Raw genomic sequence first — 103,157 nt, 5'->3', positions numbered from 1 at the left:
CATTACCTCATGCCTAGAATACAGAAGAAAATAGCAATAACCTCCTCTCTGGTTTTCCTACATCCAGTCTCTCCCTCCCACCCAGCCTGCCCATGGTGGCCAGATTCATCTGACCAAAATTTGCATTATGTCCTTATGTCACTCAGAAACCTACAATGCGTCGTTACTGCCTACAGGTTACAGATAAAATGCCTTAGCAGAGCATCAAAGACCCTTCAGAGTCTGGTGCCAACTGCCTTTCTAGCCTTTTCTCTCATGGCCTCACCCCCAAATCCTCACTCTAAAAAAGCTAGAATGATTGGATCATGCACTTGAAACCCACAAAGCTCAAAGTTCCTCAATCTCCCCCAAAGTAGGACGCTTCTCGCCCGCTCCTCAGATTCCAGACTCCAGACCCCTTCTCCAAGGCCCAGTCTGCACCTCTCTGACCTTCTCAGTGGGAGTTCTTTGACTGTCCTTCAAAGCTGCAGCAGAGAGGCTCGGGCTCAGGCTACCTCGAAGCAGACGGCTGCCCCCCACTGGCCACCTTGGGAATCACAGACAGGCGTCTGTCAACGTGAACTGAACGTGAGCAGCCAGCCGCCCCGGGAGAGGAACAGGAGAAGGACGCCAGATGACGGCCTTTATAAGCCCTTAAGCCTCTAAGGTTCTTACACTCAGTAGGGGGAAGGGTTCTCAGCCCTGCTCTCTGAGCTGCTGGCTCCTGACTTTAGATCCCTGATCCACGAGAGAACCCCTCTCCTCTGAAATACAAAGACTTGCAGGACACTGCTGAAGGGAAGTTTGCCCACCAGCCTCTGAGAGGCCACAAGGCCGGGTACAGTCCAGGTGGCAGACCCAAGGTCCGGCTGGGGTCAGGTTTCTACATGAATTTTTAATACGTCCAGCCAGACCTGTCAGATGTTCCGAAACCTGAGCATCTCTTTTCGTTTCTGTACATGATGCCCTTCCCCATCCCCGTTGCCCCTGGGGCGGGGGGCAGGGAGGACAGGCCAGGGACGTGCACCAGTGGCGTCTGCAGAAATGATTCGGGGGAAGTGGAAGGCGAATGACCTAGTTATTCTCCCACTTACTGTGTGACCTGCAACAACTTACTTAACCTCTCTGAATGTCCATTGTGTTTTTTGTCTTTCATTTGTGATCTGGGGGCAATACCGCCTGCTTAAATTGAGCTGTTGTGGGGAATAAGTACAATACCCCCCTCGAAAGGCGACCTACATGGTTGCTGTTGTCCCCTTTCCTCAAGTCCGGCTTCCCTCCTCCGTTTCCTTCCAACACCAGAGGTGCCTCTTGCCCCTTTCTTTTGGAGGTGGGGACTCTGGCTGGGCCTGCCACTGTCCCCCAGTGACCCTTCGGCCTTCCTAGAAACTTCAGATGAAGTGGCAAAAAGGAAAGGAAGTGAGAAGGAGAGGCCAGGCTGGTGGAGTAAGAGAGGAAGATGGTCCAGCTGAGGGGAAGGGGCAGACAGGAAGCAGAAGACCCTACTCAGAGAGAGAAGAGCCAGGTGCAGGCTCCTTTCTTTCTTTCTTTCTCTCCCTTTCTCCTTCCTTCCTTCCTTCCTTCCTTCCTTCCTTCCTTCCTTCCCTCCTTCTGGCACCTTCTCCAAGGCTGGTCGGGTCACGCCAGAAGCCAGAATGGCCATTCTGAGCAGAGGTGAGGTCAGGAGCATGGAGACAGGGTTGGAAATGGGGGGCTGTTGAAGGAAGCTGGCCCAGTCTTTCCAGCACACCAACTCCCTGCCAGTGTTTCTGCCAGTGTTCCCTGCCAGTGCCAGGGTCTTTTCCATCTGATTTAGGTGGGAAGTTGCTAAAATGCAGATTCCGGAGCCCCCCAGACCTGCTGAATCGGATTACGGGGGGGGGGGAACCCTAGAACTGTGTGTGTGTATGGGGGGGTCACCAAGCATCCTAAGGGTTGAGAAACACCTGAAAGGTGGGGGGAGGGGCAGGGGAGAGCCGCAGACAGGGGAAAGGAAGCAAAGGGAGAAAAGTTAGATACCCACACCCCCACCCCAGACACACTTGTTGGAAATAGCAGACAACACTCCAGAGGGGAAGAGGCTGTTGCCAGGGATGGGGAATAAAGGATGGAGGAGTCAGAGGGAGGTCGCGGAGACCCACAGGGGAGGAGACACTGCAGCAGTGAGACCCGGAGACCCACAGGGGTGGGGACACTGCAGCAGTGAGACCCAAGGTAAGCAGCCACAAGCGGAAACAGACACTTGCAAGGTGTTCCCCACCCTCGTGGGGATTTGAGACCCCGGACCTCTGGACGTGGGATGTGGACACGCCGGAAGAGTCTTCTCGGTTTCTGGGGTGGGGGCTCAGGCAGCAAGCCTCGCCTGCAGGGACGCGCGGCCCTCCCGGGAGGCCACGACACAGACGTGAGGATACTCACCCATCAGTCCCGAGCCAGAGCCCTCCCCTCCCCTCCCCTCGGAACTGGGCTCGGGTCCCGCACCCGCCTGACCTTCTCCCTCCCTCCACCCCCCCAGCCCCCGGTCTCAGCTCATCTGCATAAAGTTCCAATTAACACGTTTTCCCTCAGCTATTTACGATCCCTGAACTCGCTCCCAGCTCGGGAGCTGGCTTCCCGCCGCCCCCTCGCCCCTCGGAGTGCGGCCCCCGTAACCCTAGAGCCCCGGGCGGCTCGAGGCGGCCTTGACCCCGCCGGCCGGGCCCGCGCCAGAGGAGGGCCAGGGATAAGGGGCGCGCCCTGGGGCGGCGGGCGGTGCAGCCGGGGGCCGCCGCAGGCCAGAGGCCAGGCTCTCCGGGAAAAGGCCGGCGCTACCCCCCTCTTCCTGGGAAGAGATGGGGAGGGGGGCTTCTCCTGGGAGACTCAGGGCGTCGAAATTCCTCGTTCCTCATCCTCCGGCCCCCGCACCCCTCCTCCCCCCCCCCCCCCCCCCCCCCCCCCCCCCCCCCCCCCCCCCCCCCCCTTCCTCCCCCCCCCCCCCCCCCCCCCCCCCCCCCCCCCCCCTCCCCCCCCCCCCCCCCCCCCCCCCCCCCCCCCCCCCCCCCCCCCCCCCGCCACGTACCCTCTCCCCTCCCCAGCCATCTGTTCCACTCGGCAGCGCCGCGACAAACACGGCTCCAGCTCGCTTCCGCCCCTGCCCAGCCCCCTCCCCAAGCTCTCCACCCCTCCCCCGGGAGGCCGGGATTTCTGCCGGCAACGCCCACCCCGTCCGAAGCCCCAGCTGGGCTTCGGCCGACGTCTGGACCCACTCCTTCCGTCTGGGCATCTGTGGGGGTGCAGATAACGCTTGCAAGGGTGGGGGTCGGGAAGGCATGAGATCTCAAAGGAGGGCAGTGCAAGCCAGGGTAGGAGTCTGGGGGTCGAAGCCCGGGAAGGACCCACCCGTGGGGAGGCTGTGTGTGGGGAGGGGTGTGGGGGGCTCCCTTCCAGGCTCGCCGCCCCCTCCCACCCCTTCCATCGCATCCCGGACACAGCCCCGCAGCGCCGCCTGCTGGGCACACCCAGCCCCCGGCCCACATACCTTGCTTCCTCTTCCAGCCAGCACCCGGGTTGGGTGGGATCTATCGCTCGTGATCGCTTGCGATCGCCCTCCACCAGATTACTTGGAAAGTCAAGGCGCGGGATGGTGAGCAGTGAGACCCAGGTAGGCCCTCCGGGAACCCGCCCAACCCGTTGGTGGGTGCTGTCCAATTCTGGTTTAGAATGTTGCAAAAAGGGAACTGTGTTAGAAGCCAGGAGTCTGGGCTACAGCAGCCAGGGATCTGCTATGTGACTTTGTCAAGTCTCCAGACCCCTCTGGACGTGTTTTCTCATCTATGAAATGGGTGGATTAGTCTGTTCCATTAACCTCTAAAGATAATTTAGGACAAAGAGGCAGTTCATCTGTGATACTGTCTTCAGCACTAACATTTGAGGGTTCTCCAAAGTTACACACACACACACACACACACACACACACACACCCGCGGGTGTATTGGGGTGGGGGAGATGAGCAACGCTTTTGAGGTCACTCTCAGCCCTGTGAGGACAGCTGAGCTGGGCTGAGAAGCTTGGGACCTCCTTTCTGTCCCTAACCGCCCTGGCAGGCCTGTGGTTAGGACTCAGCAGTCAGAGTGTCCAAGTTTCAAGCTCAGTTCCACACCTACCAACCGTGTGCCCTTGGTCTTGTGCTTTAACCTGTCTGGGCTTTCCTCAACCTACAAAAACAGTGTGAAGACAGTAACCTCTTGGGCTATAGTTAGGACGAAATGAGATAACCTGTGAAGTACAGGCAGATTCTCAACAAATGTCAGCACCCCTCCCTGCACTGCCCCCCCCCCGCCCCCGCTCCATTCTGTGACTTGCTCTAGCCTCTAAGGCTGCTGTCCCAGGGACATAAAGAGGTGTCGGCCTGGAATAAAAAAGGTGGAAGTTCCTGGAGGGTCCCTCATTCTCAAAGATGGTGTCTTTACCTTTGTGATTTTAAAGCCTCATTTCGATGTTAAAAATAAGTATAAATATAGTAGAAAGTGGAGCTCAAAATTTGCATAAGTTTTAAGATAAAACAGGAGACTATAAAAAAGTGTAAATTTCAACAAACCTCCAGCATTCTAAGGGATTATTTCTAAAGCATCCTGCCCCGATCCCCCTGTACAGACAAAAGCAACCTGCTGGCTGTACCTCAAACCATGGGAAATGGGGGAGCAGGAGCAGAGGGCAGGATGTGGGCTCCCTCCAGACACTAAGGGCAGGGATGGTTAAGCAGAGGGAGGTGAGGCAGACAGCCAGAGGTGGACAGGCTGGCACTTCAGGTGTCCTACTTAATGCCCAGCCAAGCCTGGGTGGGGGAGAGGGATGGGAGTGTGGGAAAACACCCCCCCCCCCCAACAAAGATACAGGCACACACCAGCCAGTCTCTCACTTCCCTTTTTATTTCCTCTAAGACCTACAAAAGGCAGTACCAGGGAGGGAACCTGCCCTCCGGCCCTGAAGGGGCTTACCCCCCCCCCCCCCTACCCCCTCCAGGACACAGCCACCACCTCAGGCCCCTTTCCTCGAGGGGAAGGTTGTTTCGTCCACACACACACATTCACACGCACGTGCACACAAACACGTACATGTGCATGTGTATGCATGCCCGGTCTCTGGGCGTCGCATAGCTGGAACCCTAGGGGTAACCTGTTTGTTGATCCCACAAGCCGCCAGGAAGCACCAGGAGGTGGGCCCCTAGGATGAAGGCCCAGAGGCAAGACAGCCCGCATCCTGGTCTCCTCCAATCTGAGGAGAAAGAAGGCCCAATCCTTCTAGCACAGGGCTGTCTTCAGTCAATGGAGCATTATTGCTTTGGGGAAAATTTTTTTTAGTTCTTTTTTTTTTTTTTCCTTTTAGCAAGTCCCTACAAAAATAGAACTTCTCTTGGTATTTATAAATCCACGGCCCAGCTCTGTGCGTATGTCACAGGTAGAAAAGCCATATGAGGCATTGCTGGAAGCCGAGCTACCCAGCCTGAGTGGCGGGGCCCAGGCTGTGGACAGACTGGTGACTGCAGGGCGGCCCGCCGACAGTGAAGCTTCTTGTCCTCCCGCTTTTAGGTAATTTGGCCTTAATAAAGTACCTGGGGTGTTGTCTGTTGGGGAATTGCCCTCGACAGGCCCTCTGGGAAAAGAACCATTAGGGAAGAAAATAAGGTTCTGCAAGAAATTGAGCAGCTTTGGGGCGCCTGGGTGGCCCAGTCGGCTAAGCGTCCGACTTCGGCTCAGGTCACGATCTCACGGTCCGTGGGTTCGAGCCCCGCGTCGGGCTCTGGGCTGACGGCTCAGAGCCTGGAGCCCGTTTCCGATTCTGTGTCTCCCTCTCTCTGCCCCTCCCCCATTCATGCTCTGTCTCTCTCTGTCTCAAAAATAAATAAACGTTAAGAAAAATTAAAAAAAAAAAAAAAAGGAATTGAGCGGCCTTGCGTTTAGCCCTTGCCGTCCCCTCTGGAGACTCCTCCACTTGCAGGAAGGATGGCCTCATGCATTTGCCAGCAAAGAGGGCCTGTAAAGGAGAGACATATGGATTTGAGACATATGGATATGGATTTGCCCCACTCGGGCAACTAAGGAGTGTATCTCTGGGCACAGGTGACTTCAACCCCTAGGCCCACCTGGCCCCCCGGAGGCATTCCAGATGGTGACTGAACCTAGCCGGTTCAGGTACAGAATGGTTCCTCAGTTCCTAGGTGCCTGGTCTCTCTGAGAATGTGTGAGGCATGGGTTTCTAAGGCCCTATCGGCCCCTTCCCGGCACCTCGGACCGAGGCAAACACATTGTTCTTCTGGCCTCTTGTGGTTAGGAGGTCATGTCCCCGTAACTGTTCCACTTGAGGCGTCGAGAAATGGAGGGCCTTTCACGAGAACAGCAAAGCAAATGCTTTGTAGATTATAAACGCAGATGCATAATGGAATAAGGTAAGAAATTAATCAATAATCAAAGGGTGTGTGGGAACTTTACGAGAAAATCGCCACGTTATTTCTTAAAGGTTGACTACACGTAGGAACATTTTTAAAATTAGGCGATGTTAGAAAAACATAGATGACGAATGCTCCAAGGAAATCACTAGCACATATCGTGCCACGTCTGCTACAATAAATCGGCCAGTTCAACACACTGCTGTTGTCTGTGTCCGTTTTTATTTTAGTTTTTTATTCTAGTTTTGTTTTATTTTCACTTTTTCGCCAACGCCATTCATCCTTCGGGAACCCCTGGACCTGCTGGAGCCGGACTCCGGCAAGGCATTCCCTTTGGTAGCTCAGGCCTTGGCCTGTCATCCGGGTCCCTTGGCTGCAGGGGTCTAGGCAGTCACCTCGGAGCTTCCAAGCACCTTCTTTGGGCCCTCCCAGTCGGTGGCGTACTCCCTCTGGAGCTGGGCACGGTAGTAGAAGAGGTAAGAAGGCAGCAGGAATCCCAGGAGTGAGAATAACAGGAGGCCCAGATTCACCTTTAGGGCAAGGAGAAAGACAAGAGTCAAACAGGTACCCGCTTCCCCCCATCACCCTCAAGGGCCCTCCCATTTAACCTTCAGCAGAGAGGAGAAGGCAGCCATTTGTACTCAGGTCGTGGGCCACAATGATAAATATAGCTAGCGCTTCCAATGTTCAGTCACTGTTCCACCAATATCTCATTTAATGTTCAACGACCTCGTAAAGTTTCTTAGCCTAGTTGGAACCCTGGCTGAGGCTGGTGCCCACACCAGCTGGCGCCCTCTGGGGAGCTACTGAGGCAGTCTGGGCTACTTTCTGACATGGAAGCTTCTGGGCTGGGAACCATGACCTCTGAGGATGCTGACAAGGGGATCCCATTGCGGGTGCTGAGAAGAGACTCGAAGGCAGTTAAAGGAGCCAAGGCACGCAGCCGGAGGACAGGAGGCCCAGGGCAGTGGCCCTCACGTGCACTGGGCCACGGTCCACACCCGGCTCTGCCTTTCTCGCTGTGTGACTTTGGGCAAATCGCCATGACTCTAAGTCCCTCCTCAGGGCTGTCAGTACCTGGTGAGCATTCACTAAAGGGTGGCTACGCTTTCTCCATCATTCTTGTGGGAGACAGGTGGCCCCACAGGGCAGACAGAAGGTCAGCTTTAGGGAGGCAGATGTCAGTTCTGGGTAAGGAAAAGCCCTTCTGACCATACCAATGGCTGCTGCCCCATCACTGAGGGTGTTGAGAGGGTTTGTTGGAACCCCTTTCCAGAGGTGCTGGAGAAAGGATCCATGCACTGGGTGAAACTGGACTGCATCAGAGCTAGGCCACTTCACAAGGCACCCGGAGGCTTAGCACAAAGATACTCCTGGGCCCAGGGTGAGGGATGCTGATGCGGCTGGCTGGGGAATCTGTATTTTTAACGTGCTGTGACGGGTTGTGAGGGACAGCCAGCTGGGGAGCCCCCAGATCAGAGACCTTCAGTCTGAGAGATGAGTGAGGGATTCTGTCACCTCGAAGCCCCTCCCCCTCAGCCCCCTGGAAAGGGGCTCCTGCTCTCCACCCCCACGCCACCCGCAGTTCTCACCCAGAAGGGCTCTCCTTTCAAGGGTCCCACCATGGCCATGAAAAGCGGCTGCTGGAGCAGGGCAAACACAGCACTGATGAGGGACTGCAGACCCGTCAGCGTCCCAAAGTGGTTGGACGGGAACCTGTCAAGAAGAGGTAGGCCAGTTAGGACGGGCACGTGGCCCTCTCCAGTCCAGCCCCCTGTGCCAGACTCCCCCCCACCCCCAGGTTAGGCGGGCAGGGTGGAACTTAAGAGCCTCTTTGCAGGGCACCTGGGTGGCTCAGTCAGTTAAGCATCCGACTCCTGATTTCGGCTCTGGTCGCGATCTCACGGTTTGTGAGTTCGAGCCCCACATCGGGCTCTGTGCAGACAGTGTGGAGCCTACTTGGGATTCTCTCTCTCTCTCACTTGCTCTCTGCCCCTCCCCCACTTGTGCGCGCACACGCACGCTCTCTCTCCCTCCCTGTCTCCAAATAAATAAATAAATAAATAAACTTTAATTAAAAAAAAAAAAGCCTCTTTGCCTGTGCTTTCTGGACTCTGCCTCAAAGCTGTGTGCTGCGGCTTTGGGGCCACTAAGCTGGCTTCTGCCAACTACTATCTATGTGATAACAGCAAGTTATGCAATCTCTCGGAGACCCACTTCCTCCACTAATAACCGAGATAGCACTGACCTCGCTGGGTGGTTCATTTATTCTTTTGACAAGGATTCACTGAGTTCCCACGTGCCAGGTGCCATTCTAAGGTGCATGCACATTCAGCACTGAACCGAACCCTTGTAGAGGTGGCTTTCTGGTGGGGCCGGTGTCAGTCAGACAACGAGCAAGATACACACATAGATTGTTGGCTGGTGAAGGGAGCCAAGCAGAGACGTAGGGTGGAGAAAGCAGGTGGGGGCGTCCAGGGGGCTGCCACCGTGGACAGGATGGCCAGCAGAGGCCTCACTGACAAGGGGACCCTGGGTACGGACCTGGAGAAGGTGAGGTAACTGTGGGCCTTGCAGCTATCTGGAGGGAGACTGTTCTAGAAAGAGGGAACAGGAAGTGCAAATGGCCTAAGTAGGGGACACACTTGGGGTTTCTGAGAAATGAAGAGGCCGCAGCAGAGTGAGAGAAGGGGGAAGGGGGGTGAAGAGAGCAGACAGGGCCGCAGCAGAGTGAGAGAAGGGGGAAGGGGGGTGAAGAGAGCAGACAGGGCCCGGGGTGGGGGAGTGGGGGAGCTAGAACTTGTAGGGCCTGTTAAGCCATAACAAAGCCTCTGGCTTTTTCTCAGAAACAAGGCAGGAAGCCATGGAGTGACAGAAAAAGACTTATGTCCCAGCAGGTGTCTCCAGCCCCTGTGTTAAAAATAGACCAAGGGAGGGGGCACCTGGGTGGCTCTGTCGGTTAAGCATCAGACTCTTGGTTTCAGCTCAGGTCATGATTTCATGGTTTGTGAGTTTGAGCCCTGCATCAGGCCCCATGCTCACAGCACAGAGCCTGCTTGGGATTCTCTCTCTCCCACTCTCTCTGCCCCTCCCCTGCCCGCTCTATCTCTCTCAAAATAAATAAATAAACTTAAATAGACCGAGGGAGGCGAGAGCAGATGCAGGGACCCGGCCAGGAGCTGCTGCGCCCAGCCAGGGCAGGGGGGTGGCGGTGGAGACAAGGAGAGGGTCGCATTCGGGGTCTGTGGACAGTGGGACCGCGGAGGACTAGACATGGAGTGTGAGGAAGGGAAGAGCCAAGGCTCACTCCAAGGCTCCAGCTTGAGCAGGTGAAGGAGACGGGCTGCCCTCTGCTGACCCTGGTCAGGTGTCCTGCACCATGCCTGCCTTTGAAGAAGCCCCTGGTAATGGTGACAACTGTCACTGCCGTTGCTCATTACACACCCCGGGGAGTCCCTCAGCAGCACTGGCAGTGGAAACCAGAAGGGTGAGGGGAGAGGGAACCGGGGACTGCTCCAGATGGAGCAGGAGAGTCATAAGGCAGGCTGCAATCTGGAAATTTCTACAGGGCTGACGGGTGAGAGAGGAGAGCAGACGTAGGACCAAGGCACGTGGGTTGGGCGGCGGGGGGGCTCAGTTGGTTAAGCGTCCAACTTCGGCTCAGGTCATGATCTCACGGTTCCTGAGATCGAGCGCTGCGTTGGGCTCTCTGCTGTCAGCACAGAGCTGGTTTCGGATCCTCTGTCTCCTCCTCTTTCTGCCCCTCCCCAGCTTGTTCTCTCTTTCTCTCTTTCTCAAAATAAATAAACTTTAAAAAAAAAAAGAAGAAGAAGAAGGAGAAGGAGAAGAGGGAGGAGAAGGAGAAGGAGAAGGAGAAGGAGAAGGAGAAGGAGAAGGAGAAGGAGAAGGAGAAGGAGAAGAAGAATCCTGGCTTCCTCTAAGGGAGGACCCCCTGGTGGCAGGCTACCTTTGAAGAGGCAGGGACCCCACCACCCAAGATGAGATGCCGGGAGAGGGCAGCCCCACCACCAGCCCACCAGGTGGCCTCCCAGCTCCCCACCAACTCCAAGAGGTCAGCACTCCTGGGAGGCAGCGGAGAGGGGCATGACGGGGTGGGCGGGGCCATTTCGACTCTGCTCAGGGATTCTTCGGGTTTTGGGGGAGGAAGCGGCTGACTCACACTGCAGCGTAGAGGCTCCCACAGGCTGAGTGGAAGAAACCTCGAACCACGGTGTGCAGGATAAAGGTCACGTACTGAAACCAAGAAGAGAGAGGAAAGAGGTGAGAGCAGGTGTGGAGGCCGGAGGCAGGATGGGGAGGGTGGCCGGCGACACGAAGCCGCGCGGAGCCCTTGCCCACCCGATCCCTGGAATACCCCCCCGGGGGGCCCCAGAGACCCAGAAGACAGACCCAGAGGACAAGAACGTGGCTTCCTGGAAGGCAGGCATGGGGCGAAATGGCAGGGGTCCTGGGAGGCAGGGAGACGGGGGAGGACAGAGGTGGGTACCTGGAGGTGTAAGCTATTGACGAGGCAGGTGACACCAAACCCCACCAGCAGAAAGTTGGTCAGGGTGAAGGCGTTGATGGCATTGGTGATCTTCTGGATCTTGCGGTGGCGCGGTCTGGCCGACCTGGTGGCGACCCCATCCCTGAGGAGAACAGGATGTCACCGGCTGCTGCCTCCACGTCCCCAGCAGCTGCCTGGTTCCCCGCCTGGCCTTCCCCTCTTCTCCTGGGCCTCTGCCGTGGGGGCGACAAAGGCAGCAAACCACTCCCCCAGCCCTGTGTTCCTCAAAGCGTGGCTCCCCCACCTTTTACCCCAGCATCACCTCAGGGCTTTCTTTAAAATGCAGATTCCAGGCTCCCACCCCAGAATCTCAGAGGCTGGGCCCAGGAAGCTGCATTCTGACAAACAGCCCAGGCACGTCTCACGCACACTGAAGCCTGAGAATCAAGGATAGGAAGGAAGGTGGCGAACCGGAAGCTCTCACACTGTCTCCAATCGGACGCCTCTATAGAAGCATCTCTGCCCATCAGCCTGGACAAAAGTAGATGCCACTCCGGGGACAGCAGATTGGCCCCGGACTACCCAGCAGGCCCCTCTCTGGCACACTCCAGGAGAGAGGCCAGCAGGCCGAGATGCTCATCTATCCTAGACAGATGACCCTGCCATCAGGGGCCATGGGCAGGGTGCCCAGGCTGGAGTACCGATGCTGGGGAGGGAAGCCACGAGATTGTTCCTTAGCTGCCTTCTCTCCTGTCCTCTCAGGACAAACAGGAACTATTTGGATTAACACAGAAAGAACCCAGAAGACCTGGGCTCAAGACCCAATTGTGGTCTCCAGCCAACAAGATGGGCCTCATTGGCCCCACCTCCTGCTACCCATGTCCTGTGTAGTCCCGTCCTACACTGTACCAGTTACTCTGGACGACCCACAGAATATGACAGAAACAATGGAATGTCACTTGTGAGATTTCGCTGTGAAGGACACAGAAGCTTCTGTCTTTGTCTCCCTCCCTTAGACCCCTTGCTGGGGGAAGCTGTTCTGTGGTGAGCAGCCCTCGGGACAGACCCAGGTGGAGAGGGGCCAAACCTCCTGCCAAGAGCCACCTGAGTGAGCTCAGGAACAGATTCTCTGACCTCGGTCAATATCTCAGATATCTGTAGGCCTGGCTGACAGCTGGAGAGCCTGCGGTGGTCTGAATGACTGTGTCCCCCCGAAATTCACATGCTAAAATCCTCATGCCCAACCTGGCAGTATTAGGAGGTGGGGGTCTTGGCAGGTGATTAAATCACGAGGGGAAAGCCCTCATCATGGGATTCGTGCCTTTATAAAGGAGGCCCCACGGAGCTCCCTATTTCTTAGGCCATGTGAGGACACAGCAAGAAGATAGCCGCCCAGAAGAAGGTCCTCAGTCAACCATTGGCTCCCTGATCTGAGGTTTCCAGGCTCCAGAACGGTAATAAGTAAGTGTCTATTGTTTTTAAGCCACCCAGTGTGTGGTATTTTGTTACACCAGCCCAAACAGACTCAGACAGACAGACCCTGAGCCAGAACGCCCAGCTAAGTCATTCCCAGATTCCTGACTCAGAAACTATACCAGACAAGAAACGTTAGCTGTTTAAAGATGCCCAGCTTTGGGGCTAATCTGTGATACAGCAATAGATGTCTGATATTCCAACTCTCTCTCTTTCTAGCCATAAGAAGGCTTTTGAGTATACCCTTTACAACATAGGTTCCGGAACATGCTACTACTGCGATCTTGGGTAAGTTGCTTAACCTTTCTGCGTGTCAGCTTTGTGAAGTGAGGATAACATACCTCCCTCAGAGAGCTGTTGTAGGACTCCGTAAGACAATGCAAGGTGCCTAGTGCACGGTCAGCACTCGACCTCAGCTATCCTTATGATCAAGTGAGTTATGCCCACCTTAGCCTTAGTTTCCTCATCTGTAAAATGGGGAGATATTCCTGCTCTCCCAGGGCTCTCAGGAGAAGGAAATGAGAAGCCGGGTGTGAAAGCACATGAAAAACAAAAAGCTGTCACCATCCCTATACAGGTCACCTGGCGTTTCCGAGGGCACTGCCCTCAGTGGGGGCGTCCACACAGTCCTTGATCCGCCAGTCCATGATGTAGCCAATGAGGGGGCAGGTCAGAAGGCACAACAGCTGCATGGCCCCAAAGATGGAGGAGTAGAACCCAACTGGGCAGGACGGGAAGAGAAGTGGAGTCAGGAGCTGGCACGAGCAAGGCCAGCAGCCCGGTGGGCACTGTCACCCACTTCCAGTGTAGGAGAAGCAGTGCCGGAATAGCCCCCCTCTGACCCCCAGATTCTCAGATGCCCCAAATGCCCAGAGTTACAAGGCTGGGCCCAGGCTCCCTGTGGAGTGGGCACCAGTGGGGCGGGTGTGGGCCAGGCCCCCAACTTCTATCCCCCTACCTGTCTCTGCCGCCCTTTTTCTCAGGATGTCCGTCTCTGTTGGGGGGTGGGGGGAGAAGCCAGAGTGAGAGGAGCCCGCCAAGGTGACCCTCCTGTGCCCCCAGCCCCCAGTGGGCTCAGCAGCACCTCACCATGCTCCTGACCACCAGTCACGAGGTACTCCAGCATCTTGTTCATGGCGGCCATGTAGAAGATGACCCTCAGCTGGGTCATGCCCATGGTGAGAAGGCTCCACAGGAAAATGGGGGAACAGAGGCTCTGGCGGAAGGGGACAGACTCTGGAGAGACAGCAGAGGGCGCCCCTGAGCCCCAGATCTTCCATTTCCCTCCAACTGTCCCAGCTGATGCAGTTCTAGAGGGGCTCAGCCACTCACTGTGTGACTCTCAGGGGATTGGTTCCTTCAGAAACGAGGGCTCAGATTCACTGGCCTCCAAGTTCTTGCCCAGTTTAATACTGATCTCAACAGAACGTTTTCAGCTGCCCGCTGGGTGTATACCTTGGTGTGGTAATAACTAGCTACTATTTATTAAGCACCTTCCCATTTACCAAAAGTGAACAACAACCCTGTCCTCGGCACGTTCTGCAGATGAGGAAATTGACCCAGTGACTTGCTCAAGCTCACAGGGCTGGAAGCTGCAGGTCGGCTGGACTCAGCTCATGGCTGCCACCACTCTGCCACGGGAGGCTCCGCGGGGGTGGGGGTGGGGGGTCATACCCTCACGACTGCACAGCCTTGTGCCATTTACAGAGCTGCCATATCCACGGCTCCGTTTAAGCCTCACAGCTAACTTCCCCCTCCAGTGCGCATGATGACTGCTAGTCTCAGAGATAAGGAAAGCCAGAACAGGCTTAAGTGATCTGCCCAAGTCACACGGCCTGCAACTGGGGAGCCGGACTCCCCATCTCCTGACTCCAGGGCAGGTGCACCTGCCGATCATCTGGGAGCTGACACCTTGGGAAGCGGCTCAGGCAGGTGGCTGCAGACCCTCTTCCAGCCAGCAGGGGGAGCCAGCCAGCCGGGCGCTGGAGGGCTTCGCAGCTGGCTCAACCTGGCGGCACCTGATGTAAGGGGCTCAGAGGCTGTAGCCCTGATGAAACCAACCGTCCCACAGGCCTGGAGATCCTGCCCCATTCTGGAAGCTCCTCCCCCCCTCCTTCACGCAGGAATCCAACAGAGTACCCCCGAGTCTGAACTTGTAGAGTTCTCTGAGCTCTGATTTCCCCTCATTCTGTAAATGGGGATCAAACCTCACCTATTTACATCATGGGGTGTTGGGTATAGAGCACAAGGGGAGAGAATGAGTGCTCACTAATAAGCATGAGGACCCACCCCACCTGTCACCCAAGGCTGGCCCCTTGACCAGACACTCACTCTCAGGAGGGCTTTCTGAGATGCCACGAACATCCTGGGATGAGATGAAGACTTCAGCCCCGTCCTCCAGGCTGGGGGCCTTCTGGCTCAGCCGCTGGCCCACAATGGTCACATGGGTGTAGAAGCGGTCACCTGTCACCTTGTGATCGAGGGCCAGTCCGCTGAGCTTGATCTTCTTCCTGCCAGCAGCCGGGCCAGGGAATGTGGGAACCAGCCACGCAGAGCCCACCCTCGACAGCCTGCCCAAGGGGTCCATCCCAGTCTGCCCTAGGGGTGCCGTGCAACCCTTTACCTGGCGCTGGCTGACATGCCCACTGACAAGCTGCCTAGTGCAGGCTCGCATCTGTCACTCGGAACCTGGGCCAGGGGCCGGCTTAGCACCCAGTAAGTGAAGGGTGGGCGAGTCCTTTTTCACTTGGGCTGTTGCCATGGAGGCAGCATTAAGAATTCAGACTCTGGAGGGGCGCCTGGGTGGCTCAGTTGGTTAAGTGTTCCACTTCGGCTGAGGTCACGATCTCACCGTTGGTGAGTTGGAGCCCCATGTCGGGCTTTGTGCTGACAGCTCGGAGCCTGGAGCCTGCTTTGGATTCTCTGTCTCCCTCTCTCTGCCCCACCCCTGCTTGCACTCTGTCTGGGTCTCTCAAAATTGAATAAATGTTAAAAAATTAAAAAAAAAAAAAAAAAGAATTCAGACTCTGGAGGGGCGCCTGGATGGCTCTGTTGGTTAAGCGTTCAACTTCGGCTCAGGTCACGATCTCACGGTTTTTGAGTTTGAGCCCCACGTTGAGCTGTGTGCTGACAGCTCAGATTCTGTGTCTCCCTCTCTCCCTGCCCCTCCCCCACTCCGTCCCTCCCTCTCTCTCTCAAAAATAAATAAACATTAATAAAAAAAAGTTTTTTTAATGCTTATTTATTTTTGAGAGACAGAGAGAGACAGAGTGTGAGCGGGGGAGGGGCAGAGAGAGAGAGAAAGACACAGAATCTGAAGAGGCTCCAGGCTCTGAGCCCTCAGCACAGAGCCCAACGCGGGGCTTGAACTCAAGCCATGAGATCATGACCTGAGCTGAAGTCAGACGCTCAACTGACTGAGCCACCCAGGCGCCCCCAAAAAACTTTTTTAATAAAAACAAACAAACAAACAAAAAACCAAAGAATTCAGACTCTGGAGTCAGAGAGCCTGGTTCCAATCTTTAATTTGCCCCCTTCAGTGGTTGGACTTGAGGAAAGTCACTTTGTTCCCTGAACTTCTGTTATGAATGGAGTTAATAAAAGAACCCACTAACAGGACTGTGGAGGGTGGTAGGACTGCTAAGCACAGGGCCTGGCCCGAAGCAGACACTCAAATATCAGCTTTTTGACAGGCACCCCATGTGCTTCCTTGTGGAACATCTCCCCTGACCCCACTGAACTGATAGGGGGTGGGGAAAAGTCAGCATTCAGGCTGTCCTACAAAGGGTGGGGTATTTGAGTCTTTGTATCCCCCTCCTGGGACCGTATGACACATGGCACTGTTGCTGGGGTCCCTCCTACTCTGTTCCCGTCCTCCAAACTCAGAAAGAGTAACAGTGGCAGTGTTTTGACCGCCCGTTATGTGCCACGTCTACTCAAACGCTTGTCGGTGGGGAGGATCACGCCCATTGTACAGATGAGAAAGCAGAGGCCAAAGCTGATTCTGTCCATTGTATTACCGCCCCCCACTCCCCACCCACCCCTCCCTCCACAGGGAGGGGAGTCCCCCTCATCACACAGCCCTCCACAGCCACTCACGTGTAGTTGACTTCCTCGGGAGCAGGAAAGGCTTCACTGGGCCAGTTGAGGGCACAGTTCAGAAAGATGAGGCAGGCCAGGCCCGACCACGTGAACATGATGACCACGAAGGACACGCCAGCGTCATAGATCAGCTGTGGAAGGAGGGGCAGGCCCATGGGCCACCTGGCCTCACCTCTCCCAGCCCAAGGCAGAGCCCAGGCCTCAGGGACCCTAGACAAGGTCTCTTCTACCCCATTCCTTGCGCCTGATTTACAGATGGGAAGTGGAGGCCGGAAGTTAAGAGACCCAGGAGACCACCATCCTCTCCCCTTTTCACCCCAGCCCCGGAACGAGACGTGAAGTAATCCCCACCCCCCCGCCCCGGGTGCTGAAGGTCTTTGGAATGTCAATTATTATCGGAAAAGGGCACACAAGCCTGCCTGTGACTCTACGCACATGTTGGCTTCCACACAAACATGCCGTTGCATTTTATGTACAAAAGAGAAAAAGTAATGCTCTAGGTTTACCAGGCCTGTGTGTATCTTGCCCCTTCCTGGCACCTTCCCTGAGGGAAAGACAAACCCGCCCGAGAAGCCTTATCTCACCTTTCACAGGTGTTCCCAGGGAGGACAACTGGGAGCGTGGGCGTGTGCGCATGTGCAAGAGCACTGCCCAAGGCCTTCCAACCCAAGTGGGCTGGGAACTGATTGGGATTCTGTGCCAACGCGTCAGCCCTCTACTGGGGAAGCCAGGTACCTAGAGATGGTGTCCCTGCTCTTGTCCTCCCTGCCTGGGACGACTGACATCTGCCCCCTCCTCAGGCTCCTGCCCAGAGCTCCAGTGCTGCCTGGGAAAATTTCTGCTCCTCCTCAGCCTTGGGCCTTGAGGCTCTCTTCTTCTCTGGGGGACAGGACAGAGCTTCAAAGAACCACATCTCCAAGTGAGTGGGTGTTAAGATCTGCCTCCTCAAACCCCTCCCACCCCCCATGCCTGCTGCTACCTGAACAACTGACGGCCACTTCCACCCATGCACTCTCAAACTCCTTTGGGGGCACCCAGCAAGTGCCTCCTAAACTAACAAACTTCACCGCCCATGGTGGAATCTGAAGGGCATCCTATGGCCCAGTTGAAAGCACGCTTTGCTATCATTTGATATCAGAGGAAGGCGTGAGGCCCCAAGCTTGCCCCCAAGCTAGAACTCAGGCCTTCCGGCTCTAATTCTGCCAGGCTGATTTGTTCAGGCTGTAGCCTGATATGGACTAACTTCATGACCTTGGACCAAGGCAACAAGCCTCTCCAGGGCAGGTGAAGGAAATGTGGCTGGAAAAGTGGTTGAGGCCAGAGAGATCAAGGGCACTGAATGTCTGTAAAGAGGACGGAGGGACTTGATTCTGTCAGTGAAGCAGGGCAGGTGTGTGAGCCAGGCCTCCAACTAAAATCATTCTGGAAGTCACGTGAAGGACAGACCAGAGAGGGGAAAGGTCCGAGGCAGGGAGACCAGCTGGGAAGGCTTGAGCTAGCCCAGAAGAGAGGACGAAGGCCTGGCCTAGGATGGCAGGAAAGGAAAGGAGGCAAGCAGGGAGACCCATCGGCCAGCGGCAATGCCTGGGCCCCTCCCATGACACTTCAGTGCTTGCCCCACGGTGGTGGGGCCTGACCTCTGCCTGGCAGGAACAACGGTTCCCCGGCATGCCAGCCACTCACCCAACGCCACCTAGTTTCTCTAGGCAAAAAGAAAACCCAGATGACCTCATTGGTCCCCCGCCCCAAACAGGTCCAATACCTTGATTCCTGGGAACGTGATGGCAGAAGAGGCGTAGGAGCCGATCATGAGGGCCATGAACGTAGACCGCAGGTTCCCAAACATGTTGGGCAGCTGAGGGCGGGAAGCAGTACCGGTAAGCTGAAGGACCCTGACACTGCCCAGGGTACCCCTGGCCCAGTCAATGGGACTAAGCCTCGATGCACCCCACCCCGCAGCCCTCAAAGTGAGCTCCAGGAACACCAGCCTCAGGAGAGGCAACAGAAAAGCTCAAAGGCAAAATCACGGGAAACTGGCTAACACCCTCCCTCCCACAGACTCCCAATGCACTTGAGCATCTCAACGGTTCCCAGAAGTGCCCTCAAAGAACACTTTTGTCAATTCCGCTCGAGCCCAGGGTTTCCCAAGTTAGTTGTTCGTGGAGCCCTTCTGTTTTGTGACGCCTCTTAATAACCCACGGAATGGGCGTTTAAGAAACACTGATCTAGCGCAACTCATTTGACAGATAAGAAAACTGAGGCCCAGTGAGGGAAAGAAATGTACTCAAGTTCACAGAGCTCCTTAATGACTTTCTCCCCTGTTCTGGCAACCCCGGCTCTATCCCGGACCCCAAGGCTGTGACCATGGCTGGCTCTGTAATGAGCCCTCCTGGGTGGCCCCAAAGGCACAAGTCACAGGAGGTGCCAGGGAGGGAAGGGCAGATGTAAAGGAGGGGGCAGGGGCAGGCCAGGTGACCAGGAGAAGTGGCTCTGACGCACACAGCAGGCCAAGAATCGCCACCAGGAGAGAACTGATCATATGTTCTGCTCTCTGGCCTGAGCCAGGCCCTCCCGGGAGGAGAAAGCAAAGTCATGCTGCCCTTTGTGTACATCCCCCTCTGGCCCCACCATCCCCCCCCCCCCCTTCCAGGTCAACAGAGCCCATAGCTGGGAAAGGCCTTCAACCCTCTCCACAGAGGAGAAAACCCGCAGAGAGCTGAGTCCTCCACCAACTTCCAAGCGGCTGTGAAAAGGGGGTGGGACCAGGCTGACCCCCGCTGGGGTAGAGGTTTCCCAGGCACCTGGTATCTGCAAGGCACGCTGCCAAGGACACCAGGGAAAGTGCCAGGGAGAGCTGCCCGGACCCCTGGCGCCCCCGCCCCAGGGTCTCGGGGGCGCTTGTCTCGGCCCAGCAGGGCGGCGCCGGGGTGGGGGGGAGGGCGCGAGGCCGGGCTAACGGGGGCGAGGGGCTGGGCAGCACTGGAGGTCCTGGCGGTCCTGGCTCGGGTCTGTCTTGGCGGGCGAGGGCAGAGGCCCGGGGCGGGGGCGGGGCAAGCGCCGGGCCCTGCCATTGGCTGGAGATTATTGGCGGCGGGGCAGGGGGAGGAGCGGCGGGCGGGTGGGCGGCGGGCGCAGAGCCTAGGCCGGCAGGGGCAGGGTCCGAGGTTGCGCACCGCGCAGCGCGGGGCAGGGCAGGGCACAGAGAGGAGAAGGGATCTAGGGCCCCAGCCAAGCTGCACAGCGTGGAGAAGGGGCTTCGCGAAACGGCCCCGAGGCTGGCCCAGCCAGGAACCCCTCCCCCACCACACACTCATCAGCCTTTAACCCTTACACTCACATACAGAGACACACACACTTAGAGCAACACACACACAAAGCCACACACATTTGCAGGAGGCTGAGTCATGTGGAAAAAGCTGTTTCTGTAGGTCCAGCACGGTCAAGTGTCGGCAATTTGACGTGGCTTAACCTAATACCCCCATGAACACATTCACCTGCGCACACCCTTGCCCATCTAGAGCATCACACACACACACGCACACACACACGCACACGCTGCTCCTACCGTGTCACTATCTGCCACACTGCCCAGCTTTCTTTTCTTTCCAGCACTTCCGACTACTGACAGAATTTATTAGTTTACTTGTTTGGAGAAGGCTGCCTCTACGCCCAACCCCGGAACGGAAGTTCCAGAAAGGTGAGGAAGTCGGCAGTTCTGTTTGTGCTGTCCCCCCAGCGCCTAGAACCGAGGCCAGCAGACATTGTGTGCTGGGGACACACGCACCCCCCAACACCCACACTCTCACACAGCGTCACATCCCCACGGACACAGCCTCACGTCCACCCTCAGTGGCAGCCCGCACACGCCTCTGCTCTGGGTCCACTGGCTCCTCCCTCACCCGCTGTCCCCCTCACTCTCCTCTACTCCCACCCCCACGCCAGGGTGCCCCCTGCCAAGCGGGGCCTGTCACACTCACCGTGAGTGAAGAGAACGTTAAGCAGATGCCACCAAAGCCATTCAGGGACAGCGCCAGGAATATCAACGGAGACAGAACTGGGAAGGGGAGAGCGATGGGTCAGGGCATTTGGGGGGCTGTGGGAGGCCAAGGGCAGGAGCCGGGATGGCAGGCGATCTGCCTTCATCCCACCCATTCTTTTCCTGTGGGCGGCGAGAGGTCAAACGACTCACCTCTGGTGTCCCGAGAGGCCAGGGCCATGAGGGCGCAGGACGCGGCGAAGCTGGCACTGTGGAGACCCAGGGAAGGAGAAGGGGTTGCCCGCGAACACCCTGAGCCTCCCCTCCCCCCTGCAGCACCAGCCTTGCCTTTCTGCCCCCCCCTCACCTGCCAACCAGCCGCGTGGGCCGGGGGCCAAAGCGGTCCATGAGGATCCCCAGCGGCAGGGTCGTGGCGCTGAGCACGAAGGAGCCGATGGTGAAGCCCAGGTTGAGCATCTCTTCCTGGCGGTCACAGCTCAGCCACTCCCGCTGCTCATCCTGGGTGGTGTTGGTGGCGTTCTCAGCTGGGGAGGCAAGGGAGGGCTCAGCACGTGACAGCCGGGAGCAGCCGGGCGCAGGAGACAAGGGCCCGGGGTCCGGGGGCCTGAGCTCAAGTCCCACGCTTAGGGCTCACTGCCAACCAGGCGACTTTGAGGGTGGCCTAGAGTCACATCTACTCCAGTGAGGACTCGTCCTCAAGGTAAACTGCCCACTTGGAGTCGTGACAAGTTAATAAAAATGGTTAATGGTGAGGGAAGGAGGGTGATTCACTTCACTCAGTGCTCACTGAATCACGAGGTGGTTGCTCCCCTGCCCCCTCTCTGTTACCTAAGCATCACTGCCAAGGGCACACTCAGGGCGCACCAGAGGCAGACAGACCAGGGTCGAAATTGCCACCACCCGTACCAACTGGGCAACCTTGGACAAGTAACTCCCTCTCTCTGAGCCACAGGCCCTTAGCCTGTAAAAGGGAGCAGAAGATACCTAAGCCACAAGTTCCTTAGAAGATTCCGCGGGGGGCGGGGAGGGGGGGCTAGGCGCCGAGATGGCTCAGCCGGTTAAGCTTCCAACTTCAGCTCAGGTCATGATCTCATGGTTCATGAGTTCAAGCCCCACATCAGGCTCTTTGATGTCCATGCAGAGTCTGTGTCTGCCTCTCTCTCTCTCTCTCTCTCTCTCTTTCTGCAACTCCCCTGCACTCTCGTTCTCTCTCAAAAATAAATAAATGTTAAAAAAAAAAAAAGAGTCAAGACTCTTGATCTCAGGCTCATGAGTTCAAACCCCACATTGGGCAGTGCTTCCGTTAAAAAAAAAAAGTGAAAAGTGACAGGTGCGATGAAGAGAACAAAACAGGAGGATGTGACGGTGCCTGAGTGCTAGGAGAGGAAGCACCCACCCTCCATGGTGACAATGACTCCTGACTTCAGATATCAGGAGCAAACGCAGGCAGCAGAGGGGTGACGTGACCTGTGTGTTAACATAAGGAAGAACACGAGGAAGAAGTCTCAGATCCTGACTGCTGGCCAACCAGGGCAGGAAACACCTTGGGCGATGGGGAGCTGCCAGGGAAGCTGGGGAGAGTGTCCAGCCCCGTGGAAGAAGCCTGTAGGGTTCAGGCTAGCCCCATCATTCAGTGATTGTCACCAGCACGGTTCAGTTCTCCACCAGGTCTGCCTGCACCGGATATCTGCTGTGTGCCAGGCACTGTGTTGGGACAGTGGGCAAAGTGGGAAGGAATGCAAAGATCATTTAGGCCACAGGCTGCAAACAGGCGACTGACAGTGGCCCGCACCTGTGTTTTGCTTGGCGTGCAAATTTTAATTGGGTGCGGTTCAAAATCGGAAGTTATCCCATAAACGCGGCACCTGGGTGGCTCAGTTAACCAACTGATCAGACTCTTGATTTCGGCTCAGGTCATGATCTCGTGGTTCGTGAGTTCAAGCCCCACGTTGGGCTCTGTGCTGACAGTGCGAGCCTGCTTGGGATTCTCTCTCCCGCTCTCTCTGCCCCTCCCCACTCATGTGCTCTCATGCTTTCTCTCTCTCAAAAGAAATAAACTTAAAAAAAACGAGTTATCCCATAAAAATCTGGCTTCTCTTTAAGAAGTCGGAAAATGTGGCCATTGCTGGAGCTGAGTGGAGGTCACCCCTTTCTGCCAGGTCTTGCCCCCTTTAAGCCACCCAAGTCATCACCTCTCTTTTACCCCCCCAGACATTTGCCACCTTACACCTGCCTTAATTATTATTAATTGATTATTATGAACTGCCTGGCCCAGTTGGCATCTGAGTTTGCAGCTCCTGAATTAGACACTGATTCTACCCCTCAGTCTTTCACCATCAAACGGCACCTTCTCTCACACAAGTCCTACTAGCTCTCGATTAATTAACACCTACTTTGTGCCAGGCTTTTTCATATGGTATCTGTTTCGATCCTCACAGCCTCCCTACCAAGTGAGTCCAATGACCCCCATCGTATAGATGGCGAGGCTCTGAGAAGCACAGCAATTCTTACAGGAGGGCTTCTGACAGCTTCACACAGCTTCACACAGCTTCTTACAGGAGGGCTTACACTCAAACTCAAGACCGTCTCCAAGGGCCAGCCCAGTCCCGTCCACCCCAGGGCCCCTCTGTCCTGAACACGGCGGCTCAGGACGCTTCCCGTGCCTGTGCTGGTGCTGGCGAGGAGACGTGTTCCTCCACTCGTGGAGCAGGACAGCCCAGGGGCCTGCTAGCAGCTCAAAGTCAGTCAACGCATCTGTTGGTCTGGTTTATCCATCAGCCTCTTGTGAGTTTGACCAACACGAGCTGGCTCCTGAGGCCCCACCACTCTGCATGGTTGGATAAAGCCGGACTCCTTGGATAAAGCCAGCCCAACATGCACTCAGAACTCTACCCACGCCAATCACAACTGAAGAGGTCTTTGAAATCCAACTGCCCTGCTTTTATAGGCAAGTAACCTGACGGGGTGGGACAGGGAAAATGTACTGAGTTACTACTGATAGAGCTGAAGCCTTAGAAAAAAACCATGTTTCCCTAATTGTGGTATGCATAACTGGGGCACTCCGGATGAGTTAGGAGATGCAGGGAATGGAGTTTGATGTTTCAGTTATTAGTCATTTCAATGTGTATCTGAAACACATACACATATACATACATATGCGAGTGTATTGGAAAAACACGCATACATATGTATGTATGTATGTTGGAGACATGTATGTGTGTGTGTGTGTGTGTATTAGACACATATGTATGATGTATGTGTAAGTACAATCAAACCCAACATTCCGAGGATATTACACTTTAAACTCAGGCCAATTTTTTTAAGTGGGTTGATGTAAAAGGAAGCATTAAGTCAATAGTTCCTAGGACAGAGGAAAGGTAAAATCATGAGGGTGAACTACAAGTGACAAGATCTGTGAAGCCCTGGAAAGCAGGACCACGGGCAAGCATTCACCCCTGGAGCCACACAGAGCACATTCAAACCCCGGCTTCACTAGCCGTGCTGCTGAAACTCCGAGACTCTGTTATCCCATCTGTGAAATGGGATGGTGGTCGGCTGCAACCCCGAGAGGCTGGCTGGCTCCGAGGACTGCCGCGCGCGTGCACACACACACACACACACACACACACACACACACTCACAAAATGATCCCATTCTCTGAGTCTCTAGGGATGGGGAGCCCCTCCTCAAGGCCTGAGGTTTCACTTTCCTGCAGCTGACAGTCAGGTTCACCAAAACATCTGTGGGATTGGGCTCTAGCTGGTTGTCCTGCCTATGGCAGGACTGCTCCAGGAGAACTCTAAGCTGAAGGAGGTTGGAAGTGGCTACACTGTTCCTACGAGGACTAGGAGACAGGTCCTGGAGTCAGATCTGGGGTTGAATCCTTGCTCTGCTCATTAGCTGTGTGACCTCAGGCAAGTGGCTTAATTTCTCTGAGCGTCAGCTCTCTCTTCTACAAAACATGGTTAATAGTCATACCTATATCACAGACCTGTTAGGAGGACTGAAGATCTATCTAGCAAACAGCAAAGGCTTGATGAGCTTTAGCCATTGTTTTATTGTTTGGGCACTTTTGCTGGATAAAGAGAAGTTATGTGTTAAGTTGATTTGCCCCTGTCTAAATTCTGAACAACAGAGCCCTCTTCAACCGTGACACCCCTACAGGTGGTTCAACCACTCACCCCAGGGTGTCCCTCCAGAGAGAACAAAAAACACTGAGAAGACAGAGGGTGTGGCCAGGGAGCCCAAAGCCGACCCTAGTGAACACCTTGACCATGAACTCCATATTTGTTAAATGACAGCATTTGGTGCTCACATCGTTGCTCTGTGGCAAGGAGGACGAGGGGGATCCACTCCGTTTTACAGACTTAGAAGTGGAGATCCAGAGAGGATGGGTGACTGGCTTAAGGTCACACAGCAAATGACAGCAAAGCTGGGTCCGGCACATAATTATGACCCCCACCTGTAGTCCACGTGTTTGCTCTCATTTCATTTTCACAGCGGTCCCAGGGGGTAAGGAGTATCGGTCCCATTTTACAGATGGGATAACGGAGACATTAAGAAAGTGAAGTAAATATCTGAAATAGGTCTAGCAACACACAGAATTGGAAGCCATGCTGCCTGGTTCTTTCCACACACCGTGAGGACACACATTCCTGGTTTGATTGTTCTTGCAACCCTGAGGAGGGAGGCTGGGTCCACAATGAATGAGGCTTCAAGAAGCGGAAAGTAAGCACTTTCGATAGGGCAGCGTGACTGAGGCCCAGAGGGTACAGCACCCTCCCCCCATCAGCCCAATGGCTGACGATTTAGATTTAGGCTGGAGTCACCTGAGGGGGAGGAGGGACACCTTGTGTCTTGCTTTCCAACAACAGACAAATAAGTTCAGAGAAAGTAGGAGGGTTCGCTTTGGTCACCTCTAGGTATCCCAGACAACTGGGGTCAGACACATATTCAGCCTCTGTCAACTCAAAACACCAAGTGGAAACTTCATACCACAGACAGAAATTACCCGCAAAGGAACCCAAGATCTCATGTTGATTTATTTTTGAGAAAAAGACAGAGTGTGAGAAGGGGAGGGGCAGAGGGAGACAAAGACACAGAATCCGAAGCAGGCTCCAGGCTCTGAGCCGTCAGCGCAGAGCCCGACGCGGGGCTCGAACTCACAAGCCACAAGATCATGCATGACCTGAGCCAAAGTTGGACGCCTAACCGACCGAGCCACCCAGGTGCCCCAAAGGGACCCTAGATCTAAATGTAAGAGCTGTAAGTATAAAAACTCTTAGAAGAAAACCTAGGCATAAATCTTTGTGATCCTAGACTAAGCAATGATTTCTTGAACATGAAGCAAGACACAAATGGCAAAGGAAAAGATAGACTGGACTTCCTCAATATTAAAAAACCTTTCATGCTCCAAAGGACACCATGAAGAAGGTGGAAAGACAACCCACAGGGAGGAGAAAAATCTTGCAAATCATGTCTCTCATCAGGGACTTGCACTTAGAATATAAAGAACTCTTTTTTTTTTTAATTTTTTTTAACGTTTATTTCTTTTTGAGACAGAGACAGAGCATGAACGGGGGAGGGTGAGAGAGAGAGGGAGACACACAATCTAAAGCAGGCTCCCGGCTCTGAGCTGTCAGCACAGAGCCTGATTCGGGGCTCAAACTCACGGACCGCGAGATCATGACCTGAGCCGACGTCGGCCGCTTAACCGACTGAGCCATCCAGGCGCCCCAGAATATAAAGAACTCTTACAACTCCATAATAAAAAAGCAAATAACCCACCTTAAAAACGGCCAAAGCATCTGAAAAGACATTTTTCCAAAGAAGATATACCAAGGGCCAAGCAGCACATGAAAAGACGCTAATCATCATCAGCCATTAGGGAATTGCAAATCAAAACCACAAAAAGAGAATATTGTATCCACTAGAATGGCTATAGTAAAAAAGACGAGCACTCATTAGTGTTGGTGAGGATATGGAGAAACTGGAACTCCATACACCGCTGGTGGGAATGTAAAATGGGACAGCCACAGTGCACCTGGGTGGCTCAGTCCGTTAAGCATCTGAATTCCGCTCAGGTCATGATCTCACAGTTCATGAGTTCAAGCCCCGCGTCGGGCTCTGTGCTGACAGCTCGGAGCCTAGAGTCTGCTTCAGCTTCTGTGTCTCCCTCTCTCTCTGCCCCTTCCCCACTTGCTCTCCATCTCTCTCTCTCTCTCTCTCTCTCTCTCTGTCAAAAATAAATAGATAGTAAAAAAAAAAAAAAAAAAAAAGGTGCAGCCACCGTGGAAAACAGTCTGGCGTTTTCTCAAAGTGTTAACCATAGTTACTATATGACCTAGCAATTCCATTCCTCGATAAATACCTAAGAGGAAGAAAAGCGTATGTCCACACAAAAACCTGTACCTAAGTATTCACGGGAGTATCCATAATAGCCAAAGAGTGGAAACAAATGCCTATCAACTGATGCATGCATAAATACAATGTGGTAGATCCATACCGTGGAGTCTTACTCAGCAATGGGAAGACACCAAGTCCTGACACCTGCTACTGAAACACCAGACGTGGACTAGAAGCGAGGCAAGATTTTATTCACGGCCGGGCCAAACCTGATCTCCTGATCTTAAGGAGAAAAGTGCAGAGAATGGCCCCGCACAAAGGTAGCAGTGAGCTTACATGGATTTTAGCAAGTCAGAGTACGTCATTATTTAGTTAACCAATGACAATTTACAGCATTTCACGGGAGCCAATTATATTGTGACACACAGACCGTTAGTTTTGGCGGGAACCTATCAATTTAAAGTTCTTTGTTCTAAGAGGGTTTAAAATCACCAATCATAGACACCTAAGATACCGTGGGGCAGTGAGTTCGTGACTTTTTACATGTTGGTCTTGCCCAGGCCAGATCTTGGTAGAAGGGGTGGGGGAGCGTTTTGCAACCTAAATTACCTACTTAGCAAGCAGGCAAAGTTACAGAAGCGAGATAGGGTGGTTAGTAATTTCCGATAACCCTAATAGGGAACTGCATAAGCTTTTATCTCAATTATTCATGGAAGGTGAGTTTAAGCCGAACTTATATACAGTAAGCTTTCTGATATCTTATAAGTCGACCTATTACATTTCCCACTCCTGTTTGTCAGTTATTCAAACCTTTGAATAACCTTATTCTGGCATCTGGGCTAGTGGGACCTATGGGCTACGGAATACCATAAGCTTTATAGATCCTATTTTTCGATTTATGAACTGGAGTAGTTTTATCAAACAAGGTCCTATAGTTATAGCTAGAAAGAGAAAGATAGGGGGTCCCGCAAGGGCACTTAGGAGAGTTGTTAGCCAAGGGGACCAGGAAAATATAGACTCATACCAATTTTGATTAGTTTGTCTTTGTCTTTCTCTTTCCTCTAGTCGTTGTCTGACCTGACTCAAGCTCTGCTTGAGGATTCCTGAATTATTGACATAAAAACAGCACTGTTCCCCAAGGGCCATAAAAGCCCTCCTTGTTATAAAAATAACAGGTCTAAGCCCCTCCGATTCTGAAGTACCACCCCCGCTAAAGAGTTTACAGATTCAGATGGTTTATTGATATTCCTTTCTAATTCTGATATATCCTGATCAATGTGTTTGCTTAGTAATTTGAAGTTCTGATCCCCTGTGATGAAAGCGGCAGTACTTACGCCAAAGGATCCTGCAACCCCCAGTCCTACAAAGAGGGGCACTAGGATAGTAGAAATGGGTTCCCTCGTAAATCGAGACTGGGGAATGAAACCTAGGGGTTCACTTCCTCCTTCACCTGAAAAGTAGAAGACCTGGGGTAGGAGGTGGACTAGAATGCAGAAATCAGACCTCTTGATTAGAAGGTGGAGGTTTAAACAAGGGGTTAAACCCAAGGAGCAAGCGAACCAAGTCCCAGAGGGTGGTACAAGGAAGTAAAGGGTACCCCCCACATAAGTATTATTTGGCAAGTAGATGGTGCTGTTACAATAAGTCAAATACCTGGACTGTTTCATCTGGTAATTTCCAGCACAGAAACAAGTCCCCACTCCTTCTAGATCTCCTAAGGTGAGACTTGGGTTCTGCCCCGGGTACAATGACCCTCTATCTGGCCATGACTCAAATTCCTGACTTGGTCTTCTCTCGTCCCCAAAGGGACTGGAGCACCTATTCCTATGTAGTAGGGGGACCTAGGATCCAAACACAGCCAACAATCCCAAGTGATGTTAGGGTTGGTGGCACTTAAAAACTTAAAGGTATAGTACAAGGCTTTAAAGGTATCGGTCTCTCTTACTTCAGGTTTGTTCCTAGCGGGGGGAGGAGTCAACACAAGGGCAGCAGTGGTGGGCGAACGGGCCGTAAACTTAGCTGATGACTGGGCTAGAGGCCTGGGGGGCAGTTTTTCAGGGTCAGGGAGAGGATTAATTACAGGATTGGGCCCAATGGGCGCTCTAGGGGTGACTCTAACTTTAAACCTCTGAATGGTGAACTCAGTGCCAGGATCAAGACCAGAAACGTATAATCTCAATCCCCATGTTTTCCCTGTATTCCATCAGGGATCTAAACCATTTCTGATGATGATAGTGACTAGGTGTTGACTCTCGGTCGGAGACACTGCTCTTACAGACCGTATAAACTGATCCTTTTCAGTAACCCAGTCAGCTATGGTTCCACAACCCCATGAGGCACAGTGAAACTGGCCTCGTCCTTGACAGCCGGCGGGCCCATCAGAGGGACAAGCATAAAGCCGTACTCCTTTGAAACTTGGGCAGTCTGGGGTTCTCTGGTATGGCAAAACTCTGGTAGCACCTTGATATCATGGTTGTTGTTTCCACTCAATGGGGAACAGAAGACACAGATTAAAGGTCAAGGCAGGGGAAGCGTAAGAGGTAGAATTTGCTAAAACCTGTCCCGTAGTGGTTTTCCTAACTATCCAACGGTACTGGACAGGGGCGTGGTCAGAACATGTTTCTCCGACCAAGGAAATTATTAAGAACAAAATTACCCAGCGGATTCTTTTACCAGCCGGACCTTCAAAGGATTTTCGGTCCGTTTGACAGTCCACTGTAGAGGAATGTGGTCGGGGTGTGCCGCTTTAATTTGAGAGCGATGGACCCAGTGGCTCCGGCCGGCAACTTTCACAGCGGATGGGGTGGACAGGATGATCGGATAGGGCCCAACCCAGCGTGCCTCTAAATTTGGGGAGGTGTGACGTTGCATCCAGATCCAATCTCCAGGTCCGAGTCCTTGGTCTGATGGTTCGACTGCAGAGGGCGGTTCCTTCCGGCTTTCTTTTACTAGGTTACGGATGGCTGGAAATGTACTTTGTAGAGCCTGCAAGGACTTAAGGAGATGTTGGTTTGAGATTTCCGCCCATTGTTCATCTCCCAGTTTTGGAAGCAAGAGAGGTGGTCTTCCAAATAGGATTTCAAAGGGGGGAATGCCTCTTACGTAAGGTATACAGCGTACTCTGAGGAGGGCAAAAGGAAGGAGGCCTACCCAGTTTTCGCCAGTTTCTGGAATTAATTTAGTCAAGGTTTCTTTTAGAGTTCTATTCATTCTTTCTACCTGCCCTGGACTTTGGGGGTGGTAGGCACAATGTAATTTCCAATTTATTTGTCAGCTTTTGGCCAACATTTTAGATATCTGGGCTATGAAAGCCGGGCCATTATCTGACCCCAAACCAACAGGGACGCCAAATCGGGGAACCAATTCATTTTAGTAATTTCTTAGCCACTATCTGAGCGGACTCTGTTTTAGTGGGGAAAGCCTCTAACCATCCAGAGAAGGTGTCCACCAGTACGAGGAGATAATGATAGCCATAGGGTCCATGTTTCATCTCAGTGAAGTCAAGTTCCCATATTTCTCTGGGTATCTGTCTGCGTAGTCGCTGTCCTGAAAAATTAAACTTGGGAGATGGGTTAGTCTGAGCACAGGCTTTGCATCAGTCTCCTAGGCTTGGTACGACTTTATTAAGGTTTGGAATAAAATAGTCTCTTTGGGCTAGTTCAGACAGCTTGGTTGCCCCTAGATGCATGGAGCTGTGGACTTGCGGGAGCCAGGTCCGTCCTATAGCTTCTGGTATGAAGATGCGTCCATCCTCGAGGTGATACCAATGCTGGTCATCTCTTTCTGCCCTCAAGGTTTTTATCAGGCGTAGCTCCTCTTTGGTCTAAAACGGTTCCGTGGAGAGAAAGCGTGGAGGCAGCAGAGGCAAAATTTTAATCGGGAGAACATCTCTTTCTGCTGTGGCCTTTGCCGTTGCGTCAGCAAAGGCGTTTCCTTTCGCTCGGGGCGAGTCTGCCTTTTGGTGGCTCTTGCAGTGTATAATGGCCACCTTTTTAGGAAGCCATAAGGCTTCCTTCCAGTAGGGCCAGGATTTCTTTTTTAATTTCCTTCCCTCCTGATGTTAACGGTCCTCTTTCCTTATATAGAGCTCCATGAACATGGGCGGTGGCGAATGCATATCTGCTATCCGTGAAAATTTTCACCGTTTTTCCCTTTGCCCATCTGAGGGCCTGGGCTAGCGCCAGCAGCTCTGCTCTTTGGGCAGAAGTGTCGTGCTCAAGGGCTTGGGCCCAGAGAACCTGGTCCTGAGTCACTACAGCTGCACCTGCGTATCTGATCCCATCTTTGACAAAACTGCTGCCATCAGAGAACAGCTCGAAATCCACCTTTGACAGAGGTTGATCTCTTAAGTCCCCCCCTCAGTCCCGTAAGAGTACTCACAGTTTCCAAGCAATCGTGGCGTGGGGCCTCTGAGTCATCATCAGGTAGCAACATGGCTGGATTTAAAGCCTCTGCCTTCAGCAAAGTGATGCGTGGAGGGTCTAGTAGCAATACCTGATCCTGGATGATTCGTGCGTTGACCCATCGGTCTGGTGGGGAGTGCAGCAGGCATGCTACTGCGTGAGGTCCTATGATCTGAAGGTCTTGCCCAACCGTTAGTTTGGAAGCTTCTTTAACCAGTGGCGGCAACAGCTCTGAGGCAACTGGGCCACCCGGTGGCAACAGAGTCCAGCCGCTTGGACAAGTAGGCTACAGGTCGTTTCCAGGGGCCCAAAGTTTGAGTAAGGACCCCTTTAGCAATTCCCCGGATCTCATGCACAAATAGTTGGAAGGGTTTGGTAATACCAGGTAAAGCTAGGGCTGGGGCTTGGGTGAGGGCGCTCTTGATCTGCTCAAAAGCCCTGTCTTCTTGTTCTCCCCAGACCATCTCAGTTCCTTCACCCCCAGTGGCGGAGTACAGGGGTTTTGCCATTTCAGCGAAACCTGGTATCCAGAGGCGGCAATACCCAGCAGCTCCTAGGAACTCCCTGATCTGCCTTTTAGTTGTGGGTTTAGGAATGTTTGAGGATAGCTTGGATTCTTTCTGGCCCCAGCGATCGCTTGCCTGCATGCAGTTGGTAGCCCAAATATATGACAGAGTCCAAGCAAATTTGCGCCTTCTTTGCGGAAACTTTATATCCCAGGACATCTAATTCCCTTAGCAGGTCCTCTGTAGCCTTTGTGCAGTTCTCTAAGGAGTCAGCGGCTAGGAGCAAGTCATCTACATATTGCAACAGCGCAACATCTGGGTGGCTCTCCCGGTAGGGGACCAAATCCCTTCGGAGAGCCTCATCAAAAAGAGTGGGGGGAGTTCTTAAACCCTTGGGGCAGTCGAGTCCAGGTTAACTGTCCATTGTAAGTTCCACCTGGGTCTGTCCATTCAAAGGCAAAAATAGGCTGACTGACCTTTGCAATCGGCAAAGCAAAGAATGCATCCTTTCAGTCCAGGACGGAGTAAAGGCAGTAATTTGGTGAGAGTTCACTCAGGAGAGTGTAGGGGTTGGGGACTGTAGGATGAATTGTCTCCACCCTTTTGTTAACTTCTCTGAGGTCTTGTACCGGCCTATATTCTGAAGTCCCAGGTTTGGGGACAGGAAGCAAGGGAGTATTCCAGGGGGAATGGCATGGCATTAGGATCCCAGCTTCTCGCAAGCGGTTGATGTGTTTGGCAATTCCCTCCCTCGCTTGCTGGCTGATGGGATATTGCCTCACCCGGATGGGGGTGGCTGTGGCAGCTAGCTGGATCACTAGCGGCGCTTGTCGAATGGCTAGTCCAGGGGGCTTAGTTTCAGCCCAAAGTGTAGGAATTGCCTCTTTCCACTTTTCTATTAATGGAGACGCTTTCTGCTCTGGTTTTTCTAAGAGTCGATATTCCTCTGATATAGGGCAGGCAACTAGAATGGCAGGTGGCGGTAGGTTCAAGTCTATAGAATTTCCGGTAAAGGAAATTTGGGCCTTAAGCTTGTGCAACAGATCTCTCCCCAGAAGGGAATATGGGCAATCAGGTATGAGCACAAAGGAATGAGTAATAGTCCCTTCAGCTAGGTCAGTGATTCGGGCACGAGTCCGCGGGTAGCCTTGCGTTTGTCCTGTGGCTCCCGGAATGTATACCTTTTCTTTAATCACAGGTCCTAAGGGTTCTTTAAGACCCAGTGTCAACCAGGAATCTGGTTTCTTTCCCTTCTATGTTGAGGGTAACCACAAGCTCCTGGGGATTCAGGGAAAGAGGGGAGCTGTGGTGGTGTCATTGTTCCTGGGCGACCAGGATGGGAGGCTTTTTGTTGGGGCATTTATCTTTCCAATGTCCTTCTTTCTTACAATAAGCACATTGATTTTTTCCCAATGTTGCTCAGGGTCTTTTCTGGCCTCAGGGTTGAGGCCTTCCCTGTCCTTTGCTGTTGCCTGGGGGTTTTCCCCAGGCTGCTACGAGGACTTTCCCTATTTCCTTCCCTTGCATAAGGGCAGAGCTGTCCCTGCTCTGAAAAACTCTCTGGGCTATTTCTACCAACTCTGAAATTAGCTTTCCTTCGAATCCTTCTAATTTTTGGAGCTTTTTATGGAGGTCTGGGGCCGACTGAGAAACAAAAGCCATATTAATGGTTTTTTGGTTCTCTATTGCCTCGGGGTCAATAGGAGAATATAAGCGGTAAGCCTGGTAAAGCCTTTCTAGGAAGGCTGCAGGCGACTCTTTCGGTCCCTGGACCGTGTCATGAATTTTTGTCAGATCGGTGGGCTTTCGTGCCGCTGCGCGAAGCCCCTGTAACAGAATCTGGCGATACTGGAGTAGACGCTCCCTACCATTATCCGCGTTAGGGTCCCAATGGGGCGGCGCGGAATGGAAAACGTGCTCAATTCTGTGAAGGTCTGTGGTAGGCATTCTGTCTGGGCCGAGGACTGCTCTCGTGGCTTCCCGGGGCACTCGGGCCCTTTCCTTGAAGTCAGTAAAACCTGCAAGAGTTGGTGACAATCTTCCCAAGTAGGTAAGTGGGTGGTGAAAATAGAGCTCAGTAAGTCAATTAGGCCCTGGGGGTTTTCAGAGAAAGGCGGGTTCTGAGTTTTCCAGTTGTAGAGGTCCGTGGTGGAGAAAGGAGTGTAGAAAAGCGTTGGGCGTGTTGGCTGCCCATCTGGACCGGGAGCCGGAGCCATTTGCCTAAGAAGAAGGATGGGAACTGGGGCATCAGAGGACTGGTGTTCTCCTCTATAGAGGGCTCCTGATCTGGTATGTGGGGGACTAGTCAAAGGGTCTCCTGCGGCTTTGGGTTCCTAGGGAGCTACTGGAGTCTGGGGAGAAGGAGGTGGTCTCTGAGGATCGGATAACAAGTCCGTCCCTTCGGGTTATCTCCTGAAGCACTGGGTAAAGCCTCTTTGAAGGCTGAGTGACGGGAAGCAAGGGTTTGGAGTTTGGAGAAGAAGAGGAAGGGGAGTGGGAAAGGGAGATGCCAGATGACAGCTTTTGGCCCTGTTTCTGGCACTCTCTCAGCCAGGAAGGTGGGTCTTCTAGGTCGACCCAAGTCACAACATATGGCTCCTGTGGGGATGAACATCATAACAAATCCCGCGGACAGCATAAGCAAGGTTAAGATTATAGGAGCCCTCTGTGGGGGGCCAGTCAACCCCAGAGAATGTCGGCCAGTCCAGTTGGCAATATGTCCGCAGCCAGGATGGCTTTAGGTTAAAGCCATAGTTCTTTCCTCTTTTTCTGAAACCAGAGAAGTTATTTAGGATCCATTTAAGGGGCGGGGGGGGGGGGCAAGGCTTGGACGAAGACTGACCCATGGCGGAGGTTAAACAGTGGGTCACACCAGAGATAATGATAGGTTAACAGGAAACGTTTAACAGGGCACACAGAGCACTGAACATAGAACAAATGGTTGGGGTGATCAAGCCCGACCCAGAGGATCCGAAGACCCAGAGGGTCCGGAGACCCAGAGGTTCCGGAGACCCAGATGGTGCTGGGGACGTCTCCACCAGATACCAGCTAGGCGGAAGTTAACCCGCGTCCAGACTTCCCTCCTAGAATCAGATCTGTCCAGTAACAGAAAACAGAGAACAGAAAATAGAAAATAGGTGCCGCCTCGCATACCTTGCTTAAGCCAGGTCTGAGAACGGAAGGCCGGGGCCGAGGAACGTCTCTCGGGAGCTCTCCCCTAGCTGTTCCGCTTCGGCCTCCGAATTTCGGGTGGTCATAGAATCTCGGTGGGACCTCCAAATGAAACACCAGACGCCGAATAGAAGCGAGGCAAGATTTTATTCACGGCCGGGCCAAACCTGATCTCCTGATCTTAAGGAGAAAAGTGCAGAGAATGGCCCCGCACAAAGGTAGCAGTGAGCTTACATGGATTTTAGCAAGTCAGAGTACGTCATTATTTAGTTAACCAATGACAATTTACAGCATTTCACGGGAGCCAATTATATTGTGACACACAGACCGTTAGTTTTGGCGGGAACCTATCAATTTAAAGTTCTTTGTTCTAAGAGGGTTTAAAATCACCAATCATAGTTAGACACCTAAGATACCGTGGGGCAGTGAGTTCGTGACTTTTTACATGTTGGTCTTGCCTAGGCCAGATCTTGGTAGAAGGGGTGGGGAGCGTTTTGCAACCTAAGTTATCTACTTAACAAGCAGGCGAAGTTACGGAAGCGAGATAGGGTGGTTAGTAATTTCCGATAACCCTAATAGGGAACTGCATAAGCTTTTATCTTAATTATTCATGAAAGGTGAGTTTAAGCCGAACTTATATACAGTAAGCTTTCTGATATCTTATAAGTCGACCTATTACACTACAACCCTGAAAACATCATGCTAAGTGAAAAAAGCCTATAACGAAAGCCCAAATATTAGAAGACACCATTTATTTGAAATATACAGAACAGCTCCTATCAGTGATGTGGTACCATCAGGCTATTACAAAGTATTGGACAGGAGAGGGCTCCCCCAAGCAGCCTGTCATTGTGAAGGCCAAATTCTTCAACAGAAGAGCTGAAGAGAAGATCAAGGGGTAGGAATGGCTGTGTCCTGGCAGCTTGAAGCCCCACGGAGGGAGGTCTACTAAAAGGTAACAAGTGCTTTTCCAAAAAAAAAAAAAAAAAAATCTATTTTTGTCCCACATAAACCTAGGATTCTGCTAATGGGTACAGGGTTACTTTTTGGGGTAAAGGAAATGTTCTAAAATTGATTATGTTGACGGTTGCACAACTTATTGAATTGTATACTTTAAATGGGTGAGTCATAAGGTATGTGACTTATATCTTAATAAAGCTCTCACATGTATTTTTAAAAAGCACGGGTAGAGGGGTGGGCAACAAAAGGGAAGCAGGAGTCTGGGGGTGATGGAAATATTCTAAATACCGATTATGGTGGTGGTGGTTCCCGGGGTATACATTTGTCAAGCCTGATCAAAATGTGTGACGTAGGGGAGCCTGGGGGGTTCAGTCGGTTGAGCGGCCGACTTCGGCTCAGGTCATGATCTCGAGTTCATGGGTTCAAGTTCCACATCGGGCTCTGTGCTGACAGCTCACAGCCTGGAGCCTGCTTCAGATTCTATGTCTCCCTCTCTCTCTGCCCCTCCCCTGCTCTTGCTCTGTCTCTCTCTCAAAAGATAAAATAAAACGTTAGAAAAAAAATTTTTTTAGAAAAAAATTGGCCGGAAGGAGCAGTGCAGGAATCAAGACCATTACATGACAAAGGGCAGGTCCTCTCCAGTTGCCAGGGAAAACAATTCAGAGGGGACCTGGACTCCTCCCCTCCCCTCAGGAGCATTAGAATTCCTACTTCCTCATTAGACACCACAAGGGAAGCCAAAGGAATTGAAATGGAAAGCAGGGTCCCTCCACAGTGCCTGGCCTGGAGGAAATGAGGCTTCTAGACTTTGTGCAGATGGTGATTTGAAGACCCTGGGCTCAAAGTCTTGGAAAAGGAGGGGCACCGGCCTGTTAACATTCAAGTGCACTTTGTAGGCTCTCCTTTGTCTTACTTAGCCTTATAGGAGTCCTGGTAAAACATGCCTCACCCAGCTGGGTGCCTGTTCTCCTTCTAGGGGTCTCCATCTTGATCTAGACCTGAAGCTGCCAAAGGGTCTGAATGCCCAGCACGATACCTGGCATTCAGCGAAGCCTAGATTAGATACACGAGGTAGAGGGGGCAAAACCCACCTACTCTCTAGAAGAAGTTTGAATTGGTCAAGAAGTGGGGCTGTCCCAACGCCTGCGCAGTGCTTGTCTTAGGCAGCCCCGCGTCCCGTCCGCTCAGCCTCGCGTTCTTTTCCAGCTTCCACCTTCCCCTTCTGCTGCCCCTGCCCCAGCCCGACGTGCCCTTCCTCGGGCGTACCTGAGCACAGGATGGAGTAGAAGCCCTCCTTCTGGAGCATGATCAGCAGGGAGCCCCAACCGAGGAGTACGGCAGAGAAGAAGAGGTTCTCCAGCATCGCGGTGCACGCCATCCACCAGCGCCTCCGGTACGCCTGCTGCAGCGTGGGGGCCATGCTGGCCGCGAGCCTGCACAGGAACACCGCGCTGAGCAAACGGACCCCCGGCGGCCCCGGGGAAGGGTCTCGCATCCCGGCGGCTCCTGAGACCCCTCGAGCCTGCCCGCGAAGGTCCCAGGGCCCTGGGCTTCCCGGCGGGTGCCGCCGACCTGGCTCTGGGCGCACTGGCAGTGCCAGGGGCTCACGCGGCGCTGCGCTCCCGCCGGGCCACTATCGGAAACAAGGAAGGTCCTGTCTGAGCGCAACAGATTCCTGGCGCGCTGCCGGGCTCTTCCAGCCAGGCCAGAACGCGCAGAGCCCGGCTCCCCGGGCCCAAACCCGCACTTCCCCAAGTCCCCAAAGGTCAGCAAGGGGCAGGGCGCGCTCTGAAGCCACCGCTGGCCAGCATCCGGCCGCCCGCGCCAGGAAGGACCCCCAGAAGCAAGCAGGAGGAGGAAGGGGAAGTCTGGGACTAGCCTGAGACACCCCCCGCCCCCATTCCTGCTGCCCCAGTAAGACCACTCCTCTCCTCTGGGGCCCGGCCCCCGCTGGCCCTCCGCCCTCCGCCTCTCCGCACCAGGCGCCCGGTGTCCCCACCGTCCCTCGATCCAGGCAGACAGCTGCCACGTGGAAGGAGACCCGGGGCGGGCCCTCCGGCGGCCCCGGCGCCCCTCACTCACTCGGCAGGGCGCGGGCCACCACGCGGCGCGCATCCGAGCCAGCCCGCGCTCTCGGGTCGGGGAAGGGTGCTCGCGCTCCGGCAGGAAGTCCCGCGGCCGCTGACTTTATAAGGGCCGAGCTCCCCGCGGGCGGGCGGCGGGCGGGTGTGTTTACCAGAGGGAGGGAAGGAGGCAGAGCTCCCCCCGCCGCGGCCGCGGCCGCCGCCACCACCGTGGGAGGAGACGGGACACGGGCGGCGCGGGGGTGGGGAGCGGCAGGGGGGAGACGGATGCCGCGGAGAGGAGAGGGACTGGGAAGGGCAAAGGGGGGAAGGGCGCGAGGGAGGGGCGGAAGGCACCAGCCGCGGCTCCCGGGGCCTCAGTACCCTCATCTGTGAAATGGGGCTCTGGGTTCCGGCGCGCCCGCAGGTCGGTTCAAACTCCGACAAGAGTGTTGCTCCAAACTGAGGAAGTGCAGCCGAAGGGGCCGAGAGGAAGAGGAGTACCCGAGGGGCCGGAGGAAAGGGAGGGAGGGACGCGCTTGGAGAAACGCGACAGCGAGCCGCGGGACCCCACGGGCTCGGGGGAGCGAGCAGGTTTTTTTCTTGGGGAGCCTGGGAGTGTCGGTGGGAGCCGGCCCGTGGGGCTCCCAGCGGACCCGCAGCCGGGGACCCCCTTAACCACACCCGCCACTCACCTCTGGTGGGGGGAAGCGCGCCTCCCGCGGCCGCGGACGCCTCCGGGAGCGCAGCGCCTTCGCGGCGCGTCCACGCTCTGCGGCCGTGGTCGCGCGGGCCCAGCTGCGAACCGCACGGGCTATCGGACTTCTCTGCGCGCCGGGGCCGGGCCGCCTCGGGGACTCAGCGCCGCAGTCTGGTGTTCTTGCCTCCTCTGCCCCCTCGGAAGAAGTCGGGGAGCGGGGAACCCGCCGGGCACCCCCGATCCGCGAGACGGGGCATAGGCTGAGCGGATCCACGGAGTTAATTCTTGTATTTACACCCGTCCCGGGCTGCGCCCCGAGGTGGGGGCGGGGGCTCCCTTCCCTTCCCCTCCCCCTAGGTCTAGTTTCACGCGCACGTGACTCGCCCTCTGGTCCCCAGATACTCCCCCGCAGCACACGCCCCAGCACAAAGAATTCCCACCCCCACCCCCACCCCCGCCCTCTCCCTCGGGCCCCCCAGGCGAGTTGGGCAGCGCCCTCTGTATCCTTGGTCAAAACAGAGAACGACTCAGCTGGAGCCGACTGGCCTCGATGCAGGGCCGGCTTGGGTGGGGTTTTGAACTGTGCAGTTGGGAGTAGTGTTTTCTGAGAAGCAGAATGACATGGGTTTCCTTAGAGTTAGTCAGCTGGAGGTCTGCATCTGGACTTTGAAAGTGACTGGCCTGGCTTAACTTGGGCAAGTTGTTTAAACTCCCTGAGCCTCGGTTTCCTTCTTTGTAAATTAGGATAAGGGGGGCGGGGGGCAGTGAAGGACGGAGTTAAGGGTTATGATGCAGGTCAAATGCTGAGCCCAGCGCTCAGCGTGGGGTACGTGCAACAAGTGTTGATTGTTGTTACTGCTATTGCTATTATTATTTCAGAAGACCTGGGAATAGGATGCTTCCAGACACTGATTCCTGGTAAATCTCCCCACCTCCCTGGGCCTCAGTTTCCTCATCTGTGAAATAGAGGGGAGGTGTGGGTTAATGAGGTGAAGCAAAGGCCAGTCAATACTGATGTGAACTTAATACAGCGTGTTGAGAGTGGTAGTGGTGATATCCACAAAGCTCCAGAGCCATGTGAGCCACTGGCCATGAAGACCTCAAGACAAGGGGATCCCTTAATGGCCAAGCCACCAAGCCAAGAGAGGGAACTCACATTTGCTGAGTGGCTACTAAACTCTGGGCGCTTTCCAAACAAAAACCATTAAACCCTCAAAACATCATGGTCTCATTTCAACCCCACAGGGGTTTGGAGAAGGCTGGCGGCTGGCAGCTGGAACATGGTAGGTGGAGGCAAGACGTGAAGTCAGATCTTCGGGCTTTTAAGTGTGGCCCTTTCCATCCCTCTAGGCCAGAAGCAACAGCAAGAGCAAAGGCTTAGCAGTGAAAAGGGCACAAGGAGTTCTCTCTGGCGGGAGCGGGGTGTCAGGCTCTGATGGTTTCACCTTTTAAAATTCATTAGTGACTCGCAGAACTTCCCGATCAAGGTCAAACACCTTAGCTTAGCCTAGAATAAGGGTTCTAACCTGAGACAGTCACAGATCCTTTTGAGAATGCAATATGCAATGTTTTGAGTGCACTCCCTGTGAAAATGCATGTGTGACCAGGAACACATACACACAAATTTCAGGGCTTTATGGACTCCTTCCGTGGGCGTTAGGGGTCCATGGGCCCCCACGACTTTAAACCTTGCCCCTTCTTGATCCCTGACACCGGTCCATGTTTTCCCCTCATGGACTCTCAGCTCCGGGAGGGGGAGGGCCTGGCCAGCTGTGCTCACTGCTGTATCCCCAGCACCTAGAACAGCACCTGCACCTAAGAGGCACTCAGCAAGCACCTGTGGAGGGAAGTGTGAGGCCAGCTGGTTTCATACCTCCCTGCCTTTGCACCTGCTTCTCCTTCTGGTGGGCATGACAGATTCCCTTCTTCATTTCCAACGTACTCATCCTTCACAACTCACCTCACGTTTTACCCTTTTCTGGAAACTGTCTGGTCTGCTCGGCCGGGGGGGCGGGCGGCTGCCCATGTATTCCCCCAAAACACTAGTCTAACCTCTGCTGAAGCCCTCACACTGACCTAGACTCATTGGTGTAGCTGTCTGCCTCCTCTCCCCACAAGCTGTAAATTTCTTGAGGGCAGGTGCCACGTGGTAGGTATGTGCCTGCCACCTATCCCAGCACCCGGCAGGTAACGAGCCCCTGGCTAAATGTGCTGGATAAACGAAAGGGGGGTGGGTGGGAAATGAAGCTGAAAAAGTAAGCTGGGGTCAGTCTGGAATGACCTCTGTGAGGCCAAGGACTTTCAGTGTCGGGAGATGGGCAACAGGAACTCCGGGATTGCATTTTCTTGTCTTCTTTTCTTTTCTCTTTTCTTTTCTTTTCTTTTCTTTTCTTTAAGGATGGCGATTAGATGTGGTCGAGTTTGTGTGCCTAAGGAATGGAGGATATACTGGAAAGGAGAGAGAACCTAGAACAGTTGAGAGATCTTAAAGCGACTCTAATAGTTTAGATTTTTTTTTTTTAAATAGAAGGGAACAGATCTAAGACACACTTCCATATCAGAATTGATAGGATTTATCAGCCCCCTCCCTGTCCCCCAAAAGGAACCCCTTCCTAGACTCCGTTTCCCTGACACTACCCATGTCACATGGGCTCTCCTGCTGGCTGCCAGCTGCAGCCTGCTTCACAGCTGAGCGGACCAGAGTACCAGCTTCGCAGGCACACAGGCTGGGGTCCTGATCCTGGCTTTGCAGCAGACGAGCTGAGCAATTTTGCCCAAGGCACGCACGCTCCTGAGCCCCCCTCTCCTAGTCCGGTAAGTGCTGGAAATGACAGTATCCAGTTCAGTATGTAAGACATGATTTCTTCTAATAAGTAGTTATTATAAACTTTTGCACGAGGAATGTAAATAAAATGGTGCAGCTGCTTTGGAAAAACAGTTTGGCAGCTTCTGGCATCATTAACATGGAGCTACCACGTGACCAGCAACTCCACTTTTAGGAATATACCCGAGAGAACTGAGAACATCCACAGACACAGAAATCTGGACACAAATGTTCATAGCAGCATCATTCAGGATCGCCAGAAAGTGCAAACAACTCAGTGGTCCGTCAACTGATGGATAAAACAAAATGTGTGTATACTAATATGCAGTGTGGTCGTATTTGGTCACAAGGAATGAAGTACCAGTTGGTGCTGCTACCACAGGGAAGAACCTTGTAAGCATGCTGGGTGAAAGAAGCCAGACACAGAAGGCCACATACTGTATGACTGCACTTATATGAAATGCCCAGATTAGGCAGAACCGCTGAGACAGAAGTAGATTCGTGTGGTTGCCAGGAGCTGGGGGAGAGAAAGGTAGGAAGTGATTGCTAACGAGTATGAGTCTTCTTCTTGGGGCAATGAAAATGTGCAATTAGATAGTAGAGACGGTTGTACAACTTTGTAGTGTACTAGGCTCCGCCGAATTTTACGCTTTAAAATAACTTATTTTTAAGATTACTTTAAAAACTTTTGGGAGGCGCCTGGGTGGCTCAGTCGGTTAAGCGTCCGACTTTGGTTCAAGTCATGATCTCGCGGTTCATGAGTTCCAGCCCCGCACCGGGCTCTGTGTTGGCAGCCCGGAGCCTGGAGCCTGATTCGGATTCTGTGTCTCCCTCTCTCTCTGCTCCTCCCCCACTCGTGCTCTGTCTCTGTCTATCAAAAATGAATGAACATTAAAAAAAAAAAATGGAAACAAAATTTTTTTAATCTTAAAATAAAAAGGGCGCCTGGCTGGCTCAGTTGGTGGAGCATGTGACTCTTGATCTTGAGATTTTAAGTTCGAGCCCCATTGGGTGTAGAGATTACTTAAAGAATAAAATAATAAGTGCTCAATAATGACATAAATGACCTTCCTCTTCCCTAACTTGCTCCTGCTCCGTTGCTGCCTATGTGGGTAAAAGCACTACCCTCAACCTGGTTGCTTAAGCCACAGAACTGGAGTTACCCGACTTTGCTTCCAGCCTCATCTTCCGCATCCAACCCGTCTAGAGAGCCTGTGGGTCCTATCTCTAAAGACCTCTGGTCTCCATCCACTGCCATCCCAAAGCCCAGGTCATCAGCAGCTGCCACCAGCAGGTCCTTTCAACCTGGGCTTTCTTTCTCTCTCTTCTTTAAGATTTTAAGTAATCTCTACACCCAAGGTGGGGCTCAAACTCACAGCGCCCAGATGGAGAGTTGCAGGCCCCACCGACTGAGCCAGCCAGGCACCCCTCTCAACCTGGCCTTTCTGAGTCCACCTGTGCACGTGACCCCACCATCCAATCAGAACGATCTACTGGAAACACAGATTTGGGAGTACTGGGTGGCTCAGTTAAGTGTCCAACTTTGTGTCAGGAACTCACGGCTCCTGAGTTCAAGTCCCGCGTTGGGCTCTGTGCTGACAGCTCCGGAGCCTGGAACCTCCTTTGGATTCTGTGTCTCTGTCTCTTTGTCCCCTCCCCCCCCACCCCATCAAAAGTAAATAAACATTAAAAAAAACAAAAACATTTGATCAGACCTCTCCCCTTGCCAAGTTTCCCATGACCCCTGGACAAATACACAAACTCCCATCAACACCCTCAAGTCCATCTGGGCCCCAACCTCCCTCTGGCCTCTCTCTTCTTATGCTTTCACCATGGTGACCTCTTCATGCCCATGAGTACCCCCATGTTCTCCCACCTCCAGTTCCTCCTGGGCCTGGAACATTCCCCTGCTCTGGCCTATCTAATTCTTCAGATTATGATTTCATGGTCACTTCCTTGGGGATGGCACCCCTTGCATGATTCCAACGATAAATTCCCTTGCTATGTGATCTATGTGATAACTGAGCTTCCTTTTGACGAAACTCATCAAGTTGTGTCTGTTTTGTCTGATGGACTGTATGTGCCAGAGGGCAGGGATCCGTGCCCACCTTCCTCACCACTACCCTCCTGCCACTTAGCACGGAACCCACTGCGTACACGCTCCCTGCCTGGCAATTTCCTACTCATCCTTCAGATCTCACTTACCCACCATGTTCTGGGAGACAGCCTTCTCTGAGCACCCAGACTTGGGGGCACATTCCTTTCTTTACATAGGCCCACAGCCTCGCACTTATCACAACTGCAAAAGCAACTGGTCTTACTACGCCTCCCCGTTAAATTTTTTGTCTTTCTCTTTGCCCCAGCAGTTAAAACAGTACTCGTCACAACACTCCCTTCAGGTCAGCCCACAAAAATTTTTATGATGATCCCTAAAATTGTATGCAAAATTCTATGTACATGTACATTTTTCTAAAGAATAATGGCTTGTGTTGGAGTTTCATGGGGGTCCAAAACCTGAAAGAAGTTAAAAACCTTCCCCTGGGAGGGGTGCTTATGTGGCTCAGTCGGTTAAGCGTCCAACTCTTGATTTCAGCTCAGGTCATGAGCTCAGGGTTTGAGAGATCATGCCCTACATTGGGCTCTGCATTGACAGCGTGAAGCCTGCTTGGGATTCTCTCTCCCTCTCTCTCTGCCCCTCCTTGGCTCTATCAAAACATAAACATAAAAAAAGAAAAAAAAGAACTGTCCCCAGGAGCTGAAGACTCTCCTCCAAAACAGCACTGCCAACCCAGACTTCTACTATGCAAAGCCGTCTCCACTCAGATACAGGTTCCAAGAGGGCAAGGATCTTTCTGTTTGGTTCACTGATGTGTCCCAAATGCCTGGAATGTTGCCTGGCCCATGCCAGGTATAGGTGTAGAAAGACCATGGTCTCAGACAAATTGTCAATAGTTGTGAGAACCGTACATGTATTGGTTAGCTACTGCTACATAACAAATTACCCCAAAACTTCATGGCTTAAAACATTTAGTATCTTGTTTTCTCCAGGTCAGGAGTCAGGGTGCAGCTTAGAGGGGTCCTCTGCTTCAGAGTCTCTCACAAAGCTGTGAAGGATCAGCCAGGGCTGTGGTCATCTGAAAGCTCGACTGGAGGAACGTCTGCTTCTGAGCTCACACGTGTGGTTGTCGGCAGGATTCAGTTCCTCTCCAGCCGGAGGGTGCCCTCTGTTCCTTACCACATGGGTCTCCCAGGGGGCAGTTACGAGATGAAGCTTGCTTCACCACAGTAAGCAAGAGGAGAGAGAGAGAGAATAAGAACCCACTACAATCTTTTGTACCTTGACCTCTGAAATGGCATCCTGTCACCTCTGCTGTGCTCTGTTTGTTAGAAGCAAGTATGTAGGTCTGGTGCACACTCAAGGGAAGCAGACTGTACCAGGAATGAGTAGCAACAGGCAAGACCATCGGCCTGCCTGCCTATTCCAGGACATTTCCGTGTTTTCTAGCATCCGGCTCATCTGAAAACCCAGAAGAAGGCACAGACCAACGCCTATGGGTCAAGCAGATGATGAGAAGGGAAGAAATTAGTGGGAATTTTGCTGCCCATCTTCCAGCAGATTGCCACCAAGCATGGATGTAGGCTGACTTGTGAGAGCTTCTAAACTTTCAAAAGAAGGCAAAGCCCAGACTTTCATGAGACGTTTCCTGATTGTAAAACTGTGATAATCTAGCAAAAATACATGAGGATTAGGAGTTCCTGACTTTTCTCTATGGCAGAAAGAGCCTAACCCATCCCCCCACCCTTTGTATGTTTGTTACCTCTCTCCTGTCCCCACCCTCCTGCCCCCATCCTGCCTCCCCCACCATTCACAAGGGCAGGGTCCAAGCAAATTCACTTTGGACCCTTTCTATAGCTCTTTGCATGTCGCAGCAACAGTCAATATTGCTGAATGAAATTAGAAATTGCTGACCTGTATCTCTTTAAGGAGTGTCCCCCCCACCACCCCAATCCTAGAGGGGTGGTTAAAAGTGGGCTCTGTTATCTAAATAAGCTGGGATCCTGGCTCTGTCACTTGCTTGTTTTATGGCCTTCAGCAAGTTACTAACTCTTCAGACTTCAACTTCTTCATCTAGAAAGTGAGAATAACTGGGGGTTACCTGGGTGGCTCAGTCAGTTGAGCGTTGGACTTCAGCTCAGGTCATGCTCTCACAGCTCATGGGTTCAAGCCCCATCTTGGGCTCTGTGCTGACAGCTCAGAGCCTGGAGCCTACTTCTGATTCTCTCTCTCTCAATCTGCCCCTCTCCTGCTCATGCTCTCTCTCTCAAAAACAAACATTCTAAAAAAGAAAAGCAATAAAGTGAGAACTGTACCTGCTTCTGAGTTGTTATAATGATTAACTGAAAGAGTAGACTTATTAATACACCACTGCCACTCACGAGCTATCCTTACTGGCTCCCTGGCACCTCTCCCCTTAATCCATTATCTACCATCATCTTCCACTTCCCACCCAGCTGGCAGCTGGAGAGAGCCTCTGAAATGCCAATCCGTCACTTTCACTGCCAGGGTTTACATCTTTCAACAGTTTGCTGATGCCCTTAGTAGGAGAAAATCCAAAGTCCTTAACACAGCTTCTCAGGCTCTTACAGTACTGTGCCTGCCCAGCACCCCCGTCTCATCTCTCACCACTACCTCCCTTCACACTCAGCGTCGCAGGCCTGCTGAAGCGGTCTCTGGAACGCTCCACACTTTCTGCCACTGCAAAGCCTTTGTAAGTACCATTCCCTCCAGCTGGAACCTCTTCTCTCCACTCCTACCACCTCTTTGTGATGTTCCCGCTATGCACTATCGGAATTTGCGATGTTCCTTGCTAAACCTGAGGGCAAGCACAAGATCTTTCTCCCGGCTCCCCTCTCCCTAGCACAACGCGAGCACAGAAGAGGTTAAGAATAGGCATTTGTGGAATTGTCCACGGCCGTGCTGATCCTGCGGGCAGACAGCGCCACCTGTTGGCCCAAGCTTGCACTTCAGTACCTAGGGAGAAGCCTTCACCTTCCGTTCGCCACTAAGGTCAAGGGACATGGTTTTGAGGTTTTCCCGGGGTCTATCCGCAACAGACAAACAAAAAAGCTAACGTCGAGTCCTTAATGTGACAGAGGCAGACACTTTCCTAAGTGTTTTAGTTATTAACATGATTCATTTTCATAACACTCAGTGAGGTAGGTACCATTAGCATTTTATGGAGGGAATAATTGAGGCACACAGCAGGTACACGCAGCTAGAAAATTTCACCCCAGACGGCCTGCACTTTTAAGCCCCAAACTCACTGCTTCTATCGCTTCCTTTGCTCGATGCCTAGAGATCCGGTGAGGTTCCATCCCAGGTACCCACCTTCTACCATGAAGGCACTCCTTCCGGTGGCATTGGTGTCAACCAAAACCCCACCTGGAGTGACCCACACGTTCTGCAAGCTGCAGCTCTCTGAGGCACTCAGGACAAGAAGGACAGGAAGTCGAGGCACTGGTCTCCTCAGTGAGGCGGCAAAGTGTAGCAGTCAGTCCTGGCTTCGATGTGATCGCTCCTCTCATGAGACCTCCGGCCAGCAACCACCTCTCTGGGCCCCCACTCCCCTATAGGACCCCTTAGCCCAGGTGAGTGGATTAGGTCAGATGTTTTGTTACCATCGAGACATTTTATTTGCATGCACATATTCCATCCCTAGGAAGAGAATCCCAGGATTTTCCCTTCTGTGTGTTTTTGTCTTGCTTCTTCATGGTCCCCATGACGCCGGCTGAGACGGTCAGTGCAATGACACCAAACTGGTGGGACAGGAGCAGGTTATTCTGCCACTTTTCTGGATCTCTGAGTTGTATCTCAGATCACTCCACACGTGTTTAACCTGCCCGCGAGGCTCACAAGCAATTTTCCAGCTCTGTGATCATCAACGATTTCAACTTTGCCAACGTGACTATGCTTCATCACAATGAGGAACCGGACGATGACCCTGGAGCATGACCTAGTAAGAACCTGGCGCCTGCCTCTTTCAGCGTTGTTAATGCTCTCGAGGGTATCGGCCAGGACATTCACGTGCACCATTATGGCGGCACAGAAAGATGGTGGAAAGAGCTACCTCGGACATCATGTGAAGAGTGAGGAGTGCAGTTTCTGATTCAGGTGAGCAGCGAATGGCAGTGGGTTTCACTCAGTCCCCTCCCTGATCACTCACATCACACCCGAGTTTGGGCCCTTCACATGTTTCGATATTGCCATTTGGAACCAAGGGGTTGGCTGCTTCCTTCTCAAATCCCATCTCCTGTTCACTCGCTCCTCTAAGTATTTCCTTGAGATCTGGAAAAATGCCTGCCTGACTCCACTTAAATTTTAAGCTGTTATTTCAACACATGTATATGGTTAATACTTACTGGGCACTGCCTGTGCCCCAGTCATTATTCTAAAAGCTGTGCACATGGTACATCATTTAATCTTCCCAACAGCCCTACGACTGTCCCCATTTGACAGATGAGGAAGCTACAGCACAGGGAAGGGACAAGTTCAGGGTCACAGGGCAAGTGGCCGACCTGTGGCAGGAACCTAAACCTTCGGACCAGTCTGTGCTTTCAAACACCACGCTGGACCCCCTCTGCTGGTAGAGCCTGTGTCTGCTGCCTCTACCCCAAGTGCCGGCCACACTGCTCTGCATATGGTAAGAGTCGACAAATCCGTTTTAATATATATGTATATATACACACACACATACACGTACATGCACAGTCACATCCCAGGGGGACAAACACCCCTTCTTCAACCGGGAGACAGCTCTATCATACTCTGGGCTCCTGGAGCCTCTCCACAAGGAGCCTAGGCCTGGCCGTCTTCACAGATGACACCCAATGGGGGCACTTTTGTTAGACAAGTGGGAAGAGACAGGGCGCACCTCGGGATGTATACCGGCTGGGGCCTCACACGGGCCCAGAGCTCTGCTGCACCCTCTTTATCACCTCTTCATCCTGCATAGACAACTCTGTCAACTTTTTGCCCATCCGCTCATGGATGTCCAGGTACTTGGAGACACAGCGGTCCAGGCACACAGACTCGCCCTTGGACAGTTCTGCTTCCTTGTAGTGGGGAGGCACGCACTTCCGGTGGCAGGCACTGGTCATTCTGGGGAGAAACAAGGGCAAGGTCAGGTTGGCAGCATCCTGAGGCATACCAGGAACTCTCCATCATTCCTGCCCCGTTACACTGATTTCACCTCCCAAGAAGGCGGTCTAAATCCTCAGTTTGCATCTCAACCATCTCGGAATGTCCTTGACAGTCCTCACGTCATCTGAGCCCACGTTTATGACTGATTATATAGGAACCGTTAGTTGAGCACTGGCTAGGATCCAGGCATCATGCTAAGTGCTTGACACAGACTGTTATGCAGTCCCCACAATAATCCTCTGAGGTAGAGGCGCTATCACTATCCCCATTTTACAGATAAGGAAATTAAGGCATGGAGAGCCTCAGGATCCCATAAAGCTTGGCTATGAACCCATGGACCCTCACCTCACAGCCTACATTTTAAAATTATTTAAAACATTTGAAAAGTATTCTAACATACAGCTTCCCAGATAAACCACCAAGAGAAAATACCAGGAAGCTTAAGCCGATAAAAACAGCAAACACGTGTGGATTGCCTTCTACGTCTTGGGCTCGATACTTAGAGCTTGTCATACATTTCTTCGTTTAACATTAACAATGTCTCCAGGAGGTAGGTACTGTTATTATCTCCATTTTACGGGAGAAACACCAGTCCAACAATCCAAGTGATTTGCCCAAGGCCATAAGAGCGGTGATTGATGGAGTCAATTTGTTCCCAAATTTGCCATATGGCTGTGGCCACTAGTCTGGAGTCAGACTGATGTACTGGTCCTGACATTGCTATTCACCAACTGTGAACCCCGAGAAAGTTCTTGAACCTCCAGAAGCCTCCATGTCTTCACTGTACAATGGGACAACTAAAGTTAGCCTAGTGGGTCATTTTGAAGATTTTTAAAAAAGATTAAGGTGTGTAAAATGCTCAGCACGTGCCTGAGGTGGAGTACAAGTTTAAGAAGCGTCCACTGCTAAGTGGGCTACGTACTGTTTGTCAAAAGGCAGATGCTCAACTGCTCCTGGAACCTAATCAGAGCTTTAACTGCCCTTCCTGCTCAGCTCCTTCCTCGCCATCAGCATCCCGATCTAAATGTCCAACTCATTCTAGTGACCCCATACTGCCTTTGCATTAGCCCTCCACCATGAGGTTCGCAGGTGGGGGTGGGTACCCTCAGAAAGGTACTCTGAGAAAGGGTGACCTAGGCTCATTCTCGAAGACAAGGTAACGGGCGGTTGGCTCTTACCTGTTGTACATATCAGCCATCATCTCCACCTCCAGCTCTGCAGCCAGCTGCTGGGCCCTGAGCGGATCCATCTCAGCCCTGCACCGTGGAAGGGATCTCCTTCTGGCCTCCTCGACCTGGGAGCAGACATCACCGTCAGCATCCACCCCTCCCGTTCAGTTTCCCATCCCAGGGTATGGGGGATGTGGAGGAATCATAGGACACCGGGCGGGCAGGAGCCACTGACCTCAGTGAGTTTAACCACCCCATCTCACAGACGGGGAAACTGAGGCCCAGAAAAGGAACACTGCCTAGCCCAAGGTCACACAGCGCATCAATGGAGGGCCTAGAAATCGAGCCCGGGAGCCCTGACGCTCAGTCCCTCGTGGCCACTTCTATCCAGGAGAAGATGGGGAGCCCGGAAAGAAACACTAAACCGCGGGCCTGAACCTCTAGGGCGCTGGGAATTCGATCACACGCGGAGCGAGGGCGCCCAGGTCCCGGTCCAGAGGCTGCACCTCTGAAATGGCGGCGCCATTATCAGGGTCACCTTGAGTCGAGAGTTCACTTACCACGGCCTGGAGCCAGTCTCAACGCCCGCAGTGACCCCAACTCAGGGCAGATACCAGGAACTCACCGTAAAACCAGGTAGGCTAAGGCGGAAGCACGTGGGTCACTTCCGGGAGGGAACTCCCGCCTCTTTGGTCGGACCCGCTTCCGGAATGAAGTACCAATGAGGTGCGCTGGGAAATCCGCTACCATAGAGAGGGAGCCGCCGGCCGCGGCTGGAGGTGAAGACGCCTTGCAAATGCTAGAGAGGACACCAAAACACCATAGAGGCTTGGGCGGAGTGCAGAGCGCCTGCAGCCTGGCTGTCAAGTCCCTTGGGTGATCGCGGGGAGGTCTGAATTTAACTGTTCCGGAGGAAGGGTCGCGGGGCCAAGCCCGGTGAGCCTCGCCCGCACCCCCCGGAGAGTTGACGCCACGGCAGCAAAGTAGGCGCGGGGAAGGAAAGCCGCCCCCCAAAAGCAGTTCTGTTTGTGCTGCACATTAAGGTCACCTGGAACGCTTTAAAAGACCCCGAAGCCCATGCCTCACTTCATACCAATCAAATCAGAACTCCTGGGAATAGGCTGTAGGCATCGGTAAATGTTTCAAATCCTCCAGTGCTCTCTTTGTGCAGCCAAAGTTGAGAACCAACGCTCCAAGACACTGGGAATACCGCTGCATGTAGGTCCTAAGATTTCTCTGGGATTGCACAGAGAAGCGAGGCGCGGTTCCTGCTCACAGAAAGATGAGACATGTGTGCGGTCTGTTTTATGCAACTTCTGTTAGACGACCTGGGCCATGAAGAGGTGAATTGGAGCAATTTTGGCTGCCACCAGAGCTAACCTAGTGTATTTGAGCGAGGGAGGAGGAAGGTACTTGTGAACTCATCTTTCCAGGTTCCATGTGTTCCTCGATCTGCACCCCGGCACAACAAAAACCCACCCTAATCCTTTGAGTTTTCAAGGGATTTCCCAGTAAACGAAATTTAGAAGATGCAAATGAATGGTGCAAGCATACACTGCCCGTTGGAGAAGATGGGCTAGACACTATATGATTGGTAACTGTTTGCTTCCCTAGTTCCCTGGGAGAGTCAAGATTTTTAAACACTGGCCCTCCTTTCTGCTGTAAGGACTCATCTTTCTCAAACCCTGTGCCCCCATACTTTAAAATTAAGGTATGGCCCCGGGCTGGTTCAGTTAGTAGAGCATGCAACTCCTTACATCTCCACCCCGTGGTGAATTCGAGCTCCATGTTGGGTGTAGCTCTTACTTAAAAAAATTTTTTTAATAAAACTAAGGCATAACATTTATACAGTAAAATGACAAATATATGAAACAAACTTGATTTTTTAACTTTTTAAAAATTTATTTATTTTGAGAGAGCGAGAGAGCATGTGAGCAGGGCAGGGGCAGAGAGAGGGAGAGAGAGAGAATCCCAAGGAAGCTTTATGAGTCAGTACAGAGCCCAGCGCCAGGCACAAACTCAAACTGTGAGATCGTGACCTGAGGCGAGACCAAGTGCCGGCTGCTCAACCCACTGAGCCACTCAGGCACCTCATACATAGTCATTCTTAAGACCACCACTCAAATCAAAATACAGTATATTTCCAACACCTTCAAAAGTTATCTTATGGGGGCACCTGGGTGGCTCAGTCAATTAAGCATTCCACTTTTAATTTCAGCTCAGGTCATGATCTTATGGTCATGAAAGAGCCCCATGTGGGGCTCTGGGCTGGGCATGGTACCTGCCTGGGATTCTTTCTCTCTCTCCCTTTGCCCCTCTCCCAAATGTGTTCTCTCTCTCTCTCTCTCTAGCTATTGCTTTTACTCTCTCTTAAAAAAAAAAAAAAAAGTATCTTATGTTCCTTCCCAGTCAATAACCCCTCTCCCAAAGTTAACCACTATTCCGACTTATTTTTTTTAATGTTTTATTTATTTGTTTTGAGGGACAGAGGGGGAGGGCAGAGAGAGAGAGAGAGTGAGAGAGGGAATCCCAAGCAGGCTTCACACTGTCAGCATAGACAGACATGGGGCACGATCCCACAAATCGTGACAGTGTGACCCGAGCTGAAACCAAGAGTTGGACACTTAACCAACTGAGCCGCCCGGATGCCCTATTCTGACTTCTGTTGCCCACTCTTGAACTTCATGTGAATGGAGTTATACATTATTTTCTGGTTTGTGCCCGGCTTCTTTAGCTCAATGTTGTGTCTATCTTTTATTCTTTTTTTTAATGCTGTCTAGTGCTTGTATGAATAAGCTACAATTCATCTATCCATTCACCTGTTGATAGACTTTGGGGTTGTTTCCAGTTTGGGGCTATTATGACAATGCTTCCGTGAATATTGCACACATATTTTAGTGGACACACGTTGTGCTGGTTTTTGCTTTTGATATTATAGCCAACATATTATGGAATATTAAGAAAGTGCATGGGAAAAGGAATGGGTTCTTACAAGAGTTATCTGCTTCCTTGATGGGATTTTTATTAGGTGTTACAAAAGGTTACATACTGTATGATTCCATTTAAATAATATTCTCAAAGTGACAAAATTATAGAGACAGAGATAAATGGTTACAGGGTAGAGTTGGTGTGTGTGGGGGGGGGGGGGTGCCTACAAAGAGGTAGCGCAGGGAGAGCTTTGTGTTGATGGAAGGGCTATGCATCCTGACTGTGGAGGTGTTTATACAAATCTAAGCATATAAGATGTCATAAAACTATACAAACCATTGTTCCAGTGTCCATTTCCTGGCTTTGATATTGCAGATGGTTATGTAAGATTTAACCTTGAGTACTCCCTCCTTATTGGGGCACCTGGGTAGCTCTGTTGGTTAAGCATCTGACTCTCAATTTCAGCTCAAATCATGATCTCATGTTTTGTGAGTTCAAGCCCCACATCAGGCTCTATGCTGACATTGTGGAGCCTGCTTGGGATTTTGTGTGTCCCTCTCTCTCTGCTGCCCCCCTCCCCAACGCATGCTCCCCTCTCAAAATAAATAAACGTAAACAAATAGTTTACACAGCCCTAACCTTCCAGAATCCAGATACACCATCTTTGGAATCCAGACACATCAGCTACAGTTGCTGACCTCTGTCAGCACCATGCTGAACCTCTGGCCTCTCGCTCTACCGTGTTCCACCCCTTCCGAGCCCCACAGCCTCCCAGAAGGGACTTGTGTATTTGTGACTCACCGTGGAACAGTATTGTCCTCTTGGTTGAGACCTCAACCCCAAAGGAAGGGATGCTGGCTTGTCACCCGGAATCTTACATGGGCCCTGACCACTCATGAGAGGTGTACAGAATACAAAGACAGCCCAGGTGGACTCCTTTGAGATGAGCAGGAGACGAGAGAGTTAGACTCTCAATGGCTTGAACAGAATGGCCATTCTATGAGCTTGGAGACAAAGCGGGCACAGTCTTGATCGCTGTTATCCTCTGTCACCATTCCTCATCACTTCCCCTCAACTTCAGCGCTGACCATCCTGTCCAAGCCACCACCACCTTGCACCTGGGTTACTGCAGTAATGTCCTGACTGCTTTCCCCATCTCCGCTCATGCCCCCCGCCCCCCCCGACTCCGTCTATTCTCAAAACAGCAACCAGAGTCATCTTGTCAACAACTAAAGTTAGATCATGTCCTTCGCCACCTGAAAGGGTCCACTGGCTCCCAATCACAGAGCAGAAGCCAACATCCTTACAGTGGCCTCTAAGCCCCACGGGATTGCCCCCTCCCCCTCCCATGACCTTCTATTAACCTATTTATTTATTCAATATATGTTTATTGAGCACCTCATACGAACCAGGCAGTTTGCTAGACCCTGGGCACACAGTCATGAGCATGGGAGATAAAGTCCCTGCCTTCATGGAGCCTACAGTCCAGTGAGAGTCAGATAATAAGGAAATAAATAACCCAGTTTTGGATTCCAGTAAATATTATGAAGAAAATAAAACAGGCTGAAGTGATGGAGAGGAACTGAAGCCATGGAGGGTCTCTGAGGGAACAGAATTTGAGGTGAGAGCAGCCTGAGAAGGATGAACAGTCTCGCGAAGGGCAGAAGCCAAAAGGTGACAGCCGTGAGTGTGGAAAGGAATGAACTTATTTGAGGGACAGAAAAGAGGCCAGAGTGGAAGGGGCTGGGGGAGGTGGTGGCGGGGATCCCAGGTTTCAGCAGTGACAGGGGCGTGCCCTGCACACATTCTCCCAGAGTATACCTCTCTTACATCACAGGACACATTAGAGAAGGCATGATCTGTTCTTCTGAGCAAAAATCCCAACTCAGTACAAAAATGTGTTCAGAGCCTCCTATGTACCCGTCCCTTCAGCTTAAAACAGAATTCAGTCCTGTGTTTTCTAGACTCTAAGCCCAGCGATCCGTCAGCTTGGGCCATCCCTCCTCACCTGTTCGCCCCTCCCCCCCACTCCCACATCCCTCTGTGCAGTGTGAGCCCCTGAGACACCCCCACTGTGGGCAGCTGTCCCGTTAGGCCCCTTGCAGCCCACCCCTCAGCAGCTGTTGCCGTCTGTAGAAGAGTAAAAGACTATTTAAAGGAACATGGGGTAGGGGTGTGGGGGCAGAGGGAACAGGGGAGTCCCAGCCTGGGCTGTGGATGGGCCAGCGAGGCCAGAGGGCTGGTGACCATATTCCACATGGGCCTGCGGATGGTCTGCGGGGTGACCAGGGCCAGGCAAGTACAGTGGGAAGAAAGGTGGCCACAGGATGGATGCCCCCGGGGTCAGGGCAGGAAAGACGCGCTGTGATTGAAAGGTGCCACCTGTCAAATCTTCACGGGAAATCTGAGCCTCCTAGGCCAAGGGAAAGTGTTGTACCAACAGGGCAGTAAACAATGCTCTCCTTGGACCCGAGGCTCTTGAGGTGGGGGTGGGGTGTGAGGGGGGAGGAGGAGGGGCAGACCTAGGAGCTGGGGGCTGGAGGCCACTGGCTGGGGCTAAAGGCAGCCGGGGAGTGAGGCCGCTCAGCTGGAGGAAGGAGACAGCTCCAAGCCCCCAGGCAGAGGCCACGCAGGTAGGAGAAGCCCCAGCCGTTTCTAAGTGGCCCCCTCCAGCTGCCCAACCCCTCTCCCACCTCCCAAGGCCTGGAGCCTCTACGCAGAGCCCCAGAGTCGGAGAAATCCAGGCTCTTCGCTAACCCTCTCCACCTCTTTGTCAGCTCTCTTTAGATGCCAGAGGTCAGGGACCCAGCCCTAAGGTGTTGGGCAAACTAGAGATCAGCCCACAGGTGGCCATTCACAGGGAGGACCGGACAGGGGCAGAGAGGGTCTTGGGAGTCCAGGCCAGCTGGGGTGGGAGGCAGACTCTCTAAGCAGTTGAGACTGGTTTCTCCAAGGGAGGGTCACTGGCTGGCGTGGGGGATGGTGGCAGCCTCAGGACCACCAGAAGACAGGGTGGGAGGCAGGGGTTCGGGGTCTCATGAACAGAACCATAAAGCGTTGTCTACAGCATTTGCAGCTTGGGACTCCAGCTCCTGGGTTCTTTTTCTCCCAGTCAGCCGAGAGAAACCCAGAGAGGGAAAGGGATACAAAAGTAGGCTTCCTGGGGAGGAAGGAGGAAGGGACGAGAAGAGGGAGGAAGGGAGGGAGGACAGCGCCTGCCATGCATGGTAGAGAGAGAGCTGCACTCGTCAGCCACAGCCAACCGCCCTCGCCTGCCAGCGGGGTGGCCCTCACTCTGGGCCCCTGGCTGGGGAGCTGGTGGGAGCCGCATCCCTGTGGGCGGAAGTGCCAGGCTGGTTGTCAGGAGACCTGGATTCTAGATATGGCTGAGCCATTCAATTGTCCTGTGACTTTACTCAAGGGACTCCAACTCCGCGAGCCTCAAGTGCCCAATCTGTAAAATGGGGCCCGTAACGCCTACTTCCAAAGGGCAAGAGCGAGGAATGAGTGAGGTGGAACAGGGCACCACACCATAAGCTGTCAACCTCCTGTAGAATCGTTAGTGTTGGGGTGGGATGGTGCTATCCTGGCTTCTCACCTCCTGAGTCTCTTCACTCCTTATCTATTTATGACGAGCCTGCGGGGCGGAAAGCTGAGGTGATGAACACACAGGACGGCGGAGGGGTGTGTGTGTGTGTGTGTGTGTGTGTGTGCGCGCACCTGCCCGTCCTTCCCCACCCCTGCCTCCCCCACAGTGTGAGGCATGTAGACAAAGGGAAAGATGGCTGCAGCCCTCCCCTATGTCTCCGCCAAGCACCACCGTGCTTCGAGGTGTAAAAGGGGCTTGTGGACATCTTACTGGCCTTCCATTCTCTCTGCCTTGTCTCACCAACTAAATGCCCTCGTGGCTGGGTCAGGACATTACGAGCTGATGTGTGCCGAGCGCTCCCTTCTGGGCACTTACCCGGCTGGCTCAGTCGGTAGAGCACGTGACCCTTGATCTCAGGGTTGTGAGTTCAAGGCCCACCTTGGGCGTGGAGCCTACTTAAAAAAAAAAAAGAAAGAAAAGAAAATCGGATGCGTAACAGACTGAGTCACCCAGGCGCGCCAAAGTTAAGATTTCCCTTACTATGGGGTATCTAGAATCCACTTACGTGCTAAAGAAGTTGTGTATCTCTAAAAGGGTAAAGAGTAGGCCGTTTCTGGAATAACCTCAGCCAGAGACTACATCCCCCCAATCCCAGCCCCTATTAATGTCTCAGGAGGCCCTCGTTTTCCACAGAACAGTTTGGAAAACCTGATCTAGATGAATCCTATGTTTGTCAGTGAAAACTGAGCACTTGAGAAGGAAAGGGTCTGTTCAGGTCTCAGAGGGAGCGACCAGGAGATGGGGGGTCAAGCCAGCTCTCAGCCTCCTGGCTCCCTGCTGATGTGCATTCCATCCTGCTGGTTAGTTTCCAGTTAATCCATTGCTGGAGCCGCTCAACCATGAAGGGGCTCTAGCGGGAGGGGTGCGAGCATCTTTGTAAATTCTAGCCGGCTTCCTCAGAAATGGTGGGGGCACCGAATCCAGGGACCCCAGGGATCCGGACTGGAGGCAGTAAGACCCGAGTGGGTGGCAGGAACAGAGCCTTGTCACCAGTCTGCCTGTCTTCCTGCCCCTGTCCCAACTGCCCGGGTGCCCTGGGTACCGTCGCCCAGAATGGTGGCGTCGCAGAGGGCAGGAGGTATTTTTAGCCAGTGACAGGAGCGCCTACTTCTCTTACCGTCTGAGTCATGCCCTGAACACTATTTGAGGATTGTTTTCTTTGTAAACAGACACCCAAGAAGGGTAGGGGGATGAAGGAGGTGGCCCTGTCCCCCCCCCCCACCTGTTTTTGTACATCCTACAGTAGGTACAGTACTTGGATAGGGAACCTCACGTTGAGGTATCATAATGTCCCTCTCCCCCGACTCATCCCTGGCAGTCGGAGGCTCAGATGTCTCTGGCAGAGGTTAGGGAGAGTACGTTTCTATTCTTCACCAAAACAAACTCTTCCGTGTCCAGGCCCGGCTTTTCTGAGAACCACAGGTGGACTGTGCCAAAGCTGGGGCAGCTGGAAGAGACCCAGACACCAGCTGGCCCAGGTTTTCCCAGATTTCTGGCATTTTTACACCACCCCCAGAATTAAGCCACATCTGTACCACCTGTATCCTTTCCTGAATGCTTTCCTTTGAATTAACTTATTTTTAAATTCAATAAATGTATTTTTAAAAGAAACCTTATCTCCCTAGTGGAAATGGACACTCAATATCACCGGCCAAGAAGAGAAAGGAACTGTAAACATAAGTACAGTGGAAACAGAACAGCCCTATCACATTCTATCTATATACTCCCGCCTGCTTTGGGCTCCATTAAAACGGGAGAGTAGCCTCTGTGCCACAGGTGTTCCCGGATGTCCGCACCACATTGTACACATTGTAACCATCTCATTGGCTTCTTCAGAAAGAGGCAAACTCATTGAAGAGGAATCATAGGATCTAATGTTCTCTAGAGCCCAAGCCACAGCCCGCAGAGGGCTGTTAGGGGGGCGCCATCCAATGTCAAGTCACCGTGGCCCTGTACCCCTTTGGGGTACAGCGCTGTACCCCTTCACTTTATCACAGCGAGAAAACATCATGTCTTGCTCAAGTCACAAGCCCAGGCATTGGGGGACCCGGGACTAAACAGCAGGCCTCCAGACTCTGGGGCCAGCGCTTTCCGCGCGTGGGGCCTTCACCTCACACGGCAATGGGGCACGACCAGGTCTGCTTGTCTCCACTTTCCAGAGATGGAGCACAAGGAAGGGGAGCCCTCCAAGGACGGGACCACTGTCTCCCCAGCCGCAGAGGCCCCGGTGACGCAGGGAGGTGGAGCCTCTGCAGAAAAGGAGGCCAAAGCCACAGCGGAGAAGATCCTCAAAGAGGGGCCTCCGGAAAGAGCACTGGCCGAGGCCAGCACGTCAGCTGAATTTCAAGGGGAAGCAAACGGGTGGGATGAGGTCAAGGTAGAAGCCAAAGGGGAGGCAGAACTTCACAGGGAGGGCGGCGGGAAGGAAGAGATCACGGCGGCTCCTCAGGAGACCGCTGATGGGAAGGAAGAGACCCAGCTTGACCCCAAGGAGGCCAAGGAAGGGCAGGAGACCACGCCGGCCTCCGAGAAGCAGCAGGCTGACGAGAAGCAGGCCGAGCCTGAATCTAGGGAGGAAGCCCGTGTGAGTGAGGAGGCCAAGGCTGAGCCCAAGCAGGCCACTGGGGAGCGGGAGGCCGAGACTGGGGCCGAGGAGGCTGATGGGAAGGAGGAGGCCACAGCGGCCTCTCAGGAGGAGAGCGACAAGCCAGAGGGGCCTGGAGCGGAAGCTCAAGGGAAAGCGGGTGCCCCAGAGGCCGGGTCGGACTTGGAGACGAAGGCTGCCGTGGAAGAGGAGGAGGCCGAGGCTGAGCCTCAGGAGGCTGACGTGAAGGAGGCGGTGAGTCAGGCAAAGGAGGGGAGGCAGGAGGCCCCCACGGTGTTCTGGAGTCCCCGGCAGCCCAGGAAGCAAGCCCCCGCCCCGCCCCCCGTTGTTCCTTTGAGAAAGTCCAGTCTTCCCACTGACGTTGAGAGCCTGGGGTGGGGGACGTAGCCCCGTGGCCCCAGGCTGCCTTCTAGATCTTTCTGCAGTCCTCACGAAGCCTTGGGCAGGTGCTTGTGTGCCCATGAGCCCTCACAGATCGTGTTTGTTCCAGGAGTCAGGTGGTCCCCAGGAAGAGCAGGACCAGGGTGTGGAGAGAGAGTCGGAGGAAGGAGCAGGAGTGATTCCCAGCTCCCCCGAGGAGTGGCTGGAGAGCCCCAAGGAGGAGGGCAGTGGCCTCAGCCCAGGTGAGTGAGTCCAAGGAGCTCCCCTGAGGGGGGCGCAGACAACACGACAGGGGAGCTCCAGCTTCTCTCCCTCCCTTTCCCTTCCTCCAGGTGGGTTGGGTCCAGACACCGCAGCAGCTTCGGGAGAGACCAGTCCTTCGGCCAGGTAATGTCAAGGTCTGGGGCCCCAGCTCCAACTCCCTCTACCACACGCTCCTTTCAAAGTCTACCCCCGAGCCTGGGTCTCCTTGGTGCCTGAACTTGAGATGCTCTAGGATTCCTGGCTTTCGGTCCCCTGTCCCAGGGCAGAGCCCACAAAACCAAAGGAGCCGGAGAATGGGAGCAAAGGAGGGGGGAGCATGCCTCGTCCACTCGCTCCCACTCCCCTGCTAAAGCCTCCTCGTCCTCGGCGTCCTTGACAGATCTTTACGGGGCTCCTCGTCCACGGGGCTCCTCGTCGAGTGGCTCGGCACATTCCCTAACGTCAGCACGACCCACAGAGCATGAGCAGAAAGCCTGAGTTCAGACCATGACTCTGCCACTTACCAACTGTGTGACCTTGGTTTTGTCACTTTTCTCCTCCTCTGCCAAGTGGGCACCGTGACCATGCCTACCTCGGAGGATTACTGTGGGGCTTAAGTCACATAAAATGTACAGAGCGCTTGGGGCGCCCAGCTGGCTCAGTCGGTAGAGCATACAACTCTTGATCTCGGGGTCATGAGCTCGAGACCCACGCTGGGCTGAGAGATTACTTGAAAAGAAAATGTATAGGGGCGCCTGGGTGGCTCAGTTGGTGGGGCACCGACTTGTGGTTTCGGCTCAGGTCATGGCCTCGCGGTTTCGTGAATTCGAGCCCCGCGTCAGGCTCTGCGCTCCCCCTCTGGCCCTGTCTCCATCTCTCTCAAAATAAATAAATAAACTTCAAAAAATAAAAATAAAATGTATAAAGCCCTTAGCACAGTGCCTGGCACACAGCAGGTGCTGGATAAAGTGAGAGCTTTCTTGCCATCGCGTAACTTAACCCATTAGAAGAAGCTTCCTTTATTTTGACCTGAAATTCACCTCCGTGTCGCTTTTGTAGGGAAAGGTAATGGGTCAGTGTTCTCTGAGCACTCGGACAGTTACGCGACAGGCAGAGCTGGGTGTTCTCCACTCCCCCTCGCTCTCAAGCCGTAGAGCCCCCTTAGGTAGTTCTTCTCGTCCCCAGTTTACAGACGAGGATGCTGAGACTCAGAGAAGTGACAGGATAGTCCCAAGATCAAATAAGAGGCAAAGCCAGGATTCAAACTCCCGTCAGACGTCACACTTATCTTAGTTCCGCCCACATATCTCACCAGACCACATGCTCCCAAAGTTACACTGAACTTCATCATCCCGTCTTGACCCGCCTCCCAGTGCTGGGCACAGAGAAAATGTGTTCAGGGAGTGGGGACCTCAGCTTCCTAGGCCTCTTGTGGGTGCAGGGAGCTCCCACCCTGGCCAGCCCCCTGCCCCCCGCCCTGTACCCTATAGTGGCGGCTCCCAGCCCCTCTCACACTTCTCTGAACCTTCCCCACAGTGAGTCTTCACCCAGCGATGCACCCCAGACTCCCACGGAGCCTCCTCCCTCACAGGAGAAGAAGAAAGAGAAGGCACCGGAGCGCAGGGTGTCGGCCCCTGCCCGGCCCCGGGGGCCCCGTGCACAGAACCGCAAAGCCATCGTGGACAAGTTCGGAGGGTAGGGTGCGGGCTGCGCTGGGCTTTCCCCAGGGAACCGCGGAGGGAAGGCCCGGCCGAGGTGGGGGCACTGATGCCTGGGTCCGGGGCTCCTCCCTGATGGGACCTCCTGTGGGGTCTCACGTCTTTGGCCTGGCCTTCTCCATCCCACCCCTTCCCTGCAGGGCAGCCTCGGGCCCCACGGCCCTGTTTCGAAACACGAAGGCAGCGGGGGCAGCCATTGGCAGTGTCAAGAACATGCTCTTGGAGTGGTGCCGGGCCATGACCAGAAACTACGAGGTGGGCACGGAGCAGGGGCGATGTGGGGCAGGGGACCCTTCCCTGGGGCGGCAGGTCTGAGCGGGGCCGAGCCCCAAGGCAACGTCCAGGCTCACCAAGGCCTGCTCTGGGCTCCCTCCCCTGCAGCACGTGGACATCCAGAACTTCTCCTCCAGCTGGAGCAGTGGCATGGCCTTCTGCGCCCTCATCCACAAGTTCTTCCCCGATGCCTTCGACTACGCTGCCCTGGAGCCCTCACAGCGCCGACACAACCTCACCCTGGCCTTCTCTACCGCTGAGTAAGCCGCGGCCACACGTGGCAGTACCGGAGGGGGTGGGGGGAGCCTGGGAGCCGCTGAGGCGCGTGCTGCATTCACCCGGGTTGGGGAGTGGGGTGGTCAGAGGGAGGCCGTGGCCACACGCTAGTGAACCCAGCAGACACTTTGTGACGGCCGGGAACTGTTTCAGGGCGTAGCAGTAGATGAACTCGGCAAAATCCCTGTTTGCCAGGGCCTACATCCTAAAGGGAGGGACGGATCATAAACACACACCCCGTGTGAAATGTAATGCCAGCAGCGGGGGTAGGTGCCCGAAAGAAAATGCAGGCAGGGTAAGAAAGAGAGGAGAAGCTGGCCTGCTGTTTTCGACAGGCTGGTGGCTGAGATTTGGGGCCACAGTCTGACTCTGCCATTTGTTAGCTGTGTGACCTTGGACAGGCTCCTGTACCTCTCTGAGCCTTCACATTCTGATCTTTAAAATGGGCACAGCATTTCCTCCGTTGCAGGATTACGGTGAGAACTGGGTAAATAAGTAAAGTATAACCATGCCTCAACCACGGCAAACCCTTCGAAAAAAAATCTTAGCTGTCGTTCCTCTATTCTGATGAATGACATCACACTTTTTATGATGATTATGATTCTGAGCCACCTGGTGGCAATAGACTCTGCAGAGGATGTCGCCAGTGAGGGCAACTCTGAGGCCCCGGAGTAGACACGAGGGCACCCCCAAAGCCCTGGGACAGGAAATAGGTCACAAGGGACATTAGCAAACACCTTGGTCTGGAACGCTGAGCCCTCTCATCGAGTCCAGACCTGGCCACCAACCTGCCGGCAGCAACGTTCCCAACTCTGGGCCTAAGGCAGCAACGTTCCCAACTCTGGGCCTGTGTGTCCCCTGTGGGCAAAACGGGAAGAGTGAGGCCGAACCGTACTTTTTTTCTTTCTTTCTTTCTTTCTTTCTTTCTTTCTTTCTTTCTTTCTTTCTTTCTTTTCTTTCAACATATTTTTAAAGTTTATTTATTTGTTTATTTTTATTTTTTTAACATTTATTTATTTTTGAGACAGAGACAGAGTGTGAACAGGGGAGGGTCAGAGAGAGGGAGACACAGAATCTGAAACAGGCTCCAGGCTCTGAGCTGTCAGCACAGAGCCCGACACAGGGCTCGAACCCCACGAACCGTGAGATCGTGACCTGAGCCGAAGTCGGACGCTTAACCGACTGAACCATCCAGGCGCCCCTATTTATTTTGAGACAGAGAGAAAGAACGCAAGCAGGGGAGGGGCAGAGAGAGAGGGAGAGAGAGAATCCCAAGCAGGCTCTGCACTGTCAGCACAGAGCCCTACATGGGGCTCTATCTCATGAGCCGTGAGTTCATGGCCAGAGCCGAGATCAAGAGTTGGACACTTAAACAACTGAGCCATCTGGGCGCCCCTGAGCTGTGCTTTTCAAATGGGGTCTTTCTTTTCCAGCAGGTTCCTCACACAAAATATTAAGTGAATGCCCAACATATAAAACGGATTAAATGGGGACTTTTTATTTTTTTAAACTTTCCTTTAACTAAATAACACTTTCCTTATGAAATTTAGATATTGCTTCAAACACAATCTCATTCATAGAGCTTGACGTTCATGGCTGTAACGCGTATGTAATCAAATGGGCACAGAAGGCCCAAAACATGTCCTAACCCAAACGATAGTTGTCCACAGCCTGGATGACATTGGACCACGTGACCCGTTAACATGAATCATTAGAACCCTCTGGCTTCTTGGTTATTTGAGCTCATCCCTCTTCTCCTCAGCCACCTGCTCATGGTTATGAGTTTCTGCCAATAACTATACCACGTGCAAAATCTTGCTCTCAGACATTCCGCGCTCTACCTGTCCCCACCCCTTGCCCTTCTAACTCACTTGGTTTAACACCGTCACTGCAAGACATTTTTTGCCCCATGGGGACTTCTAATCCATTAACCTCACCATTTTCCACTCTCTATCAGCTTGCTTATGTCTTCGATTTCATGGTCTATCAATGTCGTCACTCAAGGGGGGACCTTTCTAGGTCGGGAGGGGCTCCTGGAGCACACCAGCTCAGCACCCAACACCCTTCCCAGGATGCTCCCTGAGGCATATGTATGGGGCCCTCGGGCACCAAGGATGCAATTGGAAAACCATCAGCCTTGATATTCCAGAAGATCCCTTTCAGGTTCACGTTTTCCTGCCAAGGGATGGAGTGAGTGCCCTGGGGTGGGAAGCCGAGGAGGTCAGGAGCACCCCGTCCTGCTCTGGGCTCAGAAGCACCTGTCATGATGACAAGAAGCCCCATGACTTGAGGGTGGTTAGGTGCTGGGTGTCATGCTGAGCGCTTTCCTTGGGTCCCCTCTCATTCTATCCTGTCAGCAGTCTTACGGTGTGGGTAGCAGTAGTGGGGTCACTCGACATCCTAGTTCACACAGGAGGGCAGTGGCAGGGCCGTGACATGGGAGTGAACCCCCCCAGTCGAGACTGAGAACTCTGAGTGAACATCAGGAACCACGTGTCCCCGGCCTGCAGGACACAGGTCATTGTCCTCCTCCTGCTGCTGCCGGGCCATGGTTCCAAGCCAGAGCTGCAGGCAGGCAAACTGAACTATCAGGTGATGATGCCGAGCTGCCAAGAAGCATCGGACAGGAGCAAAAAGGGAAGGATGTTGGTGGGGATGCGTGGGGCTGGAGGATGCAGAGGTCGACATGCCGAGCTCGAATCCTGCCCCCTCCTTCTCAGCGCTGTGACTCTTGGCGGCTGACTTCGCTTTTCTTTGGGTTTGGTGTGATGAGGTGTGCAAAGTAAGGGGGCCCCTGCCACAGCCATCGCCTCCCACTGCCCCGTTCGAGAACTCACCTGATCACCACGGAATCCTGGGATGAGGGGGAACAGCAGTGCCCCGGCCCCCAGAGGGCTCCATCACCCGTGCTGCCCGAGGAGCCCGGCCCCACCCCCCAGGCCCTGCGGGAATGAAGCTTCTCCCGTGTAGGGGACCAGCACCCTGACCCACACCCCAGAGCTGACACGACCGCATTGGGCGGCAGGGAGCATAGCCCATTCCAGGAAATCTTCCAGTCTGTGCCTCCCTCCTGACTCTCAGGCCAGTCCAGCTTGGGTTTCAGCCCAGCCGTCGTGAGCCCCGAGAGAGGATTTCTGCCGGGCCCCCAGATTCGCCTACGGTCGGCACCCATGGCAGGTTGGCAGACTGGGACCACCGAGACCCAGCTGCACAGCAAGGGTGCCAGGGACAGGCTTAGGGTTGAATTCCAGCTGTGTCACTGTGACCTTGAGGAAATCCCCCAAATGCTCTGAGTCTCCAGCTCCTCTTCTGCTGGTTGAGGATGGAGGCGGGGAGTACATGAGACCACTCCTGGGGAAGCCCCGATAAAGTACATGGCATGTGGTACCAAGGCCCCAACAGTGGTTTGCTCCGATTATCGGCTTCAGCAAAGCCAGCAGCACATGGCCCTGAAGAGCAGCCGGGAAGTTAGAAAAAGAGGACTTGCTGCTAAACTCCATGCAGTCCCTCAAACACTCGAAGCACTCCTGCCTCAGGGCCTTTGCACATGCTGTTTCCTCTGCCTGGAATCCTCTTCCCTCAGACACGCACATGATTTACTCTAAGAAGCCTTCCCTGAGCACCCTATTAAAAAAAACACCCCCTAACATAGGGATATACTCTATCTCCCTTCCCTGCCTTATTTCTCTGTAGCACCTCTCACCATCTGACGCGCTGTCTGTGGCATGTTTGATTACTGCCTGTCTTCTGCCACAAGACTGTCAGCGACACGAGTGAGGGAGTCTGGGTTTTGCACGGTGCTGAATTCCCCACGCGAGTGCCCGGCACATAGTAGGTCCTCAGGAAACACGTAGAGACTGCATGAATATGGAGACTGCGATGGTGCAGATGATGCGAGCCGCGCTCTGGCTAGGACTGGGGTTCCATGCTCTAAACTCTTACCGAGGGGCCTGGCCGCCCAGATGACAGGTGTGCCAGCACGTGGAAGGGGCAGGTTAAGGCAGAACTGGAAACCAGAGGTCCTCCCATACGAGCATGCAGAACTGGAAACCAGGGGTCCTCCCACACGAGCATGCACGGTGCACTGAAAACAGGGGCTTTGGAATCAGGCCAAGCTGCGTTTGAGTGTGGACCGCGAGGGCCTCAGTGATCTCGTCTGTACAATAGGACGGCCGGCCGAGACGACCTCCCCGCTCCAACACACAGTTCTGTGGGTTTCATCCTTGCTGGGCTGCCCCCCTTTCCCCCTGCCCCCCACACCCTTCGGCTTTGGCTCTGCTCCTCACCAACCCCCACCCCTGCCCCTCAGGAAACTGGCCGACTGTGCCCAGCTGCTGGAGGTGGACGACATGGTGCGGCTGGCAGTGCCCGACTCCAAGTGCGTCTACACCTACATCCAGGAGCTGTACCGCAGCCTGGTGCAGAAGGGACTGGTGAAGACCAAGAAGAAATGAGGAGCTGACCGGCGCTGCAGGCGGAGGGGGGCGGGACGCCCGGCTGACCGGCCACGGCCCCCCGAGGCCGCTGGAGCTGGGGCTCGAGCGAGGGCAGGTGGCATCAGTCTTAAACGCATTAAAGGTACTTTTGTAAAATCCTGTCTGGCCCTTCGGTGCACCCTACACCCCCCCACCCAGGAACCTCGCTCACTCTGGGGTAATGAAGCCCGGCCGCCGGGCTTCCTCACCGGACACGATCTTCTCAACAACCACGACACCGTTCGGGAAAGTACGAGGGCCTGGGTCCCACCACTAAGCAGCTGTGTGACCTCAGACCAGTGAGTTAACCTCTCTGAGCCTCAGTTTACCATCTGAACAGTCACACCTCGTGGACCTGTTGGGAGGGTTAAACGAGACGATGAAATGAATGGAAAGCTTTGCCCGGTGCCTGTCACATCAAGTGTTCGATAAGTGAGGCCGAAAGTAAATGCATTTGTATGTTTTGAGCCATCGGTGGTGTTTTTCCCGATTCTCTTCCCTCTTTCCACACTTCTCCCAAATTAGGGAATTCCAGAACAGGTGCTAGAAGATTCTCTAGAAACTTCAAACTAGGTTAGTGGGGCCTGGGGCGATTCCCTCAACTCAAAGATACCCTACATTTGTGTCTAAAGTGCTGGTTTTCCCACAGCCTAGAACCACTGGCCCCTGAAAGTCCTTCCTCCGGGTTAAGTTAATCCCTTCTGCTTGGGCTGAAGATTTGGCTTGGCTTTGTTTTTTCTATTGCTCATTAGAGACGCACCCCCTGAGCTGCTTATAATTTCCTGCTGACAATCCTGTCTGGCTCTATCAGTCTTTTGGAGCTTTGTGTGTGGATGAGAACAGCTCGTGAAAAACACAAATGAAATCCAGCCGGTTTGGCACTGCGGCAGGAGGTGTGGACTCTGCCCTGATTGGCAGAGCGGACCCAGGAACCCACTGAAGCACTCTGGGCTTCAGTTGCCTCATCTGTAAAGTGGGAGCATGTTGACAGCCTAGTCCCTCATGGCCAGCTTTGCCCACAGTGTTTGGGGTTACGTGAAGCTCGAAGCCCAGAGAGCCACCAGTTCTGGGGAACAGGGCCACACCTTTTCTCGTACATGGAGCTAACCCTCAGCCTCACCTTCTCCTGAGGAAACCACACCATCCTCTCAATAAACACTCAGCCGGTCTCCAAATTCATCTGTGACTTTAATGGCTGGACAAGCAGATGGTTTCTGTGGTCATCCCGGACTGGAAGCTGGAGGGCTTCCTCCCAGGCTGAAGCCTGGCCCCCAGAAACTGGCAACCTAATGGGATTGCATGTGGGGCGCCTGAGTGGCTCAGTCGGTTGAGCATCCGACTTTGGTTCAGGTTGTGATCTTGCAGTTCGTGAGTTCAAGCCCTGCATCGGGCTCTCTGCTGTCCGTGCAGAGCCCGTTTCAGATCCTCTGTCCCTCTCTCTCTGCATCTCCTCCATTCTCTCTCTCACTCTCTCTCTGTCTCAAATTAAAGAAATTTTAAAAACACAAACCATATAGTCAGGGACGCCTGAGGGACGCCTGGGCAGCTCAGTCAGTTAAGCGCCTGACTTCGGGCCAGGTCACAATGTCACAGTTTGTGAGTTCAAAGCCCCACTTCGGGCTCTCTGCTGTCAGCACAGAGCCTCAGATCTCTGTCACCTTCTCCCTCTGCCCCTCCCCGCCTCTCAAAAATAAACATTAAAAAATATCACACTATAAAAAAAAACCACATAGTCAGATTTCTGGATAGAGATTAGATTCTTCACTTCATGATTCATCAGGGGAAAAGGAAAGGTTTCACACATAAATCTAGACATGAAGTACCTATTAGCAGTCTGGCTGACTTCAAACACTCAATAAACAAATCACTCAAGTGTAAATATGATTCTCTCCAAGTGCCCTGCCCCCCCTCCATACTCCTCACATCCCCCCTGCCCCTCTGCCTGGGCCCTAGGGGGATGTGAGGCGGCTCCTGGGCTCATTTCCTGCCAGCTGGCCTGAAGGAGACCTGTGTCTGTGAGACCACGGAGCCCTGGAGAGCTGGCCTGTAATTGCACAAACGTGAACTCGTCTGCCTCTGGGGCAGAGAAAGAGCAGGAAAAGCACACTGTGGCCAGGTGAACGTGGGAATGGGTCCATGCCACACACCCACACACACACACACACACACACACTCACACACACACGCTCACACACACACACACAGGCTAATGACTAGCTACCTAAGAAGGAAAACATGGAACAAATGAGAGGAGGCTCCAGCTGCACCCCCCCCCCCCGCCCCAGCCCCCCACAGCTTCCATGAAATGTCCGCCCGTCACACAGAGAGGATCCGGCAAAGAGAGGGGTCAGAACCAGTTAGGAGGGCCGGTCGACTCCATACTTGAGGGTGAACTCCCTGGCCTCCCTGTGGAACAGCTCCGGATCTTGCTTCAGTAGGTCTGCGAGCTCCAACCGGACCGGCTGCCCCAGGTCTGGTCTGTTCACCAGCACGTTGAGGGCCTCCAAGACTGGGGAGAGAAGCCAGGTCAGGACATCAGGACGGAGAGAAAAATCCTGGGAAGGAGGCGATGGCAGCCTCCTCCCAGATCCCCTGGCACCTCCACGCTCACTCCGTGGGGGACCCCAAGGAGGTCGATTTCTTAGGATGATGACATTACAACCAAGTTAAAAGCCCTTCATTCCTCACTGACAGTGCCCAAAGCCCTGTCTGGCTATGTCAGTGCTTTTCAAACCATGTTCCATGGCTTCATAGAAACGTCTCATCGTGGAGGTCAATGAGATAAATGGGGTTTCTGTTTCCAACAAGAGCCGCCCTGTTTTTCTGTTTGATATTAAGATTCCAAATAGCCCTAAGTCGGGCTCCACGCTGACCGTATGTCGCCCGCTTGGGATTCTCTCTCTCCCTCTCTCTGCCTCTCCTCTGCTTGCTCTCTTTCTCTCTCAAAATAAATGAAATAAAAATTTTTTTTTAAAAAAGGATTCCAAATAAATCAACTTTTATTTGGGAAAAGGGGTTCTGAGGCTCCAGACTGTAAAGTACTATTGCCCCGTGGCTCCTAACCTTTCACATGGCTCTGGGATGGCTCTGGGAACCAGGAGAAGGCGGTGGGCCATCTCTCGAGGCACATGCACATGTGAATACGCGCCAACATGCAGTTCTAAGTTAAGAGTGCTGCACAGACCCCCTAAGCTCACCCAAGAACCACTCTTCCTCCCCACCCCCCGCCCCCCGGGACCTTGTTTCTAAGGCTAAGAACTCCTGAGCTGGTCCAGGGGCACCTGAGTGGCTCAGCTGGTTAACCGTCCAACTTCGGCTCTGGTTGTGATCTCACGGTTCGTGGGTTCGAGCCCCGCGTCGGGCTCTGTGCTGACAGCTCAGAGCCTGGAGCCTGCTTCAGATTCTGTGTCTCCCTCTCTCTCTGCCCCTCCCCCACTCATGTTCTGTTTCTGTCTCTCAAAAATGAATAAATGTTAAAAAAAAATTTTAAATAAACACTAAAAAAACAAAAAAAAAGAATTCCTGAGTTGGTTCACGCACCGATGACGTTCACGGACTCTATAGAAATGCACTGTCCAATATGGTAGCCACTAGCCACATGCAGATCTCTAAATTGAAAGGAATTAAAATGAACTGCAATCAGGAATTCAGGTCAGTCGCAGGACCACACTTCAGGTGCTCCATCGCCACCTGTCGCAGAGGCTAGGGAAGTGGACAGGGCAGCCATGGATCATTTCCATCACTACAGAAAGTTCTGCGGGGTAGTGCTGGTCTAGAGTCAGCCAAGCCCGGCTGTGAGTCCCAGCTCTGCCACTTGCCAGCGGGACGACCACAGGCCAGTGCTTCACTTACCACAGGCCTCACGGTGCTCATCTATGCAATGGGCAATGCGAGCACTCTGCATGGGGCTGCTGGGGGACTGGATGAAGGTAGTGTGTGAAGCTCCTAGCACAGGGCAGAAAGCGTTTAATCCACATGTACTGCCATTACTGGGCCAATCCCTTCAACTGTCATTTAGGGCTCTGAGCCTGCGAAGGAGCAGACCTCGGCAAGGTCCGCAGACAGAGCAACAGAGCCCGTCACTCCCAGACCTGTGGCCACGCTGCTCTGTCCCACCTGCCCAGGTAGAAAGCCAAGGCAGGACCAGGTCAGCAGGCCCAGGATCTGAGGACGCGTCCCTTCTATCTGAAGACAGGCTCAGCTGAGACCCGCCATTTTTATCTCCCCTCTTTGGGGCGTTTTCGGATTCAAAATCAGTCCCATCACCTCTCCTCCAGGATCAGACCCTCCCGTTAGGCGAGGCCCAGCCCCACCTTGGCAGGTCTTGGTGTAAGGACTCCAGTTCTCCTTGCTGATGATGGGCAGGCAAACCTCTCCATTGTGGCCCACATTGGGGTGGTAGATCCTGGTGGTGAATGTCACCGTAGGGGGCTTGAACGGATAGTCCTCAGGGAAGTTGATGCGCAGGTGGAAAGCCTTGAGGTTGTAGGGTGGCTTCTCCTGCGCAAGAGAAGGGGTGAAGCTCTGTTCCAGCACACGTCTGCTCTGAAAAGCCTGTTCTCCTTCCGGGGCCTTGGTCTGGCGGCCCCTCTCCCGGCCTCGCCCCTGGACTCCGAGGAGTCCTCTGTGGCACGCCCAGGTGGGACCATGAACGGACACGGGTGGCTCCTGTACTCACTGGGCAACTGAGCCGCGGATGAGTGGAGTCACAAAAGAACACTGGCCTGGGAGTCACAAAAGTCCCACCCTGGCTCTTTCTGTGCAACAACTGTGGGCCAGCCACCTCCCACCTTTGGGCCTCAGCTTCCTCGTTCGAAAACGGGGTCACGTTTGACTAGGACTATCTCAGCTCTTTTTTTTTCAATGGATAATTAATTTCTGTCCGTTTCTATTGAAAAAGAATCGACAAACACGATGGTGTAAGTGGATGGTAAAATGACTACCACCATGGGCTCAGCAAACGTCCGTCTTCTCATACAGATACAATTAAAAAGAAAAGATGGGGCGCCCGGGTGGCTCAGTCGGTTAAGCATCCGACTCTTGGTTTCGCCTCAGGTCATGACTGCATGGTTCATGAGTTTGAGCCCCGCATCCTGCTCTGTGCTGACAGTGCAGAGCCTGCTTGGGATTCTCTCTCTCTCTCTCTCTCTCTCTCTCTCTCCCTCTCCCTCTCCCTCTCTCCCTCTCTCCCTCTCTCCCTCTCTCCCTCTCTCTCTGCCCTTCCCCTGCTCTCTAAACAAACAAACAGGGGCGCCTGGGTGGCTCGGTCGGTTAAGCGTCCGACTTTGGCTCAGGTCATGATCTCACGGTCCATGAGTTCGAGCCCCGCGTTGGGCTCTGTGCTGACAGCTCGGAACCTGGAGCCTGTTTCGGATTCTGTGTCTCCCTCTCTCTCTTTCCCTCCCCTGTTCATGCTCTGCCTCTCTCTGTCTCAAAAATAAATGAACGTTAAAAAAAATAAACAAATAAATAAACAAACTTTTAAAAATTCCATCTATAGATGAGTTCATATAGAATTTGTCTTTCTCTGCCTGACTCATTTCACTTAGCATAATGCCTTCAAGGTCCGTCCATGATGCCACAAATGGCCATCTCAGCTTCAACGTCTTCATGTTGCAAAAGAAGAATGCAATAGAAGAATGAAGCATAGGAGAAATCATTACTGGGGGGGGGGCGGAATGGAGAAAATGAGGGGATCATAAGAAGTCAGGGGCTTGGGAATGTAAAATGGTGCGGCCACTGTGGAAAAACGTATGGCAATTCCTCAAAAATCTAAACATAGAGGGGGCGCCTGGGTGGCTCAGTCGGTTAAGCATCCAACTTCGGCTCAGGTCATGATCTCATGGTTCGTGGGTTCGAGCCCCGAGTCAGGCTCAGAGCCTGCAGCCTGCTTCGGATCCTGTGTCTCCCTCTCTCTCTGTCCCTCCCCTCCTCATGCTCTGTCTTTCTCTCTCAAATGGATTAAAAAATTAAAAAAAAAATCCAAACACAGAATTAGCACGGGATCCATGCTAACAACCCAAATACTCACTGATGGATGAATGCAGAAACAAAATGTGGCATACATGTACAATGGAATATTATTCACCCTTAAAAAGGAATGAAAGTCTGATGTGTGCCCCAACATGGATGAACTTTGAAGACATTATGCTAAGTGAAACAAGCTAGAGAAAAAAGAACAAACACTGTATGACTCCACTTACGTGAGGTACCCAGAATAGTCAGATTCACAGCCATAAAATAGAAAATGAGATGCCAGGTGATGGGGCGGGGCAGGGGGAGAGGGAATGGGGAGTCAGTGTTTCATGGGTACAGAGTTTCGGAAGGGGAAGATGAAAACGTTCTGGAGGTGGGTGATGGGGACAGTTGCACAACAATGCAATGGGGTTAGTGCCCCTGAACTGTAAACATAAAAAGGGTAAATATTGTTATTGTGTACTTTACCATAAAAAAAAAATTTTACAGAAAGAAAGAACTCGGGGGCTGGAGTGACTGGGGGTTAGGGGTAGCCAGGGGCCAGTAGAAGACCCTCCGGACTCCGAGCAACCTGAAAAACTTTCCTGGGTGCCTATTCTGTGCCACCTTGTGTTAAGAGCTTGACAAACATTAGTCCATGCAGCAGAGGGCAGGGGTTCCATGGACTTTGGAGCCACGGTATGAATATTGGCTCTGCCACTCTAGCTGTGTGACCTTAGGCAAGTAACTTAACCTCTGTGCTTCCCTATGACAATAATAGGCTTCTTCATACAGCTTATGTGACAACTAAATGAGTTAATTTATGTTAAGGGCTTAGAACAGCACATGGAAAGCACTATCTGTGTGTCAGTAGGTAATACAGTAGGTATTATGAAAACTCACCACTATTAGCATCTACATTTTCAGATGAGGAAGCTCAAGTTCAATGTCTTGTAACTTGCCCAGGGCCCCAGTGGAGTGCTGGAGGGGAACCCAGAATTGCCAACTCTATGTCTCCACATGTGAGCACTAGTCTACACCCCTAGAAGGGGGGAGCCCCAGAACTCGGGTGACCCCAGCACAGAGTCCAGGGGCTTCCGGCTGCTTCCAAAGCTCCAGATCCTTTCAGAGCCTTCGTTACTGAGAAGACAGGACAAGGACACATGGATGTAAGCCCACAGTCAAAGTCTTAAGAGAACTCCTCTTAGTTAGCAGAGGGCAAAGGGGAGCCATAGGGGTCTTGGGTGTGTCTGAGATAAGAGATGTGGCAACTGTATAGGGCAGGTAAGGAAAATGGCTCAGCTTTTCATTCTTGATGATAAGAGACCAAGGCCTGTGCAGTGGAGACAGAGCCGAGCATGAGGCCTCAGAAAAGGACGGGAGAATGTCCATGTGTCCTGTCTGCAGGGTTGCATGCTGGGCTTCCTGGGTCTTAACAGAGGAGCCTTGGACTTGAGGGCCCTGGGAGCCCACCCCAGCTCTGCCTCAAGCCCACCATGTGGCTTTGAGCTCCTCCAGGAATCGGGATCCTCATCTGTAAAATGAAGAAGCTGGGCCACCCCGAGGGCTTTCATACTATACCTTAGGGTCAGCTGAGAAAGTCTGATTTCCTTCTAAGCTTTCGGTTTATTTTTCATTATTTTTTTTTTAAGTTTACTTTATTTGAGAGAGAGAGAGAGCGAAAGTCAGAGAGAGAGGAGAGAGAGAGAGAATCCCAAGCAGGCTCCCCACTGTCAGCGCAGACCCCCATGTGAGGCTCGATCTCACCAACTGTGGGATCATGACCCAAGCCAAGATCAACAGTCAGGTACTTAGCCAACTGAGCCACCCAGGTGCCCCTGAGTTTGGGGCTTAAAAAAAGCACTCAGCTATTCTTCTTCCAGCTCTGCCACCTTATTCTTTTTTTTTTTTTTTTTTTTTTTTTTTTTACAAAAAAAATTCATTGCTAAGTGCTTAGAGAAGAGTTGGTGTTTTATAGGTGTTGGCCAACTGTCTCACTGGAAGGGGGCTTCTTTGCTGAAGCTGTGGAGAATTGAACTTTTAGTCTCAACAAAACTGCCATTGGATAAAAGTATTATGAAAACTCACCACTATCAGCATCTACTATTATATTATATTATATTATATTATATTATATTATATTATATTATTATATATTATATTATATTAATACTATTATATTATACTACTATTATGTCATTTTGGCAGCACTGATAATTGGAAGCTCATCATAAACTTATTTTGTTCTGCGTCAATATCCTAAGAGCCCTAGAATTTTTTTTTCCAACCTCAAAAGTGATCCTATTTTAGCCATTAGTAAATCATAGAAAAGTCAGTATCCTGCCACCTTATTCTGTGTGACAAGTTCCTCAACCGCCTCAGGCTCCATTTCCCCAACCCTAAAAAGATGTCAGTCTTCCTCACGGAGCAGTTGAGAGGGCTCAGTACGACTGCTCAGGCAATGCCCTGGAAACAGGGCTCGGTCCACAGTGGGTAATGAATGGCAACTCTTACTATTAGCTTTCAAAAGCTCATCCCGCTGTCAGCTTCCGTGATAAGAGGTGACAAGTGGGGCCACCTTGGTGAGCATGTATACTGAGCTTTTAAGGGACAATCTGTCAGCTCATCCCACAGACCTGTCTGGGTTCTCCTTCCCCTGCCCTCCAACCATTCCTCCTTTACGGCTTCATCAGGCACCTCTGGGCCCCCTTAGCTGGCTGTTCTGCATCAGCCTTTGATCCCCCAATCCCAAGTGTTGAGAGTGACAAAAATGTCTTTTGTTATGTTAATGAGGTAGCTTTGGAAGCACCTAAGGAGGGGGGCTATAGTTGGGGGAACCAACCAGGGGGTTAGAGGGTTGGAGGGGAGAAGGGCTAGAGTTCAGTCACCAAAGGCCAAAGATTTAATCAATCATGCTTACGAAATAAAGCCTCTGTGAAAACCCAGAAGGGCAGGGTTCAGAGAGCTTCTGGGCTGGTGAACGCATGTTGGCTTGGGGAGATGGCGTGTCCAGAGAGGGCACAGAAGCCCCGCGCCCTTCCCCCATCTTGCACTGGCAATCTAGCAAGTAAAATGCTTCTGAGTTCTGTGAGCCGCCCTAGCAAATTAAGTGAACCTGAAGAAGGGGTCATGGGAGCCTCTGATTTATAACCATTCAGTCAGAAGCAACCAGGACTTGGGACTGACATCTGAGGGGAGGAGGGGGAGGGTGTGTAGAAGGGACAGTCATGTGGAACCCAGCCTTTAATCTGTGGGATCCGATGCTATCTCCAGGGTAGATGGAGTCAGAAGTGAGTTAAATAGTAGGACACAGGACATCCAGGGGCACCTGGGTGGCTCAGCTGGTTAAGCATCCGACTCTTGATTTCAGCTCAGGTCATGATCTCATGGTTGGTGGGTTCAAGCTCCAAGTTGGGCTCTGTGCTTGCAGTGCGGGACTTGCTTGGGATTCTCTCTCTCCTTCTCTCTGTTCCTCCCCTGTTCACACTCTCTGCCTCTCTCTAAATAAATAAGCATTAAAACATGTTTTTGGGAGGGCGCCTGGGTGGCTCAGTTGGTGAAGCGTCCAACTTCGGCTCAGGTCATGATCTCATGGTTCACAGGTTCGAGCCCTGTATCGGGCTCCGTGCTTCTGTCTCCCTCTCTCTCTGCCCCTCCCCTGCTCATAATCTGTCTCTCTCTCTCAAAAATAAATAAAACATTTTAAAAATTCTAAAAATATTGTTTTTAATAGTAGGACACCCAGCTGGTGTCCTAAGAATTGCTTGGAGGTGGGGCAGAGACACCCCTCCACACACTGGAATTGTGCTCAGACCAGAAGATGCCCCACCTTATCTTGCCGACTATGATTTCACAGTATTCTCTGAAATGTGACGTCCCCCAGGTGTCCCTGTCGCCCACCTTCTGCCTTCTCACCCCTCCTCCACCTATACTCTCATCTACCTCAGAGCTAGCCTCCCTGGGGCATCTAATCAGTCCCTGGAGCACCTTCTAGCACCTTCTTCCTCTGGCCCCTGAGGCCCAGAGCAGCTGTCCTCACTCCAAGCCAGGTAAACGGATTGCTTCAACCTAGCAGCCCACTGGACACGACCAAAGTTCGTATGTTGCCCCAAGTCAAGCCTTTCCCTATTTTTCAGGACTACAGGCCGGTTGAAAGAGAAGAGGGCACAATCCAGGCCATTGCACTGTCAGTAAAAAGACCAAATCCTAAATAATCAAATGAATGGTTCTTTTTATCTTCCAAAGAGCTAATGACAAGTTTCACTGTTTTAATTTTTATGTCCATGTAACTAAAGGTGTATAGATGACTCTCCCATAGAAAAGATCTTCAGTCTATTAATAATAAAAGAGAAATCCTGCATGCAGATTGGTCCACTAGAATATTATTTTCAGGGGGAGATTTTACTGAGAGAGATCTAATAAATGGAGACAAATCAGAATGGTAAAGATGAGTTATCTACGTCGCCATATGTAACAACAGTTGTCCGGTCATTATATTATTGTACATCTGGAACTAATATACCACTGTAGGTTAACTATGCTAGAATAAAAAAGAAATAGTTGTCTGAAATACGATCTTTAAATTTATTTTTGGGGGACGCCTGGGTGGCTCAGTTGGTTAAGCATCCAACTTTGGCTCAGGTCATGATCTCGTGGTTTGTGAGTTCGAGCCCCGCGTCGGGCTCCGTGCTGAAGCTCAGAGCCTGGACGCTGCTTCGGATTCTGTGTCTCCGTCTCTCTCTCCTCCCCCCGCCCACTCATGCTCTCTCTCCCTCTCTCAAAAATAAATACACATTAAACAAAATTTTTTAAAAAGACTATCAATTTTAAAAAAACATTAATTTTTTTAAAATTTACTTATTTATTTGGAGATAGAGAGTGTGCGTAGAGGAGGGGCAGAGAGAGAGGGAGAGATAGAGAAGCCCAAGCAGGCTCCGCACTGTCAGCAGAGAGTCCTGTGTGAGGCTCAAACCCACAAACCGTGAGATCATGCCCTGAGCCGAAATCAAGAGTCGGACACTCAACCAACTGAGCCACCCCGGCACCCCAGGAGTATGACCTTTAAAAGAAAACAAAATACATTTTGGGTTTGGAGGAGCAAATTCTACCAACTACGAACAGAAACTTTATCCCCAGCCTCCGACAGAGATCCAAGAGATCTTTTCTTTCTTCTTTTGATGCTGTTTGTCTGTTGTAGCTTCTTGGTGGGCTTGGTGACTACCGGTTTGAGGACAGGCTCTCCTACCAGATCCAAAAATCTTTTAACCTCTTCATCGGTCTGCTCTGACCTCAGAAGCAATCAGTCCAGAGACCTCCTCTACCAACGACTGACCTCCAGTTACAAAAAGGACTCCACGACAGGGGAAGTTCTCACCCAGTCCTCAGCCTCCCTGCCCATGGCTTTGGCCTGTCACCCTAATCAAAGGCCATGATCCCCGGCGACACTTACAGGCAGGAGGAGGGCGTGCCACACCAGGACATCGGCATCATGGCTGAACAGGTTCCGTAGGTACTGGGGAAGCTTTGCCTGGAGACTCTCCAGCTCCTGCAGGGGATGCATCAGTGAGCAGCTTGCCGGTCTCCCCTACTTCAGCCCCCCACCTCCCTGTCCCAGCAGCGAGCTGTCCCAAGTTTCAAAAAGGACACCCTCAGAGGCAGAAGCCGGCGAAGTCAGAGCCCTCAACTACTGAGCACTCAGAATGTGTCAGGCACAGCGCTATGTGCTTTAAGTGACTTATCCAACTTCAGGCTCACCAAGCTCTGTAGGTACTGGGTGGGAGGAAGGTGCAGATCGCTGCTTCCAGATGTTACCACTTGGGAGTAAACTCTCTTCAGAGCCTTTCCTCCTGAAACCAAGATACCACCTGACCTCTGTCATCTTGCTGTCTTCCTGAAAGGTCCTAACTCTCTCCCTCCCTCCCTCCCTTCTTCTCACGGCATGCACTGCGTGTCTGGCATGACGACAGGCCCTTACAGTGCTCAGAGTGGACAGCAAAGACAAAGTCCTCCAGACCAGGCCTGGGGAAGGAAGATGGTTCAGGCAGACTGCAGCAGAGAAACACATCACGCAGAGAAACAAGGGGACAAGGAGTGACTCACCCCATCCCCTAGAGAGGTAGCCCAGATACCCGGACATCAGCGGATTCTCCCTACAGCCCTTTACGGAGCATCCTCTAGCGACACTTGAGTAAGAAGGGCCCAGCCCTCGAGAACTTTGCTGGAGTGATGGCAGAAAGGTGAATGTGACTATGGGAATAACAGGTACGGACACATAATAGGGAAGAGGACAGGGGAGCGGGAAGGTTTCGCAGAGGGCGCCACTGTGCCAGGCCATGCAGGGAAGGGGACAGGCACCAAGGCAGAGGCCGGGTCAGAGCAAAGATACAGTGTGTTCCATGCAAGCTCAATAGTTATTGATGGAAAGGGTTCCACGGTCAAGTACATCGGAAAGCACAAAGCTAAACAGATTCCTTTACTGCAGGACTTCCCAGAGCCTTCAATGTGCTATTGTGCATCACAAATCTCCAAGCTGTGCACCCACAGCATGCAGAACTTCTCAAACACATTGACCAAGGAACCCGTCTCCTCTTCGGAGGTCAACAGACTTTTTTTTTTCTTTGAAAACAAAACAATAACAATAACAGATAAGAAGACATTCAAGGGCAAGGTCATATGCCTCTGGAACAGCAAATGGGTATAAACCATTGGTTTTCAACTGGGGGCAGTTTGATCCCACACCCCCAGCGGACACTAGGCAATGGCTAGGCTTTTTTTTTTTTTTTTTTTAAAGTAGGCTTCACAGCCAGTGCAGAGCCCAATGCAGGGCTTGAACTCATGACTCTGAGCTCAAGACCTGAGCTGATGGGGCACCTGGGTGGCTCAGTCAGTTAAGCTTCTGACTCTTGATTTTTTTTTTTTAATGTTTATTTATTTTTGAGACAGAGAGAGACAGAGCATGAATGGGGCAGGGGCAGAGAGAGAGGGAGACACAGAATCGGAAGCAGGCTCCAGGCTCTGAGCCATCAGCCCAGAGCCTGACGCGGGGCTCGAACTCACGGACCGTGAGATCGTGACCTGGGCCGAAGTCGGACGCTCAACCGACTGAGCCACCCAGGCGCCCCATGACTCTTGATTTTGGTTGGGGCCATGATCTGATGGTTCATGGGATGGAGACCCTGGTCAGGCTCTGTGTTGGCATCGCGGAGCCTGCTTGGGATTCTCTCTCTCCCCCTCTCCTGCCCCTCCCCCGCTCATGCACATGTGCACTTGTGCTCGCTCTCTCTCTCTCTCTTAAAAATAAATTAAAAAAAAAAAAAAAGACCTGAGCTGAGATCAAGAGTCGGAACGCTTAACCGAATGAGCCACCAGGCACCCCTAGAACATTTCTGGTTGTCACACATTGGGGGAGTGATGCCAGCATCTAGTGGGTTGAGGCCAGGGATGCCGACAAACATCTTACAAAGAATTAGCCAGCCCCAGATGTCAACAGTAACGAGGCTGGGAAACTGTGGTATAAACAAAGGTTGCTCAAAACCAGTTCACAGTTTGGGAGGGGCTTTTCATACTGTGGATCACGTGAACTTTCTCTGAACCCCCAACATATAAACACAACCCTGGCCCCATCTCCTATCTCTTAGCTAGCCCATACTCTCTATTCATAACAAAAAACTGCTTCTTGTGCTTTCTGCACAGTCTCTGACCCCTCATTTATAATATTAAAATTTTTTTGGGGGGCGCCTGGGTGGCTCAGTCGGTTAAGCGTCCGACTTCGGCTCAGGTCACGATCTCGCACTCCGTGAGTTCAAGCCCCGCGTCAGGCTCTGGGCTGACGGCTCAGAGCCTGGAGCCTGCTTCCGATTCTGTGTCTCCCTCTCTCTGCCCCTCCCCCGTTCATGCTCTGTTTCTCTCTGTCTCAAAAATAAATAAACGTTAAAAAAAAAATTTTTTTTTAATTTTTTTTTTAATGTTTACTTATTTTTGAGAGTGAGACAGAGTGCAAGCAGGGAAAGGGGCAGACAGAGAGGGAGATACAGACTCTGAAGCAGGCTCCAGGCTCTGAGCTGTCAGCACAGAGCTTGACATAGGGCTCAAATTCACGAGCCCTGAGATTATGACCTAAGCCAAAGTCAGGTGCTTAACCAACTGAGCCACCCAGGTGCTTCTGACCCCTCATTTATTTTTCACTCCATATTTGCTACCATGAGTCCTAGCTCCAGGATCATCTATGACTCTTTGGCAAGAATGTAGTTCTAGGTCAAATAGAGAAGCTGTGGAATGGACACTTTCCTGACTTTACTATAACTGAGATCATTTCGGACATTTCGTTTCTTTTTTTTTTTTTTAATTTTTAAATGTTTATTTATTTTTGAGAGACAGAGAGAGACAGAGCATGAGTGGGGGAGGAGCAGAGAGAGAGGGAGACACAGAATCCAAAGCAGGATCCAGGCTCTGAGCTGTCGGCAAAGAGCCCGACATCAGGCTCAAACTCACGAACCGCGAGATCGTGACCTGAGCCAAAGTTGGATGCTCGACCAACTGAGCCACCCAGGTGCCCCTTGGGACTTTTCTGTTATAAATGAGTTCTGCCAAAAGATTCTGCAAGCCTGAGGATGTGAAACTGAACCTAGGACACTCAGCTCTTTCTTGAGGCCTATTAGGAAATCACCTGACTCAGAGAAATAGAAAATAAAAGTAAAGAGGCCACTGGAAGGGCGTGCAGGTTGGAGCCCTACCAACCTGGACTCCTATCCCAGTCCCATCACTCCTTGCTGGGTGACCCTGGACAATCGAGTTATTCTCTCTGAGCCTCCACTTCCTCATCTGTAAAATGGGGGTATACGGCTTCTCTCACAGGGTTGCTGTGAGAATCTGATGAGCTAACGTAAATGGCCAGGCACTTAGTGGTGCCAGTGTGATAAATACCGGCTCCTAGTTCTTTCCCACTTGGCTAGAGAGACCCTTTGCCCCGCTTTGTTGCCAATCTCCGGATTTCAGTTCTTCTGGATTGAGCCTGCTCTGTGTTCCAACCTGAGACTCTCTAACTCTCAAAGGCGGAGAGGAGAAGGCAGCCCTCTTCACCCCCTTAACCCTCCTCCCACTCTGCATACTGGAAGGGCACTTCCAAGAGATTCAAAGTCTGGGGCATGTCAGACCCATTTCACCTGACCTCTCTTCCTTCCCCACCTGTGCCCACCTCCCGGCTACACCCCTTCAAACACCCTGGGTTTTCCCACATCCTGGGGAGTTTGACCCTTCCCATCCTTCCAGACCTCATTTCAAATTGTGTCCCTAACTGGAAAGAAAGCTCAAAGGGAGGGGGGATTTTTGCTCATCTCTGCTTCCCTACTTCCTAGAACAGGAGCCAGCACATAACAGGCATTCGACAACATTTGTAGAAGGAATGAGTGCGCACCACCTACTCCGGGACACCTGCCAGCTGCGCCTTGGCATCTTTTCCCCCCGAGAATACCCAGGGAACTTTGTTCCCGATTCCTACTCAACACCCCATACTGGTCAGGACTCTAGAAACATAGGTACCCAATTAAGGGCGGGGCATGAGCTACTCCAAGGCAAAGACCTTGTTCTGGTTATCTCTATCCCTAACCCCCTCCACTCCAGCAGACCGCCTGGCTCCTGGAACCTTTCCAGCACCTCAGTGACAAGCAAGCAATTATTATCACAAGTTTCTTGTAGGAGAAAAGAAACCGAAACCAATTCGGGAGGAACCATCCGCATCCCCAGCGCAGCCCAAGGCGCCAGGGACAGCTCCGCTCCATACGCCCCCGCTTCCTCAGACTCCATCTCCTGCCCCTCTCGAAGACCTGCTCCTCCTCCCGGCCAAGCGGCGGTAATAGGGGCAAATAACCGCGCTCGGAAAGCCGGGGGAGGGATGCAAGGAGCAGGTCACGGGAGGCGAGAGGAGCCGCGAGAGAGGGGTAGCCCGACCTCCTTACCTTCGCCACCCGCTTGCTGGCGGACATCTCGGGACCGAGCGTGGGGGCTTCCGGGCGCGGGGGCTTCCGAGCGCAGCAACAGGACCTCGGCCGGCCAGCGGACTCGGAGCGCACCGCTCCCAGCCACGCCCCCTAGCGCCAGGCCCCCAGCCACGCCCCCGCGGCGCGGAGGACTCGGGTTCCCGCTTGCCCGCGCGGAGGGCTGGGCTCCCGGGACCCGCGCGCGCGCGCGCGGCCGGGGGCGCGGCGAGCCCGGGAGCGCGCGGCGTTGCTTGTCCCTCGTGCCCGCTGGGGGGCGCCGTGCACCGGGCGGCGAGCCCCCGGGGGCGCGGCGCCGGTGTGTCCATCCGGGTTCTAGATGTAGCTCCGCCGCCGGAGGTCGCGCGTGGCCCGGCATCCCCACCGGCGCTTCCATGCCGCCACCGGGACACCCTTTACGTGAGTCAGCACGGACTGCTTGAGGTGCCAGCGCAGCCCGGTCGCAGGTCGCCCGAGACCTCCGCCGTCAGACCGCCGCCCTGAGCCGCTGGAGCGCATTCCCGGGGCCTTCTGGACGACCTACTTCCCCGCCCTGGGCCCAGTGTCCGTCTCTAAAAATGGGTGGGGGTTGGCGCGGACGACATCCCCTCCAGGGGCCCCCTTCCCTGACAGCTCGGGTCCTTTGTGGTGTCCAGCGTTCACCGATGGGACCGCGGGGACGCTTCTCCCAGGTGGCGGCTTGGTGCAGAGCACCGCAAGGGGGCGCTGGCGGACCCAGTCCTCGCGCTGTTGGGGTTCCGTTCACAATTCGTTTGGCCCTTGATTAGGTTTAATGTTTTGTGAGGGCCTACTCTGTGCTGATTTGGGGAACAGTTCGGTGGAGGGAGCCCTAAGATGGACTTCAAGAGCGAGCCTCCAGTAGGAGGCCGCTCGGCCTCCCTATACTACCACCGGTCCGTGACAAACGGGCCCTCCCCCTGCTTCCGCCTGGGGTCTCCACCGCTCGGTGCCAGGGCAGACACCCTTCCCTTAGCCCGAGGCTGAGGCCACCGTGAAATAGCAGCCCTTAAGCACGGAGCAGCATCTGGGGAAGAATCACCTAGTAAATTTGGACTGCTTGGGAGGAGGACCTATTCCTCACGCCCACCGACTTTTTTCAAAAGTCCAAATGAGGAAGGAAATCGGCGTATTTTGAGCACATATTTTGAGTTCTGAGGTCTGTATCCCACATGGTTTGTATCTAAATCTGTTAGCACCAAGTAACTTCTCCGCTCAGACGCGGGATGTATTTGCAGAATGATTAATTCTGTTTAACTCAATTCAAGAAACTAACCGGGCATCTTCTATGTGCCAGAAATGAATAGGAAACTGGAAGATGTTTCAGTTTCCTCCAAATACAAAGGTATTTGAACCCACCTCTGGTCATGCATCTTTGTTAATAAGCATTTACTACTGAGTGCCAGGCACAGCCTTCAGGAGATACCCTGATGAGAAGGTGAGGTCCTTGGGCCGCCTGGCTGGCTCTGCCCATGAAGCATGTGACTCTTGATCCTGGAGTTGTGAGTTCAAGCCCCATGTTGGGTATAGAGATTACTTAGAAACAAAATCTTAAGGGGCGCCTGGGTGGCTCAGTCAGTTGAGCTCCCACTCTTGATTTCAGCTCAAGTGGGGATCCCAGGGTCATGGGATCCTGCCCCGTATCGTTCTCCATGTTGAGCGTGGAGCATGCTTAAGATTCTCTCCCTCTGCCCCTCTCCCCTGCTCTCTCTCTAAAATAAAATAAATACTGGGGCGCCTGGGTGGCGCAGTCGGTTAAGCGTCCGACTTCAGCCAGGTCACGATCTCGCGGTCCGTGAGTTCGAGCCCCGCGTCGGGCTCTGGGCTGATGGCCCGGAGCCTGGAGCCTGTTTCCGATTCTGTGTCTCCCTCTCTCTCTGCCCCTCCCCCGTTCATGCTCTGTCTCTCTCTGTCCCAAAAATAAATAAAAAATGTTGAAAAAAAAAATTAAAATAAAATAAATACAAATAAAATCTTCAAAAAGTGGGGTTCCTGCCCTTGAGGAGCTCTCAGGCTATTTAGAGAGAAAGAATGCAGCCCCTTTTATTTATTTATTTTTATTTATTTATTCTAATTTTGTTTTTTATTTTTTAAAATTTACACCCAAATTAGTATATAGTGCAACAATGATTTCAGGAGTAGATTCCTTAGTGCCCCTTACCCATTTAGCCCATCCCCCCTCCCAAAACCCCTCTAGTAACCTTCTGTTTGTTGTTCATATTTAAGAGTCTCTTCTGTTTTGTCCCCCTCCCTGTTTTTATATTATTTTTGTTTCCCTTCCCTTCTGTTCATTTGTTTTGTCTCTTAAAGTCCTCATATGGGTGAAGTCATATGATTTTTGTCTTTCTCTGACTAATTTCACTTAGCATAATACCCTCCAGTTCCATCCATGTAGTTGCAAATAGCAAGATTTCATTCTTTTTTATTGCCGAGGAATACTCCATTGTGTGTGTGTGTGTGTGTGTGTGTGTGTGTGTGTGTGTACCACATCTTCTTTATCCATTCATCCGTCGATGGACACTTGGGCTCTTTCCATACTTTGGCTATTGTTCATAGTGCTGCTATAAACATGGGGGTGCATGTGTCCCTTCGAAACAGCACCCCTGTATCCCTTGGATAAATATCTAGTAATGCAATTGCTGGGTCATAGCGTAGTTCTATTTTTAGTTTTTTGAGGAACCTCCATCCTCTTTTCCAGAGTAGCTGCACCAGCTTGCATTCCCACCAACAATGCAAAAGAGATCCTCTTTCTCCACATCCTCGCCAACATCTGTTGTTGTCTGAGTTGTTCATTTTAGCCATTCTGAAAGGTGTGAGGTGGTATCTCATGGTGGTTTTGACTTGTCTTTCCCTGATGATGAGTGAAGTTGAGCATTTTTTCATGTGTCAGTTGGCCACCTGGATGTCTTCCTTGGAGAAGTGTCTATTCATGTCTTTCGGCCATTTCTTCACTGGATTCTTTGTTTTTTGGGTGTTGAGTTTGATACGTTCTTTATAGATTTTGGATACTAACCCTTTATCTGATATGTCATTTGCAAATATCTTCTCCCATTCTGTCGGTTGCCTTTTAGTTTTGCTGATTGTTTCCTTCTCTGTGCAAAAGGTTTTTATTTTGATGAGGTCCCAGTAGTTCATTTTTGCTTTTGTTTTCCTTGCCTCCAGAGACGTGTTTAGTAAGAAGTTGCTGCGGCCAAGATCAAAGAGGTTTTGCCTGCTTTCTCCTCAGGGATTTTGATAGCTTCCTACCTTAAATTTAGGTCTTTTATCCATTTTGAATTTATTTTTGTATATGGTGTAAGAAACTGGTCCAGGTTCATTCTTCTGCATGTCGCTGTCCAGTTTTCCCAGCACCACTTGCTGAAGAGACTGTCTTTATTCCATTGGATATTCTTTTCTGCTTTGTCAAAGATTATTAGTTAGCCATACATTTGTGGATCCATTTCTGGGTTCTCTATTCTGTTCCATTGATCTGAGTGTCTGTTCTTGTGCCAGTACCATACTGTCTTGATGATTACAGCTTTGTAGTATAGCTTGAAGTCTGGGATTGTGATGCCTCCTGCTTTGGTTTTCTTTTTCAAGCTTGCTTTGGCTATTCGGGGTCTTTTCTGGTTCCATACAAATTTTAGGATTATTTGTTCTAGCTCTGTGAAGAATGCTGGTGTTATTTTGATAGGGATTGCACTGAATATGTAGATTGCTTTGGGTAGTATCGACATTTTAACAATATTTGTTCTTCCTCTCCAGGAGCATGGAAGAATGCAGCCCCTTTTAATACACAGTGGAAAGCATAAAGATGTAAGGAATCATCAGGTGCTGTGGGAGCCTGGAGGACTGTCCTTTGATCCAGCTTCAGAGAGGAGCAGGGGTTTCCTGGAAGATATAAATATCCAGGTAAATTGCAAAGTATGAGGCATTAGCTAGAGCGAGAACGTGGGATGAGGGTGTACCAAGGAGAGGGACCAGCATGAGCAAAGGGGCAGAGGCAGTGCATTGGGCAATAGGAAACAGTCCCGTATTCTGGAATGAAAGTTTCTGTCCACTGGTTCTTCCTCTCTGTTACAGAATTTCTGCACCCCCCCAGGTGAATTCAGTCATGAATTAGCCCAGGCTCCCTGTTCAGGAATGGATCCTAAACCCCCAACAGCAGAAAGACCCACATGGTGCATGGGCTTCACATCCTCACACAGTGCAAGCCTTTGTGTGTCAGAACCAGTCCCAAGGAGACCTGGGTTCTAGTTCCACATCTTGATCCTGGGGTTGTGCCCTATGGCTTTGGATGAGCCATAGAAACCTGCACCTGCTTCCCAGGATCACTGCGAGGCTGAGTTCACAGAAGTGAAGAACTTTGACAATTACAATCTGATATAAACAATCAGGTTTGAATCCCCGCTTCAGCTAACTACTGACCCTGTTTGTGCCTCCATTTCCTCATCTATAAAATAGGGCTAATAAGAGTGGATGTGAAGAGAAATGAGCTTAAAAAGAGAGTAATGAGGGGCACCTGGGTGTCTTAGTCAGTTAAGCAACCACCTTTGGCTCAGGTCATGATCTTGCGGTTCATGAGTTCGAGCCCCACGTCGGGCTCTGTGCTGACAACTCAGAGCCTGGAGCCTGTTTCGGATTCTATGTCTCCCTCTCTCTCTGCCCTTCCCCCACTCACACTTTGTCTCTCTCTCTCTCTCTCTCTCTCTCTCTCAAAAGTAAACATTAAAAAATGTTTTTAAAAAGTAATGAGTTGATATTTGGACAATAAGTAATATTTAAATAACAATGCTGATAGTATGGGGCGCCTGGCTGGCTCAGCTAGAAGAGCATGCAACTCTTGATCTCGGGTCATGAGTTTGAGCCCCACGTGGGGTGTAGAGATTACTTAAACTAAATTAAATAAATAAATAAATAAATAAATAAACCAATGTTAATAGTAGTAAAAATAATGCTAATAAATATTAAAACGATGTCGGGTGCCTTCCCAGGAGCAAATGTGCTGGGTTGGAAGAACAGAGATGTTTGCGTTTGTTAGAGCAATGGTCACACTATCTTCCCAAATAGGAGAACCCTTTTTACTTTTCTTTGATCTAATCATTGGCATTTATTCCTCCATTCTACAAAATGTATCGAGCATGTACCATGCAAGGCCCTGGGTTGGGCACTATGAGATGGGGGCAGGGTGAGGCCGACTCTGTCCTTACCATCAGTAGAAGAGACACACGTCTGTGTGGATGGCAAAAGATTGCAGGAGAAGGGCCTCTAGGCCTGACTTTTCAAGACTCAACTCTGCCAACTGTAAGACTTGCCTGTGTGTTGAGAAACAAAGTGAGACTGTTAGGTGACAGGTACCTTGTAGGTACTAACACACTTTATCTGTTCCTATTGCAAGGTTCAGGTTGTTCAGAAGCCTCTTTGAGCCTTCAGGGCATCTATGAGGGGAGGAGTGGGTTAGGAAGGAGCAGATGTTTTCCTCTAGGCCCCCTGCCTGGGCTGGTTCTGGTCTGGGGCAGGGAGGGTTAATCTGAAACTCCCCTAGCCTTCCCTCCAGCCCAGAGGAGTTCTCAGGGGACCAAAGGCAGAAGAGAATTTCCTGCCTTTTTTTTTTTTTTTGAGAGAGAGTGAGAGGGAGAGAGTGCATGCATATGCACATGCTAGAACACACAAGCTGGGGGAGAGGGACAGAGGAAGTGGGGGGAAGGGAGGGAGAGAGAGAGAGAGAGAGAGAGAGAGAGAGAGAATCATAAGCAGGCTCCATGCTGTCAGCACAGAGCCCAACTCGGGGGACTCGATCCCACAACCCTGGAAGCATGTGAGCTGAAATCCAGAGTCGGACACTCAATCGAATGAGCCACCCAGGTGCCCCAGTTTTGATGGAGGAGGAGATTCCCGCTTCCCGTCACCTCACACACCTCCTTCTCCTGGGTGAATCATGCACACGTACACACACACACACACACACACATACACACACCCCTCTCTCCCAGGCTGCACCCCAGTGAGTCCTGCCTTTGTGGGTGAGGTGGAGGGCATGGGGTAGAGGCAGCCATGAAGGCAAGAGCCCCAGGAGAGGAGCTGGAGGGGTCCTGCCCAAGAGCAGGGAGACAGTCTGGCAACCCAAGGAACCTGCTTCCTCAGCCTGGCTCAGCCACCCACTCACTCACTGGTAGGGGGACTCTGAGCAAGAGAGGTAATAGTGATGACAATGACAACGATAATAACTGAAGTATATTGAATGTACCAGACTGTCTTGGCCAGCTCGGGCTGCCACAACAAATACCACAGGCTGGGTGGTTTAAACAACAGAAACTTATTTTCTGGGGTGCCTGGGTGACTCAGTCGGTTAAGCGTCTGACTTCATCTCAGGTCATGGTCTCACAGTTCATGGGTTCAAGCCCCGCATCAGGCTCTGTGCTGACAGCTCGGAGCCTGGAGCCTGCTTCAGATTCCGTGTCTCCCTCTCTCTCTGCCCCTCCCCCACTCACACTCTGTCTGTCTGTCTCTCTCTCTCTCTCTCTCTCTGTCAAAAATAAATAAACATTAAAAAAAAAAAGAAAAGAAATCTATTTTCTCACAGTTCTGGAGACTAGAAGGCCAAGGTCAAGGTTCCAGTGGATTTGATTTCTGGTGAGAGCTCTCTTCCTGGCTTGCAAGACAACTGCTTCTCAGTCCTCATATGGCCTTTTCTTGGTGTGTGTGCTCTGGGAGAGCAGAGGGCGCTAGGTCTCTGGTGTCTCTTTTTATAAGGACACTAATCCAACCAGGGCCCCACATTTATGATCTCATTAAATCTCAATACTTCCTTGAAGGCCCCATCTCCAAATACAGCCACGTAGAAGGGTTAAGTCTTCAACATAGGAATTCAAAGGAGACAGAATCATTCATTTTATAACACGGCCATTGTGCTAAGTGCTTCACATGCACTATCATAATTGATCTGTTCCCTTTATTTTTAAATGTTTATTTATTTGAGGGTGGGGGGAGGGGGGAGACAGAGAATCTGTGCTGTCAGCACAGTGCCCAACCTGGGCCTCAAACTCAAGAACCATGAGACCATGACCTGAACCAAAATCAAGAATCTGATGCTTAACCAACTGAGCCACCCAGGCTCCCCTATTTATTTTTAAGTAGACTCTATGCCCAGTGTGCGACTTGAACACATGACCTTAAGATCAAGAGTCGATACTCTATACACTGAGCCAGCCAGGTACCCCTGATCTGTTCCATTTTATAGGTAAGGAAACTGAAGCTAGGTCACTGTCCAAAGGCCACACATCTATTCAGTCTCTATGTTGCAACTTTTCTTTTTCTTTTTTTTTTTTTTTTTAAGTAATCTCTACACCCAACATGGGGCTCGAACTCATGACCCTGAGACTGAGAGTCACCTGCTCCACCAGTTGAGCTAGCCAGGTGGTCCCCAAGCTGGAACTTAACCCCAGACTGCTGATTTCCTGCTTCTTATCTGCATATCTACTTAGGCCCCATTTCCTCCTGTTAAAGATGATGAAGAGAAATTTTGCCTTGTCTGCTTCATGTGGTTTAACTTAAAGGGCCTTGATTCTTACAAAGTGATGTGCATGTATAAGTTCTTATTCTTAACAAAGAACAGCCTCCAGAATTTAGCTGTCCCAGGGTATTCAAATTAGCCCCATGTCCCCCGGAAACCAGAGCTGGAAGGGAGCCTTGCGGTCATCTAGGGTTGTCTAACCACCTCACTCTGTGCCACATCCCGCCGTGTGGATAAGAAAACGGGCCCAGACAAGGGAAATGGCTTGTTCAGGTCATGGATTAGAACCTAGATATTCCTATGCCTGGTCTAAGCTTTCAGGCTTCCTCCGATTGCCTCAGCCTCATGCATGATTTTTTCTGAATTGGGCCATTTGATAGCAACAAATGGACCACCCTTCACTGATGTTTTGCCATCAGGGGGTAACTGGTATTCAGGAATCATCCCCTGGTCCGGAACTGGGGTATGGCGGGTTCCATGCTCATCGCTGCTGGACTGTGGTCAGTGCCATTTACAGCCTCCCTCCCTTTGTTTGCTCATCTCTTTTCTTATGACTAAAAATAGAGGTGGCAGACTGGTGCCTCAGAAACAATCAATTTGGCAGATGTGTTCTGTGTGGCTTGTACCTGTTTTTTCAATATGATACGACATTTTTATTTATTTTTTTATTTTATTATTTAAAAAATTTTTTAGTTTATTTTTGAGAGAGAGAGATGGGGGGGTGTGTGGGGCAGGGGCAGAGACAGAGGGAGGCACAGAATCCGAAGCAGGCTCCAGGGTCTGAGCTGTCAGCACAGAGCCTGATGCGGGGCTCAAACTCACCGAGTGTCAGATCATGACCTGAGCCAAAGTCGGACGTTTAACCGACTGAGCCATCCAGGCACCTCTAATGAGGCAACATTTTTGAAATGAAAGATCTAAGTGCCACACTAGGAAACTCATTTGCAACTTATTCCAGACAAAGAGTTAGTTCCCCTCCTGTATAAAGAGTACCTATGAATGAATAAAAATTCAACGATTCTAGTAGAAAATGGAAAGAGATGGGAAAAGATAATTCAATGAAAAGGATGTAGAAATTGTTCTGAAACATGTGAGGGGCACTGGCTGGCTCAATCAGTGAGCATGCAGCTCTGGATCTCAGGGATGTGGGTTTGAGCCCCACATTGGATATGGAGATCACTTTAAAAAATAAAATCGCAGGGCGCCTGTGTGGCTCAGTCTGTTGACTCTTGATTTCCACTCTCTCCCTCCTTCTGCCCCTCTCCCCCACTTGCACCCCCCTCAAAGAAAAGAAAAATAATTCAAAGAAAAAGAATGACGCAGTTGTGTATTGATAGAGAAGGCTCTTAAAGATAAATTTTAAGGGAATAAAGCGGAATATGGTACAACGTGAAATGTATGTTATAATCTGTGTAGGTAAAGGAAAAATAATATTTGCCTCCATACGTGCACAACGTCTCCGGAAGGATGCAAAATACTGTGCTTATCTCCAGCGAAGGTCACGAAGTAACTGGGTGTGGAGGAGGCGGAAACCTTTTCGCTATAAACCTCGTTTCCTTTAAAATGTTTGAACAACGCGAATGAACTACTTGCTGATGCAAATGAACCAACCTTTTAGAATCTCTAAAAGCAGAAAAGAAAGTTTTAGTGGAGCCAAAGTTAGGACAGCTGCCTGGGGAAACACGCTCTTCACAGGAAAGAAAGCGTTCTGGAGAACGAATAGATTTTACAGGGTTACAAACGTTTTATATCTTGTAAAGGCTCAAAAGATGATAGAATTAGCGTAGAGGCAGGAATCGCAAGTTTTGTCCTAAAGGAAGGCAGGAGACAGGAGCACTGAGCGATATCTCAAGGACAAGGTGGTTTTCCTTTAGGGTGCTTATTCACAAAGCAGATGTACAATGTATGTGTGACGGGCCATAAGGGTTTTGGCTTGCACAAAGTTTAAATACAGTCACGTGGACTTAGAAAGAAATCTAAAATGGTTTCCCTTGTATATCAGGCCTTTAGAGAGTTTTTCTCCCACCAACCTCTTCAAAAATGAGTAACATTTAGATTTTAAAATATTCTGTCCTTAGGGGCACCTGGCTGGCTCAGTCAGTGGAGCGTGTGACTCTTGATCTCGGGGGTTGTGAGTTTGAGCCTCTTATTAGGTGTAGAGATTAGTTAAAAATAAAATCTTTAAAATATTCTTTCTTGGAACCCCTACTGTGGAGTCCCTTTGTATTTATTACTGCAGGGAGCAAATTTGCTACCCAAGGTATGTTCTTTGGCATATTGATTTTTTTTTAATATATTTATTTGTTTTGAGAGAGAGAGAGTGAGCAGGGGAGGGGCAGAGACAGAGAATCCCAAGCAGGCTCCGTGCTATCAGTGCATTGCCCGACACGAGACTCGATCCCACACACTGAGAGATCATGACCTGAGCCGAAATCAAGAGTCAGGTGCTTAGCAGACTAAGCCACCCGGGCGCCCCTGTCTCACGACCAACTAGAAGAATTCTGAAAGGTGAAATAAAATTTTTTCCTCCCCAGTACTATATTCCCATCTGCAAACTCTTCTTTCTCCCCCAGCATCAGGGTTTTTCTTGCTTCCTGATAGCTGTGGTCTTTGCAAAGCCAGATGTGTACATAGATGGCGTGGTGCCCAGCCCGGCTCAGGATGCTTCCAGGGTCTTCAGGGTGGAGAACTGTCGCCTTCCACCCTTCGATAAGGCAGAATCTTCCTTTGTGACAGCTCCGTCATTGACGGGGGTGTAGGAGATCACCTGAAAAGGAGTTGGGAAAAAATACTTTTCAGACACCGTGGGCAGTGTGGGGTCGAACCTGTGTTTAAAGACTACAGAGTATACATTTATGGTTGCTTGTTAGAGAGTAACCAGAAAGGATACTTAAGAACCTAATAGAGTAGTTACCAGTTTGGGAGGGGGAAAAAATGTGTCTACAGTCAGCAAACCCTTTCCAAGCTATCCGCATTTCATAGTCTTTGAGTTCTTTTTTTTTTTTTTTAATTTTTTTTTTTTAATGTTTTATTTATTTTTTGAGACAGGGAGAGACAGAGCATGAACAGGGTAGGGTCAGAGAGAGGGAGACATAGAATCTGAAACAGGCTCCAGGCTCTGAGCTGTCAGCACAGAGCCCGACACGGGGCTCGAACTCACGGACCGCGAGATCATGACCTGAGCCGAAGTCGGCCGCCCAACCGACTGAGCCACCCAGGCGCCCCCATAGTCTTTGGGTTCTTATACAACTCTATAAGTTGTAGTAGCTGATAGCATGCAAAATATTTTTAGAGACCTGCAAATTCTTTCTGTCCAATAGAGGTTGAATTGACTTCCTTTTCCCCACCCCATGGAAAAACCAGTTTTGTCTTTATTTACATATTCATTTTAATACTCTTGATCTATAAACATGTCTGTTTTCAGATTCTGTGATTCTAATATCTGCCTGGTTCCCTCGTTGATTAATGAGAAGAATGAAATCTTTAACATGTGTCCATTTTATATCTCTATGAGTCATGATTTTGCCTTTTTCTAGAAACTACCTTTAAACAGTTATAGATAGGGGTGCCTGGGTGGCTCAGTTGGTTAAGCATCCGACTTCAGCTCAGGTCATGATCTCACAGTTCCTGAGTTCAAGCCCGACGTTGGGCTCTGTGCTGACAGCTCAGAGCCTGGAGCCTGCTTTGGATTCTGTGTCTCCCTCTCGCTCCCTGCCCCTCCCCCACTCATGCTCTGTCTCTCTCTCTCTCTCTCTCAAAAATAAAAACATTTAAAAAATTAAAAAATATATAAATAGTTATAGATTAAGCTGGAAGGATGCTTAAGAAACTGATGATGGGAGCATGGGTGGCTTAATGGGTTGAGCATCAACTCTTGATTTTGCTCAGGTCACGATCCCAGGGTCATGGGATTGAGCCCCATGTTGGGCTCCACATTGACAGCACAGAACCTACTTGGGATTCTCTCTCTCCCTCTGCCCCTCCCCTGCTCATGCTTTCTCTCAAATAAAAAAAAAAAAATAGAAAAGAAAGAAACTGATGAGTGGGTTATCAGTTTCACGAGGGAAATTGAGTATCTTGGAGTCGGAAGGAGACTTATTTTTCACTGTTCGGTATTTAAAATTTTTCATATGTGAATAACTATCCATTCAAAACAATAAATAAATATAATATGGTTTTTATTTTATTTTTAATTAATTTATTATTTTTATTTATGTATTTTGGGGAGAGCACAAGTGGGGGAGAAGCAGAGAGGAGAGAGAATCTCAAGCAGGCATTGACAGATGGAGACAGACTCGGGGCTCGAACTCAAACCGTGAGATCACAACCTGAGCTGAAATCAAGAGTCAAAGGTTTAACCTACTGAGCTACCCAGGTACCCCATACAATGTGGTTTGTAAAGAAAATTAATGGAAAAGGGGGAGACAAAAATAGGAAGTGTAACCTGGGGATTAAGAGCATGGAATTCAGAGCCAATCAGACCTGGATTTAAAGCTCTGATATTTCCTAAGTGATTCTGGGCAAGTCACTCACCCTCCCTAAGCTTTAGTTATCTATAAGATGGAAATATTAATACCGTGTTCCCAATGTCCTGGTGAGGATTATGTGAGATTTGAATATGAAAATTTCTAGCCCAGGGCCAGAAATACAGTAAGCACTCAAACCAAACCTGGACCACAGGAATCTAACAACCAATATCACCGTCTTCATCATTGTCATCATCAAATCCAGTGTCTCCCCAGTACAGGATGAACCCACGGGAGGGGTGTCAAGCAATTTTAGGCATACAAGCTAACAAAAAATCACAGACCGAGGAAGCTTTTCCTTTTCAATTTCTTCTGATCCTTCCTGATTTCTCCAGGACAAAGTATCAATTTGGTGCCGGTAGGTCTTTAAAGACCTAACACATGTTAATCTCCTTTTTAAAGAAGGACTTGGGTGGGGGCACTTGGGTGGCTGAGTCGGTTAAGGGTCTGATTCTTGGTTTGGGCTCAGGTCATGATCTCGCGGGTCCTGAGTTCGAGCCCCACTTCAGGCTCTGTGCCGGCAGCACAGAGCCTGCTTGGGATTCTCTGTCTTTCCCTCTCTCTCTGCCCCTTCCCCACTCATTCTCTCTCTCTCTCTCTCTCTCTCTCTTTCACACACACACACACACACACAACACACACACACACACAAAATAAAGAATTTTTTTTAAAAAAGTGGAAAAGCAGGGCACCTAAGTGGCTCAGTTGGCTAAGCATCCAATTTCAGCTCAGGTCATGACCTCACGGTTCATGGATTCAAGCCCTGTGTCAGTCTCTGTGCTGACAGCTCAGAGCCTGGAGCCTGCTTCAGATTCTGTGTCTCCCTCTCTTTCTCTCTGGCCCTCCCCTGCTTATGCACTCTCTCTCTCTCTGAAAAATAAATAAACTTAAAAACAAAACAAAACAAGGTCTAAGGAAGTACATAAAGGAGGTATAGAAAATTTCAGCAGGCAGAATCAGCTAGAAGTTAGTAACTTGATTCTGTTTTCATTGTGTTTCTTTTACAGGTACATTCATTCCAGGGTTGTACTCTGACTTTCATGGGCCCTAGGCACTTTTGCCCTGGTGGGACCTTCTAACGTTAAATGAAAAAGAGAGAGAGAGAGAGACAGAGAGAAAGAAAGAAAGAAAGAAAGAAAGAAAGAAAGAAAGAAAGGAAGGAAGAAGGAAGGAAGGAAGAAAGAAGGAAGGAAGGAAGGAAGGGAAAGAAAGGAAGGAAGAAAGAAGGAAAGAAGGGGGAGGGAGGGAGGAAGGAAGGAAGAGAAAAGAAAGGAGGGAGTGAGGGAAGGTAGAGTTTAAAAATTATATTTTATGAGTGCATTGGTATAAACAAGAATATAATCCAGGCTGGATTCATTATTGTCTTTTCTGATTTTAAAGTTTGTTTGTTTGGAGAGAGTGGGGAGAGAGAGGGAGAGAGAGAATCCCAAGCAGGCTCAGTGCTATCTGCCTGGAGAATGACTCAGGGTTCAATCCCACCAACTGTGAGATCATGACCTGACCTCAACTGACTGAGCCACCCAGGAGCCCCTTTAACTTCTGATGTTAAAAGAAATTTACATTAAAGCATTTTCTAGACCCCTAAAAGTATCCTGGGCTCAAGGCTCTGTGCCTGGTTGGCCCTGATTGATTTTATTTATGGTGAGTGCTACCAATTTTCTAATTACAAAGGAGATGTCAAGTTTCCTTTTTATTTAAGTGTATTCAAGTAAACAAATGAGTCTTAAACAATATCGTGTTAGTCGGTTCTGGCGGCCGTAACAAAATACCGCAGACCGGGTGGCTTAAACAATTGGGATGTATTTTCTGTCAGTTCTAGAGGCTGCAGGTCTGAGTTCACGCTGGCAGAGTAGACCTCTGGAGAGAGCCCTCTCCCTGGCCTGCGGGCAGACTTCTTGTCCTCACGACGAGGGGGTGCACGTGTGTCTTTCTTCCCCTTCTTGGAAGGCTTCCGTTATGTTAGATTCACGTCCCACCCTTGTGACCTCGTTAACTTTACCAGTCTAAAGACTCCGTCTATGGATACAGTCACATTAGAGGTAAGGGCTTCGACACAGGAACCTTGTGGGGGGCAGGGGGACACAGTTTAGTTCAGAGCTGATGTGAAAGTACACAGATGTGTAAGAATGTGGCAAAAATAAAAGCTCTTCATTTTAATTTTCAAAAAATTTTTAATGTTTATTTTTTGAGGGAGAGAGAGAGAAAGAGACAGCACAAGCAGGCAAGGGGCAGAGAGAGAGGGAGACACAGAATCTGGAAGCAGGCTCCAGGCTCTGAGCCATCAGCACAGAGTCCGACGCAGGGCTCGAACTCACAAACCGTGAGATAATGATCTGAGCCGAAGTCTGACGCTTAAGTGACTGAGCCACCAAGGCACCCCAAAAGGTCTTCATTTTAGAGATAAGAAGACTGGGGTCTAGAAATACAAAGCCTCACAGAGCCAGGACTGGAATTCCTAAGCATTCTGGATCCTTCAGGACACTTCATGATGAGGCAGCTGGGTTCCTCCAGATCACTCCCGAGATTGGGAACACCCTTCGGGCCACAGGCCTTCTCCAGCAAGAATAACCCCACAGCCTGCTCTGGCCAAGCCCACGGCCTGGGGAGTCGGCTTCCCAGAGGACTCTGTAAGGAAACTACTCTGGATCTTCAGATCAGGGTTCTGTCTCCATCAGAACACTGTTTAAAAACCATTCAGAAAGGCTAACAAAGGACAGAGTCCCTTGAAATCCAGGCAGCAGCGCCTTGTTAAAAATAATAATAATAAAGAATTGCAGGAGCTTTGAAGAAGAGTAAATTAGCATTCTGACTAGGAGGCTCCTGCCAAGGCCTGAGGACCGACTCCTGTCACCCAGGTAACCACATACCCATCAGAGGACGCCTTGGAGACAGAGAGGAGGGACCCTGGCCGCCCCTCCCCCAGGGTCTTGCCCTCTTACGTCCATTTTAGCCTCCTGGACTAGAGGCTGAGGGGAAAGGCCAGAGGCCTAGCAGGAGAGCCAACTCTACCAATGGGTCTGCTTTCTGGGTCAGCTCTCTGGACGGCCATGGGAGATGAAAGTGTAGTTTTTGAAAATGCGGACAGGGATAGAGATCTGGGAGCTGGGAGCTTTTGCTACTTGTGTGAGCGGGAAGCGCGGCCCGGAAAGGCCCCTAGGGAGCTTCTGAGTAAATGAAAAGCCTGGGCTGGGTTTGAATACCAAATGAATCCTAAATCCAGCAGGTAGACCCAGGGATGAAATTAGGCAATGGTAGAATATGGTTGGTTTGGATAGAAAGCGACCGTATGGCCCTATTTGTAACATTTTATATTTTTAAAGAAATTTTCTTTTTTAAGATTTTATTTTATTTTTATTTTTAAGTTATTTATTTACTTTGAGAGACAAAGAGAGAAGGGGAGGGGCAGAGAGAGAGAGAGAGAGAGAGAGAGAGAGAGAGAATCCCAAGCAGACTCTGCACTGTCAGCACAGAGCCTGACAGGGGCTTGAACCCATGAACCGTGAGATCATGACCCGAACTGAAGTTGGATGCCCAACTGACTGAGCCACCCAGGCGCCCCTTAAGATTTTATTTTTATTTTTATTTAAAAAATTTGTTTTACATTTTTAGTTATTTTTGAAAGAGAGAGAGAGAGTGTGAGTCGGGGAGGGGGAGAGAGAGAGGGAGACTCAGAATCAGAAGGGCTCTGACCTGTCAGCACACAGCCCAATGCGGGGCTCGAACTCTTAAACCTTGAGATCATGACCCGAGCCAAAGTCAGACGTTCAATCAACTGAGCCACCCAGGTGCCCCAAGATTTTATTTTTTGAGTAATCTCTACACCTAACATGGGGCTCGAACTTTTAACCCCGAGACCAAGAGTCACATGTGCTATTGACTGAGCCAGCCAGGTGCCCCCTCTATTTGTGATATTTTACAATTTTAACCAAAAGACCATTTTTGTGTATCCCACAGGTAAATGTCGGCAACTAACTTTAATGTTTAAATGTCCATCTATTTAATCAAGTGGTGTTTTTAGTACGGAAATGAGAGTAACCGAGGGCTAGCATTCATAAGGAAAACAGGACTGGAATATATTGGGGTGGGGGGGGGGGAGATAAAGAAAATGCCTTGACCTTGAATTGTTAATGGACTCCTGGCTGCAGCTGTTTCTCTAGAATTTGGGGGAGGGTTTGCTCTCCCCTCCTCCCCATCCCCATGTGCTATCTCTGTGTCTCTCCTCTCTTAGTCTTATCAGTTCTTTAGAGGAGGTAACAGGCACCACCAGTCTCCTGGTTGTGGCTGCCAGAAGTGACGGTTGGGATGGGTGTGCAGGAGAAAATAGCTGCTAGAAGGCACGGGGGGACAATTTAATCTGTGTCCTTGATGGCCAATATCAAAGGACCTTGGTCATTCAATCATTCCACGGTTATCTATCGAGTGTCTGCTGTGTGGCAGCTGGTGGGCTGAGAGGAAGCTGTGTGGGCCAGAAATGGAATCTGAGCCTTTCACAAGGCAGGCGAGGATTTCAAACCACAAGGACACCTCCATGAGCGCCCCGCATGAGCCCCCGGCCTCCGCAGGAGACACTGGTGTGTAATTGGTATGCTTCTCTCCACACCCACTCTTCCTGTCTGTGGGTCGTCTTTTCTTTTCACTTACCCAGACGAAGGATGGAGAGGGGTCAGAAAGAAGCAATTGTTAGGGACCAACAGAAGGGAATCCCATACTACCTCTGACTGGGTGAAGAGCTTGCGTTGAGTTCATTTCCACGGAATTCACCCATCTTCTCTCCCAGGCACACACAATTTTGTCACTAGATGTCACACGCAATCACTTGAGACTCTCAGTGGTTCATCCAGCCCCTGTGGGGAGTCTCTGCCTTCGGAACTACTGACCTTTAGCTTAGGCAAGATGGATCCATTTATTCAACAACCATTTATTACGTGTGTCCCCATGGTGAGCGCAGAATGATGGGCCGGGAACACACGGTGAACAAGATGTGCAGGGTTCCTGCCCTCATGTGGTTCACAATCTGGTGGGGAAGACCAATCATCAAGTGAGTAATGAGCAAACAGAATGATTGTCCCTGTTGTGGTAAATGTGACGACGAAAACCAGAGAGAGGGGCACGGCGGTAGAGACGGAAACCAGAGGGACCACAGTGTGGTCAGAAAGGCCCCTCTCTAGGGGCGCCTGGGTGGCTCAGTCAGTTGAGTGTCCGACTTCAGCTCAGGTCATGAACTCGCGGTCTGTGGGTTCGAGCCCAGCATCGGGCTCTGTGCTGAGAGCTCAGAGCCTGGGGCCTGCTTATGATTCTGTGTCTCCCTCTCTCTCTGCCTCTCTCTCTCTCTCTCAAAAATAAATAAACATTAAAAAAATGTTAAAGAAGGCAGGGTCTGCTTGGACCAGTCTCATAAGTCAGGTAGACTAAAGAGTTTAGATTTTATTGAAAGTGTGGAAAGAAAGCCTTTTTTTATTTTATTTTATTTTATTTAAAAAAAATTTTTTTTTCAACGTTTTTAATTTATTTTTGGGACAGAGAGAGACAGAGCATGAACGGGGGAGGGGCAGAGAGAGAGGGAGACACAGAATCGGAAACAGGCTCCAGGCTCCGAGCCATCAGCCCAGAGCCTGACGCGGGGCTCGAATTCACGGACCGCGAGATCGTGACCTGGCTGAAGTCGGACGCTTAACCGACTGCGCCACCCAGGCGCCCCTATTTTATTTTATTTTTAATTAAACTCTACACCTCACGTGGGGCTCAAACTCAACTCGTGAGATCATGACCCGAGCCAAAGTCAGGTGCTTAACCAACTGAGCTACCAGGCACCCTGGCACAAAAATTATTTTTAATGAAACAGATTGAACTAAAATATAAACTGTGTTTTAACAGCATAAAATGTATTCAGTAGTTGGAGCGCCTGGGTGGCTCAGTCGGTTAAGCGTCCGACTTCAGCTCAGGTCATGATCTCGCGGTCTGTGAGTTCGAGCCCCGCATCGGGCTCTGTGCTGACAGCTCAGAGCCTGGAGCCTGCTTCAGATTCTGTGTCTCCCCTGTCTTGGCCCCTCCCCTCCTCATGCTCTGTCTCTCTCTGTCTCAGAAATAAATAAAAACATTTAAAATATTTTATCCTGTAGTTAGGAAGAAAACGAGCAAAGACAGGTGGGATACATCTATAGAGAAAACTATAAACTGTACTGAGAGATGTAAACAAAGACACAAATGACTGGAAATATATTGAGTAATTGGAAGAGTTGTCAATTCTGCCCCACAAATAATCTACAGAAGTAATGACTGGTCAAAATCCCTACAGGTTTTTTTGTTTGTTTTATTTTGTGGAAACTGACAAGTTGATTCTAAAATATATATTGAAATGCAGGAATCAGGGGCACCTGGGTGGCTCAGTCAGTTGACTGTCCGACTCTTTTTTTTTAATTTTATTTTTTTACTTTACATCCGAGTTAGTTAGCATATAGTTCAACAGTGATTTCAGGAGTAGATTCCTTAATGCCCCTTTACCCATTTAGCCCATCCCCCCTCCCACAACTCCTCCAGTAACCCTCTGTTTGTTCTCCATATTTAGGAGTCTCTTATGTTTTGTCCCCCTCCCTGTTTTTATATTATTTTTGCTTCCCCTCCCTTGTGCTCATCTGTTCTGTGTCTTAAGGTCCTCATATGAGTGAAGTCATATATTTGTCTTTCTCTGACTGATTTCGCTTAGCATAACACCCTCTAGTTGCATCCACGTACTTGCAAATGGCAAGATTTCATTCTTTTTGATTGCCGAGTAATACTCCAGTGTGTGTGTGTGTGTGTGTGTGTGTGTGTGTGTGTGTGTGTGTATACCACATCTTCTTTATCCATTCATCCATCGATGGACTCTTTTCATCAATTTCTATTTGGGCTCTTTCCATACTTTGGCTATTGGTCATAGTGCTGCTATAAACATTAGGGTGCATGTGTCCCTTCGAAACAGCACACCTGTATCCCGTGGATAAATACCTAGTAGTGCCATTGCTGGGTTGTAGGGTAGTTCTATTTTTAGTTTTTTGAGGAACCTCCATCCTGTTTTCCAGAGTGGCTGCACCAGCTTGCATTCCCACCAACAATGCAAAAGAGATCCTCTTTCTCTGCATCCTTGCCAACATCTGTTGTTGCCTGACTTGTTCATGTTAGCCATTCTGACAGGTGTGAGGTGGTATCTCATTGTGGTTTTGATTTGTATTTCCCTGATGATGAGTGATGTTGAGCATTTTTTCATGTGTCAGTTGGCCACCTGGATGTCTTCTTTGGAGAAGTGTCTATTCATGTCTGTTGGCCATTTCTTCACTGGATTCTTTGTTTTTTGGGTGTTGAGTTTGATACGTTCTTTATAGATTTTAGATACTAACCCTTTATCTGATATGTCATTTGCAAATATCTTCTCCCATTCTGTCGGTTGCCTTTTAGTTTTGCTGATTGTTTCCTTCGCTGTGCAGAAAGTTTTTATTTTAATGTCCCAGTAGTTCATTTTTGCTTTTGTTTCCCTTGCCTCCAGAGACGTGTTTAGTAAGAAGTTGCTGCAGCCAAGATCAAAGAGGTTTTTGCCTGCTTTCTCCTCAAGGATATATATATCCTTGTGTATATATATGTATATATATATATATATGTATATATGTATATATACATGTATATATATACACACACATATACATATATGTATATATACATATATGTATACATACATATATGTATACATACATATATAAAAATGTGTGTATATATATACATATATATGTATATATATATACACACATTTTATACATATTATATTATATATATACATATTATAATTATATATACATATATATGTATATACAAAACCAGAGGGATAATAATATATGTATTATTTTATATATTATATAGTATATATCCCACACACATGATGATTACTTCTCCATGATTTCTTACTCAGTTAAGTATCATGGGCTTCCTGCTTTATCAAAGATTAGTTGGCCATACATTTGTAGGTCCATTTCTGGGTTCTCTATTCTGTTCCATTGATCTGAGTGTCTGTTCTTGTGCCAGTACCATACTGTCTTGATGATTACAGCTGTGTAATACAACTTGAAGTTTGAGCGTCCAACTCTTGATTTTGGCTCAGGTCATGATCCCAGGGTCATGAGATCAAGCCCTGAGTTGAGCTCCACACTGAGCCTGGAGCCTGCTTGGGACTCTCTCTCTCCCTGCCTCTCTCCTCCACTTACACACTCTTTAAAAAAAGGCATGAATCAAGAACAAAGACATTTTTGAAAACGAGAAAAGTCAAGGGATGTGGTCTACCAAATAACAAAACTTATAAACTCACAATTTGATATCCACAGGCATCGTCTGTTCAAGAAACAAACCCACCCTTCATGTAAAATTCCATCCATGACCAACCAGTTTATGACCGTTCTAATGGGAAAGAAAAACAGTGCTTTTTCTGGAGAATTATGGAAAATCAATCATCCCCACTCAAAAGCTGTTAGTAAGGATCTAATCACAACGGCTATCATTTTCAAACACCTTTGAGATGCTTTTCAAACCTGTCTTACTTCATCCTCAAAATGAGCCTCTGGGGGCGCCTGGGTGGCTCAGTCAGTTAAGCATCCGACTTCAGCTCCGAAGTTCATGCGTTCAGGCCCGGCATCAGGCTCTCTGCTGTCAGTGAGGAACCTGCCTCAGATCCTCTGTCCCCCTCTCTCTTTGCCTCTCTCCCACGGTCTCTCTCTCAAAAGTGAATAAACATTAAAAATAAAAAAGACCCTGTGGAAGAGACAGTACCTCTCCCATGTAAGGTTTGGAACTATTAAGTTCCCTT

General features: G+C 51.3%; 4 protein-coding genes and 1 long non-coding RNA gene across 11 annotated transcripts; 1 reads left to right on the top strand and 4 right to left on the bottom strand.

Annotated features, from left to right (window-relative positions):
- Positions 1 to 6,522: 6,522 nt before the first annotated feature.
- Positions 6,523 to 39,025, bottom strand: SLC43A1 (solute carrier family 43 member 1). Of its 7 annotated transcripts, none has more exons than XM_049646668.1 (16): positions 37,133 to 37,221; positions 34,889 to 35,081; positions 29,483 to 29,820; positions 20,828 to 21,005; positions 20,674 to 20,729; positions 20,462 to 20,538; positions 18,247 to 18,339; positions 16,482 to 16,615; positions 14,715 to 14,893; positions 13,473 to 13,619; positions 13,342 to 13,377; positions 12,966 to 13,104; positions 10,911 to 11,052; positions 10,584 to 10,657; positions 7,996 to 8,119; positions 6,525 to 6,933 (listed from the first exon to the last, which is right to left on the bottom strand). In XM_049646668.1, exons 4-16 carry the CDS (start codon positions 20,935 to 20,937, stop codon positions 6,787 to 6,789), a joined length of 1,458 nt encoding a protein of 485 aa, XP_049502625.1. In that variant the 5' UTR covers positions 20,938 to 21,005; positions 29,483 to 29,820; positions 34,889 to 35,081; positions 37,133 to 37,221; the 3' UTR covers positions 6,525 to 6,786. The 7 variants fall into 7 exon arrangements, with proteins under 7 accessions (XP_049502624.1, XP_049502621.1, XP_049502628.1 ...); XM_049646669.1 differs by having other exon boundaries at positions 34,889 to 35,086; positions 37,133 to 37,213; XM_049646667.1 differs by lacking the exons at positions 29,483 to 29,820; positions 34,889 to 35,081 and adding an exon at positions 38,625 to 39,025 and having other exon boundaries at positions 6,523 to 6,933; positions 37,133 to 37,299.
- Positions 27,057 to 36,442, bottom strand: LOC125933619 (uncharacterized). Its single transcript, XR_007461035.1, has 2 exons — positions 35,314 to 36,442; positions 27,057 to 27,331 (listed from the first exon to the last, which is right to left on the bottom strand). It is a non-coding gene; the product is annotated as an uncharacterized LOC125933619 (long non-coding RNA).
- Positions 39,026 to 48,155: 9,130 nt separating the features above from the next.
- Positions 48,156 to 50,486, bottom strand: TIMM10 (translocase of inner mitochondrial membrane 10). Its single transcript, XM_049646658.1, has 3 exons — positions 50,384 to 50,486; positions 49,833 to 49,948; positions 48,156 to 48,612 (listed from the first exon to the last, which is right to left on the bottom strand). Exons 2-3 carry the CDS (start codon positions 49,901 to 49,903, stop codon positions 48,411 to 48,413), a joined length of 273 nt encoding a protein of 90 aa, XP_049502615.1. The 5' UTR covers positions 49,904 to 49,948; positions 50,384 to 50,486; the 3' UTR covers positions 48,156 to 48,410.
- A 5,925-nt stretch (positions 50,487 to 56,411) lies between these two features.
- Positions 56,412 to 66,820, top strand: SMTNL1 (smoothelin like 1). Its single transcript, XM_049646644.1, has 8 exons — positions 56,412 to 56,435; positions 58,562 to 59,239; positions 59,496 to 59,628; positions 59,719 to 59,773; positions 61,166 to 61,324; positions 61,488 to 61,602; positions 61,729 to 61,880; positions 66,206 to 66,820. The coding sequence occupies exons 1-8, from the start codon at positions 56,412 to 56,414 to the stop codon at positions 66,348 to 66,350; spliced, it is 1,461 nt and encodes a 486-aa protein (XP_049502601.1). The 3' UTR covers positions 66,351 to 66,820.
- A 1,289-nt stretch (positions 66,821 to 68,109) lies between these two features.
- Positions 68,110 to 82,403, bottom strand: UBE2L6 (ubiquitin conjugating enzyme E2 L6). Its single transcript, XM_049646648.1, has 4 exons — positions 82,280 to 82,403; positions 77,776 to 77,871; positions 70,685 to 70,871; positions 68,110 to 68,880 (listed from the first exon to the last, which is right to left on the bottom strand). Exons 1-4 carry the CDS (start codon positions 82,304 to 82,306, stop codon positions 68,729 to 68,731), a joined length of 462 nt encoding a protein of 153 aa, XP_049502605.1. The 5' UTR covers positions 82,307 to 82,403; the 3' UTR covers positions 68,110 to 68,728.
- Between the last annotated feature and the right edge of the window lie 20,754 nt (positions 82,404 to 103,157).

This window comes from Panthera uncia, chromosome D1 (genome assembly GCF_023721935.1).
Source record: "Panthera uncia isolate 11264 chromosome D1, Puncia_PCG_1.0, whole genome shotgun sequence".
NCBI classification, from domain to species: domain Eukaryota; kingdom Metazoa; phylum Chordata; class Mammalia; order Carnivora; family Felidae; genus Panthera; species Panthera uncia.
Note: the sequence above shows the minus strand (reverse complement) of the source record. Positions and strands in the feature narration are given on the sequence as shown.

Coding starts and splice junctions, on each gene's coding strand:
- SLC43A1 (XM_049646666.1), bottom strand. CDS start 37,361: ATGCGAGACCCTTCCCCGGGGCCGCCGGGGGTCCGTTTGCTCAGCGCG. Junction 20,730..20,827: donor CCCACGCGGCTGGTTGGCAG/GTGAGGGGGGGG, acceptor GGGTCTCCACAG/TGCCAGCTTCGCCGCGTCCT. Junction 14,894..16,481: donor CCCGAGGAAGTCAACTACAC/GTGAGTGGCTGT, acceptor GGCTGCTGGCAG/GAAGAAGATCAAGCTCAGCG.
- TIMM10 (XM_049646658.1), bottom strand. CDS start 49,903: ATGGATCCGCTCAGGGCCCAGCAGCTGGCTGCAGAGCTGGAGGTGGAG. Junction 48,613..49,832: donor ATGGCTGATATGTACAACAG/GTAAGAGCCAAC, acceptor GTTTCTCCCCAG/AATGACCAGTGCCTGCCACC.
- SMTNL1 (XM_049646644.1), top strand. CDS start 56,412: ATGAACACACAGGACGGCGGAGGG. Junction 59,240..59,495: donor AGGCTGACGTGAAGGAGGCG/GTGAGTCAGGCA, acceptor TGTTTGTTCCAG/GAGTCAGGTGGTCCCCAGGA. Junction 59,629..59,718: donor GGGCAGTGGCCTCAGCCCAG/GTGAGTGAGTCC, acceptor CCCTTCCTCCAG/GTGGGTTGGGTCCAGACACC.
- UBE2L6 (XM_049646648.1), bottom strand. CDS start 82,306: ATGTCCGCCAGCAAGCGGGTGGCGAAG. Junction 77,872..82,279: donor CCAGCAAGCGGGTGGCGAAG/GTAAGGAGGTCG, acceptor CATCCCCTGCAG/GAGCTGGAGAGTCTCCAGGC. Junction 70,872..77,775: donor GGCACGCCCTCCTCCTGCCT/GTAAGTGTCGCC, acceptor TCTCTTGCGCAG/GAGAAGCCACCCTACAACCT.